Raw genomic sequence first — 127,375 nt, 5'->3', positions numbered from 1 at the left:
GAGCAGGTTCCCTGGAAGCTGGATTCCGCCGTGGGGTCTGTGGGCTGTCGGACGAAGGCAGAGAGTGGGCCGGGCTTGCGGTGGCTCAGTGTGGGGCGCGCGCCGTCGGCCCGGGGCGTGACCCCGGGTCCCGGGATCGAGCCCCGCACCCGCCTCCCCGCAGGGAGCCCCTTCTCCCTCCGCCTGCGTGTCTCGTGAATAGATAAGTAAGATATTCATTCATTCATTCATTCATTCATTCATTCATTTTATTTTATTTATTTTGATAGAGACGGAGAGAGAGAGGCAGAGACACAGGCAGAGGGAGAAGCAGGCTCCATGCACCAGGAGCCCGACGTGGGACTCGATCCCGGGTCTCCAGGATCGCGCCCTGGGCCGAAGGCAGGCGCCAAACCGCTGCGCCACCCGGGGATCCCCGATAAGTAAAATCTTTAAGGAAAAAGAAAAAAAGAATGGCTTTCTATTAAAAAAAAAAAAAAAAACAGGTGTGGGGGGGGGACTGGAGCTGGGTCCCTGTATGTAGGTTTAAGGGCTGCAATCCCAGCTCCATCCCTTACCAACCCGACCTGTTGCGGGGAGGGGGGGGGAGGGGGGCGGGGAGGGTCTTGCCTGTGAAAATGAGGGTGTTGCTAAGAGTACCTGCAGGATTACGGTGGTGCGGGGCAGATGAGCTAACACGTAGGAAGCGCTTGGGACAACAGGTAAAACCTTAGCTGGTTTTTTTTTTTTTTTTTTTTTTACATTTTTCAAAAGATTTTATTCATTATTTATTCATGAAACACAGTCAGGGACACAGGCAGAGGGAGAAGCAGGCCCCTGCATGCGGGACGCGATCCCTGGATCTCGGGATCACGACCTGAGCCAAAGGCAGAGGCTCCACCACTGAGCCACCCGGGCGTTTTAGCAGAAAGAGAAGCTTCATTCACATGGTGCTCCCTGTCCCGCCAGGCTACAGTTGATTGCTCTGTGGATGGGCCTCTGACCCAAGCTGAACCCAATTAGATTCCTTTCCAAGAATTTGGAATGTGGACTAAGAGGCCCCCATCATCTGGCATGTCTGTTGAAGAGGACGGATATGAATGACAGGGCTACTGGCGTCTAACAGATGGAAGCCATGGTAGTTGGCTTCTGATGGAGCAATAAAGCAGAGATTCAGAAGCAAATCAAAGTAATACTTTCTGTATCCAATCTGTTCCCAAGAACATCCTCTCATTCTGTTAAATATCCTTGGGCCTTTATAAAAGATGACCTCTTTGCTTGTGCTAGTACAAAACCTGTTTTGTTGATTACAAAAGTCTTTACTCATTCTGCTCCCCAAGGATGCAGAATGCTCAAACCCCACTTCTTTTTTTTTTTTTTTAAGGTTTTTATTTATTTATGATAGGCACACAGCGAGAGAGAGAGAGAGAGAGAGGCAGAGACACAGGCAGAGGGAGAAGCAGGCTCCATGCACCGGGAGCCCGACGTGGGATTCGATCCCGGGTCTCCAGGATCGCGCCCTGGGCCAAAGGCAGGCGCCAAACCGCTGCGCCACCCAGGGATCCCTCAAACCCCACTTCTGTTGGGAGGGAAGAGGGAAGGGAGTGTCATTTCAAACTGAAAAGATTTACAAAACCATTTCTAAAACCAAAACAACCATTCAAAGTTGCTTTATTTTCTTTTTTTAAGATTGTTTTTATTTATTTGATAGAAGCCAGCACAAGCAGAGGGAGCAGCAGAAAGAGAGGGAGAAGCAGGCTCTCTGCTGAGCAGGGAGTCTAATGCAGGGCTCAGTCCCAGGACCCTGAAATCATGACCTGAGCCAAAGGCAGACGCTTAACCAACTGAGCCACCCAGGTGCCCCCAAAGTTGCTTTAAGTAAAGAAAGCCCACAGTTGCTCCTTTCCAAAAACAAAGGAAAACATTGCATAAAGGGAAAAGCAACGACGACAAAAACATTATATGAAGACAGCACATTGTTTTTCTCTCAATTCTCTGAGTCTCCAATCCAATGTAATCATTTCAATCATCTTTACTGCACTGGATGCTAACATACTTGGTGAAATCCAAACCCTTTAAAAAAACATTAGATAAAACCCCTGATACACGGTTTTCAGTGTGGTTTTTTTTTTTTTTCCCATTTACCTATTTTTCCTTCTATACCCCCTATTTTTGCCCTTTTTCTTTTATAGAAATATTTTTTTTTTAGGATTTTATTTATTTATTCCTGAGAGACACACACAGAGAGAGGCAGAGACACAGGCAGAGGGAGAAGGAGACTCTCTGCAGGAAGCCCGACGTGGAACTCGATCCCAGGACCCCGGGATCACGACCTGAGCCAAAAGCAGACGCTCAACCACTGAGCCACCCGCATGCCCCTTACCTTTTTCTTTTTTTTTTAAGAAAGCTTATGTAACTTGTTATACAAGTCAGACTTCAAGCTACAGGCACTTCAAGGAAAGAGAACAACTGTCATGTTTGGCAATAAGTCCGTAGAGGAGGAAGGAAGAGGAGTTTATTCCTCAGTGTCCCTCACCTTCAGTGATCTATAACCAGAATCTGAAGTCTGTCTCATCCCAGGCCAGAATCCAAGTCCTGACAGTGTTCATCTGCTAGGAGGTGCAGAGACTTCTGATGCGGTTCTCCCAGAAACTGGAAGGTTCTCTTGGAGAGGCTTATTCAACCAGAAAATATACAGAATATATAAAGAAACACAGGGGTGCTAGGGTGGCTTCAGTCAGTTCGGCGTCCGACTCTCGATTTTGGCTCAGGTCATGATTTCTGGGACTTGAGATAGGTCTATATAGTTTTTCTAGGATCTTTATCAGATTTTGCTATTGATACCACATTAGCATCATCAAATGAGTTGAAAAGTTAGCATTTTTTTTTATTCCTAGTTCAAATAGTTTTTTTTTTAGTCAAAAGTGAATATCTTTTTTTTAAGATTTATTTATTTATTTATTCAGAGAGAGAGAGAAAGAGAGAGAGAGAGCATGAGTAGGGGGCAGGGAGAGGGAGAAGCAGATTGCCCACTGAGCAGAGAGCCTGACACAGGGCTCCATCCTAGGACCCAGGTATCGTGACTCAAGCTGAAGGAAGATGCTTGACTGATTGGGCCACCCAGGCACACCTCAGATGTCTTTATTTTTTAATACATTTTATTTTTTTAGAGCAGTTTTAGGTAGTCAGCAATACTGAGCAGAAGATGCAGAGATTTCCCATACACCACCTACCCCCACACATACATAGCCACCCCCCCATTATCAACATCCCCCACCAGAGTGGTACTTTTGTTACATTTGATGAACATACAACAAATGACACATCATTATCACCCTAAGTCCTTAGTTTACATTAGGGTTCACTGTTGCTGTTGTATATTCTATGGGTTTTGACAAAGATATGACATGTATCCACCATTAGAGTGTCATACAGTGTAATTTTACTGCCCTAAAAATCCTTCCAGGCTCTGCCAACTTACTCTGCCGTACTCACACCCCCTGGCATCCAGTGATCCTTTTACGAGCTCCATAGTTTTTTTTTGTTTGTTTGTTTTTTTTTTTGCCTTTTAGAGAACATCATATAGTTGGAGTCATACAATATGTAGCCTCTTCAGATTGGCTTCTTTTACTCAGCAATATGCATTTAAATTTCCTCGAGCTTCATGCTGAGGCTTTTTTTTTTTTAGTATCAAATAATATTCCATTGTCTGGATGTACCAATGTTTATTGTATCCATTCATCTACTGAAGGATATCTTGGTTGCTTTTAAGTTTGGCACTTAGGAATAAAGCTGCCAAAAACATCCATGTGTGGGTTTTGTGTGGACACACTTTTCACTCCCTTTGGATAAATACCAATAAGTATGATCACTGGTTTGTGTGGTAAGAATATGTTTAGTTTTCTAAGAAACCACCAAACTGTCTTCCAAAGTGACTACCAGTCTGCATTCCCACCAACAATGACAAGTTGCTACATCCTCATCAACATAAGGTGGTGTCCGTTTTCTGGATTTTGGCCATTCTAATAGGTGTGTAGTGGTATCTCTTAATTTGCACTTTGCTGGTGACATGTGGTGTGGGGCATCTTTTCCTATGCTTATTTGCCATCTATATGTCTTCTCTGGTGAGTTGTCTGTCTAGATCTTCTGCCCATTTTTAAATCAGGTCATTTTCTATTTGTTGAGTATTAAGAATTCTTTGTATATTTTGGGTAACTGTCCTTTATCAAATGTGTCTTTTGCAAACATTTCCTCCCAGTCTGTGATTTCTATCTTCATTCTCTTAACAGCATCTTTCACAGAACAGAGCATTATAATTTTGATGAAGTCCCGTTTATCAATTCTTTCTTTCATAGATCCTGCCTAGTGTTGTATCTAAAAGTTACTCCAATGTGCAAGGTCTTCTACATTTGTCCTATTTTAACTTCTAGAAACTTTGTATTTCTGCATTTTACATTTATTTTTTATTTGAGAGAGAGAGTGGGGGAAAGGGCAGGGAGAGGGACCAGCAGACTGTGCTGAGCACGGAGCCCAATGTGGGGCTCAATCCCACGACCCTGAGATCATGACCTGAGCCAAAATCAAGAACCAGCTGCTGAACCAACTGAGCCACCCAGGTGCCCCACATTTAGTTTTGTGATCCATTTTGGGTTAACTTTTGAAAAAGGTATAAGGTGTTTGTGTCTAGATTCATTTTCATTTCAATAAGCTCTATGCCCATTGTGGGGCTTGGACTCACAAACTGAAGATCAAGAGTTGCATGCTCTACTGACTTAGCCACCCAGGTGCTCCTGATTCTTTTTTTTTTTTTTTTTTTTTACACATGGATGTCCAGTTACTGTAGTACCATTTGTTGAAAAGAAAGTCTTTCTCCACTGTATTGATTAGAGTAGCTTTATAGCAAGTCACAGAAGTGTCAATCCTCTGACTTCGTTCTTTTCCTTTAATACTGTGCTGGCTCTTCTGTTTTTTTTTTTTTTTTTTAAGATTTATTTATTTATGATAGACAGAGAGAGAGGCAGAGACACAGGAGGAGGGAGAAGCAGGCTCCATGCCGGGAGCCCGACGTGGGACTCGGTCCTGGGACTCCAGGATCGCGCCCTGGGCCAAAGGCAGGCGCTAAACCGCTGAGCCACCCAGGGATCCCGTTTTCTTTTTCTTAGGATTTTATTTATTTATGGGAGACACACAGAGAGGCAGAGACACAGGCAGAGGGAGAAGCAGGCTCCACACAGGGAGCCCGACGTGGGACTCAATCTCAGGTCTCCAGGATCACACTCTGGGCTACAGGCGGTGCTAAACTGCTGCGCCACCAGGGCTGCCCTATATTACTGGATTTAATTTGCTAGTACTTTGTTGAGGATTTTTACATCTGGTTCATGAGAAATATTATTCTGCAGTTCTTTTTCTGTAATGTCTTTGTCTGGTTTTGGTATCAGCGAAATGCTGCCCCGGTAAAGCGAGGTAGGAAGTATCTCTCTGTTTGTTTTAGAAAAATTGTAGAGGGATCCCTGGGTGGCGCAGCGGTTTGGCGCCTGCCTTTGGCCCAGGGCGCGATCCTGGAGACCAGGGATCGAATCCCACGTCAGGCTTCCGGTGCATGGAGCCTGCTTCTCCCTCTGCCTGTGTCTCTGCCTCTCTCTCTCTGTGACTATCATAAATAAATAAAAATCTAAAAAAAAGATTGTAGATAACTGGTATGATTTCTTCCTTAACTGTATAGAATTCACCAGTGAACCAAGTGGGCTTGGTGCTTTCTATTTTGAAAGGTTATTATTGATTTGATTTCTTTAATATGTGTAGGCCAATTCAGATTGTTTCTTCTTGTGTGAGTTTTGGCAAAGTGTATCTTTTAAATAATTGTTTCATTTCATCTAGGTTATCAAATTTGTGGGAACAGAGTTGTTCATAATATTCTTCTATTAGCCTTTTAACGTCCACATGTCCTCCAGTCATGTCCCTACTTCCATTTCTGATGTTAGTAATATACTTCTATATTACTAATCTCTCTTAGTTAGCTTAGCTGGAAGCTTCTCAACTTTATTGATGTTTTCAAAGAACCAGCTTTTGGATTTGTTGATTTCTTGTTTTCAATGTAATTGATTTGTGATGTAATATGACTTTTTATTATTTCTTTTCTTCTGCTTACTTTGGATTTAATCTGCTCTTTTTCTAGTTTTTTAAGGTGGAAACCTAGATGATTGGTTTTAGAGCTTTCTTTTTTTCTAATATATTGCATTCAAAGGTGTCTGGGAAGCATCCAACTGTTGATTTCCACTCAGGTCATGATCTCAGTCGTGGGCTCTGAGCTGGGCATGGAGTCTGCTTAAGATTCTCTCTCTCGGGCAGCCCCGGTGGCTCAGCGGTTTAGCGCCACCTACAACCCAGGGCCTGATCCTGGAGACCCAGGATCCAGTCCCATGTCAGGCTCCCTGCATGGAGCCTGCTTCTCCCTCTGCCTGTGTCTCTGCCTCTCTCTCCTCTCTGTGCATTCTCATAAATAAATAAATAAAATCTTTTTTAAAAAAGATTCTCTCTCCCTCTCTAAATAAATAAATAAATAAATAAATAAATAAATAGAAATAATATATGCATTCAGTGGTATGAATTTCCCTCTAAGTGCTGCTTAGTCAGGGTTCTCCAGAGAAATGGTGTGTGTGTGTGTCTGTGTGTGTGTGTGTGTGTGTGTGTAATATATATGAGAGATTCTATGTATTGTCTCACATGATTATAAACGCTAAGAAGTCCCATGATATGCCTTCTGCAAGCTGGAGAACCAGGAAAACTGGTGATGTAATTCAGTCTGAGTCCAAAAGCCCGAGAACCAGAAGTTCCAATCCCAGGGCAGGAGAAATGGATGGCCCAGCCCAAACAGAGAGAGTAATTTTTTTTTTTAAAGATTTTATTTCCTCATGAGAGACACACACACAGAGAGAGAGAGAGAGAACCAGAGACACAGGCAGAGGGAGAAGCAGGCTCCATGCAGGGAGCCCGACATGGGACTCAATCGCAGGACTCCAGGATCACACCCTTGGCTGAAGGTGGCGCCAAACCGCTGAGCCACCCGGGCTGCCCCAGAGAGAGTAAATTCACCCTTCCTCTGCTCTCCATGGATTCATGATACTTGCCTATGCTAAGGGATGGCTGTCTGCTTTACTCAGTTCACCAATTCAAATGCTAATCTGTTCCAGAAACACCAGCCTCAAAGGCTCACTGATGGCCCCAGTCCACAGTGTGGACAGAGCACCACCACCACCACTGCCCCCCCGCCCCCCCCGCCTCAGGAAGCCTGCCATCCCTCAACAGATACAGTCCTTAAATGTACTGGAGTGGGGCCTGATAAAGATTCTTTGCCTGATCAGAAATTAGTCAGACTCCTGAACCTCATCCTAGGCCCATCTGTGTACTTCCTTGTGAAACCTAGTTTTAGCAGGAACTCTGCTAAGTCAGTTTAACCAGAACCCCCAGCTTCAATATCTGATCAGGTTCCTCATCCTCCACTACACCCAGGTGATGTTGGATCACCCCCGTCCGTCTTCAGCAGGAGTCCTGTTAGCCTGAATCCCTCTGACCTCCTGGTTTTCTCTTACTAACATTCTATCCACTGACCATACTCCTTGGTCATAAATTCCCATTTGCCCTTGGTGTGCTTGAAGTTGAGCTCATTCTATCTTCTCCACTGTAAAATCTCCCTGCAGGGTTCCCTCTGCCTTTCACAATGGTCCAGAATAAAGTCTGCTGGACCAGACCATCTTCCACAAATGTCAGAGATTTTTTTTTTTTTTAAACAGGTCCATCATTATAGGGTTTCGACTCCTTGAAGCCAACCCCTTCTTGGGTGTAGGCATCAAAATGCAGCAGATTGTCAACCTACACCGCCCTTCCTTCTTGTGATTTTTTCTTCTCCCTCTACTTTGGCTTCCTGAAGATCACTTGAAGCAGAAGGAGTGAGAGAAGAGAGGTGAACAAAAGTAAGAGAGTGAAGAAGGGAAGAGTGAGGAGGTAAAGGTGAGGAGGGTAAAAGGTGAGGAGGACCAGCCACAAGCTTGGTGGATCTCCCTCCTGGTCCAGGGGAAAGAGTACAGCACTAGTGCTTGAGTTCTCTGTCACCTGTGGCCAGGACTGGGTTAGATGCTCTGTGTGCCTCCACCTTCTTGTCCCACCAAGCCTCCTGAGGATTAGCTTCTTGATCTCTCTACTTAACCACTCCCCTGCCTGTCTGCTCCTGCCCACCTTGTCAGCCCTCTGTCCCCTGTGCTCTTGGCCTTCCACGGTGTGAGTGGTCTGGCCTCTCTGCCTACCAGGTTCACAGTCTAGGGAGGGGCAGAGGTAGTGACCACTCAAACTTGCCCCTTAATCTTGGCAGTACCTCAGTCACTCTCCTCTCCCCCTACCTTGTCCTTGAACATGAGGATCTGGGTTCCTGCTTTCAAAGGACAGAATGGTATGCTTCATGGTCAGGCATACAAGTCGGGGCAGAGCACATGTCCAAGAGGGAAGGATGGAAAGGCAGTCCGGCTTGACCAGCAGGTTCACACCTCCCCCTAACCCCTTCCCCACAGGGATCCAGCACCAGGGACAGCACCCACCTACACTCCATTTTGACTTCTCTATCTGAATGCCGATGTGAAAATCTTTGTCCCTCTCCTCCAGTAGCTTGGCCAATGGGACAGGCCTGTGACTTACTGATCCTTCTGTATTACTTAGAAACAACTTCTGGGGCCACACCCGAGGGGCAGCACACAGAGCTCTGCTGAACACAAGCTTGAGAAATCCAGGCCTTGACACCATCAGCTGACAATTGAAAGCCACAAGTGGCACAAATTTTCTACCTCCTTGGGCCAGGCCTTACCTTCTAAGATTTAATCTCTTAGCTCCCGCGCCAAAGACCAATGGAAACTTTCTTAAGCTGCCCAGAGCCCCCATTCTCTGCTCTACCAGACCCTTCTTTTCCTGCTGTGGTGGCTCTTCTGGATCCAGCGTATGGGGTGTTCCAGCCAAAGGCCCTCCTCCTCTGTGTCTGGGGATAGAGCAGTTACCCCTTAAAGAAACCCCAGGCCAGCTGGTGACCCCCCTCAACTCTACAACTGGTGGGCCCTTGGCATCATCCGCAGGCTGCCTCTCTGCTCACCTTCCCAGACTGTCACCCCTCACCTCCATTTCTGGCACAGAAAGCTCTTTTTCCAAAGTTTTTCTTGCATTTCAGGGCTACACACTCCTCCTTAATTCCTGAAATTGGATGGGGATGCCATACAGAGACTGCCAGACCCCATGGCTGGAAGGGAAATGAAGAAACACATTGGCCAGCCTACTCTTCCCCACTGAGCAGGGAGCCCGAGGCAGGGCTTAATCCCAGGACTCAGGAATCACGACCTGAGCTGAAGACAGATGCTTAACCGACTGAGCCAGATGCCCCAGAAATAAAATCTTAAAAAAAAAAAAAAAAAGCTGTAGTTGCAGGAGAGCCATCAGACAGAGCTCTATGACCTTCAGGGGAAGGTGAGCTAGGGTGAAAGATTCCCCAACCTTTCTCCCACCACTCTCCAAACTCCCACGCGTGCAGCTGAACCCCACTGGAAGCACAGAGCAAAAGATGGGGTGCACAGGGGCCAGGGAGCTGAGTGGAGAGGGGAAAGAGTGGAGGCGGAGGGGCAGAGAGCATTCAGCACGATCCCTGCTGTGTGCCAGACACTGAGCAAAACAGAAGAGCATTTGCCATCATGCTGTTCACAATCTCAAAGAGGACACTGGACTTTCAGCAATGAACCATAAAAAAAGTAATGAATATACCCATTATTTTCAGGAACACATAAAATGCTTATAAAGATTTACCACGAGCTAGCCCGCAGAGCAAGTTCCAACAGATTTATAAAAAACAGGCATCCTACAAACCGCATTCTCTGCCCACAATGTCTTGTTATAGATCATTGACAAAAACACCGAGAAATTCTTCCTCACATTTGGAAATTTAAAAACATACCCATGTAAAACCTAGGGCAGAGATAACATTATAACAGCAAATAGAAAATACTGAAACTGAACTATAACAAGCATGTTTCATAGTAAAACTTGTCGGATGCGAGCAGCCTGGGTGGCTCAGCGGTTTAAGCGCCACCTTCAGCCCAGGGCCTGATCCTGGAGACCCGAGATCGAGTCCCACGTCGGGCTCCCTGCATGGAGCCTGCTCCTCCCTCTGCCTGTGTCTCTGCCTCTCTCTCTGTGTGTTCTCATGAATAAATGAATAAAATCTTTAAAAACAAAAACTTGTAGGATGCAGCAACAGTTGTAATCCAAGGGAAATCCTAAACGTCATTGTTTGTGTGAGGAAGGAAGCAACTTGAAAATTCATGAGCTAAGCATCCAGCTTAGGAAGATGGGGCAGGGGTCCTGGGTGGTTCAGTGGTTAAGTGTCTCCCTTTGGGTCAGGTCATGATCCCGGGGTCCTGGGATCCAGCCCTGCCTTGGGCTCCCTGCTCAGTGGGGAGCCTGCTTCTCCCTCTCCCTCTGCCCCTCCCCCCAGATCATGATGTTTCTTTCTCACAAATAAATACATTAATAAATAAATAAAAACTTTTAAAAAGAAGAAGGAAAACAGTGGGCCATGGACTCACCCTTAAAGAGAGAACCAAGATGATAAATAAGAGAAGGAATTTGTGAGCTAGGAAACAGAGGTGCAGTGAGAGAAGGAAGCAAACCAAAAGTTGGTTCTCTGAGAAAGAAGAGGATGGCCACGTCGCTGGCCACGTCGCAGTACATTCACACATGAGAATAATCTCTCGCGTTGAGAATAAGTGTCCTGCAGTGACAGCCAATTAGCTTGGAGAAAAGGCAGACGGGATGAGTGAAGAGGAAACAGTTATAGGAGATGAAATACAAGTAATACCATTTTCTTAAAGGTTTTTTTTATTTGGGAGAGAGCACGAGCGGGAGTGGGGGGGTGCAGAAGGAGACACAGACACCCCACTGAGCGGGGAGCCCAATGTGGGGGCTCCATGCCAGGGCCCTGGGACCATGACCTGAGCCGAAGGCAGATGCTTACCTGACTCAGCCACCCAGTGCCCTGGTAATACCATTTTTAAAGCTCAAGAACATGCAAACCCAAACTATATACCATTTGAAACACATGTATATTTGGAAAAGCTTTTTGCTTTTAAAGCAAGAGAATGACAAGCACAATAGTAACCCGGGGTGGGAGAGGGACACGGGACTGTCATCTGGAAGAGCACACGGGGGCATCAGCTCGGTGGGAATGTTCTGATCCACAAATTATATGGTAAGTTCACAGTTTTAAAATTATCGTGTTGCATAATTTTCAAGGATGGTACACATATATTTTTAGCAGGTATCAAATAGAAGTAGCAGTTTTTAGAAACTGTGAGCAAATCCTGCTCAGTAAGAGGTCTCAGACTAGCCACCGTTTCTGCATGTTCCCAGCCTGGAACCCTGGGAAGCTTAACTTAATCTCAGAGCCTGTGGCTTCACTTGGGAGGCTGGAGTTTGCCCCATCCTTCTACCCTTTCGACTCTTGAATTCTACACATAGAAAAGCTGTCATTTAGCACATTCTTAGATGCTTGACCATCTTTGATCTCATTAGGATGCCCTGCTGAGACAACAAGGAAGACAGAAAGGAAAGAGACTCAAGAGGGTCTTCTTTTGAATGTCCTTCCCAGAGACCCAGCTGTGCCTCCTCCATGCCTGGGCTTCAATCTGCGGATCTACCTTCACCGCCTTGCCCCTCAGTAGTGCCAGAGGGTGGGGCCAGATGCGGAGCAGCCCAAGACGTGAAGTGCACTGGACATACGTCATCTGAGCCTGTCCTAAATGTGGGTCCCTTTTCTAACAAGTCTTTGATTACCTTTCAGGAATTACATCTTCTCCACCGAACACAGTTTTGATGGGCCGACAGATGTAGGTCCCTGCCACCTGCATGGAACCTGGAGGGCACAGAGCCTTCCAGCTGTGAGCCAATACAGCTGCAAGATGGGTCTGGGGCCTGTGCCGAGCCAAGTGAGAAGATTCTTCGGCGGCCGCCTCATGAGGGAGTGAAGGTGGCTCCTCACAGCCCTAGCCAGGCACTCGGCAGTTGCCTGCAGGTCTACTGTGGCTCCTACCCAGTGATTCTGTGGGTCTGTAATATCTTTCCAATACCTACTTCCTTCCTCTTGAATTAGCCATTCCATTCATTTTCTTAAGTGGCAAGAAAAATAGATATTCACAGTAGATAACAATAGAATAACAGAAATGCGATACCCTGGAGTTAGAGTTCTCTCCCTAGGAAAACCACTGTTAAGTATGATATGTATCAAATTGACGCATATTACAAACCTTTTTCTAGCCATATACAGAGAGAGAGGAACTAGATTTCTAGAGAAATTGGGGTTATGGGAGATGGGATTATTATTCAAAAAGGGATCATATGAAATATGCACTTACATACTTTTCCACTCAATGACCTGGTTATAAACATCCTTGTCAGTGCAGAGAGAGCTGTGTCGTTCCTTTTAATGGCTGCATAGAATTCCACCGGGTGAGCACAATTTAATCCTAATCTGTTGCCAGACATGAACATCGCCTCCAACTTTCTAGTATCACAAATAATGATGCATGGTTTTGCATACCAGTGAAAATATTTTTGTAGGTAATGACTACATAGAAATCATTTCTGGAGCAAAGGACATATACATTTAATTTTTATAATAGGTACTGCCAAATTGCCCTTCTGCAGCTACACCCACTTCCCAACAACAGGGAAGTGTTCATCCCCCACAGTTATGAATAGTTTTTCAAGGTTTTTAGTAATTTGATAGATGGAAATATCTTTCTCATATGGATTTCCCTATTGATGAGGATGCACATCTTTTTCAAAAATGTAGTATCTAATTTGCTTGTAGATTTTTTCTTATTGCTTGATTTCTTCATGTATTAGAAATATGAACATTTTATCAGTTATATATTGCAATTATTCTCTCCAAATTACTGACTTGTCTTAAATTTTCAGTGTCTTTGGCTGCATACACATTCTTTATAATTTCATTTTTTTCAAGATTTATTTTAGAAAGATAGAGAGAGAGCAGGGGAAAGGGGCAGAGGGAGAGAGTCCTAAGCAGACTCTGCAGTGAGTGCAGAGCCCAACTCAGGGCTCGATCTCACAACCTGAGCTGAAACCAAGAGTCAAACACTCAGCCAACTGCGCCACCCAGGTGCCCTGCCCCTACATTCTTTGTAAGTTCTATAATTTTTTTCTTTATGGCTTTTGGGTCCCTAACCACCCTCAAGAAAGTTCTCCCTGCCCCTAAACTATACATGAACATATTTACGTACATTTTCCCCCAGCGGCAGCATGGTGTAATGGTTAGTTGTAGAAGCAGAAATTCTGGAGCTGCACTTCTTAGGTTCAAATCCTAGCTCTGGCATTTGTCAGTTGCAGGACCCTGGTTCACCTCTATGCCTTTTCTCGTAGGTAGCATGGGGTTGTGGTGCTGGGGATTGAGTTAACACATGTAAAGCATTTCGAATAGTGCCCGGCATAAAGAAAACTCCTTCATCGTTTCAGTTTTTTACATTTAGATTTCTACCTTCTCTTTTGCATGATCTTCTCCTCAGGTGGATAACCAGTTTCATAAAATAGTCTGACTTGAAAAAGCTACTCTAATAAAAGACTGAGGAGCAGGCCATCCCGAGGAGGGCCCTGGGAGGCTCAGCCAGTGAACAGCCACCCCTGGTACCCACATTTGAAAGGAGGCCGTTCGGTCAGTACTTTGCGGCCTCCTTGGAATCCTGCTAGAGGCACACATTTTGACATTGAATTTAATAATGTTCAGAAACTCGGTGGCTCTCCCCTCTGAGCCCCACCCAAACACAGGACCAGGAAGGCCACCCCAGTTGCCCCAGTTCCCTTGCTGCTCAAGGGAAAGCCTGCTGAGGGAGGTGTTCTTGGGAAAGCACGCCCAGTCTAAAAATGTGTTAGCACCAGCTATTTTTTCCAAAGTAATCCTGGTAAGAGAGGAAGTGAAGCGAACTGTCGTGCTGAACTTTACACTAGAACAGAGTATGTGCGTCTAAGACGGGGTACATTTACCTGCGAAGGGTCGCTGGAGCTGGTCAAAGTTTCTCCAGGGTAAGAGGCTCATCTGCAGGAAACGTCTACGTGTAGGGGCTAAGAACCACGCAGGTTCGCCTGCAGCTTGTTTTCTGAAAGACGGACACAAACACGCCAACTGCTTGAGGTGTGCTGCCGCCCCCTGGCCAAACTAGTGTTGCAGTCAGAGCACAAGCCGAGTAGCAAAAAGTGATGCCGTGAGCTGCCTCCTGACATTCCCTGGGGACTACGCAGTTGGGGGGGGGCACTTGGCTGCCTCGAGGGCAGATGGTGGTGCCCATCAGGCAATGCCAAGCAAGCAGATCCAAACAGTGGGGGTGAACCCAAATAGAAAATGCAGATATCCCAAATGCAGACAGGCCAGCATGTAGATTCCATCCTCGGATTCTCTCAAAATGAAATCGAGCAGCCAGGCTCACGCAAGTCCGTGCCGGAGACAAGGTGCAGCAAAAGGCGTGACCCCAGGATAAACTGCTATCACCCTACTTTGCCTTCCTCCCATTCTCTTTCCCACCCTTTGGCAGCGGTAACGTCAAGTACCCAGAAATCAGAGTGGCGTATGGGGGGAGCAGGACGTTCCAGCATTCTCCAAGGCAAGCTGAAAGACTTCTGACTGCAGAGGTCCCATAGAAGTGGGAGGCATCCTTCCAACCCAGGGAGGGGAGGGAAACAAAGTCAAAGAGAGGTAAACTTCAAATGTTAATGTGACCTTTATTCTACGGCACATGTGGTATGTGTGCATCCCCACAAGGATACAGAATATTCTATAAAACCAAAGCCAACCATTCAAAAGGACACTAGATGAGGGCTGAACCCATAGTCATGTCTCTTGAAAACACAACACGGTCCTGGTTGCCATATTATGGAAAGAGTACAGGAGGGAAAGCGAAAGACTGAGGTTCGTGCCAAGGTGACTTCCTCTTGTCATTGCACTTTTATTCTACACACTTAGTATGTTACACCTTTATTAACACTGTAATCGACATTAGTCCTTTAAAACAAACAAAAATATTACATTAAGATAAAAGACAACAAGCTGTCCAGACCAATTTTCTCTTCAACCCTCTGAGTCAGGTGGCCTCCCCCAATGCCGAGTGTTTGCATAGTCTCTGTGCACATCTCGGCTGGCCTGGCTGTTAACAGAGCAGATGAAGTCAAAAATAAAACCCTTTTAAGAACAGTAGTGCGACGTGCAACACCCAAAGGAGTTTGCAATACAAGTTTCCGAAGGTTACTCCCTCCTTACCCACTTTAACCCGGCACTAGCCCTAACTACTGCCCTCATTATTTAGAAGGAAAAATCCACCTTTTTTTTCTTTTGAAGAAAAAGTGGGTCATTTGATCCAGCAAATCCAAAAATCAAACTTTGAAAACTCAAAGAAAGTGACTACTCTTTTGGCGAAGGACCATTTATCCCGCTCTGAGGCAGTTTGGACTTTGGAGTTTCCCTGATTAGCCAGATGGAATACCAACCATGTGCCTTCTCTCCAAAGCAAGGCCAGAGGGAGCCTCTGAGCCCCCAGGGCTACTGTAATCACCAATCCCTCTTGGCTTCTCAGTGCTAAATAATAAGCCAAAAATTAAAAAAAAAAAAATAAAGTGTCATTCAGTGCAGTTATTATTTTGGGGCCCTGCCATCCTCAAACCCCTTCTCTCATCAGGAAAAAACTTCCAACCCCTCTTTGGCAGCTCAGCAAAGATGCTTCAAAATGCACAGGAGAGCTGACAGGTGCTAGTGGGGAGTCCTACCATTCCCCGTTTCCATCTGTGGTAGCAATATATCCTTTCCTTCACCATTTCCTTGAGTTTTAGTGTTAAAAATGAGGAGAAGCTGCTGCCTAGGCTCTGTCCCCTTGAAACTGATGGGAGTCACAAGTGATTCTCTTTGGTCTGGAAGAACCAGCACAGCCGTCCTTCCTAGAGAAGTGGAAGACTTGCTCCGTGAGCCGCTCTCTTCAGAGGATCAAGGAAGTAGGGTATGCCTGTGGAAGCCTCACCCAAACGAGCACCCCTTGACTCACGCCAGGCTGCCGGCTTCCTGGGCACAGGGTCAGCCCCTCTGGGGCCCCAGGCTCCATTTCTTGATTGCTCTGCAAGAAGGTCCCTCACTCAGTTCTGAAGTCACACAAGTGACTGGACTTCAGGCATGTTAAAAACGGCCAGGCGATCATTTTCAGGCTGGGATAAACTGCCCTAATGAAGTTGATTAGAAGGACAGAACGCAGTAGGGTCATCCACTCCGTCCTTCCTCCTCCCCCAGCCACAATCTCACCTCACCACTTGGGAGCACGTACAACCAAAGCTAGGAGGTAAAGTCTTTAGGACTTTGGTCTTGTTGAGCCTACTACAGCGCAAGTGCCCCCAGACTTCTTTGAATACCTAGTGTCTTCCCAAGTAATATACAGTACAGTACATTTCATGGCATTCCATCACTTTAATAATAATGGGTGCCAAGGAACAAAGAATCCAAAATTAGCTGACAACGTTATCAAACAAAAGCAAAGTATGTGCATGTCAGATATATGTATTCCTGCACTCAGCCCGCTGAGTGTTCAAATAACATTTCCAAATATCTCTACATGGACTTTGGCTGGCCTGGCGAGCTTCAGGAGTATCTTGCACCTTTTCTCAAAATACCTTTTTTTGTAATGAATTGTTAACACAGCTACTGTCTGACTTAGCATCTAGGCCCTCCTCAGTCAGGCAAACAAACGGAATCTGCTAGGAAACTGGTGTCTGAGGAGCAGACTGAGCTGCAGGGAAAGAGAACGCTAGGTACAGGAAAACCTACCCGCCCCGCCCCTGTCTGAATAGGGGTCGCTGCTAAGGCTCTGGAAGAATGTTAGGAATGTGGCTTCCACGCCGGAAGCCAGGCTCCTGGTTCCAGCTGGAGTCAAGGAAGACTCTCTGGAAAAGGGAATTACAGAAGACCTTTCTTGAAATTTCATACAGAACAGACACTTAGGCTGATTTTCTGGCCAGTAGACACTACTCACCTCTTCTTTTTAAACTTGAAAATCTGGCTTCCTTGGAAGCTCCATCATAGTTCTCTGGAGGGCAAACGAGTTAATGCAGACAAGAACAGAGTGACTTGAAAAAGTAAATCTATAAATGGGTATTAACAATTTTAAGAGATTCACTGGACATTCTACCAAAACAAGCCTGGAACCCATAGAACCCAAAGACACTGGTTCAGTCACTTTTATTGTTCGCAAGTGAAAAGCACTATATGAAGTTTCTGAAGGGCTCCAAGTGCTTGGAGGCTTACTATGCTCAAAAGTATCATAATCAGAGCCCAGTGCATCCAAAGGGTTAAAACTCAACTTTAAAAGTTACATGAGAAATTTCTTGTAGACGCCATTTATACTCTGTTAATGTTTAAGAGATGGTCACTCTCTCAGAAACAAGGCTACAAAATTCCAGCAGCAAATCCGCCCTTTTTCTTACACACCTACTCAGGGACCTGCTTCACAGAATTGGGGCCACGCACAGGGCAGGGACCACAGTGCTTGGAGTTAGGCAGACGGATGGAGGCTGTTCACCTCCACTGTCTACTCCTTCACCCACCTGGTATCTAAATCTAATGGACCATTTTGGTTGAGTGAGGCTTTAAGTCAACATCTGAGATGCACTGATCTTTAAATCATTCCCCTTCAGAATTTCCCTTATTATACACCCTTCCTGACAAACTCTCTAAAAGCCCAGCCCCGCACCTCCCAACTGCAAGGGAGAACCATCCCAGATGCTAACACACAGAGGTGAGAGGCACACACACACACAGAGCTATGAAAAGCATCTCTTCTCTTTCATCTGGTGCTTTTCTTCTTACGCTACATTCGAAGTAAAAAGAAGGGACAAGTTGCAAAAGAAATTTTGGTTAAAAAGCTCATCGACAGAGTTTAAAAACATCAGTGTGTTAGATTCAAACACAAAAACAGGGATTTTTGATTCTTCTAAGTTTAGAAACAGCCTGGTATCTTTCTCATAGGTTGCATGGAAGCCCATGCTTCCAGATCACTGCCCACTTCTCAGACCTCACCAGATACTCCACACCCATCAGTTTTACTCAGACACTCATCCCCAGATACCATGTTAACTGGAGTTTTCCCATCTTGAGACTAAAAAGGAGAAAATAAAAAATCAAGACAAAGGGAAGAAGAGATTCTATCTTGGAGTTAGCAGTAACTCAGAATCCAATCGCATATGTATATATATATATATATATATATATATATATACACACATACGTGTACGTACACACATTTTTTTCTTTTTGTGGCCTCTTGGTGATGTAACCATGAAACCCTTCCCCAGAAGTCAGGGATATTCAGTCCTATAAATGTAAACACGCTGGCACCGTAAGGAACTGACAGCTCTGTTTCTAGCTCCCTCACTGGGGCCTCTGCTGTTACAACCTGAGATCTCTGGTTGCAGGTAGCAGGAAGTTATTTTTTTTGCTCCTATGTTCTCACAATCCCAGAACAAAGTTCAAATTTTCTAAGGGTCCTGATGACTGGATAGAACCAAACTGCTTCTAGCTAGAGACAAAATTATGAAAATTATAGTTTTTAATACTATTGCCACCGCAGTGCCCCACCTGTCTTAGCAACACACAGTGAACAGACAATGGTACATTTGCCTCCTTTTCAGTTCTGAGCCTGGAACATTGCATTCTTCAGCATTTACACATCCTAGACAATCTTTTACTAACGAGATGGCTTGGGACATCAGTGAGCTGCTGAATGTGCCCCAACAGCCAGCCAACTCTTCACTATCCGGGAGGCAACTCTGCCTGGAAAGGTCTCAAGCTGCTCAACAAGCATCAGTTCCCTCAGGAGCTCTCTGAATAAATGTCAAATTCTTCCCATGACCAAAAGGTGAGGGGAAGGAAAGAAATAGTAAAAGAGAAAGGTCTCTGCTTTCAAGTAGAATCATCTAGTCCTCTGTTTGGTCGCTCAGAATTTGACTTGCATAGCCGCTCCATGATGCCCTGGAGCATGGGCTGGACGATGCCCAAGAGAGGTCTCTGAGACGGGTCACCGTCCCAGCAGGCTTCCATCAACTGCCAGCATTCTTCGTCAAACACAGGAAGACGTTCTGGCCGGGCCCCTGAAAAAGGCACATGGAAACAAGGTCAGAGTCGGTGAGACGGCCCGTGCAACTATAAGGCCTGACCAGCTCACAGACTGATCACCCAGGCGGGGCTCAGGAGTTCTGGCTTCAATGGCAAACACCGCAATTAGAACCTAAGAATAACGTTGACAAAAATTGGAATGCACTAGCATAGGAAGTTGAAAAACTGGAAATTTTCAAGAAAAAAAGAAAAAAAAAAACAAGAAAAAAAGCTTTCTTGAAACCATTGAGTACAATGCTGCCTGAAAGCAAAGGCTAGACTTCAGTGCCCTTCCTGGTTTCCATGACGGTGTGTGGTCCTGCAGTGGGGTGGCCGGAGCGGGTGACACGAAGCCCCCTCCAGTGCCTGCTCTCGGCCTGCTCTCAACAGGGGGAGTCAGGACAAGGTAGGGCTCCTGGCTCTTACCTCTCCGCACGTTGTTCCAGAGATGGTCTTTGCTGGCACACCTCTCAAACGCTTCAGGGAGCTTGACAGAGCCTGAGCAGATATACCAGAAGAGAATGCCGAAGGCATAGACATCGACCGAATTATCGTACTTTCCTGCAGTGAGAAAGGGTGACAGCAGTGAGCCAGGGACAGGGAGTGGCTACATCCATCCCCCATCTGCAGGGGCCTCCATGTGTTTTCTAGAGCTTTTAACATCCACTGTCTCCCCTAACAACCCAGGCAGGCAGGACTGTTTATAATGCCTTTTTTATTATACCCAAAACCATAGCCCTGAGAAATCAGTGCTAGATGGCAGGACAGCCAAGGCTAGAGCCTGACAAAGGAGGAGGACAAGCCTTTGATTTTGACAGAACAGCCAAGAAGATTCATCCTGAAAGGTCGGATTGGGAAATAAGGTTAGGAAACAGGTGGGAGGGGAGACTAGAACTGGAATATAAAGATCTTTAAAAGTTAGACAGAAAAGTCTGGAGTCAATGGACAGCAAGAAGTCCTTTATGTTTTAAGGCAAGAGGTGACACAAAGAACGTATTCTATTTTATTTTTTAAAGATTTTATTTATTTGACAGAGAGAGGATGAGCAGGGAGGAGAGGGAGAAGCAGACTCCCCACTGAGCCGGGAGCCTGACACAGGACTCGATCCAAGGTCCCCAGGATCATGACCTGAGCTGAAGGCAGATGCTTAACTAACTAAGCCACCCAGGCACCCTGAGAAAGATTCTCCTGACAGCAATAGGACTGCAGAGAAACAATCAAGGGAAGTGAAATATGAAGTAGCCAAAACAAAACAACAGCAGTAGGAATAGAAATTCTTTAAGAAGTAAATCTAGACAAAGAAAAACAATGAGCATGTGCTTAGCTGTGTGGGTCCAACCAACCCCTAACCCTCACATGCCCAGCTCCGAGAGGGGCTGGGGGCAGACTCGTGCGTGGGGCTAGTGAGAGGAGGTCGCACAGATCGCTGATTCTAACTTTCCCCACCCTGACGGGGGGTCCGCTGAGGCCTTCCCATCTGCCTCAGCAATGCCCCCTCACCATCCCCCGCCCTCTCAGGCTCAAGCCCTCGGGTCCCTGTCCAGTCCGTCTTTGCTGTCTGTCCTCAATGTCCAGGTAGTCACAGGATCCCGCCCACTCCTCCCCTGAGCTGATCTCGCACCTGGCACGCTTGTTTTGTTTCAGTGCTACTAGCAGCCTGACCCTGGAGACAAGTACCACTGCTCCGCCTACCTTGGTTCCTGCCACTTGAACCCCCTCCACCTTCTGCTGCTAAGTGAACCTTCCACGAAGATGTTTTCATCCCTCACCTGCGCAAAAGTTCAAGTTCCTTACTGCTTCCACATCAAGCCTTCACTCCTCTGGGCGGATTTCGTCTCCAAACTTGTTTGCTGTTATTCCCAATGTAGATTTCTTCCCTGTTGTGCTTACTTTTATGCTGCAATTTTCCTCATATTTCCCTTTCCCCACCCTCCAGAATGTTCTCTCCTTGGTGACACATGGTTAGATTCTAGAGCCAGAAAAACCTAGATTCCAATCCCAGCTCCATCATCTCTAGCTCAGGGTTTTGGGGTGGTTTTCTTTTTTCTTTTTTTTGGGGGGGGGTGGTTTTCTGACATTCACCAATCTGGACTTGACATTACACTGTGACGTAGGCATAAGAATGCATCACCATCACCACAGAAGTGCTGTGAAAAAGCATGCTCACACTGCCCAGTTCAAAGACCACACTTCATATGAGTTCCTTTCCCAAAGACCAATTTTTCCAGACCTGACTCAAGCTCTACCCAACATCTCACTTCTACCACAAAACTGTCAAACGTTTCAGCCTTCATGTATCGCTTGTCTGAATACCGACATCATGTTAGGTGACGCCTGTCTTAGCACCTCGTCACAGGCTGCCTTATGGCTGCTTCCTGATTACTTTACCTCTCTCAATGTATCTCTGTCATCTACAGGTTCCTTAATGATCAGGGCCAACTCCTTGCATATGGAAGTCATTCAATCAGTACTTTATGATCAATCAATTGGTAGATTATGGCAATTATGGTACAAACAGCTCAGAGAAACATCCAAAAGAAGACCTGGTGACTCCCGTGTGTGCTCTTCCTTCTCCCCACTCTCCCTTTTTTACTTTTCCCCCTACACCTACCTTAGGTTTCCCTCCTCTGCTTGTCCCCTACCTGCCCCAGACCTGTTGGTAGTACTTGTGGATACAACTTAGCCCAAAGGGTAGCACTCAGGGTTAAAGTACGGAGCCCCACTGAAGCCCACTCCCTGCCCTGAGCTTACCTGTGAAAAGTTCAGGGGCCATATGGATTGGCGTCCCCACAATGCTGCCTGACATCATGGCCTCTGGCTTGCAGAATCCCAAGTCGGTGATCTTGGCACGGTTCTGCTTGTCCAGCTGCCAACAAAGCAGGGTGAGTCAACCTGCATCTGATCCTACACACAGCACTCAGTTGCATACACAAGCTCAGAAGCAGGCCTCCCTGTCTCCGGATTCATTCCCACTACCTATCTTCTCCCCAGACTGTAAGCAACCTGATGGCAGGGGCTGTCTTTTTCATCTTTGTATACCTCACACTTAGCGTAGTGCCTGGCACATCACAGAAGCTTAGTAAGTCTTGGAAGAATGAATATGTGAAGGACATAGAGGAAAGTATTTCAGTTCCTGATTATTCTCCTCTGACCTCCAGAACCCAGGGCAGAAAGTTGCTAAGGAAAAAACTGAGGACCTCCGGTCAGCTGAAGGAAGCTGCCTGAACTTCCTGCAGTCTCCTTTCCTAAAGGACCAAGAGAATAAATTTGTGCCTCATTTGACGACTGATAAGCCTCTCAGGTTTCAGCCTATGATTTTAGGACCATCTTCCTCTTCCCCCACACCGTTGTCAGGGAATTGCTGCCAGAGACACCTCGAGGATAATCCAATACAGTTCCAAGAGGAGTACATCGGAAGGTTCTTCAGAACTGAGATACCAGGGCTGGTGGGTTCGTGACTACTTTCCCCTTTATGGTGCACTTACCCATCACAGCCCTCATCCAGCACCTCTGATCAAACCCTAAACAACAACCTGACCTGGAATCCTCAAAAATATCAACGTCACAAAAGCAAAAAAAGGGTGGAAGGCCTATCCTAAAGGACAGGTAAACATGACAACAAAGTACACTCTCTGATCCCTGGAGTGAACCCTGGATCGAAAAAGCAAACACATGAGCTGTGTCTGGGTAACTTGAAAATGTTAATATAAACTGTATATTAATTAATAGCATCATTATCAATGTTATATTTCTTTGGTGCGATAATAGTATTTAATTACCCAGAAAAATGCCGTTTTTAGGAAATACAAGCTCAAGTATTTAATGTGCTAACTGTAACTTACTTTCTATAGTTGAGTAAAAGAATGTGTGTGTATGTAAGATAGAGATAGAGAGAGAGAGAGAGAGAGAGAGAGGGACAAACCCGGGAGAAAGAGAACGTGAATCTGGATGAATGATAAGTATATGGGTCCACTGGACTACTCTGTTCCATAAGTTTACATTTTCCCAACAGTGTTGGGGAAAAAACCTTTAAGTAACATAAGCTCAGTCTATGACACGGCTTGATACTCCCCAAGCTTTACATCCAAGACGCCATCAATCCACTCCACTATCAACTCTGCTGCGTTCCTGGCAGGTACTTCCTGTGATCCAGCTCACATTTGGCAGACCCTGCAAAGGCCACTTAACCCACAGAGGCAGGGTGTTATCTCAGGGAAACAGCTCTACTTACCAGGACATTTTTTAGCTTGATATCACGGTGGACAAGTCCCTGGCTGTGCAGGAAGCGGATCCCCTCCACCACATCTAGAGCTATCTGCAGACGGGTCTCCAGCGTCAGCCCAGCCTTAGGGAGAAAAAAGGGCTCACTCATCACTAACAGGACAACTCCTCAGTCCAACGTGCTTAAAGCAGCTAAGAGTTCCTTCTGCAGGGCACCGAGGGACAGTCTGCACTAGGGCACTCAGAGGACAAAGACAGAGAAGCAGGGAGAAGAAGGGAAGAGGACAGCAGTCAGGAGAAGGAAGCCGAGGTAAAGTGAGGAAGGACAAGCTGTGCGGCCAGATAACGCCTCTTCAGTGTTGCACTCAGGACAGCCGATGACACCCAAACACGACTAGAAGAGCTGCAGTCCAACAACTGAAGGCATGAGCTCATTTCCAATCCTGGAATAAACCCTGGAACTACCCTTGAGGCTCAAAGTAGTTCTAGATCTTGGGTTGTCTGGCTGGATCAGTCAGTAAAGCATGTGACTCTTGATCTCAGGGTTGTGAGTCTAAGCCCCATGTTGGGTGTAGAGATTACTTAAAAAAATTTTTTTTAATTAAAAAAAAAAAGGGGGATTCTAGGTCTCAAGCAGATTGACTTCCGCTGCTTTTTAAGCCTGGTTAGCCAAGGTGTGGTTTTACAGATTCAAATATCAAAGTCACTCATCTTACTTTCACCGTGCCTCCAACTTAGGTCCTCTTGAATTCCAGAGAAAACTACTTCACTCATCCAAAGCTTAGCCCACTCATGGGAAAGCATCAGAAGGTGCTGAGCTTAACTCTTCTGAGATGAAGAGCTACTGGGAGAGTAATTTCCTCCAACCTATTAATTTCTCATGGCTCTTGCAATCATTTCTAGGGTTCTTGCCTTTTTTTTTAATAAAGATTTTATTTATTTATTCATGAGAGACACAGGCAGAGGGAGAAGCAGGCTCCCATGCAGGGAACCCGACGTGGGACTCGATCCCGGGTTTCCAGGATCACACCTTGGGCTGCAGGCAGCGCTAAACCGCTGCACCACTGGGGCTGCCCGGGTTCCTGTCTTATATCAGGAAGCTTCCATGTAAACTGGTACAAGACACATCAGTGAGAAGGGGCCTACCCAGATACTCTGGGGTTAGTTTCCCCAGCCCCAATCACCTGCAGTGGAGGGACCAGACAAAGGAACATCTCCATGTCCCTAGTGGTGGTTGCTATGGGTAAGGGAAACTCAACATCCCACTGAGGGTACTTCACTCAAAATGTTTCATGCATTTCAGCATTTCATGGTCTACAACAAAATTTGAATATGCAAATTCTTCATTTTGGTGTTCTAGAATTTGTTCTCAACATTTCCCTGCACATCATGTCCCCCTATTCCCAGGCAGCTGCTCCAACAGGACTAGTATTCTTCAAATGCACTGGGCATTATGCTATTCCTTCCCCCCCCCCCCCCCCCCGCTATGGTCTCTTCCTTCTACTTGCCCAAATTTTACCCATCAAGGTGGATTTATCAAACTCAAATACCAAATCTTCACAAAATAGTCACTGACTGCATGTCTCTTTAAAGTTTCTGGTGAATACATTTTCTTTAAAGTAAGCTCTATGCACAACGTGGGGCCTGAACTCATGACCCCGAGATCAAGGGCTGCATGCTCTGCAAACCAAGCCAGCCAGGGACCTCTGGCAATCACACTTTTTGATATCCCCTTACAGTGCTTTACGCAGGGTCTTATACAAAGTAGTCACTAATAAATATTTATTGACTAAACAAAAGCTGGCTTTATCCATCAAGAGCAAAAAAAGAAAGAACAGCAAAGTTACAGAACGCATTTCTGCTCTTCTGAGTAGTCTAGATTTTTACTACCACCACAAGAATTTGTGTAAGTGGTGAACTGGCAGTATTCTGGATATAAACTGGAGCTAAAAATAGATTCTGAGAAATTTTTAAGGTTTTTTTGGAAAGTAGAGTAATAAGGCTTGATTTTTCCCAACACGGTCTTGTGAAAGCTAGAAGGTCTGGATAAACAAGAAAGGATGACAGGCCAGAGAGGAGCCTGCGGATCCGGCTGCTGGCTGCGCCTCGGCCCCTTGCCCCACCTCACCTTCAGCCCCGTGTAGAGGTCCCGGTGTAGCCGCTCCATGATGAGCAGCACGGCGATGCTTGAGCCGCCGCCATAGTTGTAGTCTATGACCGAGCCGTGCAGATCCACCAAGCGCTCGTGCTTCGGCAGAGACCTGGTGGCAACCAGAGAGGCCCAGCTGCAACACTCTGGCTCCAGCGTGCACAGCGCGCCACCATGTGGGCGGGAGATACCAGGCCCAGAGGGAGGGCGAGAGAATGGCCTCCCCAGCAAGGACCGAGAATTACGGAATCTAGACATTGACAGGCCTTCTGGGCTAAGGAAGAAGTCCAAAGGAAGTTAGAGTCCGAGAAATGAGGAGAGGGGAGAGGACAGCACAGACAGGGAAGGCCTGCAGGAGAGCACGTTCCTGGGACCAACACAGAAGGATTGTCTACGACATCTTGGGACACAGGAATGGACACACGAGGTGTGGTAGGTCTCTGTACAAAATCCCTACCAGGCTTCTGGCTTCTTCTCTGGATCTTTTCCCACAGAGATGAAGGACAAGAGAACCTACCTCATGTAGTGAAACTCCAAAGCCAGGTCATTCCAGTGCTTCTCATCTGGGGGGACGACTGACTTGAGGGCACAAGGGAAGTGTCCTCCCCAGTTGTCACACAGGTATACCACACCGTACTGGCCGCGGCCCAGCTCCTGCCCTAGTTTCGGTTTACCTATAAAGTATGAAGACAGAGATAAGGCAGGAGGAATGCGAACTTGCTGGGCAACCTCCCTAAGATTCTCAGACACATGGGGAGCCCGGCTGCCTTGGTCAGTGGAGCACGTGACTCTTTATCTTGGGGTTGTGGGTTCGAGCCCCATGTTGGGTGTAGAGATGACTTAAAAATAAAATCTTGAAGACTGCATATGAAAAATATACATAAAATGTCTTGTTTAAAAAAAAAAGATTCTTAGACGTGGACCTAGGAGTAGAAAGTCATTATTACGCAAGGGGCAGAAATTCTGATGCTACTGGAAAGGAGTAGGAAGTAACCTAACTGGGACGCCTGGGTGGCTCAGTAGTTGAGCGTCTGCCTTTGGTTCAGGGCATGATCCCAGGGTCCTGGGATTGAGTCCCAATCGGGCTCCCTGTGAGGAGCCTGCTTCTCCCTCTGTCTATGTCTCTGCCTCTCTCTCTGTGTCTCTCATGAATAACTAAAAAAATCTTTAAAAAAATTAACCTAACTGATCTGATTTAAATAAACATCAGTCATGTTGTCTGAACTGTGTAAATAACAGGACCAAATAGACTTTAGGGATTTAAAAACACATCAGGGGATGCTGAGGCAGCTTTGCAAGAAAGCAGCTTTAGCCACTGGGATTCTCCAAGGTGAACATGAGAATGTCAGGTATCTAGAACCTTCTTCCCATTTACTTGGGAAAAACAAAGACTCACGATGTAGCAAGACATCCTGTAAAGAACGGCTTTCCAGAGAAAGGCGAGCCAGGCGTGGGGCGTGATCTTTCCGAACCTTCAACCACAGATCTTCTGTTTTCTCCAACCGACCTGAGTGGCCAGCTTCTAGCTGGGAGGGAAACCAAAAAAAAGTCATGTGATTTATCAAGTCCCCAGTTTGGCTTCCTCACCTATTATATGAGGTAATAACAGCTGCTTCCTAAGGGTAACCGTGAGGGTTACACAAGATGTCCTAACATGGCTCAGAGACTGGTGCACAGTTGAGCTCTCAGGAAAGAATAGCTGTTTCTCCTGGATGTAGAACCATATCTCCACACCCTCCCCTCTACATATGTACACACATACACACCTGCACACACATACACCGAGGGGACAAGCAGATGTCACATAGTTGCTAATCAGTATGAAAGTTACAAAATCATCCCTTCCTTTGACTCATTCTTAAAATACTAAGTAACTTAAATAAAATTCCTACCCCTTTATTTTCATTCCGCACTCAGTGAAATGGGGACAAATTAACTGAGTTTCGCCTCCATGTTCCCTGGAGGTAGAAAATCTCCACATGAAAATTTATTTTTCTTTAAAGATTTTATTTATTTATTTGAGAGAGAGAGAGAGAGAGAGAGAGAGAGAGAGAGAGAGAATGTGCACACAAGCAGCGGGAGCAGCAGGCAGAAGGAGAGGGAAAAGCAGGCTCTCTGTGGAGCAGGGAACCCAATGCAGGGCTGTATCCCAGGACCCTGGGATCATGACCTGAGCTGAAGGCAGATGCTTAATCGACTGAGCCACCCAGGTGCCCTGAAAAATGTACTGATGAAACTTCTTGTAACATAATATTATCATTTAACAGACAGGAAGAAAATATACTGATGATTTTATAGAAATTATTAAGAGCAGTGGGCAAAATATTCCCCACCAGACAGGTTCTTCTCTCTCTTCCCACATACCCACCTGCCTCAAGGAGGCTGCAAAAGCCTCGTGAGAACTGTTGAGCCGAGTTCGGAACTGGCTGCAGATGCTCTTGGCTAACTTGGAGGCACTGAGGCTCTCGATGGCTTCCTGGGCTACCTTCCTCTTCCACTCCAGCGTGATGGCAGGTGGGCTTACCCACGTGATGCGCTGGATGATCTGCAGGATGAAGTCAGGAAAAACACTCATGGGTGGGAGACAGGAGCCACCAAAAAGAACCAACACCCTTCCTTGAGGGGCTAGCCACGCATTAGGAGTAGGCCATTAAGAAAGGAGCCACGTGAAGGCAAGATTCATCATTCAGGGCTCAGACCAAGGGAAAGCATCAAAGAACACTAGGCCTAGTCTACATGCTCACAAACCCTCATGACTATGGTCAGTGCCGGGGGGGGGGGGGGTGCTGATAATTCCCTTTCTGAACTCAGCATGGAATAAGAGTCTCGGGGATCCCTGGGTGGCGCAGCGGTTTGGCGCCTGCCTTTGGCCCAGGGCGTGATCCTGGAGACCCGGGATCGAATCCCATGTTGGGCTCCCGGTGCATGGAGCCTGCTTCTCCCTCTGCCTGTGTCTCTGCCTCTCTCTCTCTCTCTCTCTGTGACTATCATAAATAAATAAAAATTAATTAAAAAAATCAAAAAAAAAAAAAAAAAAGGAATGAGTCTCACATCAAATTCCAGAAAAGAAACCACACAAATGGCCTCTGGCAACAACGCCTGGTTCTGAGAAAACATTTAGGTTGGGGAAAAGAAAGACTATGAAGAAGCTAGTGAAGGAGGGTCTTATGGCTGCATAAAATTTCATTTAAATGCATCACTTTAGTCATTAAAGGGGCAGTGTTCCTAATTATTTCAGAACAGGCATAACCAGAACTCTCCTAAGAAGCAAAGCCAGGACAAATGGCCACCCTACACCAACCAAATGTCCTACACACCAGTCGTTACTGGAGTGACCAAGGTTCATGTAAGCCAAGTGGGGGTGGAAAATGTCTAATAAGCTCCACCTGTTTGATTTGCTCCCACAGCATCCTTGTAACCGAGGACCCTGAGTGAAATGTAACTTCAACGTGATAGGCGGCATTTAAGATCTGAAAGACAACATACAAAAGAAAATCAGTATGCCCTGGGTAGAGTGGCCGATTAAAAAATCTGATAAGTAATATTTACTTAAAGCACAGAGCCCAGTTTCAAGGTTGCCAAATACATCCTTCCATAAATGTGCAGAGTCAATGCAGGTTGATCATCCATTTTGTCTCTTTGGGCCCCTTTATTCGATCTGCACCATCCTGCATATTGCCTTAACTGCAATTTTGCAGTTCACCAGCACCTGTGACAGGCAGTCGTCATGCGATGGGAAAACCAAATAAAATTCAAACTCAGTGGGCAAAAAGGTGGAAGGGAAATTCCTGGCTAAACTGGGGTTGGGCTTAGGTGTGGGTTCTATTTCATGTGCTATCTGTGACATGGTGTCTTAGCCAGTCTTCCAGTACCTGTTTGAGATAATTACTGGTGATGTGAATGGAGACATCCTGGGACTTCTCCAGGCTCTGCAGACAGCGTTCCAGGGTGCCCACGAAGCTCTCGCGCAGGTAATCCACCGAGCTGATCAGCTTGTTGGCCACAGCCTGATTGAGCCGAGAGATGATGAGCTCCTGGATCTGCCGGATGCAGCACTTGAGTTCTCTGGTGCCCACGGCCTCTCCGTTCTCAGGGACGATGACATCTACGGGGGCAAAGAAAGAAGCCAGTGGGCTGTGAGGGGAAGGAAGGGCAGGCACTCAGAATAAAGGCCTCTCCCAATCAAAGCCAAGGAGCCACCATGATGATGGCTATAAACACAGAGCTGGCTGACAAATGCTGACCCTCAGCGTGATCGGGGGCCACATGGTCCTCTTCTACTCAGGGCATCTAAGAGTACTGAGAAGGAACAGCTGCATCTAGAATGAGCCTATTGATTTTGTCAGCTTTTATGTCACATTTATAGCACGGTAGGAACATTTATTGAGTGCAGACTATTAGAAAGGCACCATAATAATTTCATGTATGTAATCAAATTTAATCCTCACAACATTGTCAGATGGGGGTTACTGGTCATATTTCATAGGTCAGGAAACAGCCTCAAAGAGAGGACAGAGGGGGCACTGGGAAGGAGATGGTATAGTTAGGAAATAATACAACTAGCATTTGAACCCAAAGCCATGGACTGCAGAGCCTTGGATCTTTGTAACATTTCACACTATGGAAAAATTCAAGAGTCAGGGATTCAATGCCAATCAATTACTAAATAAAAAGTAAAACTGAAATGTCGTTACCACCCTGCTACCTCCAAGAATTAGAAATCTGTTCTGCAAGTCAAAGGACAGAACTAAGGGAAGACCAATTACCTGCAAAAACCCCACTTCGAGAAAGGCACTTTCATGTCTACTGTGGGAATTTAAATTAGTGCTGCCTCTTTGTAGGAAATCTCATAATATCTATCAAAAAATTTTTGTTTAATCAAACAACTAACAAAAATATCTACATACCCTTTGACCTAACTATTCTGCTTCTAAGAATTGTTTTTCTAGAAATATACCTACACAAGTCCCAAAGATATGTATGTAAATGATAATGCAGTAGAGTTTGTAATAGCAAAAAAGAAAAAAGAAAGAGCCCAAATGAAAAAAAAAAAAAAAGAAAGAGCCTAAATGTACATCAATAGGGGTATAGTTAAATAAAACCAGGTGCATCTATTAGAAGATAAATCCATATGTACGTTTTTGGGAAGATCTCTAACCTGTGAGTTCAGTGAAAAAGCAAAGGGCAGATAAGCATATGAAGGAAAACTAAGTGGCTGGAGGACAGTAGCTTTATACCTCTAAGTGAAGTACTATGTATGTAGATATTATCTTTTAAAAAATGCATTTTCTAGAGTATATATGTAATATAGCTGACATGCACACATTACCTTTAAGATTTGTATTTATTTATTTGAGAGAGAGAGAGAGAGGGAATGTGCACACACATGCATGCAAGCACAGGAGCAGGGGGAGGGGCAGAGGGAGAGGGATAACCAGACTCACTGCCAAGCGGGGAACCTGCCATGGGGCTCTATCCCAGAACCCTGAGATCATGACCTGAACTGAAGTCAGACACTTAACCAATTGAGACACGCAGGAGCCCCCAACATTACCTTTATTTTAAAACAAAAACCAGGGACACCTGTGTGGCTCAGTAGGCTAAACATCTGCCTTTGGCTCAGGTCATGATCCTGGAGTCCTGGGATGAAGACCCATATTGGGCTCCCTGTTTAACGGGGAGTCTGCTTCTCCCTCTGCTCCTCACCTGACTCAAGCTCTCTCTCTCTTTCTCCCCCTCAAATAAATAAATACAATCTTTTAAAAAATAGTAAAACAAAAACCAGTACCAGAAATCTGGCTTCTTAGGCTATGTGGTAGCTCTCTTCTAAATCTACTTATCATTGCCTCAAGGATCCCCAAAAGAGAACTTAGAACAAGGTGAAGAAGCAGACATGGAAGTCCTCATACACAGCTAAGTAGGAAAGTGACTTCGCAAATCTACCATGTAGTTAACCGGGCCAGATGTTTGATCTATTTGTTCTCAGCTCCCCCCACATCTGTGAAACTAACTACTGCATCCCAGGCCCCAGACATGGTACACCTGGTACATAATAAACTACCAAATATTTCACAGTCTGTCCGACCTACCTGCTGGCCCACCCTTTATCACATGCACTGTGATGCCAGCGCTGGTGCTCCAGCATCTTAAGTTGGTCAGAAGGCTTCTTAGCTCTTCACTGCAAGTCTTCCCCACAGTGGGAATTCACCAAAGAGTTCTCTCTGCTCATCTTTAGAAAGACCTCTAAGAAATAAGGCATCCTGTGCCTGCTCAAGTGGACTCTGCTTCCTCTGTGACGCTGCCATACACCATCATTCACACGCTCATTCACACTCCAAAGAGGTGGTGTACAGAAACTCTCTGTTACCTGTTCTGAGAAGATGATAAACCAGATCCTGTTCTCCCACATCTCCAGGATTTTATTTTATTTTTTTAAGATTTTATTTATTTATTTATTTATTTATTTATTTATTTATTATAGACAGAGAGAGAGAGAGAGAGAGAGAGAGAGAGAGGCAGAGACACAGGCAGAGGGAGAAGCAGGCTCCATGTTGGGAGCCCGACGCGGAACTCGATCCCGGGACTCCAGGATGGCGCACTGGGCCAAAGGCAGGCGCTAAACCGCTGAGCCACCCAGGGATCCCGATCTCCAGGATTTTAGATGCCAGTCAGAAGAACATAAATAATTGCAATAAAAGAAAATGAAATACGCCAGAAATTTCAGGTATGCATGAAACGTGGTGGGAGTTCAGACGGATGCGATCACTATTAGCTAAGAAAACTAAAGACACCTTCAGGAAAAATGCTATTTAGAAGAGGCCTTGAAGGGTAGGAGAATTTAGAAATTCACAAATAAAAGACCTTTTGGGTTCAGAGCAGGACAGGAGCAGGCAGCTGGAGGACAGCAAGCAGTCCAGAGCTACTGAAATCGGAATTTGCGGAAGGTGCCCAGGGGGAAACAGGACTGGGAAAGCTGCGCAGGGTTAGGCTTTGGAAGATCTGTAACACTAGGCTAAGAAGTCCCAACTTAGTCTACAGGAACAGGGAGCCAATGCAGAGGAGGTGGAGAAAGGAGAGAAAGATGTCTGGGGGAGCAATACGTAATAGCAGTTCAGGGTGACCAAAGAGGAGAGGGGACCAGAATAGTAAAGGCAGATATGAAATATGAAAGACAATGCATCGGGACTCGGCTGCTGACGGGATGCGGGCACAAGGGACAGCTAAGAGTCGAAGACCACACCGAAGTGCTGAAACTGGTTACCAGGAGGATGGTAGTGGCAGTGTCTGGGAACACCGTCAGAGGCAATAAAGCACGGAAATTCAGAGTCTGGACTCAGGATCAGACCGTTAGTTTCAAACTCTCCTTTACTTTTCAGTAGCTGTGACCTTGAGCAAATTACTTAACCTGCCTAAGCCTCAGTTCTCTCATCAAGAAGACGGCAATATGCAGAATCCACATAGGGGACTGAAGAAAAAACTGATGCTAGATCCCATGTGAGAAATGGTGACTAAGGGGATCCCTGGGTGGCACAGCGGTTTGGCGCCTGCCTTTGGCCCAGAGCACGATCCTGGAGACCCAGGATCAAATCCCACATCGGGCTCCCAGTGCATGGAGCCCGCTTCTCCCTCTGACTATGTCTCTGCCTCTCTCTCTCTCTCCGTGACTATCATAAATAAATAAATAAATAAATAAATAAATAAATAAATAAATAAATAAATAAATAAATAAATAAAATTTAAAAAAAAAGAAACTTCTTGTGGGTTTCTTATTAAAAAAAAAAAAAAGAAATTGTGACTAATCGGTCTGGAGTGCTTTGGGGGGTGATCGCAAACATCTCAATTTTCAAAGCCTCCCAGGAGATCTGGATGTACAGTCATGAGTGAGAACTTCAAGGGTAACTTGCAAACCACATCACTTTAATTAATAGGTGGTAGGGCTAATGTTCCTGCAGGGAGGTTTATAGAGCAATCAGTATACAAAGTCAGCCGCATCTAAACTTCAGCCCTAAAAGACCCGACTAATCATTTTGGCCCAGTTTTGTTAACAGCCATTCATAAGGGGTGCCTGGATGGCTCAGTCAGTTGGGCACCTGCCTTCCTCTCAGGTCATGATCCCATGGTCCTGGGATCGAACCTTGTGTCAGGCTCCCTGCTCTGTGGGGAGCCTGCTTCTCCCTCTCCCTCTGCCTGACACTCTGCCTGCTTGTGCTCTCTCTCTAGTCAAATGAATAAGATCTTAACAACAAAAACAAAAAAACAGCCATTCATGAAGAATGGGACTGAAAAGATGACTTTGGGAAATACTCCTAAGCTGGGTTTCAGGAGCAGCCTAGAAAGAAGAACCATCACACACACACAAAAAGAACCAATAAGGAAGCATGGGCCATGCCAAAGGTTAAAGCCAAGGTTAAAGCATGACTTAGTAACATTTTCCAGCTCCATCAACTTCAAGGGGATACAGATACAAACTAGAGATTAAAGACCGCTATTAGGATGAACTTACCAACCCCGGGAAGGAACAACAGTAGAATCTTCCAGGAAGGCCTCTGGCTAAGTGATTTAAGGTGGGCTCCTACTAATGACAGTTAGGTTTATGAGATTCTCCTGAGTTTCCTTCAGAATTAATGAGACTCAATTTCCAGCTAGAAAAGGGTTAAAGAATCCTGTGGTCCGAGCAGCCCACATCAAGCTCTCTGGGACCTACCTTTAAATTCCATGTTGGCAGCATCATCCAGAAGTTCCTCCTTCATGGTATTAAGTGTCTCAACAATCATGTCCTTCATTTCCTCCTGCTTTCGGTTGGCAATATTCATCAATGATTCATACAATTCATTTTCCTTTTTTCGAGTATACTCCAGACGTTTGGGAGTGATCTGCAGGTCCCGCTGCATGTCAAAGGCCTGGTTAATAAAGATGTCGAGGCAGTGGCAGTGCACCCGGTTCAGGGCCTTGGCTGCGTCCACCAGGTGAGTCTGTAGCACCTGGTGAGAAAATGTGCTCAAGTGTCTCAGTTTCTCACTCTGCTCCACCAACATGCTCTGAGCTTTAGTGTCTTGGCCAGGGACCCCACAGTTGCAGTGACTGCTGCTCAGATAGCCCAGGTCCATCAGCTGGTGATGGAGGGGTGATCTTTCATTCTCTGTTCTTCTGGTAGATGAGGCAATGATCTCCGAGCCCAGCTTCGGCACTTTGAAAAAGAATATGGGAAAGGAGAAATACTTTCGGATTTCCTGAAGTTCTTGCTCATCTCTCTCAGACAGTTCGTCTTTGTGGAGTGCATAGGTTATCACAGGCAAGAAATCGTTCACCAAGTCACCCAGAACATCCACTGCAGGCCGGAGGCCTTGGCACGGTGCTACCACAATGTCCACATCCTGGAAGGGGAAGGGAGGTTCATATCAGCACTTCCAGGTCAGAACCAATCCAGGGCCTCCCCAAAGTCCCACACTGAGACCAAAATCCAGATCTGTGACTAGGCAGTGGGGCTTCGGTTTGCCCCAATCACTTGTTGCCTCCTTCCTGGGTTCCCAACACTCCCTGCTGCAGCCTAAGAGGCAGACACTCATCTAGAGAGAGTGAGAATAAAGTCCGTAGAAAGGATGGCAGTCTCTTTAGTCATTTCAGATAAAAAGACTTGAGTCCCTGGCTTCCTTTGTGTTTGGGAACGCACTGATGCCCTCAGATGAAGGGGTAAGACAAACAATGGAATGAGAAAGAATGGATGTGGGAATGATCAGATCGGGATTGAGGCTGCCTGGAACATTCTTCCCATTCTCATTTTTGCTCATACTCCCAGCCACATTTCTAAGGTGGCTAATTCCCAAGCAATCTTCCAATCTCCCTGTGTACGCTTGTCACACCCTTAGTCTTTCCTAGTACACAATCCCAAGCACTTTCTATTTCTCCTTTCCTTAATGTTCAACACATTTAGGGATGCCTGGGTGGCTCAGCGGTTGAGCATCTGCCTTCAGCTCAGGGCATGATCCTGGAGTCCGTCTCTCTCTCTCTCTCTGTGTGTGTGTCTCATGAATAAATAAATAAAAACTTTTAAAAAATGTTCAACACATTTATAAAATTATTTAAAACCCATTTTTTAGGGCGCCTAGGCAACTCAGTTAAGTTAACCAGACACTGGTTAAGTGTCTGCCTTTGGCTCAGGTCATGATCCCAGGTTGAGTTCCCTGCTTGGCGGGGAGCCTGCTTCTCCCTCTCCCTCTGCCTGCTTGTGCTCTCTTTCCCTCTCATTCTCTGTCAAATAAATAAAATCTTTAATAAATGAACAAACAAATAAATAAAAAGTCATTTTTTTCCCCAATACCCTGTCAATGCTTTTGAGGGCAGGGACCATGTCTACCTTATTAACTGTGGTAAACTCCAGTGCTTAACACACAGTCCTCAACATTGTTGAATCAATCAAGCAACAAACTAAGCCGGGTTTGCCAAACATTATTACCGTCCTATTCTAAAGGTTTGAAGGCATCCCAAAGTCTTAGCCACCTAAGTCTTGGTAATATAATACCTTTACTTTCATGATCACTTGGTATGACAGAGACTAAGGTTTGCCCATCCAATACTTAGCCTCTGCATTATCGGGAAGGCAATGGCCTTTACAGACTGAAAATAAGTGGGTGGGCTTTCAGGAAAGCCTTTTCTCTTTTCTTTCTTTTTTCTTTTTTTTTTTTTTAAGATTGTATTTATTTATTTGACAGACAGAGAGAGCATGCACAAGCTGGGGGTAGTGGGTAGAGCCAGAGGGAGAGGGAGAAGAAAGAAGGCTCCTGGCTGAGCAAGGAGCCTGACTGCAGGGCTGGATCAGTGGACCCCCAGAGCTACTTCACTATCCTAGCTTCAGATTTCTTTCATGTGCAGGGGTGGGGGGGGGGTGGAATTAACTTCTATCTTGTTTAAGCAAGCCCAGTTTTCTGATTGTCTGTTACATATGACCAAACCCAATCATAACTGTTATAGCCAAGATCCTAAAGTGAGTTTCAAGTATGATTTTTGGTTTAGAAACAAACCTCTACAGGTCATTTTATAGCCAATAGTTTTTACTTTGTGTTCTACTTCTTTCCTGAGGATCCTGAGGCACTTAAAGAGCATATAGTTCTATCCATAGGTTGCTCATCTATATCTTTGAAATAGTCTACTCTGCCTGGCATTCCAGACCTAAAGGTCAACTTGGAAACTCGTGCCTGTATCACCATTGTATGCACACCAAGTGGGATGTCTTTAGGGATCTACAAACTCAAAATCAATCCTCCACAGAATTCAAGCACATTTTACAGAACTATAAAAGAATTTAACACAAAACTGTCAAAATTGTGTCCTTAACATTTATCAGATGTTGAAAATGTACTTATTTAAAATGTAAAACATATGCAATTATTTCTTTTCTTTCAGACTCATATTGTTTTCATTCTTTATTTAGTATTTTTGATGAAAAAAAATTATTTTATTTATTTTTTTAAAAGATTTATTTTTTATTTATGATAGACATAGACAGAGAGAGAGAGAGAGAGGCAGAGACACAGGAGGAGGGAGAAGCAGGCTCCATGCCAGGAGCCCGATGCGGGACTCGATCCCGGGACTCCAGGATCACGCCCCGGGCCAAAGGCAGGCACTAAACCGCTGAGCCACCCAGGGATCCCCCGAAAAAAAATTTTTTTTAAATAAAAACCTAGGACCTTTTTTTTTTTTTAATTTTTTTTTAATTTATTTTATGATAGTCACACAGAGAGAGAGAGAGAGGCAGAGACACAGGCAGAGGGAGAAGCAGGCTCCATGCACCGAGAGCCCGACGTGGGATTCGATCCCGGGTCTCCAAGATCGCGCCCTGGGCCAAAGACAGGCGCCAAACCGCTGCGCCACCCAGGGATCCCAAAACCTAGGACCTTTTCCTTTTTGATCTCCTTCCCTAGAAAGTAAGAAAGGCTGGGAAATGCCAGCCTATTGTTTCATGTACCGTGTGTGTGTGTGTGTGTGTGTGTGTGTGTGTGTGTGTGTGTGAGAGAGAGAGAGAGAGAGAGAGAGAGAGAGAGAGAGAGAGAGATCTCCCATCCCCAAAAAAGCTTTACAAAGATCTCATCTTTTTCCCCAATAAAGAACCAGTAAGTTTAATTCTAAGGTAGATCACTTGTTATTTGGCTGGCCACTCTGAACTTCCCAAAGCTAAAAGTGCTTTTAGCATCTCATCATCTCTAATTTGAGCTAAAGATCCAGCTACTTTCCATCCAAGACTAGGCCAAGAAGAAATCTGCTGTTTCATCTAAGCCTTGAATTGCATGAAATGTTTTCTGGTTGGTAGACTAGTCTGACACTCATCCCACTGTTCAAAACAAACCTCCTTTCACTACCCTGAGTCACACTGCTAGAGTATGAATCACTTCATGAGGCATATTCAAAAAGTGGGTAAGAACTTTTAAGGCTTAGAGTAGAACACGCAATTGCCTAAATGCCAATGTTACAATACATATAATAATTTGATAAAGACTAGGAGAGAATCCTAAAAAATGAAACATTACAGTAAGGTAGAGAACTATAGGTGAAAATGTTTTTTAAAATATTTATTTTAAAGTTGCAAACCAGGGCACTTGGATGGCTCGGTTGATTAAGCCTCTGCCTTCAGTTTAGTTCATAATCTCAGGGTCCTGGGATCAAGCCCCGCACTGGGGCTCCCTGCTCAATGTAAGTCTGCTTCTTTCTTTCCCTCTGCCTCCTCCTCACAACTCATGCGCACAAGCTCTCTCTTTCTCAAATAAAATCTTTAAAACAAAAATAAATAAGTAAAGTTGCAAACCATTTTTAAAGATATAAACCAGGACACCTGGGTGGCTCAGTGGTTGAACATCTGCCTTTGGCTCAGGGTATGATCCCAGGGGTCCAGGGATTGAGTCCCCATCGGCCTCCCAGTGAGGAGCCTGCTTCTCCCTTTGCCTATGTCTCTGCCTCTGTGTGTCTCTCATGAATAAAGAAAAACTTAAAAAAATATATATATAAATCAATCTAATTTATTACAGGAATATCAAGAGAAGAAAGCCTAAATAAGCAAACCAAAATACGAGGTATTTTCTAAATAGAAAATTGTCAGGAATAATTTTGTTTGCTTGTTTATAACAGATTTTCTTAAAATTCTTTTTTTAATGTTTTATTTATTTATTTGAAATAGAGAGTGAGAGAGAAAAAGCAGGAGCCAGGGGGCAGAAGGAGAAGCAGGCTCCTCACTGATCACAGAGCCTGAAGTGAGGCTCAATCCCAGGACCTCGGGATCACGACCTGAGCTGAAGACAGACAATCAACTGAACCACCCAGGCACCTCAATTTTCTTAAAATTCTAAAATAAATTTCTAGGTTTTCTTCAAAGAACCATTTTGTGTGCACAAACACCAAAAGCTGTGGGGTCCACTTGCAGAACCAATATCCTTCCTAGGAGACTGCTGACTTTATTTGCTCACAGGTACAAATTCACTTAAGAAAGGAACAGGAAGCGCCTGGGTGGCTCAGCCAGTTAAGCGTCTGCTTTTGGATCAGATTATGATCCTGGGGTCCTGGGATCAAGCCTTGCACTGGGCGCCAGCCTCGCACTGGGCTCCCTGCTCAGTGGGGAGTCTGCTTCTCCCTCTTCCTCTACTGCTCCCCATTTGTGCTCCCTTGCTCCCTCCGTCAAATAAGTAAATTAAAATCTTTAAAATAAATAAATTAACAAAAATGGATTCAGGGCTTTCTAATGGCAGGTACTGTTCGATATACTGGCACCTAGAAAGAACCTGTTCACTCCTAAATATATCTTGTACTAAACAAAAAAGGATAGAAAACAATACCACGCTTGTTCTTCTCCATTCCCCAGTGAATTAATGTGTGCAGTTGGTCTCACCGTGCTGATGACCGTGAGCACTGGGAGCCAGGCAGAAAGAGCCTCCTGCCTGACATCCTGGCAGCGGTACAAACCAGACTGGAATGTGCTATGTGATTCGGTGACACTTGGGGTGAAGGATGACTCATCCCTGACAGTTATAAACAAAAAGGGAAGCCAGCACTGTCTCCTGGAGACAAGGAGTGAAAAAGTAACAATTAATATAGAGAGGATGAGCCAGGCCTGTTCTGGGCCCTATTATGGCCACCTGAGAGGGAGGCCTGACCTTGGACGGTTTTCTAAAAGGCTATTGGCCATCGTAGCACCTAGAATGGTGCTTGGCACTGTGTAAGCATCCAAGAAATACGTGTGGAATGAATGGATGAATAAATGACACCTTCACTACCTGCTCAAAACCATTTTCAATACTCATATGTAAAACTTCCTATCTTTCAACCCATATCCCACACACTTAGTTACAACTGCTGTTTGCCTCCTCCTCCAAGAATAAAGTGGTGAATAAGCATTTTGCTCCTAACTGACTCAGGGAAAAAGAATCTCGGGGAATAAGAGTATCCCCAGAATTCCCAGTGGGAGTCACAGTGAACTCCTAAAGAGATTTCTCTCATAGAATGCATTCTGCACAAATCTATGGAATCTACAGAGGTTGGTGTGCCAATCATCAATTTTCTCAGAAAAGATTAAGAGAATGAACAGAAAGGAGACTGTTACTCTGCAAACACTAGAACTGCCCTCTTAGGTTTTGTCTTTGATATAAAATGACATTACCTTAAATGCCAAGAAGAAATCGCTTGATCGCTGAAGAAGCCTGACCACTTCCTAAAAGCACTGGCTCTTATGGCTCATGGCACATCCCTGAAATTCAGTTCTGGCCAAGGACAAGTATATAAACTGACGGTTAAACATAAGACTGCCAGGAGATCAGGCAGGTCACAAAGGTCTTTACTTCCTCTACAGTTCTGAAGCCTTGGGTTGACAACACACAGAAAAGAAGTACACAGCTACATAATATAGCCGTGCCCTTGCTCAGCAACTGACCACGTCGCGCCTGACCTCAATCCCTGTCCTCTAGTCTACCGACCTTTACTGTCCATTCTCCTCCCGTGCCATTCTCATGGGGCAGTTGAGATGTTTTTCCTGTTTGTTTTCACACAGGTTGATTTTTCTTCATTTTTACATGGTTCCCAGAAGGATTACTCTTAAGTACTAATTACATATGAAGGAAAATAGGTCTCTGTTCTTGTTACACTGTAGAAAATACTTGGCTGAATACATATCGAATAGCCTCTATGTGATCTACCTTGTGGGTATTCAAACATCCAGTACCCAGAGATACAGATGAAAGCAGGAATCTGAAGCTTTATTCTTGTCACTTACTAGATTCATCAAAGCAGAGACAAAGTGGTAAATGGAGAAGAGAGAAGGAGGAAGGGAAAACTTTACCTTTTAACCTTATGACTTTTGTCTTATTTACCTTTTAATAACATCTTTCTCTTCTTTCATTACAAAGAACTTCATAAGGAATGACGAAGAACTTTGACTCTAACTAGAGCAGAACAGTAATGATAGCTAAGTTGGAACCAGAAGGACTTAGGACTGACAAAAGGAAGGGATGGCTAACCATCCTAACCCCCATGGCTGTTAGGGAAGGGATGGGTGACTGAGAGAGGGATAAATTCTCTTCTCAAGGATGCTGATTAATACATTCAAAGGATGGAGGGAGTGGCACCTGGGTGGCTCAGTCATTTAAGAGTCTGCCTTCTGCTCAGGTCATGATCCGAGGGTCCAGGAATTGAGTCCCTCATCGGGCTCCTGACTCAGCAGGAAGTCTGTTTCTCCCTCTCCCTTTGCCTACAGCTCCCCCTGCTTGTGTACTCTCTCTGTCTCAAATAAATAAAATCTTTTTTAAAAAGGGGGGGGGGGTGAGGAGGAAGCTGGCTTATTCTGTGACAGACACTGTGCTACATCCTCACACACACCCTCATACTGTGGCCTCACACCAGTCCTAGAAGATATGGATTGCTCCCCCACAATGGAACCAGCCCAGTCACACCGTCAGTTAAATGACAGGCCAGGATGTACATCCAGGTCCACTAGACTATAAAGAGATGTTTTAACAGTTACTGAAGGTCCACGTGAGTCAAGAATTGTCTGGGTTGATGTTAGGCAGGTTCTGAAAGATGAATAAAGGAAGGACAAGATGACTTTAGGGATCCTGACGATCCTAGTGTTCTAGATGAAGAAATATATCCTACAAAGGAAAGGCTCTGCCATGAGGCAATCCTGCAGGGACTGATTGAGATACCATGAAAGAAGTCCAAAAGAGAACAATAGCCCAAACAACAGTTTCTGCCTGTTGACAGTATTTTCAGCCGCTGAGTCTCTGAATCCCCTACCCCTACCATCTTTGATTCAAGGTGAAACACACACAGATCTTTGAGGTGGTGAAAACAGGGAAGCCTCTGGGTGTAAGAAAGAGATAGATGGGACCCCAGAAACAACACAAGAGAGGAAGATTAAGACTATAACCTCTGCCAGACTTTCTCCCCAAGAGCTAACCTTGGGAGGCCACAAATGAATCACTGGTGGTAAACTGAAAAAACACAGCCTCAGATTCAAGCTGTCCTTTTTTTTTTTTTTTTTTTAAGATTATATATATTTTTTATTCATGAGAGACAGCGAAAGGCAGAGACATAGGCAGAGGGAGAAGCAGGTCCCCTGCAGGGAGCTGACGTGGGACTGGATCCCAGGTCTCCAGGTTCGCGCCCTGGGCTGAAGGCAGTGCTAAACCAGCTAAACCACTGAGCAACCCAGGCTGCCCCAAGCTGTTCTTTTTTACTTTTTAGTGAGCAGAGGGATTTAAAACAACAACAACAACAAAACTTGCCTCTAAACCACCAACCTCCTTAATAGAGAAATTAACCTGCAACATACGCAGATACGCAGGTGCTTATATTCTACTACATCTGTTAGTATGTGTTCGGGGAGAGCCAAGAGAGATGTTAAATATGAAGGGTACAGGCTCACTGCCTAGAAGGAATTTATAATTTCGCATTTGCCTGAACTTCCAATACCCTTTTTTAACATAACACTTTAGCTCCCCTTTCTCTTTGCCCCGTATAATCACAGTTTCTTTACTGTAATTGTATTTCGAGAGTGCCATTCTCCATCATATACATATTACCCCAACTCTGGGTCTTTTCCCTTGGAAGGGCCATTTTTTTACCCAATTCCATATACTATCTCCTCTTAAAGGTTATCTTCTTGCCCCAAGGACCTTCACACAGCCTTCTTTCCGCCTTTTTACCAATCAACTGTTATCTTTCAATCTAGAGACATTCAAGAAAAGATATGGTATCTAACTAAAGGTGAACAACACACAACAGATTTAGTTTTATAGGCACCATCATAAATGCCAATGAACAGATAAAAATTGAGAGAGGCTAGTTTTCTAGCAACAATGTTGAATAAATTTGGGGGTTAAAGTCTTGCATAAACCTTTGTCATTTTTAACTAAAATCCTTTATAACAATTTTGGGTTGTGAAAGTATTAATGGCTGAGAACTTAGAAGTACCAATGTCTGTATGATATTAAAAATAGATTATTTCCATTGCCAGTTATTGACTGAGACTGAGGGTACTAGGGTTATAATGTAATTATTTTTTTTTAAGATTTTATTTATTCATGAGAGACACAGAGAGAGAGAGGCAGAGACACAGGCAGAGAGAGAAGCAGGCTCCATGCAGGGAGCCTGACACGGTACTCGATCCCGGGTCTCCAGGATCATGCCCCTGGCTAAAGGTGGCGCTAAACCGCTGAGCCACCTGGGCTGCCCAGTACTGAGGGTTATAAAGAGAAAACTTTACTATTCCAACTAGTTAGAGTTAAAAATAAAATGTACTTGCAAGTCATCAGACTTACTTGCAAACATGACAGTCTACCTCAGTTTCCTCAAAGATACCCCATCAGACATCATTCTGAGCAAAGAGTCGTGTCAGCGTGTGGCAGTCTGGCTGCCAGGTGACATGTACATCTGTCCAAAGGGTGGACATAAACAGGTCAGCAGAACAACTGACGGCTCTGTAAGTTAACACAAGTGAAACACCACAGGCAGGCTACAGGAGTGCCCCCTCACACTGCGAACGTTTCATCATCTCAGCTCCTTGATACTCCCTTTTCTTATGGGTGTTCATGGGAAAAATACACACACACACACACATATCAGACTGAGGCAACTTAAAGCAGACACTCGTGTTCCACTGGACTCCTAAGAAGGGGTGGTAGTAAACATGCCAGGTAGGGGGTAGGGGAAGTATATATGTGGAGACAGACCTAGTAAGCCTGGTCAATGGTGAAATGTGCTGCCAGTTGGAAAATTACTATGTTTCCACATGAAATGAGGTTACAGAAACTAACAGTGTGATGGTGTTCCTCTGCTGTTGAATTATGAACTGAAAATCTCAGGAGACCCAGAGCTAAAAAGCTGGGAATACCAAGCACTGTGGGTCCACATGGGTTAGCCTATTCTGGAACACACTGAAACTGGTTAATTTATGAGGCCTTTAAAGCACCGTATCAGAAGAATGACCATTGTATAAGGGGGTAGTGGGAAACTCTGCTTTGATAATCTGACAGTTGAAAATGAACATCTCATTTCCCCTAATTCAGTCTTGGTTTCCTTGAGCTAAGTTTTCCTTTCTTTACCACCCTCTTTGCAAACCAAATGCAATGTCTGTTTAGAGCTATCTCACTGGTCCTAAATATAGCTGGAATTAAACAAAAAGATCTTTTTCACTGACACAAAAATCTTCAAGATTAGCTAGGAAGAGCCCCTGGCTGTGAGCCCCCAGCACTGAGGCCCATGAGTGTAATGAAGACAGGAGCCCGACTGTAGTGGGAGAGCAGGGCCTGAGCTCCACAAAGGCTACTCAGGCTTCCCTGAGGCCTGGCATCAAGGGGTTCCAAACTTAGAACCGTTGGGGCCCGTTGCTATTTCTACATCAAAACCACTGGAGAATAAAGCAGATGCGGAGAAATACTGGCTAAGGAAGTCTCAAAAACCACATGAAACAGAACATAAGAGGCTAGAGAATTCCTCAAGACAAGAGAAGAATATTCCTCAAGAAAGAAAATATGTATTTCAGCTGTACAGAGAGAAAGCTGATCTGGTATACTGACTTCCCAACCAAGTAGCCTCCTCCTCAACCAGGAGCTCAGTGCAGTGCTTCACACACATCAGGAGCAGGCCAGGGGAGCTCTCCCCGGTGAGCTGTGTGCTCAGATGTGCGCCTGGGGAACGGCTCTCCTTCTCCTGCCTTGCACTTGCTCCAATTGCCTCAATTCATGGAACAAAAGTAAATGAGCATTAAAAATTAAAACCAATAAAATGAAGGGACCCAGAGAAATCAATCAAGTGATGTGCTTCTCCTGCACATGGCTTTGTTCACATTCCAAGATTGTTTTTTAAAAGGCAAGAACAGGAAGAACCACCACCCAACCTATAGCAAGCAGTCAGGAAAGCTACTAACAGTGTTTTTTAAGCAGTAACACAGAACGTAGCAGCTACGATCATTTTTTAAAAATGAAATCAAATAAAATAGACAATAGTGTGTTTTATAAAAAGTAAAAGTATCGTTTCATGAAATGTTATTTTTTTTAATTTTTATTTATTTATGATAGTCACACAGAGAGAGAGAGAGAGGCAGAGACACAGGCAGAGGGAGAAGCAGGCTCCATGCACCGGGAGCCCGACGTGGGATTCGATCCCGGGTCTCCAGGATCGTGCCCTGGGCCAAAGGCAGGCGCCAAACCGCTGCGCCACCCAGGGATCCCTGAAATGTTATTTTAATGTATATTGTATATACGTACTAGATCCTGTTAGAAAATATTATTTCTTACACTGAATGAAATCATATGTACATATACATACACACACACACACACATATATATAAATTTTTTAGAGTAACCTCTACACCCAATGTGGGGCTCAAACTTACAACTCCAAGATCAAGATCATGCTCTACCAACTGAGCCAGCCAGGTGACCCCAGTGAAAGAAACTCTAGAAAAGTCTGAAAGCCATTGGAACCTGAAGGAACCAGATTGGACCAGTATGTCAGAGAGATTGTGTATGGCTTAAATACTTACGAACTACAAAGAAGTTCATAGCCAACCCAGCAGCCTCAGTCAAAAAACAAGGATTACTGTCAGAGCTATTTGTCAGCGTTATGCAAGAACCCTCTCAGCATCCTGGACTTAAGGAGTACGAGCTCTCACTCTGAAAACGGAGGAAAGTACCACTGAAACTCTGCTCCAAGAAAATGCTGGCTTGTGTACATAGCCCCTCTAGCATTTATCAAGATAAAAGAAATCTGGTCTCCGGAAGGAAATGAGATGACAGTTTCTAGTTCTAGAGTGTCAGAGGCCATGGCCACAACCAAAGAACTCATTCATTGACTGGGAGATCAGGCTTTTTAGAACAGGGGTAGGTGCCGAGGTTGTAAGAAAGAAGAAACAAAATTTTCTAGTCCTGTTAACCTAGCCCTTCCTTCCTGGCACAGCTAATCAAGGTGATGGGACTCTGTTCTGAGCAGGTCTGCATTCTTTTCATCTTACCCACTCCTGACCCCTGATATAGTCACATTTTTTGCTGATCCCCAGTCTAATCACATAGCCCGACCCCAGCTGTAGAGGAGAGGAAGCCTAGCACAAGAGTTGAATCCTTCGTAAGTGGAGATATGAATACCAGATAGTCGATAAGATCTCTTAGAAGACACCACAAGAGCTGTGCTCTCCCTCAGGAGTTTACTTCAAGAGAGAAGTCAAGAAGATATCCTTTAAGATGATAGGATCTCCCTATCTCCTTACGCTGAGCCAGATCTGTCCCCAGGTTCTCCAATTCCTTAGGAAGTAGGAGATATGATCTGTCCCACTTAGTAAATAATGGCTAGATCTAAGGAAAAACTCACAGAATTCTTTACTTGGTCTCAACTTGATTAGGAGCATGAATAATCCACCATCTTACCATTCCTTTCAGACAGGGATGGCTGTAGACAATTCTAGCAATGCCTTCCTGCTGAGAAATGAAAAAGGATTTCTGGTTCTGATCATAATTACTCTGTAAAAGCCTGTCGAGATGCAAGCAGCACATTCCTTCTATTGTAGAAAGGGAGATAAGGGGGCAAGGCGATAAGTGAATAGCTTAGGGTCCTGCTGCGTTCAGGCCTTGTCTGTTTTTCAACTTCCTAGATTATGTGCTCCATCAGCTAATGCTCAGAGCCCAGACTATATATTGCCAAATCACTCTGTGAGAAAGCTCAAATCAGGAAAAGCTGGTACATATGTGAGCAATTGTTGTATAAATCCGAGACTGGTACCTGTAAGAGAGCGTGGTGCATCGTCACCTCCAGTTCAGCTAAAACATGGGCAGCGTCCTCACTGTCCTCTTGGACCTCCAAATCCTCCTCAGGGATGGTGTCCCAGTTGCCCTGGTGAGCAACTAACGTGTGAACTAGTTCATACTGGCCGGGGAGTGCCAGGCTGACCCGAGTCTGAGTCCCATAGGTGAAGCGGAGGCGTCGAAGCTTACAGTTCTCCTCACTGCCCAGCCTGGTGGTGGGAAGCACCTGCACCCCCAACAGCAGGTTCAACAGCTGGCACTTGACATTACAATCCTGGCCGAGGATCAAGATGCAGGGAAGGCAGTCCACAATCTGCTGGAGGTACTTCTCTTCCTTAGGTGGGAAGGCAATGCAGCTCAGCTGGCCTGGTTGGGGAAGGGGAGGATGGAGAAGGAAAAAGGAGTACAGAGAGACAGTGAGGAGGGGCAGACGGAGACTCTCCCAGAGACCCAGTCAGGATGGCAGGGCCCCAGGTTAGAAATTTCTAGAGAGCTCTTGGTTGGAGGGGACATCAGGAAAACATCTTGGTCAGAAAAGACTCCTCAAATATCAAACAGAAGTCCCCTTCCTGACTTGTCCCCAGAGCAACTGTCTCTACCTAGAAAGGTGTCAGTGACCTGATCCCTCCCCGCTCCTTTTTCATCCAGTGAATGACCAGCCCACGTACACAAGGACTCCATTACAATCATGAGGTCCTTAAACAGACAGGGCCACTAAAGACTCCACTAACTAGGACGTGAATCCAAGGAGAAACCGTACCTAAAGATGTCAAAATGAAAACCTTCGTGACAGAAGACCTAACACTTGAACATAGAAGGCTCCTTTGTATGTCTCTACCATCTGCAGTTTTAGCTGGTTACTCTCCTCATTTATGACATCTTTTATAACTAAACGTGTGAGCTAATCTTTCCTAGGTATGTGTGTGAGAACTCATCTTTACATATACACACATCACGATACGATGTTACTTGAGTTTGCATTATTTCCAGAATCTTTTCCAGTTCATATCTCTAATAGCTGGTGGCAGCATCCCAGCTGCCATGTCCCACTGAGTTAAGACAAAGGGAGGAACTGCCTGTTAGGGGAAAATCCAGGTAAATCGAGGAAGAACACGATCTGGCTCAGAAACATCCACTTAGGGTAACCACACTCATCTAAACGGCGAGCTTCCACAAACACATTAAATGGTGCTCAAGAGAGAAGACAAAGCCTCCTAAAGTAGGAGAAACTGCTGTCTGGGAAAAGGAACGAGGAACGCATTGACCTGAAAGTGTCAGATTCTGAATGCAATCATTTGGTTCAGAGGCACTTATTTGGTTCAGGGGCCACTCCTGTGTGTGATTCAGGCAACCCCGGTGTTTATTCATGAAGACACAGACACAGGGTTCTTAGGCTGTAAGAAGCCTGATCTCTGGGCCAAACAGAACCTTACTGAAACCTGGTGTAGCACCAACCGAAAAGTATTCATTTTCATCACTTTGCCCTGGGCTGTTAAACTATCCATACCCTATTTGTGAAAGGGAGGTCTGATTTAATTAAGAGGCTCTTCTACTTCAGTTTGTATCTATCTATCCTGTTACAAATCCTCAAACACCTCCTTCTTTTCCACAAATGGCACCACCAAAAGGTTTCAAGAAGGTTTTGCTTTCACCCAAACCCCTCCATGCATTACATTAAGCCCGTCCTTTCGTGTCTGTCTGTAAGTCCCTCACCTGGCCTGCTTATGTATTATGTACATCAGGATACCAAGACAAGGAAATCGACTCTTCTGGGAAAGAGACCAGTTCCTTTGAAAAGGCCAGGAATGGTAACAGAGTGCCTAATTGTATTCAAGGCATTTACCAACCACAAGAGTAACACACCGGACCACTGGTCTAATCTTTGACCCACAATCTAAAACCAAGGGGACAGGGATCCCTGGGTGGCTCAGCGGTTCGGCACCTGCCTTTAGCCCGGGGCACGATCCTGGAGTCCCGGGATCAAGTCCTGCATCAGGCTCCTGGCATGGAGCCTGCTTCTCCCCCCTCCTGTGTCTGTCTGTCTCTCTCTCTCTAAATAAAAAAAATAAAATAAAACCAAGGGGACAGGGGTGTCTGGCTGGCTCCGTCAGCAGAGCATGCAACTCTTGATCTTGGGGGTTGTGAGTTCAAACCCTATATTCAGTGCATAGTTTACTTAAATAAAATCTCTAAAATAAATAAATAAAAGCAAGGGGATGTAGCCAATTGCTTGTGTGGCCACTGAGCAAGTAGCAATGGGCTAGTCCTGAGTCCCTTCATATCTTGTTCACAACTAAACAACACTTACCAGAGTCTACTCTGGTTTTCCATTTATAATGATCGAAAGCAGGAAGAACCATCATACTCTTCTCTGTATCCTCAACACCTAACACAGTGACTGACAGTAAGTACTCAAGTTATGCACTTGTTTGCTCTATGTAAGAACCCATTTACTGTGGAGAATTATCTATTGAAAGCTGTAAGTAGTTCCACTAAGTACTCAGAAAGGTCCAGGGGCAACGGTCATTCCCAAAAACCTTCATCTCAACACAGAATGGACGTGGACAACAGAATAGGACCTCTCAGTTCACCTCAAAGAATTTAACTACAATGGTGTCAGCGTGAGCCGTGAGCAAGGTAGATTCACCAGACTGAATCACTTTCAGCCATCCTTTCTTATCCCTTCCTCTTTTTCCAGTGCCGCTCAGATGCTCAGAGAGGCGCCCAGGTATAATAAGCCCACACTGACGACCTTCATAACTCCTACAACATAAGTTGATATATAATTTTAAAAAGAAGCTAAAATGAACGTGAAGAGTGGGTGACATAGAACTAACACCAGCTCATCATTTTACAGGACCGGAGGGTGAGATCACAAAACCTCTGGGACAAAATGTCAACTATAGGAAAGCTAGTAAAACATGCTGCATCAGCCAAAACCACAGGAGACACACCCCGTTAATCATCTGACCCAAATGATCACCCCCCCCTCCATCTGTCGTGACAAAAACAGCTACTACAAATAAACCACCATGGACCAGGACCATGGGAGAGGGGGCTGGTGCTGAGCCCAGTTTTAATTTTCATTTCCATGCATTCCACTGGGGTTCTTCATGCAAATAGTGGACTGAAGAAAATCTGCAATATGGGTACTGCCATCATTTTTCAGTACGTCACTATTCAAGCTCTTCGCTTCCACCACTAATCGTTAGCTTTTCCACTTTTAGGTCTCTGGCATAGGTCTACCAGATTTGAATAAGGGCACAAACAGAAAGAGTCAACGTTTCCCTCCCTGCCTCTCCCAGGCAAATGGTCCAGGAGGGAGGAGCAAAGCATGCAAGAGAAAAAGCATGAGGAAGAAGGGCAGATTGTGAATCCCAGGCTCCACTGCTCACTAGCTCTGTGACTTTGCCAATTCATTCGAGTTTTCTTGGCCTTGGATTTCTCATCCGTGAACTCAGGGAGGTGCATGACATCATCTTTAACATCCTTTCCAGTTCTAAAATTCCAGGACGCCATCAGGTTTTAACTGGTGCAAGAAAAACCATTGAGGGGGACGGATGGTTGGGCTGGTTGTTTTTATCTTAAATTATCTGTGAATTTAATCATGCTAGCTCTCCCTGGACTACTATAACAACAGATCAAAAAGTTGACTGAACTAACCAGGGGCTCTGAGGACCTACGGAGAAGTGCAGTTTCAGCAGCTCTATAAAGAAGAGATTCCAAACTGTGGCCTGACAGTAGGAGGAAGGAAGAAAACCTGCTTCAGAGCTGGAGCAGCTGCCTCACAGATAGTTTAAGGACTTCTGAGTTAATCGGGTTTTCTTTTGTAATTAATATAACAGCATCTGCATCTGGGGCTGCCAGAAGGGACCAGCAGGGCTTCTCAGCTGGAGCACATTAACCCTGCCAGCTCTAGCTGCAGGAAAATTCAACTCAAGTTGTCTAACGTGCAAGCCAAGGCTCTCTTTTTTTTTTTTTTCCTTGATGCTTCTTAAATACAGATCATTTTGATCAGGGTTACTTCTAAACAGAGGTTTCTAACTAGAAGGGGGAGGAGAAAATCAACTATAGCAGCAACCCGTTTTATTTCTTTTTAATCACAAAGGGGAGCAATATATACCACCCCAAGATAAGTCTCTTTGGCACATCATTTTAAGCTGGTTGTTTTTAAACGAACAGCAGACACACGTGAAACTCTGAAAACTGAGCACAAGTTACCCTTTTACACTTACAGTAGTAAACTGAGAACTCTTCATTGCAAGAGTGTCTCCCTTTCTGTACCAGGAAGAGAAAGACGAGTCTAAATCTCTAGAGACCCTTATCTTAACTCATAACGTTTACCCTTTTCACAGTGTTCCTCCTGGTAACCTCCCATAACTGACCCCCCCCCCAGCCCCAATATCTTTGTCTTTAGTTGGAAATGTTTAAGGTGGTGGCATAGGGTCTTTTTGGAATTTCTCCTGGAGGAAAAACAGGCATACAGGAGGTATACACATTATTAAACTTGTTTTTCTCCTGTGAATGTGTCTTTTTATCACAGGGGTGTCTTGGCCAAGAACCAAGAAGGGCAAAGGAAAACGTACTCCCCTCCCCCCAGTAACATTTACTAAGTCATTTCTAAGTAACAGTCTCTATTTGCCTCATCTCATTTAATGCAATTCTACCAGACAAGGACTATTATTATCCCCATTTACAGATGAGGAGCCAGTAGTTTAAAAAACAAAACGAAACAGAGCCCATGTTTCTCATTTACCTAAGCAGATAAGAGACTGGAGCACAGGACGGTATAAGCGCTGGACCTAGGTGTCAGGGGCCAGCTCAATACGTGGTGGTCGGATGGCTCAGCGGTTTAGCACCGCCTTCAGCCCAGGGCGTGATCCTGTAGACCTGGCATCAAGTCCCACATTGGGCTCCCTGCGTGGAGCCTGCTTCTCCCTCTGCCTCTGCCTCTCTCTCTGCGTCTCTCATGAATAAATAAAATATTTTAAAAATAAAAATACATGGTGGTCAACAGCGGCCATGAAGGGTGGCCCAAAGGCTCACTTGACACACAGCATTGTAAGAGCCCTCTGACTTCCCCTTTTTCTTCCTGAAAGCAGGAGATAAAACCCCATCGGATGATGAACTCCCTACACCAGAAGGAAAGCAACATTCTTATCTACAGAGACCTGGAGTTGAGGCCAAGAAAAATCAGAACAAATAAGTCTTGTTAAACCCTTATCTTCCTAGTTACTTTTCTACCACTAACTGCCCTAGCCCAACCCGCTGTGTCTTGTCACATTTTCATAATTTACTTCTCTTTGTCCAATTCAGTTTGCAGGGGCCCCTGGGTGGTTGAGCATCTGCCTCTGGCTCAGGGTGTAATCCTTGGGTCCTGAGATCCAGTCCCACGTGGGGCTCCCTACAGGGAGCCTGCTTCTCCCTCTGCCTGTGTCTCTGCCTCTCTCTGTGTCTCTGATGAATAAATAAACAAAATCTAAAAAAAATAAAATAAATTCATTATGTAAATGTTCAGCTCTGCTTCTTTGAGTCTTCTTCATCTCTTGTGGGGACTCCATGTACATGTAAAATGTAATAAAACATGTATGCTTTTCTCTTGTGTACCTGCTTACATCGGTTTAATTCTTAGTTCTTAGGCTCGGCTGGAGACTCCAGAAAGGGAAACTTTTCCTCCCCTACACTCACTACCACAGTTTTCCTAATTAGGAAACAAATATAATTTGGTGATTGCAGGACCCCAATTTATTTATTTATTTTTTTAGAGATTTATTTATTTGAGAGTGTGTACTGCTACCCAGGTGCCCCAGGAACCCAATCTAAAGCAGACTGATAGAGGTGCCTGGGTGGCTCAGTTGGTTAAGTATATGTCTTCCGCCTAGGCTGTAATCTTGGGGTCCTGGGATTGAGCTGGGCAGGGAGTCTGCCTCTTCCTCTCCCCCTGTCCTTCCCTCGTGTTCTCTCTTGCTCTGCTATCTCTCTCAAACAAGTATATGAAACCTTTAAAATAAATAAATAAATAAAGCAGACTGGCAGTCTCTATGAAAACGGTCAAGTTTCATACAGACCCTCTCAAGGGCACTGGGTGGCTCAGTGGTTGAGTGTCTGCCTTCGGCTCAGGACACGATCCTAAGGTCCTGGGATTGAGTCCAGCATCAGGCTCCCCACGGGGAGCCTGCTTCTCCCTCTGCCTGTGTTTCTGCCTCCTCTCTCTGTGTGTCTCTCATAAATAAATAAATAAAATCTCAAAAAAAAAAAAAAAAAGCTCTTCAAATCACGAGGAATAAATAAAGCCTGGGGGGATAAAGCACACTAGCTGGTGCACATTTTTAAACAAAGTTGTTATTCTGCCTAAGATCTCTATAGAGTCCCTTTTCTAAAAAAAAAAAAAAAAAGGAGGGGGGTGGGGCACCTGGGTGGTTTGGTCAGTTGAGCATCAAATCTTGATTTCAGCTTAGGTCATGATCTCAGGGTCATGGGATCAAGCCACATTTTGGGCTCCACACTCAACACAGGGTCTACTTGAGATTCCCCCTCTCAGGCTCCCTTTGCCCCTCCCCCATCACTGTATACTTGCTCTAAAATAATAGTAAATCTTTATTTTTTTTAAAGATTTTATTTATTTATTCATGAGAGACACACAGAGACAGGCAGAGACACAGGCAGAGGGAGAAGCAGGCTCCATGCAAGGAGCCCGATGTGGGACTCGATCCTGGAACTCGAGGATCACTCCCTGAGCCGAAGGCAGATGCTCAACCACTGAGCCACCCAGGTATCCCTAAAATAATCTCTAAAAAAATAAAAATATATTTTCAGAGAAATTTTTTATGCTTCTCTTTATCCTTTGCATTTGAGGTTAAGACTATTATAAACAGGAAGAACTGGAGGGAAGAAATGCTAATGACCTTTTGATGTCTCTAGTGACCCATTAGGATAGGTACTTTATTTAAATTGTTTTTGGAGTGGGGACACCTGGGTGGCTCAGTGGTTGAATGTCTGCCTTCGGCTCAGAGCGTGATCCTGGAGTTCCAGAATCAAGTCCCACATTGGGCTTCCTGCATGGAGCCTGCTTCTCCCTCTGCCTGTGTCTCTGCCTCTCTGCGTGTCTCTCACGAATAAATAAAACCTTTAAATAAAATAAATTGGTTTTGGAGTAATGGCAATGGATCCATGTCAATGCATGCTCCTTGCCTGTTTTCCATTCCCATCACTAATACACACTGGAGAGGTGAGGGCCAGGGTGGGTGCAATCCATGGCCAAGGTAGGGAAGGCCTGACATGGAGTAGGTGAATGGGACTCTACCTTGGTCTTCTCATACTATGACCACTCACAGGCAGTTCGGGTCCCAATAGTTACTTCTGCCAGCCTTGTTCCTGGCACCTGAAGATTTCCCTCCACTGGGTCCAGTTTGTTTACCTTGCTTTTTTTTTTAATATTTTTTTAAATTTTTATTTATTTATGATAGTCACAGAGAGAGAGAGAGAGAGAGGCAGAGACACAGGCAGAGGGAGAAGCAGGCTCCATGCACCGGGAGCCCGACGTGGGATTCGATCCCGGGTCTCCAGGATCGCGCCCTGGGCCAAAGGCAGGCGCCAAACCGCTGCGCCACCCGGGGATCCCCTACCTTGCTTTTAACAGTGAACTTGTAGTCCTCTCAGAAAGGGAGTAACATATACAGGATTTTATGGGAGAATTTAATAATTCGCTCAAGTAATCAGTGACACAAATATGCATTTCCACAAATAAGCAGTGAGACATTTTTATTTCTTACGAACTACATGTGCCAAGAGTAAAGAAAAGGACAAACTCCTAAATTGAGAAATGAATGTCATACAGTTTTTCTACTACCATCAATTCTACTACAAGCTTCAAAGTACTGAGCTACAAAAATCCCAGGAGCTGCGAGAACGGACTCTGCCATGAAACATTTATTTATCATTCCCAAGCAAGCTCTGACCGTCAGCCCAACTTACAAGATTCTGAATTACGGAGGAGACATTAGGAGCCCAGGAGAATTTAAGGAAAACATACCCAAATAGTCTGGTTTTCAGGATCCTCAGATCCAAGCAGTACAAGGACATTGTGGTAGAAGGGAATGGTTTTTGGAGGTTAGAGATTGAGATGTTTCTCAAGTAGCCTAAGCTCTAGGTGAAAGCTGAAAAGTCAAGCTGGCAGAAATGTCAGTAAGTTTTCCTACCTGGAGGCCATGTAAAGGTCTCTAAGAGTTTTTAAGAAGTAGATTGTCCTGGAATCTGGAAGAGAGAGATGGCCACCGCCCCCAGAAGCTTATATACCATGGGAGCCCTGAAAATGAAGAGCCCACACTCAGCAGCCTGCTGACAAGTTCCCTTCTGGGCAAAACTCAGCTGGTCATGCTACAGAGGGAACAGAAAGGCAGCGGGCAGCTGTAGCTTATGGGATGCAGAGATGGAAGCAGCTCCTCCAAGGAAGCCAACCCCAAGCTTCACAGAGGGCTTAGCGTCTGTCATTTGGGAGGTAGCCTCTGATACCTAGTAACCATTACGAATGATTCCATGATGGGAATGGGTCAAAAGGACACAGGAACCAGCTCAGAGTGGGGCTCACTCACCAAATCAGGGACAATTAGGCATAAACATTCTCTTAAATGATAGCAAGGGATTATAATTCACTGAAAAAAATTCGCAAGTCCACACTGGTATAAACTGCTAAGCAAAAAAGGAAAGGGTGGGGGGAGTCACCTGGGTTGCTCAGTTGGTAAAGCATCTGCTTCAATTCAGGTCATGATCTCAGGGTCCTGGGATCAACCCATGCATCCATCAGGCTCCCTGCTCAACGAGAGTCTGCTTCTCCCTCTCCCTCTGCCCCTCCCCCCACCACTTGTGTGCTTTTTCAAATAAATAAATAAAATCTTTAAAAACAAAAAAGGGAAAAGGAAAACCCTTCCTTACCATAGAATACCAATTAAGAAACACAGAAGGGACAATGGATATGAAAACCTCACTAAGCCAAGTGGGAGTTGTCAATGGGTGCTAAGGTCTAGTGGAAGGAGTTGTTTTCAGGAACAGGATTCTCAGTGACATCTTAGAACACCTCCCACAAAAGACTAATCAACTGCAAAGGGGGAAAAAAAAGGTGACTTTAAGGTGGAGAGACCTAGAGGACACTAACACGACCAGTGATCGAGCTTAACACCTCCAGGGATGTTAAATCTTCAAGGGATAAGCGGTACAGACGAACTCTTAGCTCCAATGCTAAAAGTTACCTATAACCATCCAGTTCATTGAACAAGAAACCACCAGAGGCGGCATGACTTCACACTGCTTGCAGAGGTCCCTTCTGATCACTCAGCAGTAGGAAACATATCTCCGCCTCTTCTGAAGGACAAGCCTCCTTACTATGGAACTACTTGTATCCTATAGTTTCCAAGGATGGAAAGGAAAACATGTTTCCAAGTTGAGGTAGCAGAACTCCTCGATTTCTTTCCATGGAATAAGAGGCAGCAGAACAAGCCAGTCACTCCCTCAGGAGAAACTGAAACAGGTTCCCCCAGTGGGGTCTCATATGCCCAAAGAGTAAAATCACTTTTCTCCTACTGGCTGTTTCCCCTCTACATTCCCCCTTGCACCTATATATCTCCATAATATTATAAGTTAAGGCTAGGGCTGCCTGGGCCGCTCAAGAGGTTGCACACCTGGCTCTTGGTTTTGGGTCAGGTCATGATCTCAGGGTCATGGGATTGAGCCCTCCCATAGGGCTTCATTCTCAGCAGGGAGTCTGCTAGAGATTCTCTCTTCCTTTCCCCCCCCCTGCCCCTCCCCCTGGCTCTCTAAGTAAATAAATCTTTTAAAAAGGTTCGGCGGGGGGCCTGGGTGACTCAACCAGTTGAACCTCCTACTCTCAGTTTCTGCTCAGGTCATGATCTCAAGAGTCCTAGGATCCAGTCCCTTCAGGCTCTGTGCCTCAGTGGGGGAGCCTGCTGAGGATTCTCTCTCTCAAATAAATTAATCTTTATTTTTTTTTCAAATAAATTAATCTTTAAAAAGTTAAGGCTACAGTATGTTGTACAGAATATTTTTAAAAATACACTCCATATTGGCTCAGACACTGTCCCGCTAATTTAAATAGTGAGCTTTTATTCATTTTTAAAAATATTTTTAAAAATATTTTATTTATTCATTCATGAGAGACAAGGAGAGAGGCAGAGACATAGGCAGGGGGAGAAGCAGGGTTCCCCAAGGGGAGCCCAATGCAGGACTTGATCCCAGGACCCCAGGATTATGACCTGAGCTGAAGGCAGATGGCTCAACCACTGAGCCACCCAGGTGCCTGTGAGCTTTTATTCAAATCAGTCTTGAATCTAGCTGCATTTATGACAGGCCCTTAGTCTTTGCTTTGGAAAGTTTGGCTTGATTTAAAAAAAAAAAAAAATCATGGGAAATGTAATTCTCTCCCTATCACATAAACTGGAAAGGGTAAAAAACACCATAAAATATGTCCAGCATAAATAAGGCACTAAAGTTCTTAATCTGATGAAGCTAAAGTTGGACTTGGGTTTGTTTGGGGTTTTTTTTACATCTAAATAAAGAATGGGATAAAAGCATTTTTAAAAAACAAGTGTGAGTTTTGTGTATGTGTTTTTAATCAAAAGCTTTTATGAATACATGACCTATCATCATTCTTTGGGATAGTTTTGAGGCATTATTAGTTAGACAAGTGAAAAGCAAAACAATCCTCAAGTCCTACTTCCCATCTTCCTGCCCAGAGAACACCACCCCAGGGAACGGAAGCACATTACAAAGCCCAACTCCAAAGAGAATTGTGGTCAAAAGGTTCCCACAGCAGCATGGCACAAGGCTGGGGAATACGGCCAACCCCTAAAGAAGACACAGAAAGGCACTGCACGTGATGGGCACTCCAACCAGGGGCCCACAGGCGATACTAAGGAGTCTCCATGCTCTGATCAACTTTCTTTTAGAGAGTTCTGGTTTAGGCTTTGGAGGAGTAGCACTTCTAAGGGGACTTTCTCAGAGAGGCTGGCTGATGGCTCTGAGCAAGGGGCACGGATCCACCACGGCTTCAGCTGTTCTCTGTTCAGGTATTAGATTCCACGATCCTCCTCTGGGAAAGAACTGAATCTGTTTTCAAGCAAGGAGTAGCCTAGACTTAGACTGGACTAAGTCCTATGAGGGACTCCAGGCAGACCTTTGGGAGAGCCAAGAAAGAAAACCTGCATCTCCCACATGGACTCACCCTCTTCACCCTTGCTAGGTATACCACCACCAGGCTCCCTGCATGGTGCAGGAAGCAAAACCCTTCGTCCCTAGAGGTGAACTATTTTCCTACAAAACGTAAGAAGCAAACTCACCTTAGGTCTTAACACTGTTAGGGAGAAAACCATACGTACCCACACACTCATGTTCTTCATGCCAGCTTCCCTCTGAGTAAGCTCTGAGAAAAGGTATGAAGATGGAAGCCGCTCTAACCTTGGTGAATGCTTTCTGCTTTTGAGCCATACAAACAAGACAATTACAATTACTCCATCAAAGACAGATGGGGGCTAATTTTCCTGAACTCTGTCAGAAAGTTAGTACTCAACTCCTTTTCCTGTCAATGTCATTTCATCTGACAACTTCCCATATGCCTATCTCATGCCCTCAAAGACAGCTAATAGTTAAGTAAATAATCAATTTGTAAAAAAAAATCCTCTAGGGGGAACATGACAAAACACTAATCCTTCCTTCCGTAACATCAACTTGGAATATTATCAGTTAGTAGGACAGTGGTTCACCACTGTGTATCCTGGACCGAGTACTGAATTAGGCATTAATAAAGATCTGTTGAGTGAATGAATATTAAGGATTTAACTTCCCATATCATAGAGAAGCTCTGGCACACTGGGATCACATGCAACTTACTCTTTGGGGCATGAAAATCATTTGGGTATCTGCACAGAATGCAACCCAGCCTAATCAGTCATCTCTCAAATGCATCACTGTTCTTTTTTAGAGGTCCAGCTAGTAAAAGGCAGGTAAATCTACAAAAATCCCTATCTTATATGGGGAGGGAGGAAATGTCCTTCTGAAGTGGAAAAAAACATCACCCCAGTATCTACCAGCCATGGAAATAATTTAACAGGTATTTATTTACCTACTAAATATAAAGCTCTATGTAGGCAGGCATTGCAGGGGATACAAAGATGAATAAAAGAGTCTTTACTCTTAGGGGTTCACAATCTAGTAGGTAAGATAAAACAAATATATGCATAGCATTCATACAAACGAAACAACATACAGAACCTACAGGAATTGAACAAAAGGTTCAAGGTGAAATTCATATTTTCCTTTACCTTGATGGCGTATTTTTTGAGGTTTTATTTTCAAGAGACTGTTTTTGAGAAGTACATTTAAGGTAGGAAGTGAGATGGAGAACAGAAGCATACAGAAATAAAAGGAGGTGTTGGAAAGTGGACAGAGCAAAACAAAATTTAAAGACCAGAATGGATTTTTGTTTAAATCCATGCTTTTGGGCAGCCCGGGTGGCTCAGCGGTTTAGCGCTGCCTTCAGCCCAGGGTGTGATCCTGGAGACCTGGGATCTGGTCCCACGTCAGGTTTCCAGCATGGAGCCTGCTTCTCCCTCTGCCTGTGTCTCTGCCTCTCTCTCTCTCTCTCTCTCTCTCTGTGCCTCTCATGAATAAATAAAATCTTTAAAAAAAAATCCATGCTTTCCTTAAAACCACTTGAATGCTGAAAAACTAAGTATTGAAATCAGTGATGACATTTCAGACTAAACTACACATATGGCAAATCTTTTTTTTTTAAGATTTTATTTATTTATTAATGAGATACAGAGAGAGGCAGAGACACAGGCAGAAGGAGAAGTGGGCTCTATGCATGGAGCCCGACGTGGGACTCGATCCTGGGACTCCAGGATCAGGCCTTGGGCTGAAGGTGGCACAACCGCTGAGCCACCCAGGGCCGCCCATATATGGCAAATCTTTTTTTTTTTTTTTCATATATGGCAAATCTTAAAGGTAATTATGTCTTTTCTTTCCTATTTTTTTTTCTCACGCCCGGGGGCGAAGGCAGGTGCTGAGCCACCCAGGCTTCTGTATGTCTTTTCTTTTAAAGGCATGCAGAATTATCCAAGCCTTTTCATAGTGGGCTGCCCTGGGCCACGGAAACAGAGCATCCCTCGAAGGGATGATTAGGAAGGGAGAGGCTATAAAGGGGAAAGGTGCAAAGAGCCACGGTGTTTGGGGGAGGCCACTTCCTCCCAGGCTCTTAGCAGGGAAAGGGAGGTAGCAAAATCTGCAAAGAGGGGCCGGGTGCCTTAAACGTCAGGGACTGGAAATTGGAATAGGAGGCTAGGGTAGGTAGTGTCACATTATACTCAATTCAATCAGATAACGTCTCCCCCCTGAAGTCAATTACGGCTCCATGGCAAGCTACAGAGCCTAGGCTACGACTCATTCGTAACAAAAGCTCTTCACTGCCAGGGTGCATTTTATATTCTCACGGCCAGGTCAGAAATGAACAAGGAAGGAGTCACAAAAGCAGGACTAGATGGGGAGTTTAGAGATGTGGGACTGAATCTGGCTCCAGCTCAAAACTGTTCTGTCCCACATTCCCTCTTTCTGATCCCCTTATTCTTTTCTTTTTTCTTTTTTAATTTTTTTTACTTATGATAGAGAGAGAGCGAGAGAGAGAGGCAGAGACACAGGCAGAGGGAGAAGCAGGCTCCATGCACCGGGAGCCCGACGTGGGATTCGATCCCGGGTCTCCAGGATCGCGCCCTGGGCCAAAGGCAGGCGCCAAACCGCTGCGCCACCCAGGGATCCCTGATCCCCTTATTCTTCCACTAACCCAACATGCTCCAACCTCCTAATCTACTGCTCACCAACTACATACATACACACAAACAGCTGCATATACTGAGCACTCACTACATGACTGCGTTAAGTGCTTTAAAGTAGATCATCCCTAAATGTCACAACAACTTTGGGAGATACACATTAGCACTCTCATTTTATGTATGTATGTATGTATTTAGATACAATTCACCCTTTTAAAGTGTGTAATTCAGTCTTTTTTAGCATATTCACAAAGTGGCACACCCATCACCACAATCTAGTTCCGGAACATTTTTATTCTCCGAAAAGAAATCCCACACCCATTAGCAGTCACTCCGCATTTTCCTCTCTCCTCATCTGCTGGCAATCACTAACATGCCTTCTATCTTTATGAACTTGCCTATTCTGGGTATTTCACACAGATGGAATCATGCAATATACAGCATGTCATATCACTACCATTTCACATAGGAGAAATCCAAGGCTCAACTAGATTGAGCAACTTGCCCAAGCCACACAGTGAATAAGAGGCTAAACTACAACAGGAAACCCAGGTTTGATTCCAAAGCTTGTGCTCGCTTTTCGACCACTATTTTGCTTCCATACATGGAGAAAATTGAGAGAGAAAGCAAAAGTTTTCAATATGCTTGAGATAATAAAAGTAATACATAAGAACCAGTTATAGCACCATCCCTGCAGAGATTATGTTGAAGGGCAAGAACAGACCAGGATGAACTACCGGAGAGCACGCTGGTTGCAGGCTCCTGCTGTTTCACCCTGCACACCGACTTCCCACCACAGAGCCCCCAAAGAAGGCAGCCACATGAAACCAGGCTGTAAATAATCTCCGCTCTCCCAATTTTCTGTCTCTCCCCCAGATGTCACTCTGCCACTTAACTCCCTATTCCGATTTCCATCTAAGGAGTCCAAGAAAAATGTCTACTTCCAAAAGCTGCACTAGTGCTTTTCCTCTTCTTTTAAATTCTGGCAGCAAGTTTATACTAGGTGTGAAAAAGAGAGGGTAAAGAATGTTAGAGACACAAATCTGTTCACTAACCAAAGGCATAGGGCTATAAAAACCTAAGAACTGTAACTCCCATGAAATGCCTATAACCTACCACACCTTACTTAGCTCTCTGCCATTTTTCTGCTTTAGGTGCTGCCTACATATAGGGCTGCAGTTAGACTGGACCTTTCTAGAGGACTGACTTCAGGTCTTCCTAGTCCTTTGGATCCCTTCTCCAACAGAAACAACTCATTCGTGCACTGGGATGATGATAATTGTAATTCTTTTTGCTTTCCTAGGAGAAAAGTATAGAAGGGAAAGACCGATTCCCACTAACCAAAGGCCAATGTCTTTTTTGACTCTCTGTTCCCTATACCAGATACTTAAATGTTTACTGAATAACTATGGAATTACACGACCTACCTAGAATACCTACACAGCGCGGTAGCAGGCATTACACTAAAGCACACACATTAAAGTATATCAACTCCCAACAACCCTAGGGGCAAGACTACTGTTATAATCCCGGGTTCCAGATGAGGAAACCGGCACAGCGCAGTTGTGATGTGCCCAAGGTCATCTAGTTACTAAGGAGTGGAAACAGGATGGAAGGAATGCAGCACAGCAGAGAGCATTCCAACTAGACACATTTGATCATTCCAATGTCTTCATTTCAAATGTTTATGATGCCTTGCAACAATTAAGGATCTGTTGGATCACAAAACAAGAAAAATACTTTTCCCTTTGCTACTTTGTAGCACTCCATTCTGCCTTTTTTTCAAAGAAGTTTTCAAAGCCTTTATCTCATTACTTCTGAAGCTTCTGAGAGGAAAATTAACAGATAAAGGGGCTCTCATACCCTGTAGTTAAACTAGTGAAAAGGCCAATGATTTGGGCAGCAGAGGAGGAATGGAATTAAAGAAATTTCATTTGTAATTCATTCTGCTTTGTACAGGCCAGGCTGCTCTTATTTTAAGAGTTTGATTACAAATCTACTTTTTAGCTCCTAAAACATCATCTACATTATATACTCTCTAAACTGCCTCCAACACGAAACTGTCAAAATTAAGAAGAAAACATTATTTGGGGGCCCTTCCCATCTCCTTTGTGGTTAAAAGTAAAATAATAAAAATTTGGAGTTAATGATTTTCAGTTGCTCAAATACACTACATCCAAACTAGAAGCACACTTCCACGCTGAAATGACGATTAAAACTTTATAGAGACACTTCGGTGGTTCCGTTGGTTAGGCATCTGCTTTTCGCTCAGGTCATGATCCCAGGGTTCTGGGATCCCGAGCCCCGTATGTTCGTTCATGTCTTATCTTCTGGCTCCCTGCTCAGCCAGGAGCCTGTTTCTCCCTCTCCTCTCTGCTCATGTTGTCTTTCACTATCTCTGTCTCTCTCTCTTAAAAAAATAAAATCTTTTTTAAAAAAACACACAACTTTCTAGAGGTTTGTTAGGTTAGGAATTGACTGTTCCTTTCACTCATGTGGAACTGAAGAAACAAAAGAAAAAAAGAGACAAAACAGAACTAGTGTTTGCCAGAGAGGAGGCAGGTGGGGGGGGGGTTGGGGTAAAATAGATAAAGGGAATTATTATTATTATTATTATTATTATTTTAGATAAAGGGAATTAAAAAAAATTTTTGAGCGTTCTCTTAGAGTTCTTATTCAGAAATAAACATTCACAAAAGAAAGTTGAGACAGGCTCTGAGTGAACTTCACTTTGCACATACAGCCTGTAAAATGGTAAAACAAGAGCTAGTTGTCAGCTAAGGAGTGGCTTCCACTTTCTAACAGTTACCTAAACAACTGGAAACATGGCATTCCCAAAATATACACAGTAGTGACACCTCACTAACTTTCCCTAATGCTCATTTTCACCTCCAAAGACAAAACTCTCCATACTGAAAGGAATGGAAGCATTTTATGGAAAAAAATCAAATTGTTCCTGGTCCAGTCATCTGCACTCTACCCTAGTTTTTATTTCAGATGGGCAGGCTCCAGAGGGTGAAAAGAGTTAGTTAAATACAATATGCAAAGATTAGTTCATGATGCAGTCAACTAGAAAAGCCAATGAGGCAAAATACAAAGGGTACCTTTGTCTTTCTTAACTTGGCTTTTAAGGAATAAAAACAAGAGCGTGTCCAGGTGCTTTGATAACCTCCATCTCTCTGTTTTTTGTTTTTGTTTTTTTTTTTTTCAGTAGTGACTCTAAAATAAATAGTTGTTATAAAATAACAGCAATAAAAGACTCTTTCAGGTAAGTTATAAGAAAAACTTGGGAGCAGGGAAGCTGCTGGAAAGCTTTGCGAAGGGGGAGGGTGAAAGTACACATTCTGAGGATCATCTCTGAGAACATTCGCCCTTCTTGCCAGTTCTCTGACAGCCTCCATAGTTCCATTTTCAGAGCAGCAAATCTGCGCATATGTTGTCAAAACCACAACTCCACAAAAGCTATCAGGCCTTTCTTCCCATGTTTATTACACCCAAGCCAACCAAATGGGATAATGTAATTTAAGATAACATCAGAATCTTACTATCTTACGTTTATCACCATTTCTGGTGTCTCGGACACATTTAGGATATCAGACTTGCAACTTTGGAAACACAGGACCCAACATCAAACTTGGAACAGCTCAACAATTCATTCTGTTCTGAGCTTCACGTTCAGATGTGCTATTAGCATCTAAATTTGTTTCCCAGAGAGTGTTTGCAGACCACTTGCAAGAGAATCCCAGCAGCGTTTTATGCGTAGATTCTCAGGATCCACCCACAAAACGTACTCTGTGGAGCTAAAAGACGTTTTTAATGCTAATTTCATTCTAGTGCACACTTACGTTTGAGAATCACTAAATTAAACCCACTGACCTGTTTGCTATGTTGGCTCCAGGGCACCTGTCTACATGGGATGCCAGTCCCCTCTCCCTTCCAATCTAAGTTATTTCCTAATTAGACGCAGTACTTGACAAACCCTCGGGTTCCCCGCCAATAGCAGTTGAAGAAGCAGCAAGAAATTAGGAAAGATCGAAGCCCCTGCACGATTTTAAGTGCTTTAGAGGGATCCCTGGGTGGCGCAGCGGTTTGGCGCCTGCCTTTGGCCCAGGGCGCGATCCTGGAGACCCGGGATCGAATCCCACGTCGGGCTCCTGGTGCATGGAGCCTGCTTCTCCCTCTGCCTGTGTCTCTGCCTCTCTCTCTCTCTCTGTGACTATCATAAATAGATAAAAAATAAAAAAAAAAACCCTAACTGCTTTAGAGACTCCAGCACATCAAAAAATCAAAAAAAAAAAAAAAAACTTTAAGTGCTTTAGAGACTCCAGAACATCAAAAAATTAAAAAAAAAAAAAAAAAAAAAAAAGGGCAGCCCCGGTGGCCCGGCGGCCCAGCGGTTTAGCGCCGCGTGCAGCCCGGGGTGTGATCCTGGAGACCCAGGATCGAGTCCCATATCGGGCTTCCTGCAGGGAGCCTGCTTCTCCCTCTGCCTCTCTCTTTGCTCTCTCTGAATGAATAAATAAATAAATCTTAAAAAAAAAAAAAAAAGATGGGGAGAACCAAATAACCTCCTTTCCCTTAAAAAAAAAACAAAAACAAACAAACTTTAAGTGCTTTAGAGACTCCAGCACATCCAAAAATCAAAAAACAAACTTTAAGTGCTTTAGAGAATCCAGCACATCCAAAAATTAAAAAAAAAAAAACTTTAAGTGCTTTAGAGACTCCAGCACATCAAAAAAAATTTTTTTTATTTTTTTTCAGCACATCAAAAAATCAAAAAAAAAACTTTAAGTGCTTTAGACTCCAGCGCATCAAAAAAAAAAAAAAAAACAAAAAACTTTAACTGCTTTAGAGACTCCAGCACATCGAAAAATCAAAAAAAAAAAAAAAAACACAACTTTAAGTGCTTTAGAGACTCCAGCACATCCCAGAGAGATGCAAGGCAAGAAGTCTCAGTAAATAAATAAATAAATAAAAATAAATAAATAAATAAATAAATAAATAATAAATACAAAATAAATGCAAGCCAGCCAGCCCCAAAGTCTCCCCTACTGCACGTCCCCTAACTTTCTCAGCATAAGCACAAGCAACCGCTCAGGCAGGCAGCTCCCTGGCGTCCAGGGATGCGCTGCGGCGACCCCAGCCCCATTTGGGGACGTTCCCTCAGCCTCCACGGGGTCCCCCGCGCGCGCCGCACGCACAGCCCACGCGGGTGCCCCGGCCTGCTCGGGCGCCCCCGCCCCGAGGGATGCCCGCCCCCGGCCGCGCTGCTCCCGCGGCTCCCGCTGCTCCTCCCGCTGCTCCCGCTGCTCCTCCCGCGGCTCCCGCGGCTCCCGCGGCTCCCGCGGCTCCCGCGGCTCCCGCTGCTCCCGCTGCTCCCGCTGCTCCCGCTGCTCCCGCTGCTCCCGCTGCTCCCGCTGCTCCCGCTGCTCCCGCTGCTCCCGCTGCTCCCGCTGCTCCCGCTCCCTTCGCCGCTCGCTCTGCAGGCACAGGGGCGCGGCCTGCCCCCCCCCCACCCCGGCCCGTCCCCGCCGCCGCCGCCGCCGCCCTCCTTACCCGCCTGCAGCCCGGTCTCGGCGACGTCGCCGGCAGGGCCGCGCCCGTCCCCGTCCCCGTCCCCGCCGCCGCCGCCGCCGCCGCCGCCGCCGCCGCCCGTGGGGGAGGAGGGACCAGTGTGGCCGTGCGAGCACTTGATGTCGCGGAAGAACTTCTGGGTCTCGCGCAGGTTCTGTCGCAGGCGGCCCAGGTAGCGGCGGTAGCGGCCGAAGCCCCGGCACAGCTCGCGGACCGTCCCGCCGCCGGGGCCGGGACCCGACACGCGCTCGCTCCCCCGCGGCAGCGCGTCGCCCTCCATCTCGCGGCCGGCTCGGTGCGCGCGGCTGGGTCCCCGGCCCGCCGGCCCCGCGGCCCTCCTGCCCGCCCCCCCCCCCGCCCCCGAGTGCTCGGGGAGGAGGAACCCGCCTCCCGCCGCTCCCGACGCCCCCGCCTGCAGCCGGCCGGGCGTCTAACCTCCGTCACCGCGGCGGAAAACAAACCGACCCGCAGTGCGCCGCCACCGGAACCTTTGTCTCCGCTCCCCCGCAGAGGGACGGAAGGATCACTAGAGCGCGCCGTCCCTTGCGGGGCCTCCTGGGACTTGTAGTCTGCGCGGGGCCGGCTCCTTTGAACCTCCCCCGCTCTGCTGCACGCACTCGCTCTATTTTAAAGCGCGTCCCCGCGCCCTGCACCGAGACGAGAGATGAGAGAAAAGAGAGGAGGCTGCAGGATCCGGCGTCCGCAGAAGTGAGGTGTCTTACTGCAATCAAAGATTTTTTATGATTTTTTTAAGATCTTTTTTTTTAATTTATTCATCAGTGACACACACACACAGAGAGAGAGAGAGAGAGGCAGAGACACAGGCAGAGGGACAAGCAGGCTCCATGCTGGGAGCCTGATGCAGGACTCGATCCCTGGGTCTCCAGGAATCAACGTCCTGAGCACGCGGGTGCAGGCGGCGCTATGAACCGCTGAGCCACCGGGGCTGCCCCCCCCCTTTTTTTTTGAAATAATTTTTTAAAGTTTTTTTTTTTTGGATTTTTATTTATTTATGATAGTTACAGAGGGAGAGAGAAGAGAGAGAGGCAGAGACATAGGCAGAGGGAGAGAAGCAGGCTCCATGCACCGGGAGCCCGACGTGGGACTCGATCCCGGGTCTCCAGGATCGCGCCCTGGGCCAAAGGCAGGCGCCAAACCGCTCTGCCACCGAGGGATCCCTTTTAAGATTTTTTTTAATCAGAGCAAAGATTTCAATAGCAAAGAAAAGGAAGGAAACAAGTCCGAGGCCAGTAGTATCTCTATGGTTAAACGGGTCTCACTTTCCGGATACAGGAGATACTGGGGAATCTGCTGAAAATGCCCTAGAAGCCGCCCCCGTTTGTATTGCGTCCTCTTTTTTTTTTTTTTTTTTTTTTCTTGACATTCCTTCTCCAGGTGTGGAAAAGGGGGGATGTGAAAGGCTCGTTAAAGAGCTGGAACCTGAAGTTCATTGGTTTCTGGAAGTCAACAGACTGGGCTGGGTTAGGGGAAGTTGAGGTTTTCAGCTTTCCAAACCAGTTCTGATTATCTTAACTTGGCTTCTGCTAATAGAGAATTTTAGACACACACAGACCGCCACGGAGCCTGGACACAATTATGCAGGAGACAAAATAATCACCTTTTTCGCCTCCTGCTTGCTCCTCTTCCCTCCTGTCTTTCTTGCTGTGGAAAGACCCCATCTTTCATCCCGGCCAGACCTCTGCTCCAACAGCCGGGATTGTGTCCTGCAACTGAATTTAAGAAGAGACATTGAGTTTGAGCCTGAATTCCTCCAATGTCTTGTCTTGGACATAGGAAGTAAGGGTCTGGACTAGTTGATCTTCAGGCCCTTTTGGGTCTAAAATTTTGTGAGTCTTGCTTCAAAATGTTTGCTTCTGTTTCCCAACCTCTCACCCCTTGAATGCAAGTGCTTTTAGCAAAGTGATGTCATGATAATTGGGTGGATTCAATGTAAAACGTGAAGGCCTTATATTTACAAGGACTTGCAGGAGTTTATAAAAGGGGTCCCTGATTCACAAGAATCTCTGCTCACTGTGTGCCTGTGAAAGACTGTATGTCAGGAGGGGAGCCTCAAACTCTTTCTCATGTACTCTCTCCCTTTTACTGGCTCACATATTCTCCACTGGCCACTCCTCATTTTGTAAGACCCCCATGCAACCCCTTAAAGGCTCAGTAAAACACAAACAAAAATACAAGATGGAAAGTTTAATACAAGATGGTTGTATTTAAAAGAAGCAGCAAGCAGCAGGGGCCCCTAGGTGGCATAGTCGGTTGAGCATCCAACTCTTGGTTTCGACTCCGGTCATGATCTTAGGGTCCTGGAATTTAGCCCCACATCCGGCTCCGCACTCCATAGAGTCTGCTTGAGATTCTCTCTCTCCCTGCCCCTCTGCCCTTCCCACTTGTGTTCTCTCTCTCTCTCTCTCTAAAATCTTACAAAAGAAAAGAAAAGCAGCAGCAGTATGGTAGCAAGTTAGTGTGTGACAATTTTACCGCACACAATCATTTCTAACAAAGGAGATCAGGTGAGGGAGTACTTGAGCTGGAGCTGTCCAGAAAGGGATTTGGGAATTAACATCCATCTTAAAGAAGTAACATTTGGAAAGGTGGATGTCATCAAGAGAGAGCATTATGTCAGATAAAGGCCATGGAGCTCATTCTTTTATTTATTATTATTTTTTAAGTAGGCTCCATGCCCAGCACAGAGCCCCACGTGGGGCCAGAACTCAGGAGATTCAGACCTGAGCTGAGAAAGAGTCAGACACTCAACTCACTGAGCCAACCAGGCACTCCTGCTCATTCTTTAAAAAACTATTTGCTAGTACTTTATTTTTTTAAAAAGTGGTATAGGGGGGCAGCCTGGGTGGCTCAGCGGTTTAGCGCCAACTTTAGTCCAGGTCCTGATCCTGGAGACCAGGGATCGAGTCCCATGTGGAGCTCCCTGCATGGAGCCTGCTTCTCCCTCTGTGTCTCTGCCTCTCTCTCTCTCTCTCTCTCTCTCTCTCTCTCTCATGAATGAATAAATAAAATCTTAAAAAAAAGTGATATAGGGACACCTGGATGGCTCAGCAGCTAAGCTCTGCTTTCGGCTCAGGGCATGATCCTGAGGTTCAGGGATCGAGTCCCACATCGGGCTCCCTGCATGGAGCCTGCTTCTCCCTCTGCCTATGTCTCTGCCTCTCTCTGTGTCTCTCATGAATAAGTAAATTAAATCTTTTTAAAAAATAATAAAAGAAGTAATATAAAACTGTAGTATAAAATGCAGGTGCTACAAAGGTTATACAAGGGAAAAACTAAGTCTTCTACTTCCTGTCTCCCAGTCACCTAGTTCCCCTCCCAGGAGGTAACCCTGTTGCAGAAATAGATACGTATCTTTAAATGGAGATGATAGCGCATACTTTACTTACTCTATTCTGCCTTACAGGCTCTTTCATACCAGAGCATAAAGATCTGCCTCATTCTTTTTAACTGTATAATATGCTACCACGTGGATTGGTATGTTTTATTTAACAAGTCCTCTATTTAACCTGCCTATAGGTTTTTTGCAGTCCTTTGCCGTTACAAACAATGCTGCCATAAGGATCCCTCTACATACATAATTTAAAAATTTGAAAAAAAAATTGAATATGTGTGTGTCTCATCTCTATTAATGCTTTGCTGAGGAAAGAGATAATTTCCTCTATCAGATAATTACTTATCTTAGCAGATAATTACTGCTACTTAAAATCTTAAATATGTAAATGACAGTGAATTCTTCCTAAATCACAATCCCCTACACATAAAAATAAATATTTTTTCAAGTACCTAAGGACAAATGGAGGAGAATAAGGATTTGAATAGCATCAAGAGAGAATTTAAACTAGGGTAGGGGCAGCCCCAATGGCTTAGTGGTTTAGAGCTGCCTTCAGCCCAGGGCGTGATCCTGGAGATCCAGGATCCAGTCCCATGTCAGGCTCCCTGCATGGAGCCTGCTTCTCCCTCTGCCTGTGTCCCTGACTCTCTGTCTCTGATAAATAAATAAAATCTTTAAAAAAATAAAAATAAATAAACTAGGGTAGGAAAATGTTCCTCAAAAGTGATGAGAGTTAAGCAGTTAATGAGGATAAATACACAGATCTACTTTTGTTCCCTCCTATGACACTACGAATATGACTATAATGGGTTTTTTTTTTTTTTTAAGCACAAACCCACAATAATGAGAGAAGCCAGTAGGAAAAACAAAAGTAAAAAATTCCCGGAAAAAAAAAAAAGTAAAAAAGTAGAAGCCGGAAAGCAAACAGACAAGTAAGTGTTAACTAAGTTAACCTGGAGAAACCTGAACCCTAAAAAAGTGGAAAAAGCTGAGGCCCAACCTGGATTGATTGATTGATTGATTTTATTTAAGAGAAAGAGAAAGAGAGGGACAACAAGTCTGGGGGTAGGGGCAGAGAGAGAGGGAGAAGCAGATTCCCCACTGAGCAGGGAGCCCCATGTGGGGCTCGACATGGGGCCCAATGTGGGGTTCAATCCCAGGACTCTGGGATCATGACCTGAGTAGAAGGCAGACGCTTAACTGACTGAGCCACCGAGGCAGTCCCCAACCTGATTTATACCTGCTGAATACCTCAAGTCTCCAGAGTTGGTGGCAGTAATTCCCTCCCTACTGCCCACCATGGAGATATAGGACAACAGGGCTACCACATACAGGTTGTATCCTGGGCAGGGATTAAAATAAGAATTTTGAAAGCTGTTTAAAATCTCCAGGTTAGGGGTGCCTGGATTTTTTTTCTGGCTTGTTCACTGTTCTCTCTTCAGCACCTAGAACAGTGCCTGTCAGTAGTTGTTCCTTAGATACTTGTTGAATGAATGAATGTTCCCTGTAGTTTTTTTTTTTTTTTTACTGTAGATATTTTTAAATATCCAGGAAAGCACAAAGGAGAACATAAAAACTACTCATATTTTTACTATCCAGTAAGAACAAGTTCCTCTTGGAACTATGACAAGTTCCCCTTAGTTAGATGATTTGATTTCTAGAGAAATTCTGAAGTCTTTTAAGTTTATTTTTATAGTTTTAATTTTTCTTTCTTTTTCGTTTAATATTGTAGCTATTTATTCATGAGAGACACACAGAGAGAAGCAAAGACATAGGCAGAGGGAGAAGCAGGCTCCCTGTGGGGAGCCTGATGTGAGACACTATCCCAGGACCCCGGGTCACACCCTGAGCCAAGGGCAGACGCTCAACCACTTGAGTCACTCAGGTGCCCTACTTTTCATTTTTCTTAAGTAGGCTCCAAATCCAATGCAGGGCTTGAAATTATGACTCAGATCAAGAGATCAGCTCCAGCAACTGAGCCAGCCAGGTACCCCAGAATTCTGGGATTTTGATCCTCATGTTCCTATAGGTGGAAATCAGGTGCTTTTTGTGGAATCCCAAAAGACAGGAACATTTGTTTCTGTACTGTGAATTAGGAACTAGTTTACTAAGACAAAGAATAACTGTTCTCTGTTATGCAGCATAAAATCACAATCACAAATCCAAGAATTAAGGGGGGGGGGAGCCTGTCTGGTTTACTTGGTAGGGCAAGTGACTCTTGATCTTGGGTTTGTGAGTATGAGTTCCACATTGGGTGTAGAGCTTTCTTAAAAATCAAATATTTAAAGAAAAAAAATCTGAGAATTTAAAAACCTACAAATTAAAGGAAAAAATACAACGAACAACATTTCTAGTTTTCCAGAGGTATTTCTTTAGTACTGTTCAATTGTTGTCATCTTTTTTTTTAAGATTTCCTTTTTTTTAAGATTTTATGTATTTATTCATAGAGACACAGAGAGAGAGAGAGAGAGAGAGAGAGAGAGAGAGAGGCAGAGACACAGGCAGAGGGAGAAGCAGGCTCCATGCAGGGAACCCGGTATGGGACTCGATCCCGGGTCCCCAGGATCACACCCCGGGCCGCAGGCAGCGCCAAACCGCTGCGCCCCGGGGCTGCCCTTGTTGTCATCTTCTGAAGTTACTAACAGGCAAATGATATTCAGCTCCAAAAGAGAGAAAATGATGGAAGAAAAGACAAGAAAATATGATTCATTGATTTTAATTTGATCTACGAATTTGGAAAAGTTTACCGTTATCAGGTTTAGCAGCAGAACATAGCTTCCTCCAGCTCAAAACTGATTTCCAAGGGGAAATGCTTAAGAATCTCCATTTCTGACATTCTGGCTTCTTTTCTCTGTTTATTTTGTGTATTGCTGGTGGTACTGCAGAGCAGTGCTTCTCAAAATTTAATGGACACAAGAATCATGCGGGAATTGTCAAAATACACTTCGGATTCAGTAGGTATGGGGCATGGCTTGGAGTTCTACATGTTTAACAAGTTCCCAGGTGATGCCAATGCTGCTGGTCTGGGGACCACGCTTTGGGTAGCAAGAGGGTACAGAGACAGAACATGAATGAGCAAAGCCTCATGGTTAAGGACATAGGTCTTAGAATCAAAGAGACCTGCACTCATTTTTTAAGATTTTATTTTATTTTATTTTATTGTTTTTTTTAAGATTTTATTTTTAAGTAATCTCTACACCTGACATAGAGCTCAAACTCACAACCCCAAGATCAAGAGCAAGCATTGCATGCTCCCTGACTGAGCCAACCAGGCTCCTGGGAGACCTGCATTCAAATCCTAACTCTACCCTTTGCCATTTGTATGCCTTGGAGACATTAATTTATTTTCTATAAATCTTATCTCTTATCTGAAAAGTTGGGAGCATTAAAAGAGCAATGCCAGAGGCCTGGCTGGCTTAGTCGATACAGCATGCAATTCTTGCTCTCAGGATTGTAAGTTCAAGCCCCACATTGGGTGTAGAGATTACTTAAAAATAAAATCTCTAATGGGGTGCCTGGGTGGCTCGGTTGGTTAAGTGTCTGCCTTCAGCTCAGGTCATGATCCAGGGGTCCTGGGATTGAGTCCTGCATCGGGCTCCCTGCTGGGTGGGGACCCTGCTTCTCCCTCTTGCTCTGCCACTCTCCCTGCTTGTGCTTGCTCTCTCTCTTTCTGTCAAATGAATAAATAAAATCTTTTAAATAAATAAATACATAAATAAATACATAAATAAAATATTTAAGAGAAGAGTGATGCCAGTTGTAAACCTCAAAGGATATTGGGGAAAAAATTGAAGCAATATCTAACACATGACAAAAGCTCAATGAGTGGCAACTGCTTTTATCAATTATGTTATCATTATTACAAACTTGAATTCTAGTTCTTACTTGCTACTATATAAAGTAGGGCAAGAGGTTGGCCCATCTGAGTCTTGGTTTTCTCATCCATCAAATGGGATAATAATAGTGCCCACCTCAAAATGTTATTGTGAAGATTAAAATGGAAAAAAAGTATAAAAAAAGTACTTAGCACAGAGCCTACCACATAGAAGGCACTCAATAGAAAGCCACTGAAGTTACAATTGCTCTAAGCCTTGGTTCTGCCCTGGCTCTGTGACTTCTGATAAAAGAGAGAATCCTAAGATTCTGTTCAATATCACTGTGTTGGTGGGAGGGTGGAATGAATTATAGTAAATGAAAGTGTTTTGGAAATGAACTCTTGTAGAAATTTAAGGAAAAGCACGAGGGCCAGAATCTTCCCTGAGTTCCAGCCCTGGATGTGCAAATATGTTACTTTGTGATCTTAAGCAAATGACTAAACTACTTGTAGCCTCAGTTATTTTATCTGTATAGTGGGGCTAATAATACCCGCCTCACAGGGTCATGAGGATTAAATGAAATACTGTGTAAAGCATTTAGTACCTTGCCTGGTATATAAAAGTACTTGATAAATGTTTCCTATTCCATGTATAGTAATTATGTTCAAGATTATGTATTTTTCCAAAGAGGATAATATTTCCAAAAATATTTTGGTTTTGTTTGTGAGATTCTTCCATGAAGATTTATTAACCTGAAGACTAAAGGTCTATAAAACTGAACTTCTAAATGTATTCTCTTTAATTATACATCAAATACCATTCCAATGCTGAATATTTCATCAGTAGCATCCCTGCTGTTGGAAGGCAGAGCATTTGGGAGGGAAAACAATCAATTAAAAAGAATTTGGTATAACCCTAAATAGAGATCATCTTTGTTTTACTGCCAAGTAGAACAAAGTTTCCAGAAATTTTTTAGGGTAACCAAACTAACTGACCCAAAGCTTTCCAGAAGAAGTCCTAAACATACTTTTGGGCCAAAATTCATTTATCATTAGTACGAGAGGATTGCTCCTGCTTTTTCAAGTCTAAGTGGTTTCCATCCTTTCCACACCATGTTGCCTGACACTTCAGAAGAATCCATTTCCTTACTTGCCCAGAATAAAACCTTGCAACAAGTTATATTCTCGTATCTCTCTGCTGATCTTGGTTGAAGATGGGTAGATGAAAATCTACCAAAAATACCCTTTTCTATGTCAACATTATCCTGGTAGAGGTTTCCTAGAAGATTTTGAAGGTTGTGTTCTAAACATATTCCACCTTAGTATGTATCAATATGTGCCATACACAATGTCTGATACGAAGAGGGCGCGTGCTATATATTAGCCAAAAGAAAATATTTCTTTCATACTACCCTGTTGCTAACCCCTTGTTCATGAATTTAGCTCTGCAGGGAATTAATGGAGCAAGGGGTAGCATTCTGAAGCAAAGGTGGATGGAAGGCATCCTGGTCATGAGAACTTTCCCCACCCCCAAATTGTAGAGAGAGAGACCTCTCTCTAATGAGCATCACATAAACATCTAAATGCTTGGGAAGCAAGCCCTGGAACTTAGCTGAGCCAACTTTCTGTATGTCAGTTGGGGGTTTGGGGTTCCTATCACTTTCCTAGAGCTGATTCCACATGCATGGATATAAGACCCTTCTCTGAATAGGGCTTGGCTTAGTGATCCATTTAAGCAAGTTTCCTGATGACATGTGCACGCACTTCCTACATAGGGAGGATGCAATTTTTTAACGGCGTGGAGGAAGAAAGGAGGAAAATAGTACTACATTTAAAACATCAGGGCAGCCCCGGTGGTGCAGTGGTTTGGCGCCGCCTGCAGCCCAGGGCGAGATCCTGGAGACCCGGGATCGAGTCCCATGTCAGGCTCCCTGCATGGAGCCTGCTTCTCCCTCTGCCTGTGTCTCTGCCTCTCTCTGTCTCTCTCTGTGTTGCACATGAATAAATAAATAAATAATTTAAAAAAATAAAACATCATAAAAATAAGTATTTTCCAAATAAAATTTTCAGTGGGCCTATATCCCAGCATAAAACTTACAATTATTGCTTAGTTCTCCCTTTCCATCTTTATCCATAGTTTATATCATCTGTAGTTCTCGGAATGACCCTGGAAAGATGGGTATTTCATCTTTGTTTTATAAATGTGAAAATCAAGACTCAGGTTAAGTGATTGCAGCTAATAACACATGTTTGTCTGACTCCTTATTCTAGCTCAAGACAATTTTGCATTCCAGTGCTTTCATTTTGTTACTTAAAGAGGGCTTTTTTTGTTTCCATATACTTATCATAGGGATCTCTTCAATAGCAGCTAACATTCCATTGCATTCTTAAACCATTGTTACTCACCCACTTCCTATTCTTGGGCATGTAGGTCGTTTCAGGTTTTCCACTGCTGTGAACAATGCTGCTTTATATATTTTTTGTTGTGTTGCTGCTTTGTTTTCTTCTTTTGAATTATTTCCCAGGAGGGTATCACTGGGTAAAAGGGGATAGACATTTATATATTTCTAGCTATTTATATTACTGAATTGTACTAAGTCATTGCATCTTGAAAGAGAGTATTTTGTACTTTCACCAGTACCCTGTGAGAGGCATAAGGCAAGCCTGGGTGGATTCACCAGTGAAAACAGCCCTTTGTGCCTCTATCTGCTTGGGGATGTCCTGGGGCCATCTGAGACTCCCTGAAAATGATTTATGACATAATCCAGAATAAGATTTCACATGGGATAGTGTGATCCCCCCCTTCCCAGGAAAGGCTCCCTTAATTAAATTGTCTTTTTCTTTTTGCAGTCACAAGATCAGCAGGTTTTTCAAGCAACTGACACTTCCTTCTTGATTTAGACTGTAGCTCTCCATTCCTGTGTTGGGAAAAGGTGTAGCAGCTGTGAGAAAAGCCTACACTCCACCTCTTGGGTTTACTGTTCCAAACTAGGTGCAAAAGGGTCAGAATATATTCCACCAGGAAAGGAAGTCCTGATGGAGCCGAAAAGGGTTTTAGAAGGCAGTCAAGAGGAAGTAAAATCAGGAAAGTCCTACCAGAATAAGAAAGCCCTTTTTCAACTGGTAGAAGGTAATTTTGAGAGATATACTAATATCTCTGCATCTTACTTATCTTCTGTGGCAAAGTACCATTTGAACGTATTGAAAGGTTTAAGCTGAAATTATATGGTATATACAAGGTACTCAGATGACAGCTGTTGTTATTAGTAGTAGTAGTAGTAAGCATGTAGCCACAGCCTAGCCTAGCCTGAGCAACAGTGCAGTTGGCATTGTGGGAGAAGGCACTGAAGACAAGCAGAACTGGTTGGGCTAGCTCTTTCTAGTTCAGGTGACCTCAGGCAAGTTTTAATCCTCTTTGAGGCTCAGTTTCCCCTCTGTGAAAAGGAGGTTATGAACTTACCTACAAAGTTTGTCTTATAGCCCAGAAGGGAGTTTGTGGCAGGCAAATAGTAAGTGCTCAATAAACAGGAGATATATTATTTTGTTTAACCCTGTTACAGTTTTTTTGTTTGTTTTTTTAAGTAGATTCCACACCCAGGGTGGAGTCCAATGTAGGACTTGAACTCACGACCCTGAGATCAAAACCTGAGCTGAGATGGGAGAGTTGGATGCTTAACCAACTGAGCCTCCCAGGAGCCCTGGAGATATTATATTATTAATTCAAAAATCCATCAATAACTGTGATCAACAGTACTCATTTCTGCAGCACATGTACTAATTAATACTGGAACGATACAGAGAGGATCAGCACGGCCCCACCCAAGGGTGACATGCAAATTTATGAAGCGTCCTATATTTCTCTGATTTAAAATAAATCTACATGTTTAGTAAATTTAAAAAATAATAATAAAAGTGATCAATTAAGTCTTCCCCTACATTGAGGGTGGTTCTTAAACTTCGATGTGTATAAGAATCACCCAGGATCCTTGTTTTAAATGCAGGTTTTCAGGCTCCCCCCAGAAATTCTGTTTCCATCCCTTTGGTATAGCTGGGGATCTGAATACATAACTAAATTCCAAGGTGATTTATGTTGTGGATGATCCATGAATCATACTTTTTGAGAAACACTGTCCTATGGTCTCAGAGAATAAAAAGAAAAAAAATTTTTTCCCATCATGAATACACCATTAAAACTCTATAATATGCAGATGTAAAATTAAAGAGATCCGAATACTGACTGATTCTATTTTCAAGAATGGGTGGCTCAGGTCCCTATCTCAGGATCCTGGGATGGAGCCTCCGTGACAGGCTCCCTGCTCAGTGGGGAATCAGTTTCTCCTTCTCTCTCTGTCCCCTTTCTCTCCCCCCACTTGTATGTGTTTTCTCTGAAATAAATAAAAAAATCTTAGAAAAAAAAGATGACATATAGTTCTTGCCTACTTAAAGGCTTCTGAATCATCCTAAAGCAACATTTTATTCTTTTAACACTCATGATATAGATGAATCTGTGTAAACACTTCCTTCTCAGAGTCATTTCAGTCCCTTGTAGATACCTCTCTCCCCTCTGTACTGGGGGACTTAATCATCTCCCCCTTGGAATGTTGATACACATTACCATTTCAATCTTTTGTTATTTTATATTTTGTTTGAGCTATTTATTTATTATTTATTTTTAAAGATTTTATTTATTTATTTGAGGGAGAAAGAGAGCATGAGCAGGAAGTGGGGGGTGGGCATGGGAACAGAGGCAAGCGGAGAAGCAGGCTGAGAAGCAGGCTCCTCAAGGAGCAGGGAACCCAATTCAGGGCTTGATTCAAGGCTCAATTTGGGACTCAATCTCAGAACCCCGGGATCATGACCCAAGGCGGAAGGCAGATACTTAACCCACTGAGCCACCCAGATACCCGTTTGTGCCTTTTATTTCCCCACCTGGGCTTTAAGTCCAAAGGTGGGGACCAATGTCTTTTCTGGTTCCCTATCTCCCACAGGCATCTTGTAAAGCCTTTGTACATGATATGTGTTTCATAAGTATGTTTGGATGAACGCAGATATACTTAACCATAGACTAGTACTCACTGATAAGTTCTATACCACAAGAGTGATGCAGAATAACAGTTCCTGTGAAGGGTAAACTATTAGGCTTTTTTTCATGTTTAGAGTCAGAGCAGGGTGCAGATCTCAGGCCTATGAAAGAAAGTGCTAGAATCCCTCTGGGCCTGTTTTCTCATTTGTACAGTGGGAATAACATTTACCTTGCAGAGCTGTTGTGGGGATTAAGAGGGTGTTCACAAGGTTCCCAGAAAAATGCACAACACCTGCGTTCTCCTTCAGTGGTAACTGCTTGCTCTTCATATCATATCTAAAAGTACCACACAGAATAAGAGATACAACTGCCATATATATCTGACTTCAGATGTAAAATAATAAACAACTGATTCTCTCTGAGCTGAGCTGATATTTTCTTTTTTCTCTTCTTTCATTTATTTATTTTTTTTAAGGTCTAGCCTTTTCAGCTTTAAGTAACAGACTGTCCAGAGGTTTTCTATGGATTCCCTATAGAGATGGAAAAGGACACAAAGCAGCCATTTTACCAGTCCTAGGCTTTCACACAGAGCAGTACAATCAGGGTTTAAGTTTACACTTCACAAACCTCCTCTGTTCATAAGCCATGATTATTGCAACTTTTCTCCCATACTAAGGAACAACAAGCACCCAGAAGGAAGAATATGCATCCTACCTGAAATGAAATGCAGAAACTTCCAGCTTTTTCTACTACAGAGAGGAGATTTACCAGACCCAGGAAGGAGCTGGACATTGGGATCTCCTGTGCAGGTCTCAGGGATACTGTGAGAAAAAGGGACACAAGAATGGCCATCTCTTTGGTTTTACTCTTTTTAAACATTGCCATTTAGGTATCAGATTCTGTGCTGTGGAAGAACTAACACACACAATTTTGAATAAAAATAGTAATTACCATTTTATTCCCAAAGGCAAAAAATTGAAACAACTAAATCTCTAAGAATAAGGTAGATAGTGGGTAAATAAACCATCATATATTCACTTGATAGAATGTTAAGTAGTCACTTAAAATATTTACTTAGACATATTTCCATATGGAATAACATGGAAGATGTAATTAATAATATATGGATAATGATTTTGAATACATTTTAAGTAAGAAACAATAAAATTTAGTAGAGACTCAGAGCTTTCTCCAACTGACGAGTGATGCAGACAGAGCCTTCCCAGTCCTGTCTGCCTCTTAGGAGAGCCAATAAAAAGCCTGTATTTAGGTGGTGGGATGGTGATGTCATCGACAATCCGGCCAATCTCCCTGATGATTATTTGCATAGTTTACTTCTCCTAATCCAACAGAACTCTTTTTTTTTTTTTTTTTTTTAAGGGGAGCATTGAGTGGAAGTGGAAATCTCTAAAAGAAAGGGAGGAAAATCACATTAACATAGGAATATTTATAATGATGTTGGTATCAAAATACAGGAATGGAAATTATTACATCTGATCTCAGCAGAGAGCTCTTTTACCTTCTAAGCAAATCACCTTTCTTAGTATGTTAAATTTTACAATAGCTGACCACTATTACCCATTTGATGTTTAAAATGGTTTTTAAGGAATTTCTACAGAGTAGGAAACAATTTTCTTGGATAATCTGCAAATTTCTTGCTAATGGCATAAAGAGAAGCCTTTTGAAAAAAAGAAAAAAACCCTATGCTTACCTGTTGATCTTGGCACTTTATCCTCTATAATTAAAGCCTCTTCAGTTTATCAAGCTAATTGAACTGGCTGTTGACAGGGAACAGGATTCCATAACCCTGATCTTTATCATTCTTACTTGTACACTTACTGGTTTAGTAAATTTGATACTACCAGGAATGCCCCCCTTTCATTATCCTAACTGGGATTTCCTTTCACAAAAAGCAATAAGCTTAGTGGCACAATTCTACTTTTTTCATGCGGCAAACTAGGGGCTTAAATATGTTCATTAATTATTTTTGTTTCATTCAGGTTTACTGAGCACATCTATGTGTCAAATATTTTTACACACATTATCTACTTTTATCCTTAGGATAACTTAGATATTATTAGTGCCTGTTCATAGATGAGAAAACCAAGGATGAGGGAAGTTAAGTGATTTGGTTGCCTGAGAACATACAGGGAGTAACTGAAATGAAATTCTTACATGGATGGTCTAACACCCTTCTTCTGACAATACCATGTCATTTATTTGTGATTAACTGGCGGTGTCAAAGCAGAATGGAAAATGCTACTCTTACATGCCAAATATAATCTCTTGCATTGCGAATCTGTACATTTTTGTCTTATCTTGAGCATCAGAACATACAATGTGCCTGTGTTTTTCAAAGAAGCCTAGAACAATAAAATGATCCATCTTTTAAACAGGATTTAATCAAAGTCCTTTCAGGTTCTATTTATCTTAGGTACTCAAGAATTTACTGTGGTTAAGGAAAAAAAATTTTTTTAAAGATTTTTCGTTTATTTATTCATGAGAGACACACAGAGAGAGAGAGGCAGAGACACAGGTAGTGGGAGAGGCAGGCTCCCTGTAGGGAGCCTGATGTGGGACTTGATCCTGGGTCTCCAGGATCATACCCCAGGCTGAAGGGGGAGCTAAACCGCTGAGCCACCAGGGCTGCCCTGTGGGTAAGGAAAATTTGCCATCAACCTCAAACTGGCAGCTGTAAGTCACACAGGTCTCTTTATAGACTTCCCACCCAAACTTCTTTGGCAGTAGTGTATTCATTCTATAATATGACCTCAGAGAAAGATGAGATGGATGAGAAACATTTGAATTCTCAAGGTTAGAATCCTTGAAGTGTAATGTGTAGCACTTCTTTTGTGTGTGTGTGTGTGTGTGTGTGTGTGTGTAGCACTTTTGAAACTGGATGACATCTCTGATAATAGCTATGGCCCTCAGTCTGTGCCAGACAATGTCTAAATGCTTTACATTTACTACCCAACCCTGTATAAAATAGGTACTGTCATTATCCTCACTTCCAAATTAGGAAACTGGGGCATAAAGAGGCTAGATAACTTGGCCCCAGTCACATGGTGAGTGGAGAGCTGAGCCAGGATTTGTCCTCAGGCAGTCTGGCCATAGAGACTGAGCTCTTTTTCTTATTTTTTATTTTTTTAAGATTTTACTTATTCATTCACGAGAGACACACACACAGAGAGAGGCAGAGACACAGGCAGGGAGAGGCAGGCTCCATGCAAGGAGCCCGACGTGGGAATCGACCCTGGTCTCCAGGATCACGTCCTGAGCTGAAGGCGGCGCTAAACTGCTGAGCCACCTGGGCTGCCCAGAGTCTGAGCTCTTAAAACTGCTCTGCGACACTGTCTCTCCAAATTGGAATATACAGCATTAGCTGATTTCATGAAATGTACCACAGGCCTTTTTTGTTGACCTGCATTATATCTTGCTAAATATGGCTAAAATAGGAAATTTGACACTCATGCTATGTATATATGATAATAGAAAAATCAAATTTAAGGCCAACTTCGCATAGAAATGGGGCATAATTCAAATGATAATGGTCTCTGCTTTCTTAAAACCTTACAATGATTCCCTCCACTTTTTTTTTTTTTCTTGCTTCCAGTCAGGTCATGAACTTGTGCTCACCATGTGTCCAAGGCTACCACTTACCTCCCAGCCTGAGACTTGCGGAGGATGCGAAGGGGCCCCTGTGCTTCTCTAGGGTGAGTCAGGAGTCAAGTAGGGGGCAGCAGACTATCCTGCCTGACATTCCGCACCCGGGAATCTGCTCCCCCTGGTTCTGCCTAGTCCTACCACGGTCTCCACTGGCATTCTGTCTTTCCCTCATCATTGAAAATACTAACCGGGAGCGCCAGGGGAGCTTTGTGTTTCCGCGTTGTGCCTGATACTGAGTAGTGGATGTAGGGGGTGGTTCCGCGTTCCCAGCCCATCCTAAATTCCTATCTTCTAAAAATGGGCTGCCTAGTTTAGAAAGTAGCTGCCTGGCTGAAGTAAATTCTTAACAATTTAGGCTCTTCTAGGATACACATTAAAATGAGTGGTTGGAATGGGAAAAAGGACAGAACAGAGTCAGGAAACGCATAGCCTGGTTAGGACCGAAGCGAGGCTAGCTAGCATGGCATGACAGGCGTAAAAGCGATTGGTAAACTGTAAAACACTTTAGGGATCATCACTGCGACTCACAGACTGAGTGGCCCCTTCACTAGAGCCTGAGCCAACGAATGTGACTCAGATGATGGCTTGCATCAGAATTACCTGGAGGGCTTATTAAAACAGACTTCTGGGGGCACCTGGGTGGCTCAGCGGGTTAAGCTTTGGCCTCTCCACTTCCAATCAGATTGTGATCCCAGGGTCCTGAGATTCAGCCCTGCCTAGGGCTCCAAGCTTGGGGTTCTCTCTCTCCCTCTGCCCCTCCTCCCTGCTCTCTCAAATCAATCAATCAATCTTAAAAAAAAAAAAAAACGAAAACCCCCAGACTCCTGGGCTCTCTATTTCTGATTCAGTCGGTCTTGCTGGGGGTCCAAGAATTTGTATTCCTGTTAAGTTTCCAGGTGATACTGATGCTGCTGGGTTCCAGGACCATTCTCTGAGGACCAATGGTCTAGGCTGCTGGATGGGCAAAAAGCATCCTGTCCGTAGTAAGCATACAGTAGACACTCAGATGGAGTTTACTCCGCTCCATATCTTGGTAGCCCCATTATTTACAGTTGTCTGCCTCCAGATTACTAGCACAGTTTGGCTGAGATCTATGTTAAAAAGAGAGAGAAAGAGAGAGAAGAGAGAGAGAGAGAGAGAGAGAGAGATTGTATTCTTTTTCTTCTCTTCCATACGCATCAACCTCCTGCCATTAACACGCCTTCTTATTTAAAAGCCTTTTCACAGTTTGGATCATTGTGTTAAATAATTCAGTACTTTCTAATTTCTGAGCATGAGGCTAAACCTCATCTAGGATAGTTGCTTTAAAGTGGGAGAAGGGGCGATGGCGCACAAGATCACCCCCGGCCCTCGGCATTTGCTGCTCTGAGTGCAGGCACAGGTTTGTGTTTCAGACCCTGCATCCCAGTGGGGATCAGTATCTCCCTCCCCGAAGGGATGCATCCGCGTAACGTGCGAAGTTAGAGCAAAATGCGCTGATGATCAACCTCCCTATCTCGCCCCACTCCCTGGCAAATGACACGAGTGGGTGGAGGTGGTCCCGAGAGAGCCTTTTCCGGGAGGGGCCCCGGCTCCAGCTCAGACCGCGCCGGGGCTGCCGCGCCCCGCCCCGCCTCCGCTCCGCAGCCCGCGCCCCGCAGCGCCAGGACGCGAGGCAGAGCCCTCGGGACCTCCCCTGGGGACCGCGCGGTGCAACCAACCCTGAAAGCGCGGCCGCGCACCGCCCCCTCAGCCCTCCGGCCTTCCCATTGGCTCGTTGCCGCTGTCACTCCCGCCCTCCCCGTCGCGGGCGGGGTAGGTTGCGCGCTCGCCGCGGGCTGGGGCCGCGGCCGCGGCTTTGCAGCAGGCGGCGCGGCGGGCTGGGAGCCGGGAGCGGGGCGCGCGGGCGGGGCGGGGGGCCGGCGGCAGGGCCGGGGGGCTGCAGCCCGCGCCGAGGGCGGCCGCCGAAGACCTGCCCGGCCGGCTGCCCGGTGCCCTGCCTCGCCCAGCAGCCCGGCCAGCCGGGGGGGGGGGGGGATGCGCTGTGCCGCCCGCCCAGCTCCCCTCCGCCCTGCCCGCACCCTGGAGCAGAAAGTTCGGGGAGGGGGAGGGGGAGGGGGGGGGGGCGGGGGGGCCGGGGCCGGGGCCCGTCTTCCTCCTCCCGCTGCAATGACCGGCCAAGGACTCCTGCCGCCCAGCCTCGACTGTGACCTGCCTCCGCTCCCCAGGTCGTGATGAACCACTCCAGGCTGTGGCCAAGGCTCCCTGCCCTCGCCCCGCCCTCGCCCTCCTAGTGAAAGGTCTATTCCTTCATCCGAGAGGCTGTGGCCCGCCGACTCCCCTCCTCGTCACTGATTCAGACGCTGGGCCTCGCTCTCCGAGGGCCAGAGGGGGTGCGGTCTCCCCCAAGACCGCGCGCTGGGAGGGCGGGTTCCCCTTGCCGACCCACACACACCATGAAGAGGTGCACGTCGGAGGAGCTGCAGCAGCAGCAGCAGCAGCAGCAGCCGGGCGAGGAGGATGGAGCCGGCCCGGACGAGGCCGCGGGCCACCTGCCGCGCGCGGACCTGCGGCCCGGGGAGGCCACGGGTGCTGACCCTGCGGGCGCGCCGGCCTCAGACACGGGCGCTGGCGCGGCGCCCAACCCGGGGCCCCGGAGCAAGCCTCCTGACTTAAAGGTGAGCCTAAAGCAGACCTTGCCCCGGCGGGCCCAGCCGGCGACTTAGCTTTCCCCGCCCCACGCAGAAGCGCTTTCGCGGGATGGAAGTGATGGGGAAGCCTGGCAAAGGTCAGAGAGGATGCTCGGCCGGAAGCCTGGGCTGGACGTCAGGTACCCTCTGTGCCTCCGTCTTGCAGCTCCACTTCAGGCCTCTGTGTTTGTTCCTCGTTATTCCGCAGACGTTCTAGTGACTCACCCACCCGAGGTTGTCTGAATAATGTGTGTGAAGTGCTGTTCGCAGACAAAGGGCTGGAGACATCCAAGATGCTGACTAAAAAGTTGACATCACTTTCCCTCCCGTAAGATGGCAGGGGGAGGAAATTGCCGCGTGGGAGGCCCAGCAGAGGACCGTTCATTTCCTTTGCTGAATTAGCTTCCTCCCCTTGGGACCTTCCTGGATGAAGCTCAGTTTGTCCATCTGTGAAAGGGGAGTGTGGATTTCTTGCCGTTAGGTGGAGCCAGAGGTTAAGCTAGTGCTTGGAGATCCCTGCCTGCCTGCTGAACCAACCCCCAGGGTGGAGAACTGACAGGTGGCCAAGCGGTGCTTGGGCTGGTTTGGGGCGCACACATGCTGAGCCGGCAGTTAGAACCAGAATCGGAAAGAGCCGATCACGTGCAGCTGGGAGTCTTTTATTTTCCGCCTGCGGTTGCCGAGACAATGATCGAGCCATGTCGAATATGTCTCTATATTAATTAAGACAGCAGCGGGAATAAATGATGCACCTTTGCGGGAGCTGCCACAGGGACTGCAGGCTCAGGATTTGCAAGCCGGCTCACCACCGGGCTGAACGAGATGTCAGCCCAAGGAAGGAACTTAGATGCCTTGGAGATTGATGCCTCGGGGGAGATACTCTCCAGAGGGGGTGCAAGGTCTGGGCTAGGGGAGCAAAAGGACTCCATTATGTTAAATAAAGCCTGTATCCTATGGCAGCAGCCACTAAGGAGCTTACCAGAATAAGCCAATGACATTCCTCGTTTGGCCTGAGCAGCTCAGAGTCAGGAAGTCAGAGCGCAGGTGAGTGTGCTCTTACCTGTGTGTGTTACCTGTCTGTGTGCCTTGGGGAGGGATAGGAAGGGAGACAGCTAGCTGCTTGTGTGTACTTCAGAAAGCTGTGGAACTGTGGTAGTTATGTGAATGTGACCCCTGGTCCCACTGCTGCCCTTTTCAGAGGTTGAGGGCAAGCCTTATATCGAAAGATGAGCTCTGCTGGTCAGGCTCCGCACAGGAGACTCTTGCTTCGATCAGGCCCAAGAAATCCCTGGTGTCTGTCCTAGCTGTCACCTCTGAGCCCACCCTGTGTGGTCAGGAGGTGTGGTTCCTATCTTAAGTGAGATGATGAAGAGAAACGGGTGCCCTTCGTGTTGACGTTGGAAGGAGGTGAGCCTTCTGCTGCAGACTTCAGCCTGATTCTGAGCCAGCAAACCCCGAATCTATGGCCAGCTGGGACCCTTGCCCTGAGTTTCTGAGAAGCTGCCTGTGGAAACTCCCCCACTTTCCAGCCTGGGCCAGCAGTGGGAAACCGCCAGCTCCACTCATTTCCCTCGGTTGCCTACATGAGCGAAGGTGGGCTGGTTGTGGTGTGGGGGCTGCGGTGTCTTTGTCTCTAGGTATTGCTGCCTTAAGAAGCTCGTTCATCTCTACCCTCCTATATCATCTCTCTCTCTTCTTCATCTTTCTTTCTTTTTTTTTTTTTTTTTTTTTGGTGACACCATTTTGGGGTCAGGGCAGACACAGCAGCAACCCTACACCTGATATTAACTGCTGAACTTCTCCGAAGCAGAATTAAGATTCCATGTGAGAAAAAGAGCCTCACCCTCCCACCCCCTACCCAAATACATCACCAGGGTAGATCACAGCCATGTGGACCCAGGCTGGCAACAAGGAGGAGAGAGTGTAGCCACTGCCTGCTTGGTGGGAGTGTGGGGAGACACGCAAGGGCCTTTTCCTGTTTATCTCTGTCTGCTTTATCAAAACATGTCTACAGGGTAGGGATTTGGAACCAGATCTGAACTTGGGAGCCATTGGAATTTGATCTGCTGGGTGAACTCAGGCAAATCACTCAACTTTTCTGAACCTTTTTTTCTGGGGGAAAAAAAATAAGAATATTGAAATGTGTCCAGACTTGGTTTCCAGTGCTGGAAAAGTTGTTTACCAGTGGTGGCAGTTTTCCAGTGACAGAGAAGTTCCACAACTGGCTCTAGCACTGGGTGGAGGCAGACTCGTTTTGGAGATGGTGGTGGTACCAGAAAGGGCCAAGTTTAATTTTTGTGTAAAACCCCTCCTGCCCCACACCTGTGTTTGGCCTAAGACCATCAGCAGCTCTGGTTTTGTTTTCATTTTAAACTTTGGAGATAGGGACTTTTGGTGTCTTAGTCCCACTTCTGTTTTCTTGTGGCAGCTCCAGCATTGGGATAGATTGAGCACATTGGAGGGAGTCATCTTGTGAAAGGGGCAAACAAATAAGAGGCTTTGTCAGAAGTACCTCCATGGCAACGGGGCAGGAGGGAGTTTAGTCTTTGCCAATGGGATCTGAGTGCCCAAACTAGTGGCAGCCACAAGCTTCGGGCACTCCTTTCATCTCCCTCCACGCTCCTTTGGTGTCATGGAGCGTATTACCCTGCGCTGTAAATTTCTGCTACAGTGGTCTGGGATCTGTGATTATGGCGCAAGAGGGCCAGTGAAAAGAGGAAACATAGTTACAGAGCAATCTTAAAGGAGCAATGATATCATTGTTACTGAAAAATCACCTGAAGGGGCACCTGGGTGGCTTAGTAGTAGTGTCTGCCTTCAGCTCAGGTTGTGATCCCGGGGTCCTGGGATTGAGTCCTGCATCAGGCTCCCCACGGGGAGTCTGCTTCTCCCTCTGCCTATGCCTCTGCCTCTCTCTATGTGTCTCTCATGAATAAGTAAATAAAATCTTTAAAAAAAAAAAATCACCTGAAAAGGGACATTGCCCCACAGGAGGCTCATGCAGTTACTTTGGGGGCCTTCTTAGCTGCTCCACACACTTGATGTGAGTGACACCCCTGCAACAGGAGCCCACAATCCAGAGTCCCACTGCCCAGCTGCTTGTGGCCTGGCTAGGTCCTAGTTCATGTATTGATTCATTTGTCATCATCATCATCCAGTCCTTTGTGGCTACCAGATTCCCTGCTGGTTGGGAGGACAGGCCTGGATAGCTGGTAACAGAGAGAGTAGGCTGACCAAAAGTACAGTGGAATTCTCTAGCAAGAAAACCCAGCTCCAGTGAGAATGAGAGTGGGGAGGAACTCACGGGAAAGGAACATGGAGCACACATTCCTATTCAAAATACAGCATGTGGTAGCTGTTGCTGAGGCCTGGGATGAGTGGCTAAGCACAGGAGTCAGCTGGTTCTGTCCTGGGTTCTAGAAGCTTCAAGGCAAGGAGGAAATCACCAACTCTTTCATCCCTTCTGCAGCCATGAGGAAGGAAGACTCTGGGTGTGCTGGCCAGAGGCTTTCCCCTGATACTCTTTTTCTTTCCCAAAAGCCCCTGTGAATACTTTCCCCAGGGATTTCTGGGAACTATTAATATTTTTCCCAGAAGGAAAAAATGGGGGGTACACTGAGGTCCGTTATTACAGTCCTGGTTTGAAGTCCTTTTGACTGAAGACTCACGTGAGTTCCAGCTCCTTTCCTTCCATTTACACCATGCACTGGCCTTCCTGCCTATTCACCGTGAAGATGAGAAAAAGCAAGTAGAAGCCAAAGAGCTGGCGGAAAGCCCCAGGCTGGGACTGTGTGGTTCTCCTTGCTGGTTCACCACCTTTCCTGGCCTACATGGGGGCGTGAGCACCTCTAGAATGGCCTGTGTTCCTTCAGTACTCCTGTAGAGAGTCCTCTGGGGAAGGGATGGTGAGTCAACAGACACTGAACAACTTTAGTGGAAAGGCACTGTGCTAAATTGTGAAATAGCACCTGTACAGAAAAGTGTCTGAAAACATATATGTACAGTTTACAACAGCAAAACAGACACCCCATCTACCTCCCACCCTAGTCAAGATGGAGAACATTGACATTCCCAAAAGCCCCTGCTTGTTTCTCTGTTCTTTTGTCTGACTTTTTCTTTTTTTAAGTAAGCTCTACAACTGACGTGGGGCTTGAACTCACGACCCCAAGATCAAGAGTTGCATGCTCTACTGACTGAGCCAGCCAGGCACCCCTTATTTGTTTTTTATTTTTGCTTTTTTATTTTATTTATTTTAAGGCCATAGCTCTTGATCAAATTTATGGGTTTCAGTTTCTCCAGTTCCTCAGTGAAGGAGAAGAATGTGGGTGGGATGAAGGAGTGCATGTGCTCTGGGACTCTAGTGGAGGCTTCTGGTGGTAGAGTTCTAGTTCAGCTGTGGAGGTAATGTGTTCAGGTTTGCTGATAGGCCAGGATAGATTTCATCAGTGAGGTAGGATTGCTGTAGACCTAGGATCAGGGGAAGGGGAAATTCATTCTTTGGCAACAGCACTACCTTGGCCTTCCAGATAAGCTCCCAGTCAAACAGGGTGAAATGCTTGCAAGAAAATCATCCACCAGGGCAGCCCCGGTGGCGTAGCGGTTTAGCGCCGCCTGCAGCCTGGGGTGTGATCCTGGAGACCCGGGATCGAGTCCCATGTCAGGTTCCCTGCATGGAGCCTGCTTCTCCCTCTGCCTGTGTCCCAGCCATTCTCTCTCTCTCTCTCTCTCTCTCTCTCTCTCTCTCAATAAATAAATAAAAATCTTAAAAAAAAAGAGAAAGTTTTTGAAAATCATCCATCAGAGGACACATATATTTAAGGGTACTTTGATCATCATTCGATGGAGTCAGAAACACATGGGGGTTGATCAGAAGAGATGGGCTGAGAGCAAGATATTTTTTTAAAAGATTTTATTTATTTATTTATTTATTTATTTATTTATTTATTTATTTATTTATTTATTTAAAAGAGAACACTCATGTGTGGGGGGAGAAAGAGATGGAGAAGGACGAGTAGACTCTGTGCCGATTGCAGAGCCAGATGTGGGACTCTGGGCCCCACAACCCTGAGATCATGAACTGAAATCAAGAGCTGGAGACTTAACTGACTGAGCCACCCATGTGCCCCTACAGGGAGCTATTAAAGAGAGAGTAGAATTTAAGGACTAAATAAGAGAAGAGGGACTTTCTAAATGGGGAAGTCGAATAGCAAGTGCCAGGGGCTTTGTGGAGCCAAGGGTCTTTTTTGACTAGAATGCAGTTGTGCTTTCAGCCTTGTAAATAGTCAGGGATAGTATAGGGGTGGGAAGAATGCTGAGTTGCCTGGTTTTTACCCCACCAGCACCTGATGCGCAGAGGGTAGGGGTCCTGAGGCCCAAGATTGCTCTAGTCCCACCCCCTCTGCCTTAGATAATATTCGGAGCAGCCTTGCATATGGGCTCTGGAGGAATTGACCGATGGAAAAGCATGTGGCAAAGGAAGCTCTCTGTTCTCCTGCCACATATCGGGTTCTAGATGAATTCACAGCTGCCCTCATAGTGCTAGTGGGAACTGTCTTGCAGGCTCAGTCTTTACAGAATGTGCTTCTTTTTATGTATCTGATTGTCCTTAGCTGCCAATCCCATTAGCAACATCATCTCCCTCTCCCTCAAAAAGGAATTAAAACATCGGATAAGATCTGAATTTTGGGTGGAAGTTTTATTTATTATTTTTTTTAAGATTTTATTCATTTATTTGACAGAAAGAGAGCACAAGCAGGCAGAGCTGCAGGCAGAGGCAGAGGGAGAAGCAGGCTCTCTGCTGAGAAGGGAGCTCCATGTAGGGCTCGATCCCAGCACCCTGGGATCATGACCTGAGCTGAAGGCAGACACTTAACTGACTGAGCCACCCAGTGTCCTGGGTGGAAGCTTTTTTTTAAGCATAAATGTTAGGAGCTGGGAGGAAAAAAGCTCAGGTGGCTTCTCAGTGGTAGTTTGGGAAGCCAACCCAAAATTCTTCTCTGTTTTCATCTCTTCTCTAAGGAATGGCATCTCCCTTTGAAATCCTCACAGACCAGGAAGGTATGTTCTTAGAATGAGGCCAAGACTGGACACAGTCCCCCTCTATCACCCAAACACCTAAGCCTCTCTCCACGTTAAGAAGTTAGAGCATAGGGATCCCTGGGTGGCGCAGCGGTTTGGCGCCTGCCTTTGGCCCGGGGCGTGATCCTGGAGACCCGGGATCGAATCCCACGTCGGGCTCCCGGTGCATGGAGCCTGCTTCTCCCTCTGCCTGTGTCTCTGCCTGTCTCTCTCTCTGTATGTCTATCATAAAAATTAAAAAAAAAAAAAAGTTCTGAGAAAGAATCAGAACTTAAAAAAAAAAAAGAAAATAAAAAAAAAAGAAGTTAGAGCATAGCTCAAAAAAAAAAAAAAGAAGTTAGAGCATAGCTATTGAGGGGTGGCAGGTATGTTTTGTGGTTGTGCGAGAAAAGCAATATTTGACTTTTCAAATCAAGTGGCTATAAAGGCTTCTTTATTCCAGCCAAGTTAACTGAGTCATGTCCACGCTGGAGAACGAAGCCGGCTGTGAGCACATGAGTCCTGACCCAAGCCGTGCGTGAAAAGACAGCGTACACACTCAGGCTCCTGGGCCTCTGTTCATCTCCTTCCAAGCCAGCTCAGTTTTGGCAGTTACTGAGATGACATAGACTTAAGATAAGGTTTTGAACTGTAGCAGGAGGGATCTGGGTTAGGCACAAGAAAAAAGCTGCCTGACTGAGCATTTTATGTCTTTGGAAAAGGTCGTTGTCTAAGGATTAAATCCTTTCTAAGAGGGTTTTGTAGGCTTGGATAGTTTCTGCTCAGCAAATAAATAATTATGCAGCAACTGCCAGGTAATATTAGGGACACAAAGATAGAGATGATATAACTCACTCCTGCCCTCCATTCGCTCATATTCTCGTTGAGGAGTCTGTCCATAAGCAGGTGAAAAGTTGGACAACAGTTTGAGAGAGCTCTAAAAGCCCTGTAACAAGGCACATGATTAATTGCAAGGTGAGTGGTGCAGATAATGAGCTCTCTGGAGTTCAGAGCAGGGTGATGAGACCTGACCTGGCTGCATGGAGGGGCAGCTGGTGAAGGGTGGGGAGGATGATGAGGGGCAGAGAGGACACAGCACACAGGTCACTTTTTATTTTTTTTAATTTTTTCTAAAGATTTTATTTATTTATTCATAGAGACAGAGAGAGAGAGAGAGAGAGAGAGAGAGAGAGAGAGGCAGAGACACAGGCAGAGGGAGAAGCAGGCTCCATGCAGGGAGCCTGACGTGGGACTCGATCCGCGGTCCCCAGGATCACACCCCAGGCTGCAGGCAGCTCTAAACCGCTGCGCCACAGGCTGCCCACAGGTCACCTTTTAAATCTCTGGTGCTGGTATATGTTGAGCCGCTTCTGTGGGGGGGATGCAGCCACCTTCCCAGCCTTCCTTGGGGCCTGGCAGAATTCTCTAAGTGATGAAGGAAGGAAGCATGAAAGTACAATTGAGAAGGGGGAAGTCGTTTTCCCGTGTTGAGATGTTTTTTTAAGTGTCAGCTGGGAATCTGGGGAAGAAAAAATGATTAGAAAAATCTTTCATCACTGTGTTTCTTTTTATCATTGTTGTTTTTAAAGATTTTATTTATTTGAGAAAGAGCACACACAAGACAGAGAGAGAGAGAACACACCAGCAGTGGGGGGGGGGAGGCAGATAAAGAGGGAAAAGCAGACTCCCCGCTGAGCAGGGAGTCCAATGTGGGGCTCGACCCCAGGACCCTGAGATCATGACTTGAGTCAAAGGTAGCTGCTTAACCGATTGAGCCACCCAGGCATCCCCCATCACCGTGTTTCTCACAGAAACCCCAGACAGGCCTGAACACTGCTACTCCCTCCTCTCCATTATCATCCTGGTGGGTGGCAGACCTGGGGCCAGGGTTCCTCACCAGCTCCAGCCCCAGGCTCCCCACCCAAAGCTTCTTAAGGGCCATTGGAGACTTCCGCAACCCACTTTGTATCCCAAGAGTAGGACTCTGTGGGTTTTTACAGCGATTAGCTCTCTAATGCTGGCCCTGTTTCCATAGAGACCCTATAAATAGAGGAACGTTGGCGACCTAGGCTTGCTAAGGCTCACGGTGACCCAGTCACCCCATTGAACCCTCCCAGCCGACGCGGTGGTGGGGCAGAGGGAGTTCCAAACCCAGGTAGGAGGAAGGGCTACTGTCAGGTAGCTGACAGGTGAGCTGTCAGGTTGGGGTAATTAGCTATAGGTTAGCGTGACTTGTTAGGATCCTCCTAGCTTTTCTGGGAGTTAAGAACATGGGGACCTGTAGGAATCAGAAGCCACTTTTGGCTATTTTTAACCAGATGGTGCCAACGACACTGTACCCCAAAGCATTTTACTTTTTGGTCTCGTGCAGCTGCGTTTGCAGATTTTGGAGCAAACTTCCTCTTTGGGGGGACCCACACCCAGAGAGGAAAACGGATAAAGCCTGTTTAGAGACCACAGCCTACTCAGGAAGGATCTTTCAGAAATCATCCAGTGGCAGCCCAAGGACAGGGGGTCCTTTCTGCCCTGAAAATCAGTTCCAGAGGAGGGGAGAGCAGACGCCTCAGCCTTCACCGCCCCCGGGCTTCAGCACCTGTCCTGGGAAGCCGTCCTCTCTGGCTAGCTCCCAGCCTCCAGCTCCCGGACAGTTCTCCCGCGGTCTAATCAACCGGGAGAGCTCTGTTTACATCTCACCCCTAACTCTGAAACATCTCAGCTCTCTTCTAATACATGGCTTCGTCTGGCCACCAAAATGGTTTCTGGCAGCTGGGGAAAAGCAAAAGTCAGTGTGGAAAAGCAAGTGACATTTAGTAGCTGGAACCTGTTAGTCAGAGCAGGTGGTGCTTTCTGCTGCGTTGGTGGCCAAGTTCCCCGAAGCTAGTCACCATGGTTTTCCTCACTTCCAAAACTTGTTGCTGGTTATCTGCTGAGTTGTTGATTTTGTGTGTTTGGGTTTTTTTTTTTTTTTAAACACTTACCACATTATGTCAAAACTCCTCAACCATTTCCTCTCTGACACTTGCATGCAGAAGCACCCCCAGCTTTCTGGCCTTGCACTTTGTAAGTGGGGGACAAGCCCTTCATTTGAAGCAACACCCCCCATCCCATTATTCTTTGACTTCTTTTTTGTTCTTTCCCCTCGTGCTTCCTGCAGACTTTAGCAGGCTCCTTGGTGCTGCTGGGGCAAATGTCCTACAGTTATCCAGCCACTATCTTTGGCTTTCCTTCACCTGCAGAACCTGCAGATGAGGAAGGTGTGAACTGAAGGCCCACAGTGGTTGAAGCCCTTACCCTCATCCCACAATGTAGCACAGGCAGATTGACCACCACAGTTCAGGGGACCCATCTTCCCCTGGCCCAGGCATTTTTGGTTTGTTTTAATCCTGCCCGTGAGACTGTTCTGAGATGTCTGTAAATACTGCATCTGCTTTAGTCTTGCAGTCAGTGTATGAGCCATCAAAGATAAATCAGACTGGAGGTTGGAGGCTTGTCTGTGTAACTTGGATGAGCCACTGCACTGTGCTGTACCTCAGTTTTTTTAATCTGCAAAACGGAGATGCTGATACCAGTCCCATCCTCCCGCCTGAGGCCAAGCTAGCATCAGCTTAGAATGATAGCATAGGGCAGTCTGGGTGGCTCAGCGGTTTAGCGCCACCTTCAGCCCAGGGTATGATCTTGGAGACCCGGGATCGAGTCCCACGTTGGGCTCCCTGCATGGAGCCTGCTTCTCCCTCTGCCTGTGTTTCTGCCTCTCTCTGTCTCTCTCATGAAGAAGTAAATAAAATCTTAAAAAAAAAAAAAAAGGAATGATAGCATAAATTGGGAAGCACTTTGAAAAATGCCATATGATTTTAAAATAAATTGGCGAAGGACTTTAGGATTTGAGGCAACAGAGCAGTGGTGGCTGTTGGCCACAGCACCTCCGCTTCCTCCATCCGTTTCCCAGGGCTTAGGGGAGGAAATGGCTCAGAGCTCTGGGACCTCTGGTGAAGACTTTTGAGGGGACCTGAGCAGATATAGAAGATGGACCTTGGAGTTGGAGAAGCTGGGTCAGAAGTGGTAGGGAAAGGACACAAAGACCTGGAAGGAATGCTCGAAGGACAATTTGTAATATGTAATGTGACTGTTTGGCAGGAGCAGCTGGGCAAATGCCAGAGCCAGCTGGCCCCATCCGTGATGCCTGGAGGGGGGTCTGGTATCAGCTTGGGCCTGAGGAAGGAGTATCCTGGCTGTTCCTGGTCTGGAAACCACGGATCTGGCCATTTCCAAATTGATGGCAGAGTGTGCTCCCTGGTCTGTCTGCCCTGGACATGTTGGCCCTGCCTCAGGCTGGCCCTGTAGGGATGGTAACTCCCATGGGACTGAGCAACCTAAAGTTGCCAGGGCTGCCCCAGAATTAAATTCTTGAGAAGGAATGGTGGTAGCCCTCATTTCCTCATTGAAAAGTGGAAATGTTATTACTATTGCTTTTATTAGTGTTTGGGAAAATTAAGTAAGATAATGTAAAAGGAAAAACATCTTGAAAACTGTAAACTGTGGGGCAGTTGTGTGGCTTAGTCAGTTAAGCATCTGCCATTGGGTCAGGTCATGATCCCAGGGTCCTGGGATTGAGCCCCACATCAGGCTCTCTGCTCAGCGAGGAGCCTCCTTCTCCTTCTCCCTCTGCTTGCTGCTCCCCCTACTTGTGCTCATTCTCTCTCTCTGTCAAATAAATTTTTTAAAAAAATCTTTTTTTTTAAAGATTTTATTTATTTATTCACAGAGACATACAGAGAGAGGCAGAGACATAGGCAGAGGGAGAAGCAGGCTCTGTGCAGGGAGCCCAATGTGGGACTCGATCCCAGGACCCGGGGATCATGCCCTGAGCCAAAGGCAGGTGCTCAACCACTAAGCCAGCCACCCAGGCATCCCTAAAAAATCTTTAAAAGAAAAAACAAGAGACACCTGGGTGGTTCAGCAGTTGAGCATCTGCCTTTGGCTTGGGGTGTGATCCTGGAGTCCCTGGATTGAGTCCCACATTGGGCTTCCTGCACGGAGCCTGCTTCTCCCTCTGCCTATGTCTCTGCCTCTCTCTGTGTGTCTCTCATGAATAAATAAAATCTTAAAAAAAATAAACAAACAAACAAAAAAACTCACTGTAAACCATGTGTCCCTGGTGTCTCTGGTGGATTGTACTGATGTCACACGTTGGGTCTGTAAAATGGGTAATGGAAGGGCCCTGCCTACTTTGAGGCTTGTAGAGAGACTCAAATGAGGCCAAAAATGAAAATCCTAAATGTTTACACAAATACACAGTAGTATAGTTACTGACATCCAGAGGTCCATGCAGCTGTCTCCACAAACCATCCAGAGGTGTAAAGAAACAATAAGAGGTGGGTCAGTTAATTCAGATCTAAACATGATTTTTTTTTTCTTGGTTTCTGTGTCTGAGGTTTTCTGCTCTGTGAGTTTGTCTCTAGAAAAAAAGAAAATTCAGGCCATGTGACTCTTTGGACTTTTTTTTTTTTTCCTTTGTACTGTTTTTTAAAAATGAATCTGTCTCATGAGATTATGGGTTGCTCCTCACAGATGGAGACATGCAGTGCCTCACTGAGCCCCAAATGGCCTGGTTCTGAGTTTCCCTCTTAGGAGTCACAGAGTGTGGGTTCTTACCTGGTCCTGCACATCGCACATCCCAAGCCTCGCTTTGGCTCCAAAGCTCTCTGCCTGAGGCTCGGCCTGGCCAAATAAGCCAGCGCCCTGACCACAGGCTGTCTGGCCCTGGCCTGAGCAGTCCTGCCTGGGGAACAGGAGAGCTGAGAGGAAAGACTGGGACCAGGGCAGTGCTGGGCTGTGGGGCCTATGTGGTTTGTTCCAATCTCAGGGGAAAGACACTTCTTTAGATACCTCATTCTATTTTTTTTTAATTTTTATTTATTTATGATAGTCACACACAGAGAGAGAGAGAGAGAGGCAGAGACACAGGCAGAGGGAGAAGCAGGCTCCATGCACCGGGAGCCCGATGTGGGATTCGATCCCAGGTCTCCAGGATCGTGCCCTGGGCCAAAGGCAGGCACTAAACCGCTGCGCCACCCAGGGATCCCTAGATACCTCATTCTAAAGAAGTGGTCACATTATTGACTACACTATAAGACATGACCTTTATTATTCATTTTTTATGTTTACCAGTTTATTATAAAGGTATTGTAAAGGATACAGATGACTAGTAGGATGGAGAAATACATGGGACGAGGTCAGTCTGGAAAGGTCCTGAGTACAGGAGCTTCTGTCCTGATGGAATTAGGGTGTGCCACCCTCCTGGCACGTGGATGTGTTCAGCAACCTGGAAGCTCAAGTAGAGTTTATTTTATTGCCAACCATATCAGGAACGAGACTCCGTTGGTGGAGCATGTGACTCAGTCTCAGGGTTGTGAGTTTGAGCCCCACATTGGGTATGGAGATTATTTGAAAATAATAAAATTAAAAAAAAAGAAATCAGATTTGCTATAAATAACAGAAAATCATACTAGAGTTCTGTAGACAAAGACAGGTTTATTTATTTCACGTAGCCAGAATCCCAAGATAGGCATTCACAACTGCTTTGGTGGCACCATAGGACCATCAAGTTCCCAAGCCTGTTGCTTGCAGCTCTACCATGTGTGTGACGCCCTCCATCATCAAGCCAGTCATCTTATAATTGCAGGATGGCTGCTGCATGGCCAGACATTACGTCTACATTCCAGATGGGAAGAAGTAGGAAGGGTGAGGATCTTTATTAGGAAAGCAAGTGTTGCTAGAAACTCTCCACCTTGCTTTCCGTTGGGTTAAGCTATCATGTAGCTACTCCTCGCTGTAAGGGAGGGTGATGGAGGAAGAATTTTCAGCCAGGTGCATGAAGGCCAGGCAGTTTGGTTGGTAAGAAAGGAATATATATGCACTAGGCACTTAGTGGTGTCTACTGCAGCAGTATGACCCCGATTTTCTCAGAGAGCGTTGCAATGAGGCATCTCTGGAAATGGCTGCCTGGTGGTCTGAAAGAGCCAGTGCAGCTTGAAAGAGGAGCTTCCGTAGCAGGAGGGAGAGACCAGAGGGTAGGCTGGGTCAACCCAGAGGGATACAACCCTGGGAGCCAAGTGCTATTGGTGTGTGCCACTGAGCCCTGGACTAGCCATGAGATACCATGGCTGGCACCCCTGAGCCATGCGTTAACTGGGGGGCCATTGGGTGGGGTGGGGTGCCACCTTTCTGCAAGGTACCCTTTTAGGCATGATGGGCCATTTACAAGGATCTCAGGGATTCGGACACTTATAGTTTAGCTCCACCAGTCTCCCAAGAACAGACTCACCCCCGCCCCCAGCTCTGCCCCCACCACCTGGGCATTTCAGAGCTTTCCACTCACCAGGGTTCTTCATCTTTCCTCCTTAAGAAAATCCAGCAGCTCTCAGAGGGCTCCATGTTTGGCCACGGCCTGAAGCACCTGTTCCACAGCCGGCGCCGGTCCCGGGAGAGGGAGCACCAGACGTCTCAGGATTCCCAGCAGCAGCAGCAGCAGCAGCAGCAGCCGCAGCAGCCCCAGCAGCAGCAGGGCATGTCGGACCATGACTCCCCGGACGAGAAGGAGCGCTCCCCGGAGATGCACCGCGTCTCCTACGCCGTGTCCCTGCACGACCTGCCCGCGCGGCCCACGGCCTTCAACCGCGTGCTGCAGCAGATCCGCTCCCGGCCCTCCATCAAGCGGGGCGCCAGCCTGCACAGCAGCGGCGGGGGCGGCGGGGGAGGCAGCCGGCGCAGCAAGAGCAGCTCCCTGGAGCCCCAGCGCGGCAGCCCCCACCTGCTGCGCAAGGCCCCCCAGGACAGCAGCCTGGCCGCCATCCTGCACCAGCACCAGTGCCGCCCCCGCTCCTCTTCCACCACGGACACGGCCCTGCTGCTGGCCGACGGGGGCAACGTGTATCTCCTGGCCGAGGAGGCTGAGGGCAGCGGTGACAAGGTGAGGGGGCTCAGGGGGGCTCGGTGGGGCCTCTGGACCCTGGAGGTGGGGTGAGGTGGGGGCTGAGCTGGGGGCCCTGCCTGGCGCTTCCCCAGACCCGCTGCCCGCAGAGCTCTCTGCCCTGTTGCAGGAGTCAGAGGTAGGCCTGAGCCCCAAGCAAGAGATGGTCCCCAAATGGTTCACTTCTGTGTGTTTCTGGGCTTTTCAAAATAACATTTTGCTCAGGCCAATGTCAATTCTAGCTCGTTCACCTTAAACGTGCTATCGAGAAGCAGTAAATGCAGTTGGTTAGGAGCACAGGCTAGCACCAACCCTGGCTCTGCCACTTGCTAGCTGCACCAGTCACTTAACCTCTGTGTGCCTCAGTTTCCCCGATTGAAAAATGAAGATGGTAACAGTAGAGTTGCTGTGGGACTGAATGGGTTCATATTTGTATAAAATACTTGGCATGGAGCATGGCACAGTATTGTTTTTATTATTATTACCAACAAAGAAGACAGGAGGGGAATCTGTTAAGGGTTGTTTGGTAAGGAGAAAATCTAGTGTGGTACTTCCTGAATTTCTGTCTTCATTCCTTTGTTCACGCAACAGGTACTTACTGAACATTTGTAACAATGAATAGGCTGGAGGTGCAGTGTTCACACAGCTTACTGAGTAGGAGGGAGGGGGATGGGCAGATGGATAGAATAGGGTGATAAGGTTGTGATAGAGGCTTTGGGGGACAGGGAGAAGAGAAAGAATTGGCAAAGACCTTGTAGAGGAAGCCATGGAGTTGAATCTTGGAGTAGCCAGAGAAGAACTAGGGGAGAGAGGAGAGAAGGTGTAGCAGGTACAGAAGCTGGTGAGCTGGTGCAAGGGGCTGCTGGGCTTCACTGTGGCCTGAGTATCCAGCTCTGCGGGGAACTGATGGACAGGTAGGCAGAGCCCAGATCACAAGGGTAGTGGGAAGCCATGGGTGTTAGGTGGGAAGCAGAGGGAGGCAGTCCCTCTGGATCTCACTGTAGGACTGGGAAGATAGACTAGGAAAGGGAGCAAGAGTGAAGTGAAGGAAACTGTTTTTGGAGCTCCTGGAGTCATCTAGGCTGTAGTGAGGATGGAAAGGAGACAAATTCAGAAGGCTTTCAGAAGTTGGAATCAATAGACCAGCGAGAAAGCGAAGAGGAAGCTAAAGAGAGGGAAAGAGTAGAGGATGATTCCAGGGTTTCTGGCTCACCAATGTGAGGGACGGGACATCCTCTAGTTGAGGAAATACAGGAGTGGGAGCAGGTTTTGGAAGACAAGTGATGAGTTCACTTTTGGACACATTGAGTTCCAGGTGCCTTGGGAGCTGTCCAACTGAAGACCCCCAGCTGGCAGTCAGGTTCACAGGGGAGAGATCTGGATTGGGCTGGCACTCTGAGAATCAGTACTGAGCTTGAACTCAAGGGTATGGAAGAGACCCTTGAAGGGCGTACATCGAGTGAGCAGGAGGCCAAGGACAGATCCAACATATAAGGGACAGAGGAGCCAGACATGTAGGAGTTGTCCTGGAGAGAGATGACGCTGAAGCAAAAGGAGGAAGGAGTTTTCAGGAGGAGGGAAGTAATCAACAGAGTGAAATGTAGCAGGAGTGACAGCCACATCAGGGATCGGAAATGTACGCAGGTGGTGTCAAACAGTGGGGGTCATTGGTAACCAGCAAGAAACCGGTTTCAGTGGATCGAGGAGATGGCAGTGGGAGCAGCATGTGTTGCTCATCTGGGGAGAAAGGACAGCACATACTGGCCTGAGGCATTTTGGGTTTTGTCAGTTTTTTAAGGGTGGGTGAGGAGAGCTGCGGACCACATAGGGCCTCACCAGCCAGGAATAAGACTTCTGACTTTTTTCCCAACTGAGACGGGAAGTCATTTGAAGGCTTTTGTACAGACGCGTGACACCTTTTACGATGACTGTGGCTGCTGTGTGGAGAACAGGCTATGAGCCAGGGTGTGAACCTGGAGTCCAGCTAAGAAGCTGTTGAAATTCTCCAGGCATGAGGTGGTGGTGGCTTGCAGCTGGGTGGGAGCAGCAAGAGGTAGGGGGAAGGGGCTGGATCCTGGATTCACTTCAGAGCTTGAGCTACATCCATCTCTGATGGATGTGGAGCATAACAGAAAGGAAGCAGGCAAAGATGGCACACAGGTTTTTGGCCTGGCAGCTGGAAAGAAGAAATTGCCATTAACTGAGTTGGGAAAACAGGCAAATGGAACAGATACGTGGCAGGGGTCATGGGGGGTAGAAATCAGAGCTGGGTTTTGGACGGGTTACGTTTGAGATGGCTGTGTCACATCCTTGTGGAAGTGCCAAAGAAGCAATCAGATGTGTGTGTGGAGTCCTGGGGAGAGATCCAAGCTGGAGACATATATTTGGGGATTTTCAGTGTATAATAGGATTTAAAATGACGGCACTGGACCATTTGCAAGCATAGTTTCAGCTGTGGAGAGTGTTTTCCAAGAGTGAGATCTGCATATGTCGGCTGAAAGGCCTTGTGGAGTGGAGACCCAGAGGGGCCCAGCAGAATGAGCTGAGTTATCAGCCTGTAGTGAGCAAGTGCTTGGTATACAGCTGCAGCCAGGCCCACCTTTCCATGCTGAGTCAGTGAAACACTTTAGAAATCAAATTAGAACAGTTCTGTCAACCATGGGTCCCTGGAAGCACAGCTGCTTTATGAGGAGGGAATGTGAACCTTGTATTCTCTGGCGGCTGAGCAGACGGAGCAGGTGGGCGGCGGGCTCCGTTAGAAACTGGTGAAACTTGTTGATGTTTGCTGACGGGGAATGCAGGGGGCCCAGCGCATGGGGACAGGCACATCAGCTGGGGAACTTCCCCTCAGGCTTTTGCCTGTGGCTGGTGCTTGGTTTTCACACTGCCCCCGAGATGGTCGGGGTTCTCTTGCTGCTGGTGGGAGGCCAGGGCTGGACGCTCTTGGGTCAGCTGCCAGGGGGGGGACACAGTGCCCTGGGTTCAGGGTGGTCAGGGGAAAGGGATGGCTCCTTTGATCGTCTTATATCCGTATCAGAACTTGCAGCTTTCCCCAACTCTGCCGTGTTATTGCAACAACAACCCTGTGGGGCAGCCGGGGTGGCTCAGCCCAGGGCATGATCCTGGAGACATGGGATCGAGTCCCACGTCGGGCTCCCTGCATGGAGGCTGCTTCTCCCTCTGCCTGTGTCTCTGCCTCTCTCTCTCTCTGTGTCTCTCATGAATAAGTAAATAAAATCTTAAAAAAAAAAAAAAATCCCCGTGAAGCTGCCAGAGCAGGCACTATCTCTATTTTCCAGCTGAAGAGACAGGCCTCGAGAAATCAGGAGACTGCTTGCCTGAGGACACCCAGCCACTTCCCACAGAGAGAAGACTAACTCCCACGGAGAGGAGACCAGACCCTACATTCTAGCGTGCTCCCCAGGCCAAATAGACGTGGAGTCACTAAAAGCACGAGGGACCCTTTTATGCAGTAGCCACAGGGTGCGGGTTTGTCTCGGCCCCAGAGGGTGATGTTATCACTTGGGTGCCATTCCCCCTTTGGTTAGCCAGCTCTCCTGTCCTGTAACTGTCCCGCCAGGGATAGGTGAGGCCCTGCAGGGCTCCTGAGGAGAAAAGGGGTCTTCTGGCCATCAGGAAAGCCTGTTCTGTCAGCTGACTCCCCCAGACCCAGAGGCCATTGGTTGCTGTGAGATGCTCTGGTGGTTCCACCTCAGTCTCTGGGCATGAATAGGAGGTATTCTTCTCTCTAGTAAACACAGCTCCACATGCTCTCTGCAAGCTCCCTGGTGATTACTAGCATCTATTTTTAATTCATAAGCCTCCCCCACTACCCACACCCCTTGCCATTGTTTGGAACTCACCAGCTGGCTTTCGGACCGGAGCGGCCCTGGCGGGGGTTGAGTTACTGGAACAGCCTGGAGGCAGCTCTAGTTCCTCAGCTGTCATGGAGAGGCTCACCCAGCCCCCACCCGAAGAGAGCAGGGGACCTGGCGCCCTGAGGACAGCAGGGGTGCAGGAGAGGGACAGTTGGGACTGAGTCCTAGGAAGCAGCTCAGCCTTGCTGACATCCTTTGGCTGTCACTTGTTTCCTCCAGATCCAGTGAGCTGTTTTCGACATCGTGCCTTAAATGATTTCCCCATAAAAGCAAAAACAAGGGCCTATGTCTGCCCCACCTCCTGCTTTCTACTATTTGTAGAGCACGGGGAAAGGTAGCTACTCTCTCTGCCTGACAGCTATACAGCGGAAAAAAATGGTCACGAATTGTCGGTGCACTGGAGCATTGGCAGGTGCATAGAGAACACAGGTGACATCTAGGTTTCATCTGTGTGTCAGGCAGCCTTAACTGCTGGGAATCCTGGGTCCCGGGGGCTGCGGCAAGAACCACTGAGTGCAGGTGCAATGGAGTTGGGCCACCTGGATTCCCAGTATATGACTTCTCCCCCTGTCACCCTCTCCCACTCTTCTTTCTCTCCCTCCCCCCGCCTCTTCTCCTTCTCTCCCTCTCTCTCTCTGTCTCTTTTTGCTGAGCAGCAGTTCCTAGAAAATGTGTACTCTAAGAGAGACCTAATAACTCTTCCTGTCCTGCCTTCATTTCCTGCTGCCAGCCTTTCAGGGAGTGGATTAGCCCCTGCGGGGGTCAGAGACTTTTATTTCCTTTTCCTCATTTCTTCCACATCTGATTTGGTCAATACTTCCCTCTTGGCCTTATTCAAAACTTGTCCCCAGCTGTTGCCGCAGCTCCCACACCTCTTCTGGGCTTGTGCAAGGTACACCCGGCTGGAGGGTCTCGGCAGAGGAAGAGTGCAGGAAGGCGGGGTTTGTGGCCAGCTCTGCCAGGATGGCGCCTGACCTTGCTCTGGTTGCCCTTCCCCTTCTGTGTGGTATGGGGTGGTGCCCTCTGAGGACACAGAGGGCTATGCCGTGGGAGCCTGGAGCTCCCAGGAGGGGTCAAGGAGCTGTAGGAGACCAGTATGGAGGTGCTCAGTGGCAGGACTTCTGCTGAACCAGGGCAGTCAGGGTGGGAGAGGGCCAGGTGCACACCGCCAGGTGCAGAGGGTGGAGCTATCACGTCATGACTGGATATTTCCTGTGGCCTTAGGGAGGTCTTATCTCCAGGCTCCAGACGGGGAAACCCCTTTCATCCGTTCATCTGCTCATTACCTAAACCAGAGCAGCCTCTGGGCATCCTGTTCCTCAGTGTACTCCTGTGTACTCCTCCACCAGTCTTAGTCGACAACAAGATTTCTCCTCTGCCCTGGCATGAGTAAGCACCCCTGTTTACTCCAAGGGATGGCAAGTGAGGGGTCACCCTCAGCCCTAGGCTCTTGCCTGAGAGTCTGCTGGGTCAGAGGGGGGCGGGGCTGCTCTGCTGAGAGATGTTTGCAAACCATGGCCCCTGCACAGCTAGGGGAGGCCAGACCATTCATCTGTGGGACCTCCTCGTATGTCTGAGCTTGTAGGCCAGGGCACCCAGGAGGCCAGAGGGCCGTGCTCTAGGGTCCAGTGGGGTCGCTCGGCCCTTCCACACAAATGCATCCACCTTCAGAGCCATGTGCCACTCTGCATGCTCAGTCATTCAGGTCCACACTCAGGTCTGTGCCAGCCTGAACTCACACCCGCTTGCGGGAGAGGACAACCACCCAATCCCATCCTCCCCTCTTCCCTTTTCTTCCTCTCTGCATGGAAAGGCTCCTCAGGTGGAGGGAGAACCAGAGGCAACCAGCCCTAACAACCTCAGAAAAGACTCCTGAGGCTGCCCATGCCGCCAGCTGTTTGCCAGGCCAATGCAGGGCACCTCTGGGATTTGCCATGAACCTTTGTTCCTTGTCTTGGTGATTAAAAGACCCTATTTGGGGCAGCCCAGGTGGCTCAGCAGTTTAGCGCCACCTTCAGCTGAGGGTGTGATCCTGAAGACCCCGGATCGAGTACCACATCGGGCTCCCTGCATGGAGCCTGCTTCTCCCTCTGCCTGTGTCTCTGCCTCTCTCTCTCTATCTCTATCTATCTCTCTATCTCTATCTCTATGGGTCTCTCACTAATAAATAAATAAAATCTTAAAAAAAAAAAGACCCTATTTGCCAGGGTCCTTCGGGACCCTCATAGCAGTATATGTTGTGGTACCTGGCGAATCAAGAAATTCTTCTTTTAGTGTGTGTTCCTCCTGTTCAGGTGAAACCTCTTGCCTTTTAAGGTCTTCTCCAATCAGGAGAGGGGCTAAAAGGTGGGAACTCTGCTCCTTACCTAAAGCTCTGACCCCAGAGCTCATGAGCAACAGCCTTCTCTTTTAGAATAGGATTGTGGGCTTGATTAGTTGTCCCAGGAGGCACTGACTTCTAGAATTAGCCTTTATTCATCTTTTTCCCACGACTTTCTTTCTTTTTAAAACATTTTATTTATTTATTTGAGAGAAAGAATATGAAAGAGAGAGAACAAGCAGGAGGGAGGTGTAGAGGGAGAAGCAGACTCCCTGATGAGCAGGCAGCTGATGCAGGACTTGATCCCAGAACCCTGGGATTATGACCTGAGCTGAAGGCAGACGATTAACCGATTGAGCCACCCAGGAGCCTCATGAATTTCCAGATGGAAAGTTCCCACTGTTTTCCAGATCAGCCCTGGCTTCTGGAAGTAGTGAATTCCAGGGGTGGGTGGTGAAGGGAGATCACATCCAAGTTACCTAACAAGACCCAGCGTCTTGCACTTTCAACCCTCTTGTGTCTTAGCTCGGGTGAAACACTTGTGGGAGACCTTGTATCTGCAGCCCCTAGGGACTGAGTGGATGCCAGCCCAGACACAGGTGGGAAACTCCATTCAGGTCCCCACCTTCCTCCCTTGGGATCCTTAGCCCCCTCAGATGCACCCCAGTGGAAGGTGTGCTCAAGATTTGGGTGTCCACCCTACGCCAGAGCCCCTAACAGCAGCAACAGGAGCTCTCTGTCATCCTGTTCCAGACGGCGAGGAGCCAGCCCTGGTGATGTGGGCTTGGGTCATGGGAGCTGGCACAGGTCTCCCCAACCACTGCTGCACATTCCTCCCTGGATCCACCACATCCCTGAGATGTGAAACGCGACCTCTGTCCCCTCTGGTGCCAGATGAGGCAATGGAAATGTAGTATCGTTAACCTGATCACCTCCTCTGCCTCTTTTGTCTTCTCCTGGCCTGTCTGGGCTTTCTCTGTTTCTACCCCGCAGGGCAGAGGGCTCCGAAACAGAAGCAGAGGTGAATAAACACACCCTACTGCATTCCGTCTAGGCTCCAGGAACCAAGGGCTCCCCTGCCCTGCAGTGTGGGGGCTGCAGGCAATGAGTGAAGTTTTTGGGAACAGTAGCCTTGTCCAACCTTCCTCTGTCTCTCTGATGGATATTGGGATGTCCGACTGTTCTTGGCACCCCCCAGCCCGTTTGCTGCATCCTCCAGAGTCTGACTCTCATGCCTCTGCTTCTTTTGTCCTCTTGGACTTTCACCCCAGGCTGCATTTGGGAAGTTCTCACTGCATCCTTTCCCACCTCTCCAGAGAGCCCACTGCTGGGACCCCAGAGCTGGGCTAGTATCCATAGCTAGTGAATAATTCAGTAGAAGCTCAGTCAGATCCAAAGTGATACCATGACCTCCTTTGGGTGGCTGGAAAGGTGAACCCTGCCCTGGAAAGACAAGTGCTCTGTAATATTAACTTCATTATATAAGGTTTCTTTACTGCCTGAGTAGGCAGCTTCAGACCCAAATATGATCTGGGCCCCATGCCTGTGTACTGACTTCTCAGGGGCTCAGTGGCACGGTGGGCACACCCCTACGACTTGCCGGTCGTGTCCCTTTGAGCCTTGCTGGCTCAGGCACTCAGTTGAACAGCATGCCGCAGCTTGCAGAGTGCTATCACATCCATTTCTCATTTAATCAGGGCAGCTCACGGAAAGTGAGGAGCCCTGGAGTCAGCAGGATAGCCCAAACGTTCTCCCTTTTAATCCTGTGCTTTTAGAAAGGAATCATTCTAGATTTTTCTTGGCAAATAGTATGGGGTTGGGGGTGCTCTGCTTCCTAAAAACTGTCCAAAAAGGAAATGGTACTTCTTCTCTGGGTCACTTTCTCCTGGAAGTGTCCCCAGTATCCCTACCACCAAGGCAATAGGGTGGCTATGAAATGGTCATCTTTTTCTACCCACCTGACACCAATTTTGATTTTTCTTTTTTTTCTTTTAAGATTTTATTTATTCATGAGAGACACAGAGAGAGAGAGGCAGAGACATAGGCAGAGGGAGAAGCAGGCTCCCCTTGGGGAACCCCATGCAAGTGGGACTCGATCCCAGGACCCTGTGATCATGTCCTGAGCCAAAGGCAGATGCTCAACTGCTGAGCCACCCAGGCAGGTGTCCCCAATTTTGATTTTTCTAAAAATGACCAGAATGAATGCTTCTCTCCACTGCTTGGCACCTGGCTCATGACTGTGCCTATGGAAGGCTTCCTAGAGGAGGTGTCCACAGCATCAGCTGGGCAAAGGAGCAGGAAGTGGCAGAGATGGCCTCCTCCCTCCTTGGAAGCAGCTGAAACGTGGCCTGGTGTGTGCATGCTGTTCACCCTCCAGTCTTCCTCACTCTGGCCTTTGCTTCCTGCTTTTCATGCTCTTGGGGACAAGCCTGTTCACCCGCTCCTAGGAAACCTCCCCACCTTGGTTGCTGTAGTTCATCCTGAAGGCTAGGAATCTTCCTGCCCTCCTGCCTTTCAGTTGGGGGGGGGGGGGAGCAGGGCTCTTTGGCAACATGATTTCTAAGTAAATTCACCTTCTAGTGGGGTCAACTAGCGAGTGTTAGTGGAGGGACTCCGAATGCTGACCCCTTCCCCAAGCCCCATTTCTCAGAGGTGAGCAGTAGAGAAGGGGCAACCGCCCACAGAGGGATCCTAACTGGGAGATTTTCACAGTACACCTGGAGCCTGAGATTTTGAAGGCCTCACCTTCTATTCTGAGCTACTAAATTTAGCTGTCTTGAGTTCCTAAAGCGATGGCTTCTCAGGTTTCCCGTCCTTCAAAATATGTGGTTTGTGCTTTTTTTTTTTTCCCCCAAGAGAAAGAAGAGTAACTAGGAAGACAAAAGGGGAGGGGGCAAAGAAACCATAACAAGGACAAAGAAAGAAACAAGAAAAATATGGTACCTAGAGAAAGAAGGGGCCTGGCCTAAGAATTCTGAGGTGAGTGTAAATCCAGGGGAGTGTAGCTACGGAGAAGCGGGGGCCCTGCTGGCCCTATGCAGGAGTGGGGCTTCCATCCAGTGTCCCCTCCTAGGACAGTGGCAGCCCATCTGTCACCCCAGACTCAGGCTACCTGGGAAAGTGGAGCAAGTACCACCAGAGACACCTGCCCCAGCCCAGCTGCCTGCACCCATGAGCGAGTGGGAGCCACAGGGCTACCCTGCCTGAGCTGACTCGGGACCTGTGTCTCTGCCAGCCAGGGAAGCGGGAAGCAGCGGCGGCCGTGGGGGAGCAGGGCAGCAGGCCACCAGGACTTAGCAGCAAGTACGCGTGGTGGCATTCACTCAGCAGCCACCTTCTCTCTGCAGAAGGAGGCTGCTGTGTGGCTTGTGTCCTTTCCACGCGCAGTACTTGAGTGCCCACTGTAGCCCTTCCACATCCACCTGCCACTATCCACTTGGCTTCAGATGGCAGCTGCTGTTCTGGCTCTCTGTCCCAGGCCTGGTCTCCCGAGCACCGTGTGGAGCGACTGTGGTGTGTGTATGCGTGTGCATGGACATACACATGTGGCAAGGGAGCCTCAGTGCTAGTCATCTTGTTCGGTACACCTACGTGTCAGACGTGTTCCCATCATATCTTCACTATAGCCCGGGGAGCTCATGATCATATGTACCATTCTGCAGCCAGGAAAACTGAGGCTTGGCTATGGAGAGTGTCCAGGGGTGCTCATTCACCCTCTCCTCCTGCCTCCTGATGGTACCACTCTTGTTCCCCAGGGCCTCCTCTGCCAGACTGCCATGAGGAAGGGCCCGTGGAGGCCACAGAGCTAGCGGGCAGAAGGGTGAGGGTTTATGGCAGGCCTCGGGCTCCAGGCCCTCTGCTGTGCCCCGGAAAGGCTTGGCCATCCCTCACGGAGCCCAGCCTTGGTGAGTGTTCCTGTGATGCATTCCCCTTCATCCAGGCCTTTCCAGGCTCCCCTGCTCTTCACATGTGCCTCCCACTGCATTTGGGGACACAGAGCCTCAGGGCCCATGCAGACTTGACCAAGGTCCCATGGCAGGTATGGAACTCAGACACAAATCCAGGGCTCCCATCACCTTTCCTACCACAGCACGACTCCCTGGGCTCTGGCCTCCCCACCCCCAGGGCAGGAAGTCCTGTGTCCTTGGCAGGTCAGGGAGCATTTCACATGTAAAGACAAGAACAGACTCCAGAGGAAAAGGGATCTCTCCTCCTCTGGCTTTCCTGGCAGACCTCCCCCTGGTTCCAATTTGTTTCTTCTCTTGGTTCACCCCTGAGCTCTACCCTCCTTTTTCCTGCTGGTCAGTTTGTGCTAATGGGTGGGTTGTCTGTGGAGCAGAGGAGCTGAACCCTGCCACTGGGGAGACACCGGAAGCCTGTGTATGGCGACCTCTGGGTCATTTTGGTGGTGCATTGTGGCTTTTCAACCTCTTTCTGGTGCTTTGGAGCCTTTGTGATCCTGGGCAGTCCAGGGAGTGAGACCCCCTGAGAAAGACCCAGAGCTTAGCTGACTCACCCTCTTCCCCACCTCTGTCTCCTGCTGCCACAGCCTCCTTTTGTTCTGCTTGTAAGGAAAGGTTGAAGAGCTTAGCTTGGTGGAGCCTGGAAAGGAGGGAGGCAAAGGAGAGATTTTTTTTTTTAATTGTTTCATTTATTCAATGAACATTTTTTGAAGTATTTTAGGCATTATGCTGAATTTGACTTGACCTATAATATAAAAAAATAAGGCCTTTAAAATTACGGCTTTTAAAAATTTTTTGTAGATGTTTTCCAACCAAAATTTCTGAAGTAGCTAGAACACTATTGCAGGGGCACCTGGCTGGCTTGGTGGAGCGTGCAACTCTTGATCTTGGGGTTATGACTCTGAGCCCCTTATTGGGTATAGAGAGGACTTAATAAAATCTTGGGACGCCTGGGTGGCTCAGCGGTTTAGCACCTGCCTTTGGCCCAGGGCACGATCCTGGCATCCCAGGATCGAGCCCCACATTGGGCTCTGTGTGGAGCCTGCTTCTCCCCCTGCTTGTGTCTCTGCCTCTCTCTCCGTGTCTCTCATGAACAAATAAATAAAATCTTAAAAAAAACAAAACCTTTACAGTGAAAAATACTGAAAAAAAATCAGTAAGAGCTACTATGGATTTAGAAAAAGGTAAAGTCTTTTTTTTTTTTAAGGTAAAGTCTTTTGACAATAATTTAGAAGTAGCTGAAATGTTATTATCTAACCTGCATTGAGACTGAGTGCAAAAACATTTTGGTCCCAATATGCTTTACCTTTTTATGCTTTAGATATTATTTTGTAGGATTGTCATTAGTTCTGGGAGGGGAGGCATGTCTTAGTATGAAAAGATCGGGCTGTGTCTGTGGCCACCTAGGACGGAGCTGCAATAGATGGACTGTTTCTTTCTTTCTTTCTTTCTTTCTTTCTTTCTTTCTTTCTTTCTTTCTTTCTTCCTTTCTTTCTTTCTTTTTAAGGTTTTATTTATTCATGAGAGACACACACACAGAGAGAGGCAGAGACATTGGCAGAGGGAGAAGCAGGCTCCATGGGAGGAGCCCGATGTGGGACTTGATCCTGGATTCCGGGATCACAACCTGAGTCAAAGGCAGATGCTCAACCACTGAGTCACCCAGGTATCCCTGATAGACTATTTCTGTGGCAGCTCAACGAGATAGGCCATTTGGTCACTCTAAATATTGAGGGAGGGTCGGTGTTATTCTGGACACAGTGAAGGGCTTGGGTATATTTAAGATGTGGTTCCTGCCTTCCTAAGGAAGTAAGACCTAAGGCCTATTTACCCATAACCATTATGCAAGAGGAAGGGTGCACAGTGCCAAAGCATAAAGTAAAAATCAAGTACGTTAGGAGGGAGATCATTTGCAGGTGTTGGAGCTGCTGGAAGTATTCCCTGACCCTCATATCCCTGACTGCATGTGGCTGAGCTGGCCCCCACAATTGGGACCTGTTGAAGTACTTTTGCTAGGTTTTCCTTTGGTCACAAACTCCAAGTCATCGGCCACCATTAGTGTTTGTAAGGTTTCCATGAGCGCAGGGTGTGGGGACTCCTGCTCTTGGTATTTTGGGCTGCATGCCCTGGCGTTGGGCCCCAGAGATAGCCCTGGGCCCTCTTATCTCTTTGCACCTTCTTGGGACCACCCTAACCACGTGTGAACCCTCAGTATTTAAGCCCTGAGTCCCTCGCCTGGCTCAAGTAGGTGCAAGATCCGGGTCTTTGGTGATTCTGCTTCGGAAGCCTCCCCGAGACCCAGCCTGGCCCTGAACCCTGCTGGGCATCCCATTCCCCTGCACCCGGCTTGCTCTCCTCAACTGCGGCCCTCTGGCCCCCTCTACTGGCCACTCACAGGATTTCCTGCTGGGATTGTCCAGATGAAGTCCAAGGAGGAAAGAACTGCTGTGAGTTTGCCATCTGTTTGATCTTGGGTGTTTTTGCCTGGGCCATGCTGAGGGGGATGGGCGTGGGGCAGGGAGGAGAGCAGGGAATGGGGAGCAGAAGCCCGTGGAGAAGTAGTTGTGGTGGTGTCCGAGCAGAAAGTAGATTTGTGGAAGAATATCTTAGGGCAGAGGAGGGTCCCCCGCCCCCCGCCGGGTTAAGCTAGCTGAGTTCTGACTCCCCAGGGAGTGCTTGGATAGGGAGGGTGCCTTGGGTGATGCTGCCGTAAGTCGGTGAGCAGGGCAGCAGGGAGAGAGGTATGGGCTTCAGGCTGAGCCGACTGTTAGGATCTGGTAAGAAGTACCCTCCAGACTCCAACCGTTTTGGCTTTCAAGACCCCTCCATCCTGGAAGCCTGGCTGGGAGCCCTACTTCCATTAGGAGGTGAAGAAGGGGAGTCCATGGGACTGTGGCTCTGTGAGAAGGGCTTCTGCTGGTGGGAGGGGATGAGCTGAGTACCCAGCTAGCTGGGTGAGTGGTGCAGGTACATGTGTCCCCATGTGCTGCACCCCCATACACACCGGGGCTGGAGTTGCTGCCCATCACACCTGGGTGTCCTCACAGACACTGAACTCACAGGGGCAACAGCTGGACATGGGGAGAGACAGAGCAGGGTGGGGAGGGGCAACTCATCTGAGCCGAGTCTACCCACTCAGTGATCCTGCCTGTCTCCTCCCAGATGGGAAGGAGCAGCCCGTGAGCCCCAGGGAGGGGAAATCTCCCAGAGCAATCCGCCCCTAATCCCCAGGCTGGTCTCAGGCTGGAGATGGCGGCTGCAGAGCCTGGGAGCTTGGGCACACCTGCTCGCAGACCCCGGCTTCCCTTGGCAAGCCCAGTGCTGCCCAGGGACTGTGACCCTGGCGGCCTGGCCCAGCCCGTGGAAAGCTGGAGCCTCAGAGGTCCTGGCACCCCGTCACCAGCACGGCTTTGGGAAACGGTATCCACACAGGTGAGGCCACTGGTGGGCGGGAGGAGAGAAGTTCACTGGGCAGGGTTGGGAGAAAGCCAGGCGGCTTGGGCTTGCCCTCTGGTCTCCCAAGGTGTGGCCCCCTGTCTCTGTTCCGGAGAAGTCTCTGTGGACAGGAGCAGGGAGGAGGGAGGGAAACACCAGGCCTCCAGGCTTAGGCTGAGGAGTGTCGCAGGAGGGCCCCTGGGAGTAGGTCAGGAAGTCCGGTGCAGGAACGTGGGTGAACCCTGGCACAGATGCCTCTGGAAACCAGTGGCCATGTGTCACTTCTCTTGGAGCCAGAGGAGCTTCTGTCTACATAGAAACATTGACAGGCAGAAGGGGCATGAAGGTCAGGTGAGCACTGACCCCAGGTGGACAGTAGAGAGTTCAGAAGGAACAAGGTGCTGGGTGCCTGGAGCTTTTGGAGAATTTGCAGGATGGAGAACGGAGGAGGCTCCAAGCCTGGAGGGTAGCTCTGGGCCCACCCAGGAACCCATGGATGTGAGGAGGCATAGGAGTGTGCAGGACATTTGTGTGGGAAAGGGTATTTTTGTCAGCAGGGCAGGGGATGAGTAACTGAGGGGAATGGATGGATTTGGCCAGAACCATTGGCTGGGCCTGTCAGAAGGGATGAAAAGTGGAGGGCTAGGGGAGGATAGAGGGAAGAGGGTAAGGTGAGGGCCAGGTGGGAGGGAGGACCTGCCTGCTGCAGGCAGAGGCCTAGAGGAACCTCCACCCCAGGGCTCAGCTGCCTCGAGAGTGCATGTGCTGCCTGGAAGGATGAGGAGTGCATTTCCCCGTCTGTGCTCCACACCTCGAATCCCTTCTTGCACACGCAATTCCTTGTAAAGCCTCTGAGGCCATGCCAGGGGGGAAGGGGCACTACGGGAAGAGCCGGGGGCCCTCGGGCTCCTGCCCCTTGAGTTCCCCTTGTGCCTTGTGATAGCTGGGGCCTTGCTGGAGGAGTCTCTTACCCTCCTGTACCCCAGTGAACAGACCTGGGTGTACACACCGCCCCACGTGTACTCCAGTAAGTGCCTCGGCATTTGCCTCCCTGCCTCTGGAGAAAAGCCGCTTAGGCTCCCAGGCACCAGCGGGACCGCTGGGTGGGCCAGTACCTCCCCCCTCCCGGCCCCCCCAGCCTTTCCCGCATGGGGGCAGGGGGTGCATGGGTCAGCTGTGATGGTGTGTCCAGAGCTGAGACTGAGCAACTGCGACTTGCCCTCACTTCCCCACCAGGAAGAGAAAGAGCCAGCAGCCCCACAGGCTGTGCCTGCTGGTTTGGGAGAATTGGGGTAGCCCCTGACTCCAGGACCAGCGGTTGGGATCATCTCTCCAGCTCTGGCTGGAATATCAGGCTGGTGTGGGAAATGTCAGGTTCCCTCCCTCTCAGCTTCCCCATAAGGTCAAACTTCCTCTGTAGGCAGAAGGATTGGAGCCGGCCATCAATGTTCCTTTCCCCCCTGGCCCTGGCTTGCCTCCCTTTCCCTCTGGGGACTCGTAGCGAAGTGATCCTGAGTGTTCTCCTTCCCGAGAGGGGTGCTCAAATCAGAGTCATTGGGGTCAGAAGTCAGCAGATGGAAGCATCTCCACTGAGTCACGCGGACCCCACAGCCCCCATCACACTTGGCTCCTGGGCTCTGAGCCACTGGAAGCCCAGGCTGCTCAGGAGCAGCATCCTGCATGGATCTCTACCTGCTTGGCCAGACCCACAGACCCTCTTGTTCCCACCCTGGGAGGGAGCCTGAAGGCTGCCCTGCTCTTCTGAAGGGGAGCATAGAAGCTCCAGGGCTCTTCTTTTCCTCCCTCCCTTCTTGGTCTAAGAGCGACCTTAGTGTTGGCTTTTCGATCCCTGAGCAGAGAGCTAAGACAAAGTCCTCATCTTCTGTGTCAGCCTACCCTGGGGACCTGAACAGTAGTACTTGTAAATCCAGGAAGGGGCTCTTGTCCCCTGGGGAAGGAAGTCAGGCTGGGAGCCTCTGCAGGCCCGCGGGAGCACAGGTTTGGAGCACACAACTCCTTCCTTGTAAGTGGGGCTTGTTGGTGTGGTTCACCCTAAAAAACGCTTCATGTGTTTATTCCATTGCTGAGGAAAGAGAAGCACAATCCACATTTCACAACAGCTGGTACCCTCTCCTCCCTGCGCAGTTTCATGCGAGCCTGGATGCTTTCTGCCCGTTTCATGAACCGTGTGCTCCTGGCCTCAGGGATCCAGACGGCTGGGCTGCTTGGTGTGCAAGAGAGAGCCGTTGTCCCATGTCCAGACCCAGGTTAACAGAGGACATGAGCTCAGGCCTGGGAGGAGGTGGGAGCCCTGGGAGGCCCGAGGAGCCGGGGGGCCTGGGAGCTCCTGTAATCTGGCAGCGTGCCTGATCCGGCTTCATTCATAACTGCCAGAGGGGGGCAGGGAGGAGAGTCTGAGGCTCTGTGAGGCCACGTGGAGGGGGTGCTCTCAGGTTCAGGCAGCAAGGGAGAGGAGGAGAGAAAGTGGGACCCTGGACACTTTAGACAACATCCCATCTCTGGCTCTTCTAGAACATTCACCAGGACTTCTTGGACCTCAGTCACTGTTTAGAACGAGGTCTGTGACCTCAGCCCTGGCTGGTAGGGACTGTGAGCGGGGAGCATGACATGCCTTCCCTGGGAGGGAATGGCATCCTGGAAGGAAGCACAGCTCTCCCTCCAGCGTTCTCCTCTTGTAAGAACTTGCCTGGTCCATGCACAGAGGTTAATCTTGGGGCAGGCACTTCAGGAGAGGGGGCTGGAGAAGCCACAAACTCCAGGTGTGTTGCTGGATGCTGGGCATGGGCAGAGGGCTGGGTGGCCTGGGCCGAGTGAAGCTCTGTGATGGTTTTGAGAGAGGAGCAGTGGTGCCTTTGCAGCCCACTTGCTGCTGTGCTCTAGCTGAACCCAGGGAGTTCCCGCCCACTAGGGACCAGGGGTTGAGCGATCCTTACCCTGTCCCAGGACAGGAGGTTGGGAGTGAAAAAGAGCGTTTACTCTGTTGAAAATGAGAGGGTGGGATCCCTGGGTGGCGCAGTGGTTTGGCCTGTGTCCCCCATTCCCTTCCACCCTCCCCCTCTGGCAACCACAAGTCTGTTCTCTGTATTTAGGAGTCTGTGTTTTTGTTTGTCTCTTTTTTGCTTTATTTGTTTTGTTTCTTAAATTCCACGTGTGAGTGAAATCATATAGTACCTGTCTTTTTTTTTTTTAAGATTTTATTTATTTATTCATGAGAGACAGAGAGAGAGAGAGCAGAGACACAGGCAGAGGGAGAAGCAGGCTCCATGCAGGAAGCCCGACGTGGGACTCGATCCCAGGTCTCCAGGATCACGCCCTGGGCCGAAGACGGCGCCAAACCGCTGAGCCACCAAGGCTGCCCCAAACAGTACCTGTCTTTCTCTGACTGACTGACTTCTCCTGGCATTATACTCTCTAGGTTTCACTCTTCTTTTTTTTTTTTTAAGATTTTATTTATTTATTCATGAGAGACACAGAGACAGAGGCAGAGGGAGAAGCAGGCTCCCTACAAGAAGCCCAATGTGGGACTCGATCCCAGGACCCCAGGATCACGCCCTGAGCCAAAGGCAGACACTCAACCACTGAGCCACCCAGACGCCAAAGGTTTCATTCTTCTTTATGGCTGAGCAATATTCCATTGTGTACATGAACCGCTTCTTCTTCATCCATCCATTGGTCCGTGGACACCGGGGCTGCTTTCATCCTTGGCTATTGTAAATAATCCTGCAATCTTATTGCTTTTCTTTGTGCTTTGTGTTTTGTGTGTGTGTATGCTTTTTTTTCCCCCCCAAATCTGTTTCTCCTCTTCTGCTTTTTCCATCCATCATACTTTTTCATCTTATGCTTGACTTTTCTTCCTTTCTTAAAGTATTCTTCCTCTTTATATACTTCTGCCTGCTGCTGTCAGTCACCTCCTTGACTTTCTGTCCCTTAATAACTGTCTCAGTCCAGTCCTGAAAGGGCCCTCCTACTGTCGGGGGCATGGGGGGCATGGAGAACTCTCCACCTTCCTCCACCTCCAACATGCGCCTTCCTCCGTGGAGGAGGAGGGAGAGTGGAGGTGTTCTGTGACTGGGGGTGCCCAACAGGATCTAGGTGTGATAGATGCCAGTGGAGTGGCAGGAAGGAGCTGGTGTCCTGCTATGGGGCCCTCAGGCTCGAGTCTGGGTCCCAGGACAGGGAAAAGGGGCAGATGAGGGGGCCAGGACCCCAGTCTCGGGCCACTCCAGCCGCCCATCAGGCCCCAGCGCATTTTCCCAGGAATGTCTGTTCTCCTCCCATTCATGGGTATTTCATAGCCGGCTTCCACTCTGCCTTCCCATTTGTAAGCTAGACACACTCTAAATCACGGGAGGAGACATGCCAAGCTGCCAGAGGAAAGCCAAGATAGGGGGAGAGTTGCTATTTTATACACCCTCGGAGTCCTAAAGCACTTCTACTTTTCATGGCATCCCTTGTCTCATTAGCTCCTCCCACACCCCTCCCAGTCCCTGCAACAGATGCTCTGTTCCATACAGAGACAGCAAACTGCCTAGCGCCAAGCATCAAGCCAGCTTTCAGCCAGACCCAAAAATTCACTTTTTTGGACGTTTTGTCTCCCACAAAGAAGGCAAAAGAGAATTGAGCCTCTTTAGAAGCACAATGGCCTTAAAAGAGGACCAGATTATTTAATCTTAAAAGTCTGGGCACCTGGGGGCTCAGTCAGTTGAGTGTCTGACTCTTAATTTCAGCTCAGGTCATGATCATAGGGTCGTGGGATCAAGCCCTGTGTTGGGCTCTGTGCTGAGCATGGAGCCTGCTTAAGACTCTCTCTGCCCCTCCCTCTCCCCCCACCCCCCACTGCTCGCTTACAAGTGCTCTCCTCTCAAAAAAAGTCACGTGTTCCTAGAGAATTTAATTTTTTGTTCAATATCTATGCTGTGGTATCACTATTGAGTGAATTGGTTGGTATAATCTCTTAATTAAAATTCATTTCCCACCCTCCCCACCCCAAATTGTGCTGCCTAGATCCAGACAGCATTTGTGAGTGTGTCCTGTATGTCCCTCTGTCCCTGGGCTAAGTGCTTGCTAGACATCATGTGTAATCCTCACAAAGACCTGAGAGTATCTCCCCATTTCTCAGGTGGGGATACTGAGAGCCAGGGCAATGGAGAGATAGGCTGTCTTGTCATCACTACAGGAATAGCACAGGATAAAGGGGTTTAGGGCAGCCTGGGTGGCTCAGTGGTTTAGTGCCACCTTTTGCCCAGTGCATGATCCTGGAGACCCGGGTTCGAGTCCCATGTCGGGCTCCCTGCATGAAGCCTGCTTCTCCCTCAACCTGTGTTGTGTCTCTGCCTCTGTCTCTGCATCTTCATGAATAAATAAATAAAATCTTAAAAAAAAAAAAAAAGAAAGGGGTTTAAATAAGTCAGACTAGTGTGACAGACTTCAGGACAGTTTATTTATTTATTTATTTATTCATTCATTCATTCATTCATTCATTCATGAGAGGCACACAGAGAAAGGCAGAGACACAGGCAGAGGGAGAAGCAGGCTCCATGCAGGGAGCACAATGGGGGACTCGATCCCAGGACCCCAGGATCATGCCCTGAGCTGAAGGCAGATGCTCAGCCGCTGAGCCACCCAGGCGTCCCAGGACAGATCATTGAAAGTAGACTGTGGAATTGGCTCCTCTGGCATACAACGTCAGAAAATTGGAGGAGCCAGATTCTGAAGGTACGAGCGCCTAGAGGGAGGGCCAGGGGACACCAAGGGAGACCCAGAGCAGACGTGAGGGGAGAGATTGGAGAAGGGACTGGCGTTGTCCCCAGGATCCCCAGAGGAAGCCCACCGAGGAGCACCCTCCCCTGGCTCCTGGTTTTGGCAGGGCTTCTGTTTTCAGTAGTGTTTTCCAATAACTGCACCTCGGCAGAAGCCGAGTCCAGTGACTTCTGCCTGTAATTGGCACAGGCTGCTTCCGGTTCCGGTGTGTGTGATCGGGCTCTTTCTTTGTGTTGAACCCCTTCCCCCACACACACCCCATCCCGCCCCCCACACACCGAGAGCGAATGATCCGACCCGGCCGTACTGGGGTGTGCTGTGTGTAAAAATACATGGGGTTGAGCCATTTCCTGCTGCTTCCGTTCTTGCATGGCGATAAGACGCTGGGGACCCAGCTGCGGACAGAGAGCTCCTCCAGCAGCTGAGGGGGAGCCGGCTGTGGGACAGCTGGACTCGGGCCCACCCGCTTTCATCTGACCCCCGTTTCCCATCTTTCCTATCTCCTGCGACCTCTCTTTCCTTTCTCCCCACCAGCCCATCCTTTCTCAGCCTCTCTTCTCTGTACCACCCTGATGTACTTGGGACGCCTGCTTACTGGTGTGGAAAGGGACTATCCTCTCCTTCCTGCACATTTGCCCCCTCTGAGCTGGGCCCTGGTACCCTCAGGCCCCCCGGACTAGTCCCTGCTTCCTCGGGCCCTGGTCAGCAGGGCTGGTGGGGGTGTGCTCTTCTCCTGCATCTGGGAGACCAGGCAGGGCCGGGTGCCCCCACCATCATGAAGCGGAAGAGATTGCCAACAACTGGAGACAGCTGGAAGGTGATGGACAGGCTGGGTGGGGTGTCAGCAGAGGCAGGTGACCTGCTGAACTGCATTAGGGAAGCCGGGGTGGGGAGGGTGGCGAGGCTTCCTGCGCCTGCATGGGGCTAAAGTATGGGCTTCAGAGGGAGAGGCCTGCTCAAGGCAGGAGGCTTTTGGAGAGGTTGAGTCCAGAGGGACAACTTGTCTCATCCCTAAGAAATCAATCTCATGACTCCATTGAAGCCTCAGATCGGCTCGGTCCGTGTGAGGGAGCATCAAGAGTTCTGGGCCAGAGGTTACATTTTTCATAGCTGTATGTCCCTGAGCAACTATTTGAACTCTCTGGGCCGAAGGAGGGATGGATCTACCTTGACTGCATTTCAGGGGTGTTGTGAGGATTTAGGTAGATCACAGACGTGAGAGCCCTTCGAGATGGCACCTGTAGGGGCACCCGGCTGGCTCCGTTGTTGGAGCATGGAACTCTTGATCTCAGAACTGTGGGTTCGAGCCCCACGTTGGGTGTAGGGATTACTTAGAAACAAAATCTTGCTTTTTAAAAAAAGGTACTCGTAAAAGGAATCCTATGGTGGTGGTGGTGGTTGTTATTTTGGACTCTTGCCTTGAAGCTTCCTATTCATCCTGCACTGTCTTCCAGGCAGAGAAACCAAGTCCAGGGGTGTCCACAGACACATGAGAGAATCCTGCTGTGTTCCCTCCCGTGGTTTCATGATTGAACCATGCCTGCCTTCTTCCCCAGGTCGACAAGGGAGACCTCGGAGCCCTGAGCCTCCCCGGAGGCCCTAGCCATGGTGACACTGATGGTCCCATCAGCCTGGATGTGCCAGATGGGGCCCCAGACCCCCAGCGGACCAAGGCTGCCATTGACCACCTGCACCAGAAGATCCTGAAGATCACCGAGCAGATCAAGATCGAGCAGGAGGCGAGGGACGACAACGTGGCCGAGTACCTGAAGCTGGCCAACAATGCGGACAAGCAGCAGGTGTCACGCATCAAGCAAGTGTTCGAGAAGAAGAACCAGAAGTCAGCCCAGACCATTGCGCAGCTGCATAAGAAGCTGGAGCACTACCGCCGGCGGCTGAAGGAGATTGAGCAGAATGGGCCCTCGCGGCAGCCCAAGGACGTGCTGCGGGACATGCAGCAGGGGCTGAAGGACGTGGGTGCCAACGTGCGTGCGGGCATCAGTGGCTTTGGGGGTGGCGTGGTGGAGGGTGTCAAGGGCAGCCTCTCGGGCCTCTCGCAGGCCACCCACACCGCCGTGGTGTCCAAGCCCCGGGAGTTTGCCAGCCTCATCCGCAACAAGTTTGGCAGCGCCGACAACATCGCCCACTTGAAGGACCCTCTGGAAGACGGGCCCCCTGAGGAGGCGGCACGGGCGCTGAGTGGCAGCGCCACCCTCGTGTCCAGCCCCAAGTACGGCAGCGACGACGAGTGCTCCAGCGCCAGCGCCAGCTCGGCCGGGGCGGGCAGCAACTCCGGCGCTGGACCAGCTGGGGCGCTCGGAAGCCCCAAGTCCAGCGCGCTGTACGGGGCCCCCGGAAACCTGGACGCTCTGCTAGAGGAGCTGCGCGAGATCAAGGAGGGGCAGTCCCACCTGGAGGACTCGATGGAGGACCTGAAGGCTCAGCTGCAGCGGGACTACACCTACATGACCCAGTGTCTGCAGGAGGAACGCTACAGGTAGGCCCACCCCCAGCCACGCTGCTGCCCCGCCAGCCCGGCCTGAGGCCACGGCACCCTGGTCAGACTCTGGGCTGCAGAAGCACAGGGACGTGCACGCAGAAGGGCCTGAGGCTGCTGGACAGAGCCAGGGGAGGCCCCAGGACGCCTGCCTCCAGGCTGGTAGGAGCAACTGGAAGATAGGGTTGTGGGACCTGCTTATGCAGAGAAGGTGCGGCCTGTCTCAGGAGCTTCCAGCATCCCTCCTTGATGGTTATGGGGTCCGTGTACAGCAGGGGAAACCGAGGCAGGAACCAGCTATGTGGCCTCTCATCTGGAAGGACTAAAGAGCACAGACTCTGGAGCCAAGTACCTGGGTTCAAACCCTGACTCTATTTTTTTCCTTTAAGATTTTGTTTATTGGGATCCCTGGGTGGCGCAGCGGTTGGCGCCTGCCTTTGGCCTGGGGCGCGATCCTGGAGACCCGGGATTGAATCCCACATCGGGCTCCCGGTGCATGGAACCTGCTTCTCCCTCCCCTATGTCTCTGTCTCCCTCTCTCTCTCTCTCTCTCTCTCTCTCTGTGACTAACATAAATAAATAAAAATTAAAAAAAAAGTTAAAAAAAAAGATTTTACTTATTTGAGAGGGAGGAGAGAGAAAGAGAGAGAGAGAGAGAGAGCACATGAGCAGGGGGAGGGGCAGAGGCAGAGAGAGGTCCTGGGCTCAAACCCAGAACCCTGGGATCATGACCTGACCGAATGCAGGTGCTTAACTGGCTAAGCCACACCAGTTGTGTCTCCCCACCACCCACCCACCCACTCCTAGCTCTACTATTTATGTTGAGCAAAGTAGTTAATGCTCCCCACACTTGGTCTCCTTGTCTATACAGTGGAAATAACAAGCATCCTTCCTCCTAGGGTTAATGAGGGCTAAATGAGTCCAAATCTGTAACATCAAAGTATATAAACTGCTGGCACAGTCAGTTCACACATTTGACTGAAGCTGGAGTCTCTGGTCCCTCCTTCCCCTCTGTCCCCTCCGCCCTTTTGCTGGATGCCTCTCACGTGGGATTTGGCATCTGCTCTCTGGGATTCTTGGCCATCTTTTCCCTAATTAGCACTTTTCCTTTTTCTTCCTTATATACATGAAGAAGGTTTGGGAACTTAAGGGGACACCCTGCCTGTAAACTAACTACCCCGTGTAAGAGACGTTGTGCCTGCAGAATAGGAATCGTGTCCCTGTATCACCTGGTGTATCCCTGGTGCCCAGGAGAGCATCTCAGTCCAGGGCTCAGAGGCTCACGTTGAAGTCCCTGAATCCCTGACTCCTCCATTCGTGAGCTGTGTGATCTTAGGCAGGTTCCTTAACCTCTCGCTGTCTCAGTCTTTCTCTGGGTTGACACTAGGATTTACCTCGTGGAGTTGAGGGTGGTAAAGATCTCTGAGATAATGTGGGTGGAGTCTTGGCACAGTGCCGGCACAGAGGCAGGGCTGTGTATATAGTGACTTTGGTTGTCCTTGCTGTTAAAACTGGCATGGGGCAGAACACGTGTGATGGGCGGGTTGAGAAATGAAGTTGATTCTGGGGAGAGAAGGGAGGTGAGAGAAGGGAGAGAAGGCCAAGACTGGTGCCACTCCTTGCCCCCTGCCAGGTATGAGAGGCTAGAGGAGCAGCTCAATGACCTGACCGAGCTTCACCAGAATGAGATGACCAACCTGAAGCAGGAGCTGGCCAGCATGGAGGAGAAGGTGGCCTATCAGTCCTACGAGAGGGCACGGGACATCCAGGTATGACCAGAGACCAACCCTGGGGGGTGCCCAGACATGCTGAGAGAGCTGGCTGCAGCCGGAGACCAAGGGCTTTACCCAGTGGGGCCGATGGACACAGGCTGGGTGGATGGGCTGCGGATGGGGAGGACGCGCGGGGCAGGGCGGAGAGTGGAGCAAGGTAGGCCCAGGCTGGCTTTGTGCGAGCCGCCTGGCCAGGGCCACCATGCCCCCAGCTCTTTGACGGCAGCCTTGCCAGTGACTCGTTGGGATTTCCAGGGCCTAGACTGCCCAGAAAGGAAGCTCCCGGGATTGGGCCAGTTGTGCCTCGTCTCCTTGTGCACACCACACACACCCCTCGCCACTCTGATTTCCTGCCGTCCCCCAAATAGTTGTAATTAGAGGACTGGCCCCAGCCACAGCTGATCCGCCTGTCCCCTGCCTGACCTTTGCCAGGGGCCCCCTGTGCGCTGTCACCTTCTCTGGGGGGCAGGTAGGGCCGGCCCACCCTGAGCTCCTGCTTGCCCACCCCTGCAGGAGGCTGTGGAGTCCTGCCTGACCCGGGTCACCAAGCTGGAGCTGCAGCAGCAGCAGCAGCAGGTGGTACAGCTAGAAGGTGTGGAGAATGCCAACGCGCGGGCCCTGCTGGGCAAGTTCATCAACGTGATCCTGGCGCTCATGGCCGTGCTGCTGGTGTTCGTGTCCACCATCGCCAACTTCATCACGCCCCTCATGAAGACGCGCCTGCGCATCACCAGCACCGCCCTCCTGGTCCTCGTCCTCTTCCTCCTCTGGAAGCACTGGGACTCCCTCACCTACCTCCTGGAGCACGTGCTGCTGCCCAGCTGAGCGGCCAGCCCACCCCTGCCCCGTGTTCTCCCTGGCCCCGAGGTGGCTATGCTTCTCCAGGAGGGACCCTGGGATTCCCAAGTCCCTTGGACTTCTTCATGTGTCTGGTTTGGCCTCTTGCCCAAACTGTCCCTTCCAGCAGCTCCTGCCCCCTTCTCTGTTGCTTCTGTCTGACGCCTTCTCCCTGCTGGCCTGAGGGGAGCTTCGAGTGCAGCCCTGCCCGGAGACAGTGGGGACATCTGTGGCCAAACGGAGCAGAGAAGGACACTGGGATGAGCTGTTCTGATTACTTCCAGTCACACAAGGACTTCTCCCAGCTGACTCAGGATGCAGCAAGTCAGGAAAGCCAGTAGGAATAGGCGCAGGAGAGGGCCCTGCCCCAGCCCTCGACCCTTCTAGGGAAGAGCCCAACCTGGAAGCTCTACAGTTCCCTCCTGCGGAGAGGGTCAGGGTGAAGGTCAGAGGGCAGCGGTGGGGGCAAGGCTCTGCTGGCCTCAGAGAATGCCAGGGGAAGAGGGTAGGCCCCCCCACCAGCCTCCGGGCACCTGCTCAGTCCATCCCTCCTTCCAGAGCTGGGCCTTTGAGGTTCGCTTCTGGGCTGGGCCTTTCCCAGGATAGGAAGGATGCAGGCTCTGGAGGCCAGGTGGGGTGGGGCTTTTTGGACTTGTGTTTTCCCTGTGATTCTTTCTGCCTGTCACTGGATCTGCTCTTTTCAGGGAAACAGGCCCCAGGGGCCCCTGAGCCTCAGCCTAAGCCCTTAGGCCTCTGGGAACATGTTGGATTCTATTTATTTATTTATTTGTTCCTTTGTACCTGATGCCCACTGAGCTCCAGGGAGAGGGCCTGCCCCCGTCCTCTCCCGGAAGCCAGGGCTTATTCTTGGCTGTCCGGCACTTCCATACCATTTCGCCTCTGGATAATCCTGGCTGGGGGAAACGGGGCAAAGCCGCCCAGCCCCACACTCCCAAAGCAGCCCCTCAACCAGGATGGGAGGAGCGTAGCCTCTCTTTTATACATCTATTTATTTTGTATGTGTGTATTTGTGTGGAGGAGGTTGTTTGTTGCTTTATTTTTTTAAGGCTCTGGAGTGTTGTGTATGGTTTCTCTTCACATCCCAGCCTTCTTCCCACGGGCACTTCCAAGAACAGAGGGCATTTCTCGCAGAATGAAAGAGAAATCCCCTAGAGCGGTGAATGGTCGTGCCTGTCGGCCATGGTGGACCTTCCTGAAAAATAAATATCCTCTAAATTTTCAAAGCATCCTGTCTAGTGTTGGTTGATGGGGCCATCTCCGTGGAAACCACCGGGTCTCTCCTTGCATCCAGGGATTCTGGGTCACAGACTGGGCCTCCCCTGTTGGCCTGAGGCCACCTTCTTCCAGGATCCCACACTGATCAAACCATCATGCACTCTTCCCGTCCTGCTTTGTGCAGACAAAGCTGTGGCCTCTGTGATAGGGAAGTGAGATGATGCCACCCTGTCCAGCCACCAGAGCCCTTTCCAGGGGGAGGGGATTGGGAGAGAGATGCCAGAAGCTTCAAGACCGGCAGCTGGAAGCCAGGACAGCAGCAGGCAGGCCCGGTGTGGCCACGAGAGGGCAGCAGAGTCCATACTCCCCCTGTTCTCAGGGTTCAGTCCCCTAGAGGAGCGTCTGCTGGAGTTACCTGGACCTTATCAGCCCCAGCACAGATCACTAGCTCACCAGGGGCCAGGAGCCTCAGTGAGGCCCTCCATCTACCCCTGTGGCTGCAACTCCCCACCCTGGCAATTACAGGCACTCACTGAAGGCCCTGGCTTCCCAGCAGGAGCCCTGTAGGACCTTGGGGTGTGTGGGGGGTGCCTCCTGACTGTTCCTAGTGAGAGGAGGAGGGACCCACTCCTGAGTCCTGGCCCATAATCACACCTGTGGCCAATTTCCTGTTCCCTCTCTGGCCTCAGTTCCCACATCTGTAATGGGAGATGGATGTGGCAGCTGCTCATTTCAAAGGGCTCTGACATTCTGTGGTTCTGTGGGTCTGAGAAGTCACAAATTGCAGCTGTATTTGTGCCCTTGGGCTCCAGGGGGCCCTGGGAGTCAGGGACCACTCCGCACCTGGATCGCAGAGAGTGCCATGCTGGCGCCTCCAGGAGAGAAGCACTTAATTTATCCTCCCCCTCTGGAACCCTATAGGAGTTTCAGCAGGTGACCTTACAGGGCCACCCAACACTTGAGCAATGCTGGGCCCCACGCCCCCGTTCTCTTCAACCACACACACACACACACACACACACACACACACACACACCCCTCCCTTGGGGGCCGCATTCCTGGGCCCCAGGTGGGGGGTAGCTGCTCCAGGCTGCAGACATTTCCCACATTCCTCCCCAAGGTCAGGTGCCTTCCCTGCTTGGCTCTTAAATGTCACTGCCAGTCCCAGTCCACATTGAAAGGGAGGAGGGAGGAACGAGGGAGGGCAGGGGTCATTCTCAGCTGATAACTAAAGCTGCGAAGTGACAAGTCCAAGAAATGACAGATCAGCCCCAGCCACAGAGTCATCTGCAGAAAGGATGGAACTGTCCAGGCCTCGTTTTGACGAGGGAGGCATCCAGTAAAGCCCTGCTCTACCCTGGCTGGGCGTTGGGTTTCGTTCCTCTGATGGCCACCAACACTTCCTTGTTTGTGTCTGAGCTTCTCTTCCCTCCGTAAAAAGGGAAGGGGACCATTGCTCCCACTCCAGCCCTGGCTCGTCCCACCTCGGGCTCCCAGGGTGGCCCACTCTGCAGGGGACCGGCCTCCTCCACACTGCAGGACCCACAGGGGCAGGCTGTGTCCCAGGGCCTTCTTATTCTGGAGGCCTTTCCCCCAAGTCTGAAGGCTGAAGCCAGCCCTCCTAGTCCCAAAGGGTCAGGCCCCAGCTTGAGAGAGGACGGGATGAGGCCTGCTTGGCCAAGGCCAGCTGCCACCACCACCCCGGGCCATTAAGTGTATGAGTACGCGGGGCTCTCCCCACGGGCCGGGTGTGGGCTCGGGAACCAGCATCAAGACACCCAGGTTTGAGAGGAGACTCACCCTCCCTGGATATAAGATTGTGGGCCCCAGTTTCCTCATCTGAAATGTGATGATGTTTGTGCTACAAAGTGGTAGGACTTTCCTGAGGCTCAGAAGAGATGTCAGATGTGAATGCCTGCCCCAGGCCACCCCCAGATCTCTCCCAGGGGAGATACTTGAAAGGCTGCTGCTGGGCCATTGGGCTCTGCAAGAGACTCAGGGGAGGGCTCTGACCTCCTTGTAGGCAGCACCGGGCAGGGCTTGAAAAAGTGGCTGGCCATGACCCCTCAGCCTGAGCTATAGCCACCCTCCAAATGCAAATGGCAGGAGGAAGCTCACCTGGCCCAGTGTGCAGGGATGGCACTTGGGGAGGGAGGGGAGGCTGGGACTTGCCCCAGCACATCCAGACCTGCAGGCAAGACCTGAGTCAGCCAGAAGGGCAGTCCAGGTTGGTGACGCAGCATTGCCTCCCACACTCAGCTCCTCCCAGGAGTGACTCTCCCTCCCAGGCAACCCATCCCTGCCTTTGATTCTGCTCTCCTGAGGCCAACTGTCCAGATGAGGCATCCTGGACCACGGGGGTGCTGGACAGGCCACCTCCACTGAGCCTTGGCCTCTAGGCAGCCACTCACCAAGTCGGCTCTGCTTCCAAAAGCACCCAGAGGAGGGATCCCTGGGTGGCTCAGTGGTTGGGTGTCTGCCTTCAGCTCAGGGTGTGATCCTGGAGTCCCAGGATCGAGTCCCACATCGGGCTCCTTGCATGGAGCCTGCTTCTCCCTCTGCCTCTCTCTCTCTCTCTCTCTCTCTGTGCGTGTCTCTCATGAATAAATAAAATCTTAAAAAAAAAAAAAAACACCCAGAGGAGCCTCCACAAAGTGCCTGGGCCCTGCTACCCAACCACCTTCCAGCTAGAGACTCTTTGGTTGCCTTTCTTTGGTTGTTCTTGTAGCAATTTCAGCTCATGGGCAACGAGCCTGAAGTAAACGCTTTAGAAAGATCTGGGTGTCTTTGGCTGGTCTGGGAGCTTTGTTCTCTGGTCTCTTGCAGGAAGGCTGAGTTGGCTGGTACCACCCTCCTGGGTCCCCA

The 127,375-nt window shown here is 47.6% G+C and overlaps 2 protein-coding genes and 1 non-coding gene across 6 annotated transcripts; 2 read left to right on the top strand and 1 right to left on the bottom strand.

Annotated features, from left to right (window-relative positions):
• Positions 1 to 14,770: 14,770 nt before the first annotated feature.
• DSTYK (dual serine/threonine and tyrosine protein kinase) lies at positions 14,771 to 66,552 on the bottom strand. 2 transcript variants are annotated; one of them, XM_055334179.1, is made up of 13 exons: positions 66,225 to 66,552; positions 46,811 to 47,199; positions 34,267 to 34,936; positions 29,435 to 29,667; positions 28,949 to 29,032; positions 27,931 to 28,107; positions 26,959 to 27,088; positions 26,080 to 26,236; positions 25,542 to 25,674; positions 23,424 to 23,537; positions 21,944 to 22,058; positions 19,619 to 19,753; positions 14,771 to 19,188 (listed from the first exon to the last, which is right to left on the bottom strand). In XM_055334179.1, exons 1-13 carry the CDS (start codon positions 66,520 to 66,522, stop codon positions 19,001 to 19,003), a joined length of 2,823 nt encoding a protein of 940 aa, XP_055190154.1. In that variant the 5' UTR covers positions 66,523 to 66,552; the 3' UTR covers positions 14,771 to 19,000. The 2 variants fall into 2 exon arrangements, with proteins under 2 accessions (XP_055190154.1, XP_055190155.1); XM_055334180.1 differs by lacking the exon at positions 66,225 to 66,552 and adding an exon at positions 56,079 to 56,093.
• Positions 66,553 to 77,162: 10,610 nt separating this feature from the next.
• LOC129515445 (U6 spliceosomal RNA) lies at positions 77,163 to 77,268 on the top strand. The gene has a single exon (XR_008665583.1). It is a non-coding gene; the product is annotated as a U6 spliceosomal RNA (small nuclear RNA).
• Positions 77,269 to 84,228: 6,960 nt separating this feature from the next.
• Positions 84,229 to 124,509, top strand: TMCC2 (transmembrane and coiled-coil domain family 2). 3 transcript variants are annotated; one of them, XM_055334310.1, is made up of 5 exons: positions 84,229 to 84,754; positions 98,229 to 98,792; positions 119,725 to 120,665; positions 122,299 to 122,434; positions 122,951 to 124,509. In XM_055334310.1, the coding sequence occupies exons 1-5, from the start codon at positions 84,533 to 84,535 to the stop codon at positions 123,260 to 123,262; spliced, it is 2,175 nt and encodes a 724-aa protein (XP_055190285.1). In that variant the 5' UTR covers positions 84,229 to 84,532; the 3' UTR covers positions 123,263 to 124,509. The 3 variants fall into 3 exon arrangements, with proteins under 3 accessions (XP_055190285.1, XP_055190286.1, XP_055190287.1); XM_055334311.1 differs by lacking the exon at positions 84,229 to 84,754 and adding an exon at positions 84,778 to 85,810; XM_055334312.1 differs by lacking the exon at positions 84,229 to 84,754 and adding an exon at positions 86,222 to 86,359.
• The last annotated feature ends 2,866 nt before the right edge of the window (positions 124,510 to 127,375 follow it).

This window comes from Nyctereutes procyonoides, unplaced genomic scaffold (assembly GCF_905146905.1).
Source record: "Nyctereutes procyonoides isolate TBG_1078 unplaced genomic scaffold, NYPRO_anot_genome, whole genome shotgun sequence".
In the NCBI taxonomy this organism is placed as follows: domain Eukaryota; kingdom Metazoa; phylum Chordata; class Mammalia; order Carnivora; family Canidae; genus Nyctereutes; species Nyctereutes procyonoides.
Note: the sequence above shows the minus strand (reverse complement) of the source record. Positions and strands in the feature narration are given on the sequence as shown.

Excerpts from the sequence above, each read along its gene's own strand:
- TMCC2 (XM_055334310.1), top strand. The coding sequence starts at position 84,533 with ATGAAGAGGTGCACGTCGGAGGAGCTGCAGCAGCAGCAGCAGCAGCAG. Across the intron at positions 120,666-122,298 it reads CTGCAGGAGGAACGCTACAG|GTATGAGAGGCTAGAGGAGC; the intron begins GTAGGCCCACCC and ends GCCCCCTGCCAG. Across the intron at positions 122,435-122,950 it reads AGAGGGCACGGGACATCCAG|GAGGCTGTGGAGTCCTGCCT; the intron begins GTATGACCAGAG and ends CCACCCCTGCAG.
- DSTYK (XM_055334179.1), bottom strand. The coding sequence starts at position 66,522 with ATGGAGGGCGACGCGCTGCCGCGGGGGAGCGAGCGCGTGTCGGGTCCC. Across the intron at positions 28,108-28,948 it reads TGTGGGAGCAAATCAAACAG|ATCATCCAGCGCATCACGTG; the intron begins GTGGAGCTTATT and ends TTCATCCTGCAG. Across the intron at positions 23,538-25,541 it reads ACCTCTACACGGGGCTGAAG|GCTGGGCTGACGCTGGAGAC; the intron begins GTGAGGTGGGGC and ends TTTCTCCCTAAG.